Genomic DNA, 144,179 nt, shown 5'->3' with positions numbered 1-144,179 from the left:
TATAGTTATTGGTTAAAATGATTAGCTAATTTTGTTTCAAACAGATGTAAAACTTTCTAGAGTAAAACATCTCAACACTACACTCAGGTAATGCATTTCTAATATCTAGCAATAGGTTGTTTTGAAAACAGAACTGATATTACCTACAACCATCAATAATACAGTAGTGTATAAGTTGATGTGTGTGGCATCCGTTAGTCTTGCGAGACTGTGGATCTGCGCCTGGAAAGTACTGGAGTGTCCTCTCCAGGGCGCAGGCCTGGGCAAGTTTGTATGGAAGACCGGCAGTTGCCCATGCTGCTAGTCTCCCCTCTCCACGACACCGATGTCGTCCAAGGGAAGGGGAAGGGCAAGGGCTGATACAGCTTGACACCAGTGTTGTCGCAGAAGCTGAAGGCAACGTCGGACTGCCTCAGGGACTCCAGCTCCGGATTTGTCCTTAGGGTTTACTCCCGAAGCCTTTCCCACGAGTGGGTATGGCCGCAAGGCAGCGGAGGTTTGAAATCAGAGTTTTCCCTCTCTTAGATGGACTGCCTTTCCAGCAGACCAGCTCCATCTACCAGAAATTGATGTACTGTAGCTATAAATATAATTACTCTTAAATAAATAGCTCCAGTATCTTGTAATGCCTCAAGTGTCAAAGTGTAATGTAGATGTATTGATTGTGCCTATTAGCAAGCTTTGTGACACTGGAGGGCTTCAGGTACAGACCAGTCCTATTCCACATTCACTTTCAATGGAACTGAAGATGCAGAACCAAAATGGAAAATGCTGGTCGGGTGGTATCTGTGGATAGGACAAAGTGATCAGCCTGAAAGGTTTAACCTTGGCCCTCTCTCCGCAGATGCTGACTGAATTGCTGCCTATTTTTGTTTTACGTTCACAATTCCAGCAACTGCAGCGTTCCGTTTTGGGAAAATGTGGTTAAGAAGGCATCTGGGCCGAAGCCGTCATTTACACGACAGACGTGCACTGGTGGAGATGCAGAGAAGGTTTTGAGGGTGACTGGTCAGTCATTACAGGATGGAGGTGGAGGGTGAGGAACAGGTTCTGCATTGGAGGGTGTGTGCATTGGACAAACTCGGGTTGTGCTGTGCTGTCCAGACTGCTGGAGGATGAAGGAAGACCTGATTAAGGTTTATAAGATTATAGATAGATAGCTGGTATCTTTTCCCCAGGATCAAAATGTCTAATACTAGAGCGCATGCATTTAAGGTGAGAGGCAGGAAGTTCAAAGGACATGTGCAGGGTACATTTTTTTTACACACACAGTGGTGGGTACTACTCGGGCTGATGGTGGAAGCAGATACGATAGGTGTGTTTTAAGTTCCTTGGAGTGGACATTATCAATAGCCTGACCTGGTCCAACCACTTAGAAGCCATGTGCAAGGAAGCTTTATGCCTCTGCTTCCTCAGGAGTCTAAAGAAATGTGGCACATCTGCTTTGAGCCTCACCAATTTTTATCATAGAAAGCATCCTATCCGCTTGGTTTGGCATCTGCTCTGTACGTGACTGCAAGAAATTGCACAGAGTTGTGAGCACTGTCCAGTCCATCATGGAAACTACCTACCCTGTTAGCACTTCTCGCTGTCTCAGTAAATCAAAGAGCCCACCCACCCCGGACACTTTCTCTTCTCCACCCTCCCATCAGGCAGAGGTTTGGTGCTGTGAAAAGCTGCTGCAAGGATTCATTACGGCAGACAGTAGCTAAGGTGGACCTCGCAATGCTGACAGGCGAGGCCATACTATGGTTTGTGGTATCCAGAGACAAAATGGGCAGGAGGAATGGATATCAACCTCTGATCCAAATCGTTGATCGGGACCAGTGTGAGAAGGTGGATGGGGGGGGGGGGGGGGGGGTAAAAGTTGGCTTCTAAAACTGTGATCCTACCTGCTCTTTCCATTCCACCTCCATAACTTCAATCTTGTATCTCTTCAGGTCAAGAGGCGTCCCACTGCTAGAAGGTGAGGCTGACCTGGTACATGGCCCAGGGCAGAGTCTCAGCTCGAGGTGTACAAGCCACCCACCTGTCCTAGAGAGTGGAAGTGTTCCCACCCTCAGTGGCCAAGGACCTGTGGGTGGTCGGGCGTCATGGTAGCACAGCAGTTAGCGTAACGCTATATTACAGCGCCAACAGCCTGAGTTCAAATCCACCACTGTCTGTAAGATTTGTACGTTCTCCCCATGACCACGTGGGTTTTCCTGTTTACTCCCACATTCCAAAAATGTACGGGATAGTAGGTTAATTGGTCACTTGGGTGTAATTGGGCTCACTGGGCCAGAAGGCTTGATATCATGATATATACATCATAATATCAATATATATATATAAAATGTGTGTGGGTGTGTGTATTATATCTGTATGTGTACGTATACATATATATAGATAAAATAAGCAAGCAAGTCAGTCAGTCAGTTAGGTGAGCTAGACTGAGAGCTCCTGATCTGAGTTTCCGATTATAATCAGTAGTGGCTTTTCAGAGGAACTCGATCAGTACCAAAACGTTTCTTTGCACCCCGGAAGGAAGTTATTGTGCCTTATTGAGTCTATGGTGACTCACGGAACAACACCATTCTCCCACTATGTTTTTCCATATGTTTATCAATAACTCTTCAATAGAGGAAATTTTTATTAGCCAGTTAACTAGCCAAAGAGCATACCTTTGGGATGGAGTCACAGTAAGTATTATTCACAGAGTCCTACAGGTGCACTTTGCATCAATCATTCACCAGCTCTTCGCACCCCTGCGATACCGATCTCATTTTATTCTCTCCACCAACTCCCCCCCCCCCCCGCCCCCCCCCAGATTTTAGCATGCTCCCGCACACTGGCCACAATTCACGGTGGCAAATCTGCCTCCCAACCAGCACCCTTGCACCTCTTTGGGACGTGGCGGGGGCGTCAGGGGAAGCCACGCAGTCACAGGGATATCGTGCAAACGTGTAGACTCCACAATGAATGCAGGTTGCTGGAGCTGGGAGCCGGCTGAGGGAGAAATGAACCGCAGGGATACTGGCAGAGCGCAAAAGGAAGACGATGACTGAAATGCTCGCCACAATCAGCCGGCACGAGCTTGCTGGGCCCTAGAGCTTCCTTCAATACCATAGGACCATCAGATATAGGAGCAGAATTAGGCCATTCGACCCATCGAGTCTGCTCTGCCATTTTGTCATGGCTGATCCATTTTTCCTCTCACCCATATCCTTTCATGCCCTGACCAATCAAGCATTTATCAACCTCCGCCTTAAATACACCCAATGACTTGGTCTCCATAGCTGCCTGTGGCAACAAATTCCACACATTCGCCATTCTCTGGATAAAGAAATCCCTCCTCATCTCTATTCTAAAAGGATGGCCTCCATTCTGAATCTGTGTCTTCTGGTCCTAGACTCTCCCACCATAGGAAACACCCTGTCTAGGTCATTTCCATTAGGTCACCCTTCTATCGAATTCCAGAGAACAGGGGCACAGAGCCATGAAACGCTCTTCTCATTGCAAGCCACTCCAATCCTGGAGTCATTTGTGTTAACCTCCTTTGAACCTCTTTAAAGTTCTTACAATTCCCTGCATAATCTCCTGTCAACGACCGCAGACTTCTGGTGATATTTACTCATGGCTGTCAGGGTGTCTGACGGTTTCGTAACACCTTCCTGACACTGGAGTCTGTTGTAATGCAAACGAGAGAAATCAAAGTAATTTGGCAAGCTCAGGCTTTCCAGTCCGTTATAGATAATTTGGCCCGTGTATTTTGCCCCAGCTTCTCCCTAATTGTTCAAGCTTTTGAAAGTGTCTTGCAAAAGTTCAACAGTTAATTCAACAGAGATTTTTTTTTGTGTTTAACATAGAATAGTATAGTACAACATGTGCCCTTAAGCCTATGATGTGCTGTTCTCAGGTTCAGGAACAGTTATTAACCCCCAATCATCAGACTCTTGAACTCAATTTCACTGCCCCCTCACTGAACTGTTTCCACAGCCTCACTCGCAAGGACTTTCATGTTCTCAATATCTATTGTTTGTTTGTTTATTTATTTATTTATTATTTCTTCCTTTTAGTATTTGCACACTGGTTGAATGCCCAAGTTGGTGCAGTCTTTCAGTGATCCTATTGGCAGAGAGTCCCAGAGAGCAGAGACCTGCCTCTGATATCATAGAAACATAGAACACCTACAGCACAATACAGGCCCTTTGGCCCACAAAGCTGTGCCGAACATGTCCCTACCTTAAAAAATTACTAGGCTTACACACAGTACTCCATTTTTCTAAGTTCCATGTACCTGTCCAAAAGTCTCTTTAAAGACCCTATCGTATCCGTCTCCACCACCGCTGCCGGCAGCCCATTCCACGCACTCACCACTCTCCGCATAAAAACTTACCCCTGTCATCTCCTCTGTAGCTACTTCTAAGCACCTTAAAACTGTGTCCTCTTGTGGCAACCATTTCAGCTCTGTGAAAAAGCCTCTGACTATCCACATGATCAATGCCTCTCATCATCTTGTACACCTCTATCAGATCACCTCTCATCCTCCGTCACTCCAAGGAGAAAAGGCCAAGTTCACTCAACCTATTCTCATAAGGCATGCTCCCCAATCCAGGCAACATCCTTGTAAATCTCCTCTACACCCTTTCTATGGTTTCCACATCCTTCCTATAGTGAGTTAACGAGAACTGAGCACAGTACTATTTATTTTACTATTTATTTATTTTACACAGTACTATTTATTTTAACTTAACTATTTTATATATCTATATCTTTCTACCTATCTATATATTGTATATATATATATAACTACTGTAATTCAGTTTTTTTTCTATATTTATCATGTTTTACATTGATTTGCCGCTGTAAAGTTAACGAACTTCACGACGTATGCCCCAACCCCCCCCCCCACACACACACACACACACACACACACACACACACACACACACACACACACACACACACACACACACACACACACACACACACACACACACACACACACACAATTTTCTCGTAAAGAGCACAGGCCCTCTTACTGCTGAGGTCAATGGTGTGTTCGTGAACTCCTATCCGTCCTCGATCCTATCCAGTGATATCCACAAGTGAGAGTGGGAGGACACCGTCTTCACAACATACAACAAGGATCAGGGCTCAGCTTTATACATGCATTAGGAAATTGCTGTGATGTGTTGGTGCGACGTTCAACAAATATTGACAACAGTTAAAAACTAAACAGAGTAAAGCATTATATAAAAATAAAGCTAGAGATACAGATATGGAATAAAATGTGTATAAATATGTAAATACCAGCATGTTTACAATGTAAACAACTTTACAAAAATGTGGTTTAAAGTGTTCACAGTGCAGTAATAGAGGGGGGTGGGAGTTGACGAGATTAACTGACTGGGGGAAGAAGTATGATGGGGGGAAGTTTTTGTCTTAATTGCCCTGTAGCGCTTCCCAGAGGGAGCTTTTGGAGAAGGCATTTTGCAGGGTGGGTGGTGTCCACAATGATTATCCCTACCTGCTCCTTTTCCTGGACGCATACAGCACCTGCAGTAATGGTAGACTGTGGCCTATGACCTTTACTGCTGACCTGACAGGTCCCTGTAGATTTTTGTTGTATATTGTGAGGGGATGTTGCTGCAAACCAGTCAGTAATGGTGAAGGTGAGGATGATCTCTAAGATTAGTGATATTGAACTTACTAAACCAATGGCTCCTAATTAAATTAATCCCTCTTTCCTGATTAATGACCATATCTCTCCCTCTCTCTGCATGTCCATATGACTATCTAACAGCCTCTTAAATCCCTCCTATGCTATCTCCCCTCCACCATCACTCCTGGCTGACTCCTGGTGAGAGGGCCTTTAATAAAAAACTTACCTTACACGTTTCCCATCTCATCTTAAGTACATGCCCTCAGTCCATAGGTATAAATGACCTTGTCGATGCTTCACATCATTTTATAAACTTCTATAAGTTTCTCCTCAACTTGTGTCATTCAGGAGAAAACAACCTTAATCTGTCCAACTTTTCCTTATATTTTATATCCTCTAAACCAGACAGCACCCTGGTGAAAATCTTCTGCACCCACTCCAAAACCTCCATGTTCTTCCTGAAATGGGGTTCTTCCAGAACTGAACACAAGCCTCTAAACACAGTTTAGAAACATCGAAAACCTGCAGCACAATATAGGCCCTTCAGCCCACGAAGCTGTGCTTACCTTAGAAATTACCTAGGGTTACTCATAGCCTTCTATTTTTCTAAGCTCCATGTACCTATCCAGGAGTCTCTTAAAAGACCCTATCATATCCGCCTCCACCACCGTTGCCGGCACCCATTCCACGCACTCACTCTCTGCGTAAAAAACTTTCCCTGACATCTCCTCTGTACCTACTTCCAAGAACCTTAAAAATGTGCCCTCTCATGCTAGCTACTTCAGCCTTAGGAAAAAGCCTCTGACTATCCACACGATCAATGCCTCTCATCATTTTATACACCTCTATCAGGTCAGTTCTCATCCTCTGTCGCTGCAAGGAGAAAAGGCTGAGTTCACTCAATCTATTCTCATAAGGCATGCTCCCCAATCCAGGCAACATCCTTGTAAATCTCCTCTACTCCCTTTCTATGGTTTCCACATCCTTCCTATAGTGAGTTAACGAGAACTGAGCACAGTACTCCAAGTGGGGTCTGACCAGGGTCCTATATAGCTGCAACATTACCTCTCGGCTCCTAAATTTAATTCCACGATTGATGAAGGCCAATACACAGTACACCTTCTTAACCACAGAGTCAACCTGCACAGTTCCTTTGAGCATCCTATGGGCCCAGACCCGAAGATCCCTCTGATTCTCCACACTGCCAAGAGGCATACCATTAATAATATATTCTGCCATCATATTTGACCTACCAAAATGAACCACTTCAAACTTATCTGTGTTGAACTCCATCTGCCACTTCTCAGCCCAGTTTTGCATCCTATCAATGTTCCCGCTGTAACCTCTGACAGCCCTCCACACTATCCACAACACCTCCAACCTTTGTGTCATCAGCAAACTTACTAACCCATCCCTCCACTTCCTCATCCAGGTCATTTATAAAAATCACAAAGAGTAGGGGTCCCAGAACAGATCCCTGAGGCACTCCACTGGTGACCGACCTTCATGCAGAATATGATCCGTCTGCAATTACTCTTTGCCTTCTGTGGGCAAGCCAGTTCTGGATCCACACAGCAATGTTCCCTTGGATCCCATACCTCCTTACTTTCTCAATAAGCCTTGCATGGGGTACCTTATCACATGCCTTGCTGAAATCCATATACACTACATCTACTGCTCTTCCTTCATCAATGTGTTTAGTCACATCCTCAAAAAATTCAATCAGGCTCGTAAGGCATGATCTGCCTTTGACAAAGCCATACTGACTATTCCTAATCATATTATACCTCTCCAAATGTTCATAAATCCTGCCTCTCAGGATCTTCTCCATCAACTTACCAACCACTGAGGTAAGACTCACTGGTCTATAATTTCCTAGGCTATCTCTACTCACCCTAAACCTTTCCCCACTCACTTTAAATGGATGTTCTCTGGTCGTGACCATTAGCCATTTTGACCTGGGAAAAGGTCTCTGGTTGTCCTCTCATCTTGTACCCCACTATCAAGCCGCCTCTCATCCTCCTCTCCAAAAAGAAAATACTCATAAATTCTGTCCTAGTAATCCTCCACATTAGTTTACCTACCACTCAGTGATCTATAATTCCCAGGAGCATCCCTGTTTTCTTTCTTGAATAATGTGGAGCAGGTTAAGACCTACAAGTATCTGGGAGTACAGTTAGACGAGAAGCTAGACTGGACTGCCAACACAGATGCCTTGTGCAGGAAGGCACAGAGTCGACTGTACTTCCTTAGAAGGTTGGCGTCATTCAATGTCTGCAGTGAGATGCTGAAGATGTTCTATAGGTCAGTTGTGGAGAGCGCCCTCTTCTTTGTGGTGGCGTGTTGGGGAGGAAGCATTAAGAAGAAGGACGCCTCACATCTTAATAAGCTGGTAAGGAAGGCGGGCTCTGTCGTGGGCAAAGTACTGGAGAGTTTAACATCGGTAGCTGAGCGAAGGGCGCTGAGTAGGCTACGGTCAATTATGGAAAACCCTGAACATCCTCTACATAGCACCATCCAGAGACAGAGAAGCAGTTTCAGCGACAGGTTACTGTCGATGCAATGCTCCTCAGACAGGATGAAGAGGTCAATACTCCCCAATGCCATTAGGCTTTACAATTCAACTGCCAGGACTTAAGAACTTTTTTAAAGCTATTATTAATGCTTTTTGAGTTAGTGATTTAGATGCATATCATATTATTACTGAGTTAAGTATTGTATGTAATGAGTTTTTGCTACAACAAGTGTATGGGACATTGGAAAAAGATGTTGAATTTCCCCATGGGGATGAATAAAGTATCTATCTATCTATCTATCTATCTATCTATCTATCTATCTATCTATCTATCTATCTATCTATCTAATGGAGCATTTTCCATCTTCCAGTGCTCTAGAGGCAGTCCTAGAGGGCAAACAAGGTCCACGAGATATGGCTTCGAGATTCTTGGCCTCACCCCTGGGTGGGGTGGTAGCAGTTCAGAGATTCCTGAAGTCCACTTGGCGTTAAACCCAACAGAGGGTGCGTCCAATCACCCGGCATTGCATCACCTCAAGGCAGCCGAGCCGAGCTGAGCCTTACATCACATTTCCACTGCTCCAGGCAGTCCCACACAGACAAGTCACTACAGACTTGTTTTCAAGGACACTACAATGTATGTGCTCAGTATTCATTAATTTCTATTTGCACAGTTTGTCTTCTGCTGCACAATGGTTGTTTGCCAGCTTGTTTGAAGTTCAAAGTAAATTTATTATCAAAGTCCAGATATGGCACCATATACAAACCTGAGATTGATTTTCTAGCAGACATAGTCAGTAAATCCATAATAAAATAATAACCATTATTTGAATCAATGAAGGACCAGACCAACTTGGGCGTTCAAACCAACATACTGCGTAAATACAAAAAGGAAGAAATAGTGATAATAAATGGATAAGCAATAAATATTGAGAACATGAGATAAAGAGTACTTGAAAGTGAGTCAGTCCATAGGTCGTGGAGACATTTCAGCAATGGGGCAAATGAAGTTATTCCCTCTGGTTCAAGGTCCTGATGGTTGAGGGGTAAAACATGATGGGGTGAGTACTGAGGCTCCTGTACCTTCTTCCTGATGGTAGTAGCCAGAAGAGAGCGTGTCCTGGGTGACTCCTGATGATGGATACTGCTTTCCTGTGATAACGCTTCATGTAGAATGGTGGGGAGAGCTTTATCCATGATGGATTGGGTTGTATCAACTACTTTTTGTAGGATTTTCCTTCAAGGGCATTGTGTTTCCATACCAGGCTGTGGCCCCATGCTCCCTACTCTCCACTACACATCCATAGAAGTTTGTCAAAATTTACGCATAGTTTTTCATAAATTCTATTGTATTTCTTTATTTTCCTGTGAATGCCTGCAAGAAAATTAATCTCAAGGTAGTATTGGTTTGGTTCATTTCAGACCCCACAGTCCCTTTTATGGATCGTGGGGGCGCTTTTGTGTGTCTTGGACTAGTGAGGCCTGTAGTCGCCCATCCCTCTCCAGGCCAGATCACAGCCGATCTCCTCCAAATTGGTGGCGCGCCCTGGTCTCAAACATACAGCCGTGGTGGTTCTTCAGTAAACTCATCTGTCCTGCCCGGTGATTTTGTCAATGAGGTCCTTTTTTATTACAAAATTTTAAAAGGTTATTTACACAACAAATGCACAGAGTGCAAACATTTGGTATTTACAAGACAGTGAATAAATTCAAATTGAAATATCAATTCCCTAGGGGGGGGGCTTGCGTCTCCCAGAAACCCCCCACTGTAACCATTGTGACCCCATGCTCCCTACCCCAGCCGGGCACAAACGTATCCTCAGGAGAGGGCCAGACAGTCGGCCCTGGTAGAGTCCTCAACTTTGTGCCACCTACACCCATAGACGGATCTTGGCCAGGCCCAGGAGCAAGCCCACTAGGAGATCCTCCTCGTGACCTGCCCCCTGCTGTACTGGGTGTCCATTTATGAGGAGCGCTGGGCTGAAATACAACCAGATCCTGAGCAGCAGCTCCTTCAGACACTCAAACAGGGGCTGCGACCTCTCAAACTCCATTTCAGCCGGGTACACTGACTCCTCCCGGACACAGCATGGACAGGTGTCAGTGAACCTGCTAAAAAACCTGCTGTATGGTACAGCCCTGGGCAATACCTTCCACCCCAAGCCCCAATGTACAGGGGAAAGACTCCTGTAAAAGAGATTTCCACTGGGGAATCTCAGTGATTCAGGAACAGCTTCTTCCCCTCTACCATCCAATTCCTAAATGGACTTTGAAGCTTTGGACACTACCTCACTTTTTTAATATACAGTATTTCTGTTTTTGCACATTTTTAATAATCTATTCAATATACGTAATTGATTTACTTGTTTATTTATCATTATGTTTTATTTTTTTCTCTCTCTCTGTGCTAGGTTATTGAATTGCATTGAACTGCTGCTGCTAAGTTAATGAATTTCACATCACATGCCGGTGATATTAACCTGGTTCTGACTTCCCTCGCTGCCAGATGGTAAAACAAACTGTCAAGGTGAGTCTGGTCGGCAAACAAAGACGAGGAGTGAAAGGTTTGCAAGAGCAGCCCGTGCAAGAAACGCTTTGGGACGTCGCGGAAGGGCGCGGTGGGCATCCACACGAGATGGCTCACGTTGTGTGGGACCCCTCCCCCACGTGGGATCCCGAGGTCCGGGTCCGACGAGCACTCCCGGCCCATCAGCTGGAACTTTCCTCTTCCCTGAGCCCCCTCGACGCCTACGGTGAAAGGATGGGGACCATTCCCCCCACCCCCCGCAGCTAGAGCACCATCCCCCTCTGGATGAGACCAGGTGTCTCTGTATGGTCCTGAGATGGAGAGTCACCAGCTGGGTGACTGACCACCCTCCTCGATCGGAAGACTCAGGGCTGTAGCAGAGACCCGATGTCCCAGGAGAAGTCCTCCAGCCTCTTCTCGGCCCTGCAGACAAAAGAAATGGGCGGGACTAAAATAACCAACTGGCCGCTGCCAGTCTATTCATAACTAATGCCCTTCCCCGGTGTAAGGAGGGCTGACCAGCATCCCAGCCAGGCAGAGGTCTTTCTTTCCAAATCCTGCCATTTCACCGGCCAGGCCTCCTCCATCGAGCTCAGGTAGACCCCTGGGTAGGGGAGGTGCGCGGTGCCCCGTGCACAAGGTCTCAATCCGCTTGCTGCCGACTGATCTAGAGGCCATGCTTTTCCCAGCTGACCCTTGCAAAGGACACTGCTGAGAAGATCTGCTGGCAGTCTCGCGTCCTCTGCAAGCGGACAGGGTTTCGCCCGGGGTGCCGTGCTAACACGACCCCCTCGCGCCGTTTACCCCACCAGCAGTGTGCCGGGGTGTTCCATTAGGAGGCAGACGTGAGAGATTAGGGAGATGGGTTGTCCATCCACCCTACAAGGTAGAGTGCAGCTTCCAGACTTCAAAGGAACTATCCCTGTCCAGAGCCCCCTACACCCTCAAGGTTGTACATGGTGGCATAAAGTTACTTTGATTTTAACTTCACTATTACCATTGGGAAGGAGGTCCCACACCAGGCAGTTCAGGGATTGTTATTACCCTACAACCGTCAGGCAAACCAGCATGGATAACTGTGGTCATCCGAATTCTCAACTGATTCCACAACCTACAGACTCACTTTCAAGGACTCTGCAAATTCATGTCCTCAGTATTGTTTGTTTTAAAATTTTAATTTTGCCCCATTTATTGCCTTTTGCGCGTTGCTTTTTTTGCCAGCCTTTGTTAATGTGTGTTTTTTTAATAAATTCTATTGTATTGCTTTATTTTCCTGCACATGCATGAAGAAGATGAATCTTAGGGTACTATTTGGTGACATAAATGTACCTTTGATATTAAATTTACTTTGACTTTGATGTAGTGAAGGTCAGTTGGTACACAGCAGGATCCCACTGGTCTGTTTTTGTGACGTCTGTTGGGAACAGCGAGAGGATTAACGCTGGTCGTATATCTCCCCCTGCATACCTTCCAGTTAATGTTTCTGGGATCCCAGGAGAGCAGAGTGGACCCCAGCCTGAGTTTGCATCCATTATTCCCACAGTGATTTGCCCGTAAACCGACCTTTGACCCCGGACGTGCCCTCACTCAGAGGCAAGGTACACCCAGCCGACATTACTCAGTCATTACGTTGGTGGCACAGAGTCTCTCCTCAGCTCTCTCCGCAGAAGTGGAACCACTGTGACAGACAGACAGACAGACATACTTTATTGATCCTGAGGGAAATTGGGTTTTGTTACAGTCGCAACAACCAAGAATAGTGTAGAAATATAGCAATATAAAACCATAAATAATTAAATAATAATAAGTTAATCATGCCAAGTGGAAATAAGTCCAGGACCAGCCTATTGGCTCAGAGTGTCTGACACTCTGAGGGAGGAGTTGTAAAGTTTGATGGTCACAGGTAGGAATGACTTCCTATGACGCTCAGTGTTGCATCTCGGTGGAATGACTCTCTGGCTGAATGTACTCCTGTGCCTAACCAATACATTATGGAGTGGATGGGAGACATTGTCCAAGATGGCATGCAACTTGGACAGCATCCTCTTTTCAGACACCACCATCAGAGAGTCCAGTTCCACCCCCACAACATCACTGGCCTTACGAATGAGTTTGTTAATTCTGTTGGTGTCTGCTACCCTCAGCCTGCTGCCCCAGCACACAACAGCAAACATGATAGCACTGGCCACCACAGACTCGTAGAACATCCTCAGCATCGTCCGGCAGATGTTAAAGGACTTCAGTCTCCTCAGGAAGTAGAGATGGCTCTGACCCTTCTTGTAGACAGCCTCAGTGTTCTTTGACCAGTCCAGTTTATTGTCAATTTGTATCCCCAGGTATTTGTAATCCTCCACCATGTCCACACTGACCCCTTGGATGGAAACAGGGGTCACCGGTGCCTTAGCCCTCCTCAGGTCCACCACCAGCTCCTTAGTCTTTTTCACATTAAGCTGCAGATGATTCTGCTCACACCTTGTGACAAAGTTTCCCACCGTAGCCCTGTACTCAGCCTCATCTCCCTTGCTGATGCATCCAACTATGGCAGAGTCATCAGAGAACTTCTGAAGATGGCAAGACTCTGTGCAGTAGTTGGTATGTACTGATAGCAGCTTGGGACCTGGAGGCAGATTTTCTGGGCTATTGATCCAGGGATGTGAGTAGGATGTTGGGTGGTATGTAAATGGGCAGCTGTAGATTCCACTCTGTGTGTGTTAATGGAGAGAGAGCCCGTCAAAGGGGGAGAGTAGATGGGAATGTGGTAGGAGGCAATCAGTTGCAGGGGTAGGGGGGACTGGGGAGTGGGATTGATGAGGCTTGCCTCCTTCGCAAATGCCAGAACCGTGAAGCTGGAGGAACTCAGCAGGCCAGTCAGCATCTGTGAAGGAAATAACAGTCGATGCTTCGGGCCGAAGCCCTTCACCTGGACTGAAACCCACGTGATCACAAGGAGATCATGCAAGCTCAGTATGTGGGCCAGTTACGTTATCTGGGCGAGAATCTCACGGAGGCCAGCCTAGCCGAGGATATCAGGGGACTAGAACTGTTCAGTGGAGAGTTGTGGACACAGCTCAGAACTTTAGGGAAACCAGCTTCCTTTCCATGGACGCTGTCCACACAACCAACAGTCCCAGTAAAGCAGCCAGCATAATCAAAGATCCCACCTACCCTGGGCATTCCCTCTTCTCCCCTCTCCCAACGGGCAGAAGATACAAAATCCTTAAAGCACATATGACCAGGCTCAACACCAGTTTCAATCCTGCTGTAATCAGACTCTTGAATGGCCCTGTAACAAAATAAGACGGACTCTTTGACCTCACGATTGACCTGTTATGGCCTTGCACCTTAATACCTACTGCACTGCACTTCCTCTGTAACTGTAATACTTTATTCTGCATTCTGTTATTGGCTTGCCTTGTACTACCTCAATGCACTGATGTGATAAATGATCTGCCTGGATGACACGCCAAACAGTATTTTCAGTGTCCCTCAGTACTCAGAACAATAAGAAATGTTGGTGTTCGTGTCCCTCCAGAGATGCTAAAACATGCATCATGATTATTCATTTCGGTGGCAATTTCGACATCACACGGAGAAATTCCTATAGCCTTTAGTGTGCTACTTCTTTGGAAGCTGGCATGTATCCAATGGGCAGATTGGCCTCCATCTGCATCATGTACCGTAAACAGAAAATAACAGTGCAAGTGGTGACGTGCTGTTAGGACGGAATGCAGAAACAGTGGCACACTCAAGTCAGAACAATGTATGACAATGTATGATAGTTATAATCTGATTTTCAGAAGGCCCATGATGCCAAAAGCCAAGAAAATGGATGTTGTGCATGTTGCGGTGGGAGTGGATCTCTAAACATTCGGTTGGCTTCAAGAGCATTACAGTGTGGATTGGAAACTATGATTTCTACAGGATGTCTTTGTGGCAATCGACCAGAATATTAGAGTTCAATGTTTCCTGTTCCAAGAATTACAGCAATTAGACATTGCAAGTTTGTTCTTGCTAAGAAAATGAGCTTATCTCTGCTTTGACCAAGCATCTCTGCGTGATGTCAAAATTAGCACTGTAGCGAATGATCGTGATGCATGTTTTATAATGGGAACCACAGTCCTTAATAACTTTAGGGAGGTTCCACATCATTCAGAATTGAGCTAATAAACGTTCTGCGGCCGCTTTATTATCTACCTCCCCGACCTAATAAATTAGCCACTGAGTGTATGTGTGTCTTCTGCAGCTGTAGCCCATCCACTTCAAAGTTCGACATGTGCATTCGGAGATGCTCTTCTCCACACCAACATTTGAGTTTACTGTCACCTTCCTGTCAGCTTAGATAGATAGATAGATACTTTATTCATCCCCATGGGGAAATTCAACTTTTTTTCCAATGTCCCATACACTTGTTGTATCAAAACTAATTACATACAATACTTAACTCAGTAAAAAATATGATATGCATCTAAATCACTATCTCAAAAAGCATTAATAATAGCTTTTAAAAAGTTCTTAAGTCCTGGCGGTAGAATGGGATTGGGGAGTATTGACCTCTTCATCCTGTCTGAGGAGCATTGCATCGATAGTAACCTGTCGCTGAAACTGCTTCTCTGTCTCTGGATGGTGCTATGTAGAGGATGTTCAGAGTTTTCCATAATTGACCGTAGCCTACTCAGCGCCCTTCGCTCAGCTACCGATGTTAAACTCTCCAGTACTTTGCCCACGACAGAGCCCGCCTTCCTTACCAGCTTATTAAGACGTGAGGCGTCCCTCTTCTTAATGCTTCCTCCCCAACACGCCACCACAAAGAAGAGGGCGCTCTCCACAACTGACCTATAGAACATCTTCAGCATCTCACTACAGACATTGAATGACGCCAACATTCTTAGGAAGTACAGTCGACTCTGTGCCTTCCTGCACAAGGCATCTGTGTTGGCAGTCCAGTCTAGCTTCTCGTCTAACTGTACTCCCAGATACTTGTAGGTCTTAACCTGCTCCACACATTCTCCATTAATGATCACTGGCTCCATATGAGGCCTAGATCTCCTAAAGTCCACCACCATCTCCTTGGTCTTGGTGATATTGAGACGCAGGTAGTTTGAGTTGCACCATATCACAAAGTCCTGTATCAGTTTCCTATACTCCTCCTCCTGTCCATTCCTGACACACCCCACTATGGCCGTGTCATCAGCGAACTTCTGCACATGGCAGGACTCCGAGTTATATTGGAAGTCTGATGTGAACAGGGTGAACAGGACCGGAGAGAGTACGGTTCCCTGCGGCGCTCCTGTGCTGCTGACCACCGTGTCAGACCTACAGTCTCCCAACCGCACATACTGAGGTCTATCTGTCAAGTAGTCCACTATCCAATCCACCATGTGAGAGTCTACTCCCATCTCCGTTAGTTTGTGCCTTAAGATCTTGGGCTGGATGGTGTTAAAGGCACTAGAGAAGTCAAGGAATGTAATCCTCACAGCACAACTGACCCCATCTAGGTGAGAGAGTGTCATAGTACAGAGGTCATTCCACTCTGTACCAGTCTGGTCATTCCGCTCTGTACCAATCTGGTCATTCCGCTCTCTACCAGTCCGATCATTCTGCTCTCTACCAGTCTGGTCATTCCGTTCTGTACCAGTTTGGTCATTCCGCTCTGTACCAGACTGGTCATTCCACTCTGTACAAGTCTGGTCATTTCACTCTGTACCAGTCTGGTCATTCCGCTCTGTACCAATCTGGTCATTCCGCTCTCTACCAGTCCGATCATTCTGCTCTCTACCAGTCTGGTCATTCCGTTCTGTACCAGTTTGGTCATTCCGCTCTGTACCAGACTGGTCATTCCACTCTGTACAAGTCTGGTCATTTCACTCTGTACCAGTCTGGTCATTCCACTCTGTACCAGTCTGGTCATTCCGTTCTCTACCAGTCTGGTCATTCCGCTCTCTACCAGTCTGGTCATTCCGCTCTGTACCAGTCTGGTCATTCCGCTCTCTACCAGTCTGGTCATTCCGCTCTGTACCAGTCTGGTCATTCTGTTCTCTACCAGTCTGGTCATTCTGCTCTCTACCAGTCTGGTCATTCCGCTCTGTACCAGTCTGGTCATTCCGCTCTCTACCAGTCTGGTCATTCCACTCTGTACCAGTCTGGTCATTCCGCTCTGTACCAGTCTGGTCATTCCGCTCTCTACCAGTCTGGTCATTCCACTCTGTACCAGTCTGGTCATTCCGCTCTGTACCAGTCTGGTCATTCCGCTCTCTACCAGTCTGATCATTCCGCTCTCTACCAGTCTGGTCATTCCGTTCTGTACCAGTCTGGTCATTCCGCTCTCTACCAGTCTGGTCATTCCGCTCTGTACCAGTCTGGTCATTCCGCTCTCTACCAGTCTGGTCATTCCACTCTGTACCAGTCTGGTCATTCTGCTCTCTACCAGTCTGGTCATTCCGTTCTGTATCAGTCTGGTCATTCCACTCTGTACCAGTCTAGTCATTCCGCTCTGTACCAGTCTGGTCATTCCACTCTGTACCAGTCTGGTCATTCACCTCTGTACCAGTCTGGTCATTCCGTTCTCTACCAGTCTGGTCATTCCGCTCTCTACCAGTCTGGTCATTCCGCTCTGTACCAGTCTGGTCATTCCGTTCTCTACCAGTCTGGTCATTCCGTTCTCTACCAGTCTGGTCATTCCGCTCTCTACCAGTCTGGTCATTCCGCTCTCTACCAGTTTGGTCATTCCACTCTGTACCAGTCTGGTCATTCCGCTCTCTACCAGTCTGGTCATTCCGTTCTGTACCAGTCTGATCATTCCGCTCTCTACCAGTCTGGTCATTCCGCTCTGTACCAGTCTGGTCATTCCGTTCTCTACCAGTCTGGTCATTCCGCTCTCTACCAGTCTGGTCATTCCGCTCTGTACCAGTCTGGTCATTCCGCTCTCTACCAGTCTGGTCATTCCGCTCTCTACCAGTCTGGTCATTCCACTCTGTACATGTCTGGTCATTCCACTCTCTACCAGTCTGGCCATTCCGTTCTCTACCAGTCTGGTCATTCCGTTCTCTACCAGTCTGGTCATTCCATTCTCTACCAGTCTGGTCATTCCACTCTGTACATGTCTGGTCATTCCACTCTCTACCAGTCTGGTCATTCCACTCTGTACATGTCTGGTCATTCCACTCTCTACCAGTCTGGCCATTCCGTTCTCTACCAGTCTGGTCATTCCGCTCTCTACCAGTCTGGTCATTCCGTTCTCTACCAGTCTGGTCATTCCGTTCTCTACCAGTCTGGTCATTCCACTCTGTACCAGTCTGGTCATTCCGCTCTGTACCAGTCTGGTCATTCCGCTCTGTACCAGTCTGGTCATTCCGCACTGTACCAGTCTGGTCATTCCACTCTGTACCAGTCTGGTCATTCCGCTCTGTACCAGTCTGGTCATTTCGCTCTGTACCAGTCTGGTCATTCCACTCTCTACCAGTCTGGTCATTCCGCACTGTACCAGTCTGGTCATTCCGCACTGTACCAGTCTGGTCATTCCACTCTGTACCAGTCTGGTCATTCCGCTCTGTACCAGTCTGGTCATTGCAGTCTGTACCAGTCTGGTCATTCCACTCTGTACCAGTCTGGTCATTCCGCACTGTACCAGTCTGGTCATTCCACTCTGTACCAGTCTGGTCATTTCAGTCTGTACCAGTCTGGTCATTCCGCTCTGTACCAGTCTGGTCATTCCACTCTGTACCAGTCTGGTCATTCCACTCTCTACCAGTCTGGTCATTCCGTTCTGTACCAGTCTGGTCATTCCGTTCTCTACCAGTCTGGTCATTCCGCTCTCTACCAGTCTGGTCATTCCGCTCTCTACCAGTCTGGTCATTCCACTCTGTACCAGTCTGGTCATTCCACTCTCTACCAGTCTGGTCAATCCACTCTCTATCAGTCTGGTCATTCCGCTCTGTACCAGTCTGGTCATTCCGTTCTGTACCAGTCTGGTCATTCTGCTCTGTACCAGTCTGGTCATTCCGCTCTGTACCAGTCTGGTCATTGCAGTCTGTACCAGTCTGGTCATTCCACTCTGTACCAGTCTGGTCATTCCGCACTGTACCAGTCTGGTCATTCCACTCTGTACCAGTCTGGTCATTTCAGTCTGTACCAGTCTGGTCATTCCGCTCTGTACCAGTCTGGTCATTCCACTCTGTACCAGTCTGGTCATTCCACTCTCTACCAGTCTGGTCATTCCGTTCTGTACCAGTCTGGTCATTCCGTTCTGTACCAGTCTGGTCATTCTGCTCTGTACCAGTCTGGTCATTCCGCTCTGTACCAGTCTGGTCATTCCGCTCTGTACCAGTCTGGTCATTTCAGTCTGTACCAGTCTGGTCATTCCACTCTCTACCAGTCTGGTCATTCCGCTCTGTACCAGTCTGGTCATTCCACTCTGTACCAGTCTGGTCATTCCACTCTCTACCAGTCTGGTCATTCCACTCTGTACCAGTCTGGTCATTCCGCTCTGTACCAGTCTGGTCATTCCACTCTGTACCAGTCTGGTCATTCCACTCTGTACTAGTCTGGTCATTCCGTTCTGTACCAGTCTGGTCATTCCGCTCTCTACCAGTCTGGTCATTCCGCTCTGTACCAGTCTGGTCATTCCGTTCTGTACCAGTCTGGTCATTCCGCTCTGTACCAGTCTGGTCATTCCACTCTGTACCAGTCTGGTCATTCCGCTCTGTACCAGTCTGGTCATTCCGCTCTCTACCAGTCTGGTCATTCCGCTCTGTACCAGTCTGGTCATTCCGCTCTCTACCAGTCTGGTCATTCCGCTCTCTACCAGTCTGGTCATTCCACTCTGTACCAGTCTGGTCATTCCGCTCTCTACCAGTCTGGTCATTCCGCTCTCTACCAGTCTGGTCATTCCACTCTGTACCAGTCTGGTCATTCCGCTCTCTACCAGTCTGGTCATTCCGTTCTCTACCAGTCTGGTCATTCCGCACTGTACCAGTCTGGTCATTCCACTCTGTACCAGTCTGGTCATTTCGCTCTGTACCAGTCTGGTCATTCCGCTCTGTACCAGTCTGGTCATTCCGCACTGTACCAGTCTGGTCATTCCACTCTGTACCAGTCTGGTCATTCCGCTCTGTACCAGTCTGGTCATTCCGTTCTGTACCAGTCTGGTCAATCCGCTCTCTATCAGTCTGGTCATTCCGCTCTGTACCAGTCTGGTCATTCCACTCTGTACCAGTCTGGTCATTCCGCTCTGTACCAGTCTGGTCATTCCGCTCTGTACCAGTCTGGTCATTTCAGTCTGTACCAGTCTGGTCATTCCACTCTCTACCAGTCTGGTCATTCCGCTCTGTACCAGTCTGGTCATTCCACTCTCTACCAGTCTGGTCATTCCACTCTCTACCAGTCTGGTCATTCCACTCTGTACCAGTCTGGTCATTCCGCTCTTTACCAGTCTGGTCATTCCACTCTGTACCAGTCTGGTCATTCCGTTCTGTACCAGTCTGGTCATTCCAGTCTGTATCAGTCTGGTCATTCTGCTCTCTACCAGTCTGGTCATTCCGCTCTGTACCAGTCTGGTCATTCCGCTCTCTACCAGTCTGGTCATTCCGCTCTCTACCAGTCTGGTCATTTCACTCTGTACCAGTCTGGTCATTCCGCTCTGTACCAGTCTGGTCATTCCGCTCTCTACCAGTCTGGTCATTCCGCTCTGTACCAGTCTGGTCATTCCGCTCTGTACCAGTCTGGTCATTCCGCTCTCTACCAGTCTGGTCATTCCGCTCTGTACCAGTCTGGTCATTTCGCTCTGTACCAGTCTGGTCATTCCGCTCTCTACCAGTCTGGTCATTCCGCTCTCTACCAGTCTGGTCATTCCACTCTGTACCAGTCTGGTCATTCCGCTCTGTACCAGTCTGGTCATTCCACTCTGTACCAGTCTGGTCATTCCGCTCTGTACCAGTCTGGTCATTCCGCTCTGTACCAGTCTGGTCATTCCGCTCTGTACCAGTCTGGTCATTCCACTCTGTACCAGTCTGGTCATTCCGCTCTGTACCAGTCTGGTCATTCCGCTCTGTACCAGTCTGGTCATTTCGCTCTGTACCAGTCTGGTCATTCCACTCTCTACCAGTCTGGTCATTCCACTCTGTACCAGTCTGGTCATTCCGCTCTCTACCAGTCTGGTCATTCCGCTCTGTACCATTCTGGTCATTCCACTCTGTACCAGTCTGGTCATTCCGCTCTCTACCAGTCTGGTCATTCCGCTCTGTACCATTCTGGTCATTCCACTCTGTACCAGTCTGGTCATTCCGCACTGTACCAGTCTGGTCATTCCGCTCTGTACCATTCTGGTCATTCCACTCTGTACCAGTCTGGTCATTTCAGTCTGTACCAGTCTGGTCATTCCACTCTGTGCCAGTCTGGTCATTCCGTTCTCTACCAGTCTGGTCATTCCGTTCTCTACCAGTCTGGTCATTCCGCTCTCTACCAGTCTGGTCATTCCACTCTCTACCAGTTTGGTCATTCCGCTCTGTACCAGACTGGTCATTCCACTCTGTACCAGTCTGGTCATTCCACTCTCTACCAGTCTGGTCATTCCACTCCGTACCAGTCTGGTCATTCCACTCTGTACCAGTCTGGTCATTCCACTCTCTACCAGTCTGGTCATTCCACTCTGTACCAGTCTGGTCATTCCGCTCTGTACCAGTCTGGTCATTCCACTCTGTACCAGTCTGGTCATTGCAGTCTGTACCAGTCTGGTCATTCCACTCTCTACCAGTCTGGTCATTCCACTCTCTACCAGTCTGGTCATTCCACTCTGTACCAGTCTGGTCATTCCGCTCTGTACCAGTCTGGTCATTCCACTCTGTACCAGTCTGGTCATTTCAGTCTGTACCAGTCTGGTCATTCCACTCTGTACCAGTCTGGTCATTCCACTCTCTACCAGTCTGGTCATTCCACTCTGTACCAGTCTGGTCATTCCGCTCTGTACCAATCTGGTCATTCCACTCTGTACCAGTCTGGTCATTCCACTCTCTACCAGTCTGGTCATTCCGCTCTGTACCAGTCTGGTCATTCCGCTCTCTACCAGTCTGGTCATTCCGCTCTCTACCAGTCTGGTCATTCCACTCTGTACATGTCTGGTCATTCCACGCTCTACCAGTCTGGCCATTCCGTTCTCTACCAGTCTGGTCATTCCGCTCTCTACCAGTCTGGTCATTCCGCTCTGTACCAGTCTGGTCATTCCACTCTGTACCAGTCTGGTCATTCCGTTCTCTACCAGTCTGGTCATTCCGCTCTGTACCAGTCTGGTCATTCCGCTCTCTACCAGTCTGGTCATTCCACTCTGTACCAGTCTGGTCATTCCGCTCTCTACCAGTCTGGTCATTCCACTCTGTACCAGTCTGGTCATTCCGTTCTCTACCAGTCTGGTCATTCCACTCTGTACCAGTCTGGTCATTCCGTTCTCTACCAGTCTGGTCATTCCACTCTGTACCAGTCTTGTCATTCCGTTCTCTACCAGTCTGGTCATTCCGCTCTGTACCAGTCTGGTCATTCCATTCTGTACCAGTCTGGTCATTCCACTCTATACCAGTCTGGTCATTCCGCTCTGTACCAGTCTGGTCATTCCGCTCTGTACCAGTCTGGTCATTCCACTCTCTACCAGTCTGTTCATTCCACTCTGTACCAGTCTGGTCATTTCAGTCTGTACCAGTCTGGTCATTGCAGTCTGTACCAGTCTGGTCATTCCACTCTCTACCAGTCTGGTCATTCCACTCTGTACCAGTCTGGTCATTCCGCTCTGTACCAGTCTGGTCATTCCACTCTGTACCAGTCTGGTCATTGCAGTCTGTACCAGTCTGGTCATTCCACTCTGTACCAGTCTGGTCATTCCACTCTCTACCAGTCTGGTCATTCCACTCTCTACCAGTCTGGTCATTCCGCTCTGTACCAGTCTGGTCATTCCACTCTCTACCAGTCTGGTCATTCCGCTCTGTACCAGTCTGGTCATTCCGCTCTCTACCAGTCTGGTCATTCTGCTCTCTACCAGTCTGGTCATTCCACTCTGTACATGTCTGGTCATTCCACTCTCTACCTGTCTGGCCATTCCGTTCTCTACCAGTCTGGCCATTCCGCTCTCTACCAGTCTGGTCATTCCGTTCTCTACTAGTCTGGTCATTCCGCTCTGTACCAGTCTGGTCATTCCGCACTGTACCAGTCTGGTCATTCCGCTCTGTACCAGTCTGGTCATTCCGCTCTCTACCAGTCTGGTCACTTCGCTCTGTACCAGTCTGGTCATTCTACTCTGTACCAGTTTGGTCATTCCACTCTGTACCAGTCTGGTCATTCCGCACTGTACCAGTCTGGTCATTCCACACTGTACCAGTCTGGTCATTCCTCTCTGTACCAGTCTGGTCATTCCGCTCTGTACCAGTCTGGTCATTTCAGTCTGTACCAGTCTGGTCATTCCACTCTGTACCAGTCTGGTCATTCCGCACTGTACCAGTCTGGTCATTCCGCACTGTACCAGTCTGGTCATTCCACTCTGTAGCAGTCTGGTCATTCCACTCTGTACCAGTCTGGTCATTTCAGTCTGTACCAGTCTGGTCATTCCGCTCTGTACCAGTCTGGTCATTCCACTCTGTACCAGTCTGGTCATTCCACTCTCTACCAGTCTGGTCATTCCACTCTGTACCAGTCTGGTCATTCCGCTCTGTACCAGTGTGGTCATTCCACTCTGTACCAGTCTGGTCATTGCAGTCTGTACCAGTCTGGTCATTCCACTCTGTACCAGTCTGGTCATTCCACTCTCTACCAGTCTGGTCATTCCGCTCTGTACCAGTCTGGTCATTCCGCTCTGTACCAGTCTGGTCATTCCACTCTGTACCAGTCTGGTCATTTCAGTCTGTACCAGTCTGGTCATTTCACTCTGTACCAGTCTGGTCATTCCACTCTCTACCAGTCTGGTCATTCCACTCTGTACCAGTCTGGTCATTCCGCTCTGTACCAGTCTGGTCATTCCACTCTGTACCAGTCTGGTCATTCCGCTCTGTACCAGTCTGGTCATTCCGCTCTCTACCAGTCTGGTCATTCCGCTCTGTACCAGTCTGGTCATTCCGCTCTCTACCAGTCTGGTCATTCCACTCTGTACATGTCTGGTCATTCCACTCTCTACCAGTCTGGCCATTCCGTTCTCTACCAGTCTGGTCATTCCGCTCTCTACCAGTCTGGTCATTCCGCTCTGTACCAGTCTGGTCATTCCGTTCTCTACCAGTCTGGTCATTCCACTCTGTACCAGTCTGGTCATTCCACTCTGTACCAGTCTGGTCATTCCGTTCTCTACCAGTCTGGTCATTCCGCTCTCTACCAGTCTGGTCATTCCACTCTGTACCAGTCTGGTCATTCCGCTCTCTACCAGTCTGGTCATTCCACTCTGTACCAGTCTGGTCATTCCATTCTCTACCAGTCTGGTCATTCCACTCTGTACCAGTCTGGTCATTCCGTTCTCTACCAGTCTGGTCATTCCACTCTGTACCAGTCTGGTCATTCCACTCTGTACCAGTCTGGTCATTCCGTTCTCTACCAGTCTGGTCATTCCACTCTGTACCAGTCTGGTCATTCCACTCTGTACCAGTCTGGTCATTCCGTTCTCTACCAGTCTGGTCTTTCTACTCTGTACCAGTCTGGTCATTCCGTTCTCTACCAGTCTCGTCATTCCGTTCTGTACCAGTCTGGTCATTCCACTCTGTACCAGTCTGGTCATTCCGTTCTCTACCAGTCTGGTCATTCCACTCTGTACCAGTCTGGTCATTCCACTCTGTACCAGTCTGGTTATTCCGCTCTGTACCAGTCTGGTCATTCCGCTTGTACCAGTCTGGTCATTCCACTCTGTACCAGTCTGGTTATTCCGCTCTGACCTCTGTCACTAACAAGGCGACTTGTTGCCACAAGATTGGCTGATGAGATATTTGCATTAATGAGCAGGTTGTACAGGTGTAACTAATAACGTGGCCACTGGGTCTTCATCTGGTGTCCTGACCAATTTTCACATGGATGTCACAACCACATTAGTTTATGGAGTCAGATCATTCTGCCAAAAACAATTTGGCCCTTTGTGCCTTTCCTAGTTCTTTGTTAAATACTTCTCATTCCCAATCTATTTTCCCTAGTCCTGTGAAGATTCAAGTATTTCTGTCAAGAAAGGGAGATGTTTTCGCTCTGAAGACTCATGTGGCTACAAAACATGATGCAATCTGTCTTTCAAACTGATTTCCGCTATCACCTTGAGATATGTTTCCGATTAACACCTTTACATCCAGAACAAAAATTGCAGTCCAGCATTGGGCAGATGGGGCTCATCTGGCAAGGTTGGCCGCTCGTTTAGGAGAAGGAAAACTGATCTCAAGCCTCTGCTGCCTTGCGGCTATACCCACTCATGGGTAAGGCTTTGGGAGTAAACCCTGAGGAAAACTCTGGAGCTGGCCTCCATTGAGTTCCACATTGACTGGCAACTCCTGCAACACTGATAGTGCAAACTTCATTGGGCTTTGCCGTTCCTTTGGGTTCATCAGCTCCGTGGAGAGGGGGGAGGCTCCTGCCTGGGAAACAGTTTGCTCCCCATATCGTACCGCCTGGGCTTGTGTATTGGCGTATCTACTCCAACAGTTGGGGTGAGACATTTTATGGTTGACCCCAAGCAACGGAGGTCATCGTCAAACAGGCAGGGGAGAGTTAAATTACAAGAAAAATAACAATTCTACTCCCTAATCCAACAGGGTTTTGTCCTCTTCTACATACAGTCTACTGAAGTTCTGCAGGGAAATGTATCAAAAAGTAATTTGTAGTTATCTTGTGGTCAGGCGATGATATCGATTCCCTTGACACCAACTTAAGATTGGTAAGTCACAAGTTTTCATAAATCTTTTCTTGAGTTTTTTTCTTCAAGACTGGAACCATCTATTTTGATTAGTATCGGTCTCAATCTCAGATCTATTTTGGGCAATCGTTTACGTTTTTCAGCCATTCACTTGATTTTCGGGTGTTTTATCTTTGTATTTGATTAGTTCCTCATCTACGTTGTAAATCTCATCTAACCAGTCTAGTTCGCTTCTGTAGAGAAGCCAAGAGTTGCTTCAGCACAGATAATCTTGCGACAACATTGCTGTCAATTTTGTGATGAAAGGTCTTGACAAGAATGGTTAGGGCCCAGGTGCTGGAGAATCCGAGACTGGAACTAGAACCGAGTATAAAACAAGACACTAGGCAATAATCCAAATGAGGTTATGATTCATCAGTGAATCTTTCATTCATGTGCTCCTTAAATACTGAAATCCTGGCGTCAAAAACTTACTTACTCTGTAAAGGGGCCATGCCTTTAACTCCAGAGAGTTAGAACGTCAGAATTTCGAAAGCTGGCGCACTTGGGCGCGTATCGTAACAAGTTTGAGGTCAGGTTGATGGAGTGGGTTGGGCTGAGATCAATCCACAGCTTCATCGCCTGATGATTCTCACTCAGATGACGAGGGATGACGAGTCCCATTATCAGGACTCTTACTGGGATGTCCTGTGTTTGACCCTCTAATGAATCCAGATGCTTGTTATGAGAAGGCATCAAGGGGAGGACCCTACTGAACATTGCCCACCTAGTGAGAAGACTGCAATCCTCCCTACCACAAGAGACTGGTTTGTCTCACGTTGCGATGTGCATCGGGATGTTCTCAAAGTCAGAGTTGAAGTCCTCCTTGTCTTCATCCGGAGCTTTAAAGGTTTGGAGTATGTGCATGTGGTTCTCTGTCAGAGTACGCAAACCCAAAGCTGGCACGGTTAGTGTGACACTTTATAGTGTCCACAGTGGGGGTTCAGTTCCCGCCGCTACCTACAAAGACAGTCCTTGTGACCCCGCGGGTTTCCCTTGGGTGCCCTGGTTTCCAGAGGTGTACAGGTTAGGGTTAGTAAGTTGCAGGCATGCTATATTGGCACTGGAAACATGTCGACACTTGCCTCCAGAACATCTCACTGTATGTTTCAACATATGAGTGTCAAATAAAGCTAATCTTTATCTTTATTAGGGTAGGCAGACTAGTTCGGTGTTGGGGCTCCTTTTCCAGAAGTCATGTACCTCTGATGCTGTTCTGGAAGCTGGTCAGAACTCCACCTGATGCGTTTGACCTCGGATTGAAACTCCACCTTTCCTCAAGGGGAGAAGCAGCAGCTTCCGGGACGGCTGAAGGCGGCAACTCGGCCGCGGGCCAGTTGGTGTAATGGGCGTGACCCGCGTACAATTCCCGCCACTGTTTGTAAGGAGTTTGTGTATTCTCCCCGGGACTACATGGGCTCCCTCCAGGTGCTCTGGTTTCTTCTCACTTTAAAGGTGTACGGGCTGGTAGGTTAATTGATCACTGGAGTGCAATTGGGCGTCGCAGTTCGTTGAGCTAGAAGGGCCTGTTACCGCACTTAATGCCCAAGTAAATAACTAAGCCAAGGATCTGGAACCTGTCGAGCAGACGGTAGATGGAGAGAAGGCAGGAGGTTTGGCACCTCACAGACAGCTGCGACGTGCATGGGTTCCAAAGTGATGGAAACGCCATCAATGGCCCAGATAGACGTGATCCCAACCCAATGGGAGCCAAGAAAAGTGAGTGGACTCACCAGAGATAGAGGGTATCACCTGCTGGGTCTCTCAAACACAACTCTCTGCTTAATGTGAGATCAACCTTGCTGACCCTCCTGACCGATCAATTACGAGAAGGCCCATATCCCAACTCAATAGCAACACGGTCTCGTGAGCAGTCAGCATTCCTCTGACTCCTAATCCCCAAACGTATCATGAGGAGCTACGCAAATTCGTAGCCTCACCACCCACACCTAGGCACAGGAGGAGCTCATTATCGTGACCACCCTCAGGAAAGGGGAGAGGTTTTGTTGCAATAGTTCCGTTAAGATCCCCTGGGGCTCCTGAGCCACGTTCCCCTGATAGCCCAATGTCTGCTCCCAAACCTCCATCTTGAATTGAGGGCCTGTCTCAATTCACCATGACACACTGTACAGTGAGGTCTTGATAAAGGTTTCTAAGGTACATTTAATATCAGAGAAATGTATACAATATACATCCTGAAATGCCTTTTCTTTGCAACCATCCACAAGAAACAGGGGAGTGCCCCCAAAGAATGAATGACAGTTAGATGTTAGAACCCAGAGTCCTCCCACCAGCTCTCCTCCCTCCCGTGGGCAAGCGGCAGCGAGCAACTATCCCCCCTCCTCCCACCAGCAAAAAAAAAGCATCGGCACCCTCCACCAGGCACTCAAGCGTGCAGCAAAGCAACAGCAAAGACACAGACTTGCAGTACTCCAAAGACTACCCATTCACCCGGTATTCGACATACCACAGGCTCTCTCTCTCCCTGATAAGGGAGTAAGACGTCTCCGTTTCACAGCGAGAGGGGAGACATAACAAACAGCTCGCTGGATTACGATGGTAAGAGTCCGTTGAATCGCTTTTTTTCTGAGCTCTGTGCCCAAAGATCTCGGGTCTCTGGGCACCCAACCTTAGATCTTCCATCTCCCATGACACACCGGTGTCCTCCCCAGACACCGACCTCCAATCCCCCGTCTCCAGAGCTGCAAAATCTTGGACCTCCGAAGGTGAGCAAAGCCCTTAGGCTGCACCCTCAGCGTGCCGAATAACGGCCTGTCGCGAAACCCCGAGAGTAGGTCCCATACCTGCAAAGAACCGTAGATAAAGGGTTTCAGCCTGAAACATCGACTGTTCATTTCCTTCCATACACCACGTAGGAATAAAGGGGGACTTTTCAGTTTGGCTGCTGGTGACTAGTTGTGTTCTGCAGGGGTCAATGTTGGGACCGCTTCCTTTCACATTCTATGTCGATGATTTGTTTGGTGGAATTGATGCTTGCAGTTGATACAAAGATCGAAGGAGGGGCTGGTAGTGTTGAGGAAGCAGAAAGTCTTAGAGACTGGGCAAAGAAGTGGCAGATGGAATGTAGTCATGCACTTTTGTAGAAGGGATAATAGTGTAGACTATTTTCTAACTCTGGAGAAAATTCAAAATTCAGAGTTGCAAAGGGACCTGGCAGGTGGGGGGGGGGGGGGGGTGTGTGTGTGTGGCCTCTCTGTCGGTGTGGTTGACCATGGGTATTGGGTCTCTGGTAGTCACTGGGAGTGGCTTCTCCAGGGTGCAAGCCAGGGCAGAGTTGATCTGGAGATCCGCCTGTTGCCCAGGCAGTGGGATCCCTCCGCCCCCACTCCGCCCCCAGCCTCCATGCTGATGACGGGTCCAAAGGAACGACGAAAGTCGATACAGTTTGGTGCCAGCGGCATCGCAGGAGTTGCCGTGCCGGTGCTGGGTTCAGCAGTCAGCCGCCTTCGGGACTCCGACTCCGGATTTTTCCTCAGGGTTTACTCCCAAAGCCTCTCCTGTGAGCGGGTATAGCTGCAAGGCAGCTGAGGTTTGAAATCGGAGTTTTCCCTCTCCTAGATGAGCTACCATCCGTGGTTAACGAGCTCCACCTGCCTGGAGCATCTGGTTTTAAGGTGCCAGTGGCCCGCCTTTGCCCCTTCTCCTGTAACTGAGAACAGCTCCACCGGGCGTAAGAACGATGCCACACGTGAAGGCCAGGAGCTGGACGTTGTTGTCAGAGGCTGTTTGAGACGCATGCCATGAAGAGCATTTGTTTAGCAGTGGGAGCTCGTCCCCACTACCACCCTTCGGCTAGGACTACCCTTGGAGCCGAGTCCTTGTACAGGATTCTCTAAAGGTTAACTTGCAGGTTGGGTCAGTGGTGAGGAAGGCAAATGCAATGTTAGCATTCATTTCGAGAGGACTAGACCAGTGCTCCTCCCAATGACCAGGTGCTGTGTCTTACCGTGGCCGATGTGAGGAGAACCCTGTGCAGGGTCAACCCATGGAAGGCTGCTGGACCAGACAACATCCCTGGTAGAGTGCTCAGAGGATGTGCAGATCAGCTGGCAGATGTTCTCACTGACATCTTCAACATCTCCCTGAGCAGCGCCGTCGTTCCAACGTGCTTCAAGGCCACCACCATCGTCCCCGTGCCGAAGAAGTCTTCAGTGTCCTGCCTAAATGACTACCGTCCTGTTGCACTCACATCCATCATCATGAAGTGTTTCGATAGGCTCATCATGAGACACATAAAGACCCTGCTGCCCCCCTCACTGGACCCCCTGCAGTTCGCATCTCAACAGACGACGCCATCACCACCACCCTCCACCTGGCCCTCACCCACCGGGACAAAAAGGACACGTACGTTCGAACGCTGTTCATAGACTTCAGTTCAGCATTCAACACGATCTTCCCTCAGCACCTGATTGGAAAGCTGAAACTGCTGGGCCTGAACACCTCCATCTGCAACTGGATCCTAGACTTCCTGACTGGGAGACCTCAGTCAGTCCGGATCGGGAGCAGCATCTCCAACACCATCACACTGAGCACGGGGGCTTCCCAGGGTTGTGTGTTCAGTCCACTGCTGTTCACTCTGCTGACCCATGACTGTGCAGCAACACACAGCTCAAACCACATCATCAAGTTCGCCGATGACACGACCATGGTGAGTCTCATCAGCAAGAACGACGAGTCAACATACAGAGAGGAGGTGCAGCAGCTAACGGACTGGTGCAGAGCCAACAACCTGTCTCTGAATGTGAACAAAACGAAAGTGATGGTTGTTGACTTCAGGAGAGCACGGAGCGACCACTCCCTGCTGAACACTTACTGTTGAGATTGTTAAGTGCACCAAATTTCTTGATGTTCACCTGGCGGAGAATCTCACCTGGTCCCTCAACACCAGCTCCATAACAAAGAAAGCCCAGCAGCGTCTCTACTTTCTGCGAAGGCTGAGGAAAGTCCATCTCCCACCCCCCATCCTCATCACATTCTACAGAGGATGTATTGAGAACAACCTGAGCAGCTGAATGACTACCTGGTTTGGGAATTGCACCATCTCAGATTGCAAGACACTGCAGCGGATAGTGAGGTCAGCTGAGAAGATCATCAGGGTCTCTCTTCCAGCCATCACAGACATTTACACCACATGTTGCACCTGCAAAGCTAACAGTATTGTGAAGGACCCCACGCACCCCTCACACAAACTCTTCTCCCCCCTGCCATCTGGCAAAAGGTACCGAAGCATTCGGGCTCTCATGACCAGACTGTGAAACAATTTCTTCCCCCAAGCCATCAGACTCCTCAATATTTAGAGTGTAGACTGACATTGTAATTTGTCCTCTACTGTGTCTATTGTCTTGTTTATTAATTATTGTACTGCCCTGCACTGTTTTGTGCACTTTATGTAGTGCAGGTCTGTAGACTAGTTCAGTTTTTATGTTGTTTTACGTAGTCTGGTGTAGCCTTGTGCTGTCTCACATAGTCTAGTGTGGTTTTGTGTTGTTTCATGTAGCACCAGGGTCCTGGAGGAATGTTGTTTCATTTTTACTGTGTACTGTACCAGCAGTTTATGATTGAAATGACAATTAAAAACAACTTGAACTTGAACTTGAATTGTGGAGGTCAAGTGGAGGTAGTGAGGGTGTCAAAGGTTAAGGGAAGAAGGGGCTGAGAGGAATAATGTATCAACTATGATGGAATGGCAGCGCAGACTTGATGGGCTGAATGGCCTAATTCTGATCTTATTGCTTACTGCTTGTCCTAGATCTAAAGCTTATGACCTGCTGAGTTCCTCCTGCACTTTGTGTGTGCTGCTCCAATTTTCCTGCATGTGCAGATTCTCTTGTGTCTTTGTGTGTACAAATGGTACCGCTGCAAATCCCGCTACCAACCCTTTTCAGAGAAGGGTTTCTTTTCTTTTTAACAGATGCAGAGTCGACCTTTCCTTCGAACTGAATCTTGAGAAGACAGGATGCTTCTCGATAATACTGTGGTAAGTGAATGTAGAATCTCAACTGATTACATCGAAAACTCAGCAGACCCAAAGCTCAAGAATTATTTTGTAACACAGTGCACGTATTATCCAGAGCACCCAGTACAGTTTGGTTCTTGAGGAACGTATACTCGCTGTTGAAGTGTGGTCTACATTCGTCATTTTTAGACGGTAGAGAGATAGCCTAAAAAGATAACACAAGCACGGTGCTGATTGAAGTGATTACGCAGGATGGATGGAGGCTAAATGAAACCAAGTTAATGTCTCTTCACCCCTCCTAGATTGTCCTTTATAAACTGAGATTGAAATCCTGTTCCCACAGAACGGGAGCGAAGGAGGAGATTTACCAAAATATTGCCTGGATTCGAGAGCTTGTCTTATGAAGGTAGGTTGAGTAAGCCCGGGATTTTCTCTTTGGAGTGAAGGAGGTTAAGTGTTGGCTTTGTTTAGGTATACAAGATGGTAAGAGGCATATGTTGAGTGGATAACCAGTCAATAATTTTTCCAGGGTGGAAATGGCTAATATGAGGGGGCATAACTTTAAAGTGATTGGAGGAAAGTAAAGGGGAGGATTCAGAGGTAAATTTTTTTTTGCACAGAGAGTGGTGGGTGCGTGGAACACACTACAGGGGCGGTGCTAGAGGCAGGTACATTAGGGGCATTTAAGGAACTCTTATATAGACACACGGTTGATTGAAAAATGGAGGGCTATGTAAAAGGGAAGGGTTAGATAATCTTAGAGTAGGTTAAAAAGTCGGCACAACATTGTGGGCTAAGGGCCTGTACTGTGCTATAATTTCCTATGTTCCATGATCTAGAAATGAAAATCCACAGGTGCTGAAAGTCTGAGATAAAGCTCAGGATGTTGGAAATACCCGGTAGATGCGACGGCTTCGGAAACGGAAGATTAGATGGAGCCTTTCTTCACACAGGCATCCCCTGCTACAGAGGAAGCTTTGTAGTCAATACAGTTCAGGAAGAGAGACGAGCCATGCAGGTCATTATGACTCAGACTTTCACTCAACTTTAGGACGTTTGAACAATGAAGATGCTTACTGTACATCAGGACGCTCTCCATTAACTACTGCTTTGCATTCAACATGATCATTAAAAGAAACCTACGCCTTACCTGCCGTGTTTCATAAAATAATTCTCTTTTTTATTTTTTAACTACCAAATTGAATGACTTTGAGTTTTGCAACAGTTACACAAGGTATTGATGAAGACAGTGCACAGATCTGATCGCCCTGTTATAGGAAAGACATCATTAAACTGGAGAGTGTGCAGAGGTTTATAAAGGCCTGAGTAATGGGGAGAGGATGGGCAGGCTAGAACATTATTCCATGGACCATAGGAGACAGGGGCGACCCTTGTGTATACATTCATGAAGAGCACAGAAAGGATAAATGAACACAATCTTCACCCCCAGGAGTGGGGACCAGGAACTAGACGACACCGGTTTAAAGTGAGAGGAGAAAGTTTAAAAGGAACCTATGGGAAAACTTGATGCAGAGGGTGGAGGATGTATGGAATGCCAGAGGGAGTGGTTAAATAACAGCTTGAAAAAAACATTTGGACAAATTACACAAATAGGAAAGGTTTGGGGATAGTGGCCAAATGCAGGCAAATGGAGTTATCTTAGATGGGCATCTTGGTTGGCATTGCCCTGTTGGGCCGAAAGGCCTGTTTCTCTGCTGTTTGACTCTATCACGTCCATGCCATTTTTTTAGAGGACAGCGCGGAACAGACCGAGCCGCACCGCCCAACAGCCTATTTAACCCCTATTTAGATTTAACCCCTATTTAAATTTAACCCCTAGCCTATTCACAGGACAATTTACAATCACCAAATAACCTCTAGACTGTGGGAGGAAACTGGAGTGCTCGGAGGAAGCCCATGTGCACACAGGAAGAACATACAAACCTTACAGAGGACGCCGGAACTGAATTTCCAAATCCTGTCCCCCACCACCCGAGCTGTAATAACGTCACGGTTACTGCTATGTTACCATGGCGCTATTGCTTAGCCTGTCCATATCCCTCCGAAGCCTTCCTGCATCCTCGGATTTATTACCCTTGATCCATTCATCCGGTCTATTAAGGTGCAATGTGAAAGGCTGAGGTCCGGCACTGACCCCTGCAGACCTACTGTAACAGAATCAGAATCAGGTTTATTATCACCGGCATGTGACGTGAAATTTGTTAACTTAGCAGCAGCAGTTCAATGCGATACATAATCCAGCAGAGAGAAAATATAGTAATAATAATAAATAAAATAAAACATGATACTAAATAAACAAGTAAATCAATTACATATAGTGAATAGATTTTTTAAAATGTGCAAGAACAGAAATACTGTATATTAAAAAAGTGAGGTAGTGTCCAAGGGTTCAATGTCCATTTGGGAATCAGATGGCAGAGGGGAAGAAGCTGTTCCTGAATCGCTGAGTGTGTGCCTTCAGGCTCCTGTACCTCCTCCCTGATGGCAGAGGGGAAGAAGCTGTTCCTGAATCGCTGAGTGTGTTCCTTCAGGCTTCTGTATCTCATACCTGATTGTAACAGTGAGAAAAGGGCATGCCCTGGGTGCTGGAGGTCCTTAATAATGGACGCTGCCTTTCCGAGACATCGCTCCCTGAAGATGTCCTGTGAACTTTGTAGGCCAGTGCCCAAGATGGAGCTGACCAGATTTACAACCTTCTGCAGCTTCTTTCAGTCCTGTACAGTAGCCCCTCCACACCAGACAGTGATGCAGCCTGTCAGAATGCTCTCCACGGTACAACTATAGAAGTTTTTGAGTGTATTTGTTGACATGCCAAATCTCTTCAAACTCCTCATAAAGTATAGTCACTATCTTGCCGTCTTTATGACTACATCAGTATGTTGGGACCAGGTTAGATCCCCAGAGATCTTGACACCCAGGAACTTGAAGCTGCTTACTCTCTCCACTTCTGATCCCTCTGTGAGGATTGGTATGTGTTCCTTCATCTCACCCTTCCTGAAGTCCACAATCAGCTCCTTCGTCGTACTGACGTTGAGTGTCAGGTTGTTGCTGTGGCACCATTCCACTAGCTGGCCAAGCTCCCAAGCTGAAAATAAACATTTATTGCATTTTCTTTGTGACATATTTCCACTTATGGCCCACTGACACTGAAAGTTTAAAGTCAACTCCCAAAAAATATCACACTCACATTTGCAACATTTCTGGTTGTTTGACTCCGTATCTGAACCCTCTCCCAGGATCGTATATTTCTTCGAGTTGTTTGGCCACCTTGGGCACCCTTTCCTGGAGCATGTTAATACAGCCCCTTCCAAGCTCATCATCGAACTTTAACCTGGGCCTCTGTACCTCCCTCTGCAAAGAAACCCACGACTTCCTCACCAGGAGACCACAATCAGTCAGACCGTAAGACACAGGAGCAGAATTAGGCCTTTTGGCACATTGAGTCTGTTTTGATATTTGATCATGACTGATTTACCAGCCTTCTCATTCCCATTCTCCTGCCCTCACCAATCAAGAACATATCGACTTCCACTTTAATTGTACCCATTAACTTGGACTCCACAGCCGATTGAGGCAATGAATTCCACAGATTCTCCACCCTCTGCCTAAAGTAATACCTCTCATCTCTGTTCTAAAGGTATGTCCTTCTATTCTGGTCCTAGACTCCCTCGCTATTGGAAACATCCTCTCCACTCCAACTCTATACAATCTTCAATGGGTTTCAATGAGATCCACTGCTCATTCCTCAAATCTCCCGCGAGTACAGGCTCAGAGCCATCAAACGCCCAGACCATTTCATTCCCCAAACCATTAACACCAGCGCCAATAACTACCTTGAGATTCATTTTCTTGTAGGAGTTGGCAGGAAAGTAAAGAAATACGATTGAATTTAAGAAAAAGAAGCTATAAACAAAACCTGACAATCAATATGCAAGACAAATCGTGCAAATTAAAATAAATAAGTAAATAAATAATACAGACGACGTAAGAGGAACGGTCCTTGAAAGTGAGGGTTCAAGTCCTACTTTGGAGATAACGCACACAAAGTTCAGCGCTGCCGCTGTGATGAGTCAGCTTTTGGATGAGATGGTAAACCGAGACTGATTCAGCGTTGGGGAATAGGCAGGGCTTCGGGTCAGAGAAAAATAAACTCCGGCGCCATTGGGAAGAAAGGTTGGTGTTATCTCCCGATCGGCAGTTATAGCCCAACTGAGCAAAAACTGCAGGCGTTGGAAATGTAAAATAAAAACAGGAAATACCGGAAATACTCAGCAGGCTAGACAGTGTCTGTAGGTTGAGATGCAGAATTAATGTTTTGGGTCAATCTTTTGTCAGAACTAGGCAAAAGCAACACCTCACATTCCATCTGGGTAGCCTCCAACCTAATAGCTAGAGCATCAGCTTCTCTACTTACATACTAGTGCCCGTTACGCTCCTGGCGTTTAGGGCAGCGATGAAGGTCCTCCATCTCGCTCGTCGTCATACCGATGCACACAGCTATAGAAGGATTCTTCATTGTTCTTTCTGTAATAATTTTTTTTTTTGGGCCAGTCTGGGTTGTTGGCCCTGAGCTGAACCCCCAAACCTGGAGGAGTGATGGACCACTGTTAGTCTGGCCTCTACCCTTTGACCTGTTTGGCGTAGGCGACCCTACAAGAACTAAAGCATGAAGCTCTGACTCCGACCAACATAGCCTTCCGGGTCATTGAGGCACACAGGCCTTCAAACCCTTCAACAGGGTTGTGGTTCACTTGGAGGATCAATTTGTCTAACTTCCAGTAATTTCTCCCCTCCCTCCTTCTCTCTTCCCATTCCCCATTCTGGCTCCCCTCTAACCCCTTCTCTTCGCCTCACCTGTCCATCAGCACCATCTGAATCCTCTCCCCCTTCCCTTTTTCCAATGGTTCACAGTCCTCCTGTATGAGATTCCTTTTTCTTCAGCTCTTTATCTCTTCCGCCTGTCAACCCCCTTCCTCACCCACTCACCTTCCCCCTCGCCTGTCTCACCTACCACCTGCTAACTCGAACTCCTTCCCCTCCCTCCACCTTCTTAATCTGGCTTTTTCGCGTTCCTTTCCAGTCCTGCTGAAGGGTCTCAACCCGACACTTCACTTAAAGTAAGATAAACTGGCATGGAAGTTTTAATGAAAATTCACTATTAGTGAAATTGTGCTTCTCGCTGTTAAGGATCCTTTGATCAATTTCCATATCAAATCTAAACTGACTGTGGAATACTTTTTGTGAGATCCAGGACATTGCCAAGTGAGTTGTGTGTTTTGGGTTATCGGCTTGGATTGAAAAGGAGAATCGGCATTCCTTTAGAAGCAAGCAAAATGTAATATTTGCAGTAGTACAGCATGCTTCTAAAGCAGCTAAGTTAGAATGCAAAATGCTGGGGTAACTCAGTACGTCAGGTAGCATCTATGGAGAGGAATGAGCTCAGACCCTGGAAATATCGACTGTTTATTCCTCTCCATAGACGCTGCCTGGCCTGCTGAGCTCCTCCAGCATTTTGTGTGTGTTGCTCTGGGATTTCCAGCATCAGCAGAATCTCTTGTGCTTGCGAGAGAAAAGAAGCTTGTTAAAACAGCAGGGAGTGTGTGGGAGAGCGATACCTTTGATGTGGGAAAACCAGAGTTGCCATGGCAGCAAGTTGTGAGGTGAATGGGAGGTGTCTTGCTTCACTACGTTTCACAACCAGTAACCTGATTCTCCTGGCCCAAACGTGGTCTGCCCTGCTGCTGAGAAGTCCCGGCATTTCCTATTTTTTCACCCGAAAGACAATCATTTAGTGAAGAATCTCAGTTTGTTTCCAGCTCACAGTCTCTGCAAGCCAAAGCACAGGCAACACGAGCACTGAACTGATTCCATAACCTACCGACACACTTCCAAGGACTCTGCATCTCATGTTCTGAATATTTCCCTCTGTACGTATGCACTTATATATTTATTATTCCGTATTTGCACATTTTGTTGTCTTTTGTACATTGGTTGTTTATCCGTCTTTGTTGTTTGCAGTTTTTCATCTATTCTATTTGGATTTACTGTGAATGTTTGCAAGAAAGTGAATCTCGGGGTAGTATATGGTGGCATATATCTACGTTCATAACAAGTTTACATTGAACATCGAACTTTGAACTATTGGTCTGGGACAGTTTCCAATCCTCCCACCAGAGCTGGGGGACTGATGTAATTCAATAAATTTGGAACTTAAAAGCAAAACAATGTTATTAATGATAAACATGGCACTAACACACTGTCATTACATGAGATTATCCATCTATATTTCCTGCTGCCTCGGGAAAGCTGCCAACGTATACAGAGACCCTTCCACCCTGGACATTCCCTCTTCTCTCTTCTCCCGACAGGCGGAAGATAAAAAAAACTCGAAAGCATAATTTCCCATCACTGAGCGCATCTACATGTCGTGCTGCCACAGGACAGCAGCACCCATGATCAAGGACACCCCACCACCATCCAGGCCATACTCTCTCCTCACTACCACCATCAGACAGGAGGTCCCACACTGGCAGCTTCAGCAACAGTTATTGCCTTCCAACCCACCAGGTTGCTGAACCAGCGTGGATAACTTCACTCACCACAACAGTGAACTAATTCCACAACCTATAGAGTCACTTTCAAGAGCTCTGCTATCAGTATTATTTATTTATTTGCACTATTTGCCTTCTATCACACATTGTTTGTCGGTATTTGTTTATGTATAATTTTTCATAAATTCTATTGTATTTCTCTTGTAAGTGCCTGCAAGAAAATGAATCTCAATGTAGCGTATGGTGACATATATGTACTTCGGTAATAAATTTACTTTGGACTTTGAACCAGTCTTTAATCTCACTTGGACTGATTTCTCATACACTAAAAATGGACTCTTGATCTTACAATCTATCTCAGCGTGATCCTTGCATCGTCTGTGACGTTATCATCCGCATTCTCTGTTTATCTTCACTTTCTCGACGTGTTTACGTTTGGAAGCATCAGTCTGAGTGACAAACAAATAAAAGCCCTTCATTGTACTTCAGTACGCATGACAATAATGACTCAATTCCAATGCCATCTGGTTCAGTACTGTCCTCTGCTTGTTCATCTTCTTCTGCCAGCCTGTCTACATAACTACGCTTGTCTGATTTAACACTCTTCCTCACTGCCCCGTGAGCCTCGGCATAGTCTTCCCGTGCTCTCGCCTTTCCCGCTCTAGTCCTGCTGTTATTCATGACTGCTTTCTTCCGCCTCTTCACCGTAATCGTGTGTAACGTTTCAGCTGAGATCCATTCTTTTCGGCACCTAGTTCGTCTTGGCATGTCAGGACGAGCACCTCCCTAACTTTCGGCCATCTGTTGGGTAGATCCTTGTGCAGCTCTTGTAGCTCTTGGACTTGTTGCTGAAGACCGATTTGAATGTTCCTTGGGCCTGCATGATGTCCTTATACGAGGGGTGATTGATAAGTTCGTGGCCCAAGGTGGAAGGAGTCAATTTTAGAAAACCTAGCACATTTATTTTTCAACATAGTCCCCTCCTACATGTACACACTTAGTCCAGCGGTCGTGGAGCATACGGATCTTGGACCTCCAGAAAGAGTCCACAGATGGGTGATTGATAAGTTCATGGCCTAGGGTAGAAGGAGATGAGTTATACAGCTCTTGTTACATGTGCGTGCAGGTCAACTGTTTAAGTGATTATGCAGGAAATTTGAAGTTAATAACTAGCAGGGGTGATTGATAGGTTCGTGGCCTAAGGAGGAAGGAGATGAGTTATTAACTTCAAACTTTCTGCATTATCACGCAAAGAGTTGACCTGTATGTGCTGTGACGAGATCTGCCACGAAAAATAAATGTGCTAGGTTTTCTAAAATTGACTCCTTCTACCTAAGGCCACGAACTTATCAATCACCCCTCGTATCTTCTGCCCAATGCAAGAAAATGTCCAGACAAGGTCTTTGATTGTGCGGGCTGATTTAGTGAGGCAGTGAGGACTATAGACGGAGTCCACAGAAGGGAGGATGGCTTCTGCGATGTGCTGAGCTGTGTCTACAATTCTCCGCAGTTTCTTGTTGTCACGTTGTCTTGTGTCAACGGTTTCTTGTTGTCAGCAGAGCAGCAGCTGTACCAAGTGGCGCTATATCAGGCCTAAGCTTAGACAGTATAGCTGAACACGTGGTTGAAGTGACAATGGGAGAGCATCTTGGAAAGATTGACCGTTACAACAAGCTTCGGGATGGTTGTGGTCTCACCCAGGCAATTAAGTCCCAGCCGTGGAAAGGCCATTTTCAACGTCATACTTCAGTTGGCAGGGGCCGGTTTGTGGCTAAGTCCACATCCAATAAGTGGCACAGTAGCATAATGCTTTCCAGTGTCCGTGACCCGGGTTCAGTCACACGGCTGTCTATAAGGAGTTTGTACGTTCTCCCAGTGACCACGGCATACAGGTTCATGGACCATTCAGAAATCTGATAATTGAGGGGAAGAAGTTGTTCCTAAAACAATGAGGTTCATCTGCAGGCTCCTGTACCTCCTCTCTGATGGTAGCAATGAGAGGAGGGTATGTCGCAGATGGTGGGGGTTACTTTTGACATTATGACTTCTAGGATATGAGATAAATTAACTTGTTTATCATATATACATCAAAACATATTTGCCAACTTTGATCATCTGTAATTGGTGTGAGGGTAGTCAAAGGGAGAGATGCGTTTCTACAACTGGTCCATAACTTCTGCACCTCTTCAAGTGCTTCCCAATGAGTAAAATACACACTTCTCTGTGGATTTATCAATTGCAAGATCTCCCACTTTTCCACAACGGTGTTGTGCAACGATGCTGCCCAAGGAGAAGCACTGGAGAGCAGGCCTTACGAAAACAGGTTGAGTGAACTCGGCCTTTTCTCCTCGGAGCGACGGAGGATGAGAGGTGACCTGATAGAGGTGTATAAGATGACGAGAGGCATTGATCGTGTGGATAGTCAGAGGCTTTTTCCCAGGGCTGAAATGGCTGCCACAAGAGGGCACAGGTTTAAGGTGCTGGGGAGTAGGTACAGAGGAGATGTCAGGGGTAAGTTTTTTACGCAGAGAGTGGTGAGTGCGTGGAATGGGCTGCCGGCAACGGTGGTGGAGGTGGATACGATAGGGTCTTTTAAGAGACTTTTGGATAGGTACATGGAGCTTAGCAAAATAGAGGGCTATGAGTAACCCTAGTAATTTCTAAGGTGGGGACATGTTCAGCACAGCTTTGTGGGCTGAAGGGCCTGTATTGTGCTGTAGGTTTTCTATGCACCCTCCAGCCAGATCTTAATAGTCTTCATTGTGGGTTTCACCGGTTTAATGACCGGGCTGTACTTGGGAAGCAGAAACAATGAAAGATGGTCGGACTGTCCCAGGTGGGGGACGGTAGTGGGTTTGTAAGTGTCAGCCACATTTGTGTAGACATGATCTAAGGTTTTATTTCCCCTTGTGGCGTATGATACATTTTGGTAAATTCTTGGTACGCAGGTTGCAATGATGAAAGTCCCCAGCGCCAATAAAGGCTCCATCTGGGTGCGATGCCTACAACTTGCTGATACTGGCACTCAGGTCTTTCGCATCAGCAGCTGGTGGAACATAAACTGCGACGGCAATGATGCACGCAAACTCTCGTTGATAAACAGCGCCTTTATTTCCTGCAGAGCATCAGGAAAGCTCACCTCTGTCCCAGGATACTGACGGACTTTTACCGCTGTACCATTGAGAGCATACTCACCAACTGCATCTCAGTGCGGTATGGCAATTGTCCCGTATCGGACCGCAAAGCACTCCAGCGGGTGGTGAAAACTGCCCAGCGGATTATCGGCACCCAAGTGCCCACCATTGAAAACATCTACCATAAATGTTGCCTGGGCAGGGTGAAAAGCATTATCAAGGATGTATTTAACCCTAACCATGGACTTTTTACTCTCCTTCCATCCGGTAGGCGCTACAGGAGCCTCCGCTCCTGCACCAGCAGGCACAGGAAGAGCTTCTTCCCTGAGGCTGTGACCCTGCTGAACCTCACATCACAGCGCTAAGCAGTATTGCTCCCATATTGTACTGACTCAGTACTTTTATATTTGTGTGCTGTAGCACTTACTTTTTATTCACAGTTATTTTGTAAATAACACTATTCTTTGCATTTCTGGTTAGATGCTAACTGCATTTCATTGGCTTTGTATCTGTACTCGGCACAACGACAATAAATAATCTAATCTAAGGCCATTGCAGGTTAGATAACTGAGTAATTAAATTGTCCAGGCAGAACTCTCCTACTCTACATTGAAATATTCAAAGTTCAAAGTAAATTTATCATCAAGATACATATACTTCATCATATACAGTCCTGAGATTTATTTTCTTGTGGGATTTCACAGTAAATACAAAGAAACAACAACAAAAAACAAGCAAAATAAGAATAATAAATAAATAAGCAATAAGTATCAAGATCATGAGATGGAGAGTCCTTGAAAATGAGTCCATAGGTTGTGAGATTAGTTCAGTGTTCGGTGAGTGAAGTTATCCCCACTGGTTCAAGAGTCTGATGGTTGAAGTGTAGTAACTCTCTCTGAACCTGGTGGTGTGTGTCCTGAGGCTCCTGTAGCTGCTTCCGAATGGTAGCAGTGAGAAGAGAGCATCACCTGGAAGGTAGGAGTCTTGGATGATGGACATTGCTTTCTGCAGCATGTAGATTTGCTCGATTGTGGGGAGGGCTGTATCCATTAATTTTGCAGGCCATTCCTTTCAAGAGCTTTGCTGTTTCCATGCTAGGCCATGTTGCAACCAGTCAATACACCGCACATCTATAGAAATATGTCAGAGTTTTAGATAACATGCTAAACCTTCACAAATTCCCAAGTTGCTGCCATGTGGAATGTACTGGCACTCACATGTTGAACCCAGGACTGATCCTCTGAAATTATAACACCGAGGAATTTGAAATCATTGACCCTCTTCACTTCTGATCCACCAGTGAGGACTAGCTCATGGACCTTGGGTTTCCTCCTCCTGAAGTCTATAATCAGCTCCTTGGTCTTTTTAATATTGAGTGAGAGGCTTTTGCTGTGACACGACTCAGCCAGATTTTCATTCTCCACCCTGTCACCACCTTCGATTTGGGCAATGACTTGAACGTGGCATTGGAGCTGTGCTTAGCCTTAAATATAAAGCGGGTAGAGCAGGGGGCATAAGCACACAGCCTTGTGGTTCACCTGTGTTGATGGAGATTGTGGAGGAGACGTTGTTGTCAATTGTCTGGAGTCTGTAAGTGAGGATATCGAGGATCCAGTTGCACAAGGGGGTACTGAGGCCTAGGTTTTGAAGCTTATTGATTAGTTTTGATGGGATGATAGTATTGAATGCCAAGTTGATGTCTTTGCTGTCCAGATGTTCCAGGGTTGAGTGAAGAGCCATGAAATGTCATCTGCTGTGGACCTGTTGCGCAAATTGGAGTGGATCCAAGTTGTGTCTCAGGCAACGGATATGCTTCATCACCAACTTCTCAAAACACTTCATCACGGTGGGTGTAAGTGCTGCTGGATGATAGTCACTGAGGCAGGTAACTGCGTTTTTGTAGATATTGCCATGGGACCTTTCGCAACTGCTCTCGAGAGGCAGTAGAGTCTTTGCTTCAAGTCTCACAGCTTTAGGCAGGAGGCCTTTGTGTGATCACATGATATGGGATTAATGGGTAAGCTTTGGAGAGCCAGCCAAGAACCTATCAGACAGTAAGCCAAGCAGTGAACAATGGCGCTGCAATGTTTCCTCAGAGTTCTGGAGATCCGCCTCGTTTTCCCAGGGATTAGAAAAATGAAGTGACACAAGTAAGTAAGAGGCAAGAGAGTTCATAAAATTACTTTCTAGCGAAGGAACACAAAAACCTAGAGATGTTGGCTCTGGATGAAAACAAGAAGGAAGAATCCAGCAATTTGAATTCAGGGACAGAAGAAATTTCCAATTCTGACTTGGAGTGTGAAACCAGTAACTGGGATAAGTCTAAATTAATCATCTATTTCAACATGCACAGAGTGTTGGAGATACTCAGGAGGTGATGCAGCATCTTTAGAAAAGAGTAAACTGTCAATGTTTCAGGCTGAGACCCTTCTTCAGGACTGAGAAAGAGGGGAAGATGCCAGAATAAAGAGATGGAGGGAGGGAAAGAGGCTAGCTGGAAGGTGATAGGTGAAGCCAGGTGGGTGGGAAAGGTCAAGGGCTGGAGAATCCATTTACAACGATGTTTCTGGGACTTGAGGACCTGAGTTACGGGAAAAGGTTGAATAGGTTAGGATTTTATTCCCTGGAGTGAAGGAGAATGAGGGGAGATTTGATAGAGGTATACAAAATGATGAGGAGTATAGAAAGGGTAAATGCTTGGGTGAACTGAATGGAACTGACTTCATTTCTTACATCCTTCATATACATGAGGAGTAAAAATCTTTATGTTACGTTTCCATCTAAATGTGCAATGTTCAACCCTTGTAATTTACAATAATTTATAATAAATAGAACAGTCAGTGAAATATAGAATACACTCAAGTCAGTGTGAGTTCATCAGTCTGATGGCCTGGTGGAAGAAGCTGTCCTGGAGCCTGTTGGTCCTGGCGTTTATGTTGCGGTACTGCTTCCTGGATGGTAGCAGCTGGAATAGATTGTGGTTGGGATGACTCGGGTCCCCAATGATCCTACGGGCCCTTCTTACACACCTGTCCTTGTAAATGTCCTGAATCATGGGAAGCACACAATTACAGATGCACTGGGCTGTCTGCACCACTCTCTGCAGACTCCTGCGATTAAGGGAGGTACAGTTCCCATACCATGCAGCCAGTCAGGATACTCTCAATTGTGCCTTTGTAGAAAGTTCTAAGGATGTGGGGGCCCATACCAAACTTGCTCAAACTTGCGCTGTTGTGCCTTTTTCACCCCACAGCTGTTGTGTATAGTCCACGTGAGGTCCTTGGTGATGTGGATGCTGAGGAACTTGAAGCTGTTTACCCTCTCAACCCCAGATCCATTGATGTCACTAGGGGTTAGCCCGTCTCCATTGGTGAAATATTTAAGGGGAGCCTGAGGGGGATCTTCTTCATTCAGAGGCTGGTGCGAGTGTGAAATGAGCTGCCAGTGGAAGTGATAGATACAGATTCAATTGTAACATCTGAGAGAAGTTTTGATATGTACAGTGCATGGATCGGAGAGTTATGGAGGGCTATGGTCGAGGTGCAGGTTGATAGGACTAGGCAGATGGACTGAAGGGCCTGTTTCAAAGCTGTGGTGCTCTATGGCTCCACGACAATGTTAACCACATCAGTACTGACCAAACAGCCACACTGTGCATCACAGTCAAGCAGTCTCTCGAGCGGAGTTTATATCTGCGCATCAACTTTGTCGATTGTGTAAAAGCCTTCGACAGTGGAGACGGAGGAACCCTGTGGAGAATCCTGTGGCACTCTGGAGTACCAAGCAGGATGGTCGTGCGAGAGAATGTCCTGCAGTCAACTATGGCGGACAGTTCACCAGTAAACTTCAGGTGAAGACAGGAGTCAGACAGGATTGCCTGATATCCCCCTTCTTGGTCCTACTGGTAATAGACTGGATCATGAAGACATCTACAGCACCAAAAAGGAATGGGATTCAGTGGATCCTATGGAAACAACTAGATAATGTAGACTTCACTGATGACATAGATCTCCTGTCCCATACTCACAAGCAAATGCAGGAAAAAAAAACCAACAGACTTGGCAACCATATCAACACAAGCTGGCCTTAACGTCCAGAAAGAGGAAACTAAATTCCGCAAAATCAGCTCAGAGAGTTGTGAGAGTGTGGAATGAGCTGCCAGCACAAGTGGTGCTTGCGAGTTTGATTTCAATGCTTAAGAGAAACTTGGATAGGTACGTGGATGGTAGAGGTATGGAGGGTTATGGTCCCAATTAGGACTCTGGCGCGGTGCCGTTGGCAGCCTATGCAACATCGGTGTGCTGACTTGATAAAATGATCTGTAGGGATGACATACAAAACTAAGTTTTTCACTGTACCTTAGTAAATGTGACATTAATAAACCAATTTATTTTATTCATTATTTTATTATTTATTTATGATACCGCCCCTCTCCTAATTAACATAAAACCATAAGGTATAGGAGCAGAATTAGGCCATTCAGCCCATCGAGTCTGCTCCTCCATTCCATCATGGCTAATTTATTATCCTTTTCAATCCCATTCTCCTGCCTTCTCCCCATAGCATTTGAAGCCCTTACTATTCAAGAGCCTATCAACCTCTGCTTTAAATACACCCAATGAAATGGCCTCCAGAGTTGATTGTTGAAATGAATTCCACAGATTCACCACCCTCTGGCTAAAGAAATTCGTCCTCATCTCTGTTCTAAAGGGACATCCTTGTATTCTGAGACTGTGTCCTCTGGTCCTAGACTCTCCCATTATAGGAAACATCCTCTCCACAACTACACTATCAAGGCCTTTCAATAGTCGATATTTTCAATGAGACCCCCTCAACCCTTTTCTCCCATCTTCTCCCCGTTGCATTTGACACCATTACTAATCAAAAGCCTGTCAAAATGCATTTTCAAAACTTCCTGAAACACTTTCGAACTATGCTGAATCAAGCTAATACTGGGAAGTTGAAGTCTCCAAATATTACCACACTGTTACTTATGTCACTTGCCTTCATAATTCTTCCTCGGGAACACACACAACACGATGGAGGAACTCAACAGGTCAGCCAGCATCTATGGAAAGGAATAAATAGTTGACCTTTCAGGCCGAGACCCTTCACCGGGACTGGAAAGGAAAGGGGAATTAAGGTGTAATAAGAAGGAGCATAAGCTGGAAGGTGATAGGTGAAGCAAAGAGTTAGAGAGCAGCAGAGATCATGGGGGGGGGGGGGTGGGGGAGAACAGTGAGAGAGGTCTCACTGAGACACCCGTTGAAGAAAAGATTCTAACTTCTTCGAAGTAGGCATTCTTCACAGTAGATCAGAAAAAGTTTGTTTCTCCTCTCTTTCTGAATCTTAAAAGGACAGTTGTACAAAGACAGCACAGTGATCTCCCTCTCTTTCTTTCTAACACAAGTTTAAAGATCCTTCTAAAATATCCTCCACCTTACTGCAACAACGGGCTCTTTCACTGTTCTTGAATGCCAGCTCCTTCTTTACATCTCCCTCAGCTACATGAAGGTTCTAAACCCTCCAATGCTGAGTTGCCAGCCCTGTCTTTCTTTCAGCCATGGTTACAGTCCCCGAGTCCCATGCTAGCCGTCAGATTTCATGCATTAAGATAGATCGCATTCCTCCGAGGCACCTTATCTCATCAGGAAGTTATTGTCCTTCAATCATCCCGAAGCAGTGTGGATAATCTCACCTACCACAACTGTGAATTATACCACAACCTATGGACTCACTATCAAGGACTTTATAACTCATGTCCAGTATTATTTATTATTAATTGCAGTTTTTTTTTTGTATTTGCACATAGGTTCTTTGTCAATCTTTGTAGATAGATAGATAGATAGATAGATACTTTATTCATCCCCATGGGGAAATTCAACTTTTTTTTCCAATGTCCCATACACTTGTTGTAGCAAAACTAATTACATACAATACTTAACTCAGTAAAAAATATGATATGCATCTAAATCACTATCTCAAAAAGCATTAATAATAGCTTTTAAAAAGTTCTTAAGTCCTGGCGGTAGAATTGTAAAGCCTAATGGCATTGGGGAGTATTGACCTCTTCATCCTGTCTGAGGAGCATTGCATCAATAGTAACCTGTCGCTGAAACTGCTTCTCTGTCTCTGGATGGTGCTATGTAGAGGATGTTCAGAGTTATCCATAATTGACCGTAGCCTACTCAGCGCCCTTCGCTCAGCTACCGATGTTAAACTCTCGAGTACTTTGCCCACGACAGAGCCCGCCTTCCTTACCAGCTTATTATTTGTGTGTGGTTTTCCATCGATTCTATTGTGTTTCTCTGCATGAACTGTGAATGCCTGCAAGAAGATAAATCTCAGAGTAGTGTATGGCGACATAGGCATACTTTGATAATAAATTTCCTTTGAGCTTTGAACATCCATATCTGCTCTGCTTCCTGGACCTTACTGCCCTATTGTCCTGTTTATTGTAATGCCTGCACTGTTTTGTGCACTTTATGCAGTCCTGGGTAGGTCTGTAGTCTAGTGTAGTTTTTTTTTTCTCTGTGTTGTTTTTTACATAGTCCAGTCTAGTTTTTGTACTGTGTCATGTAACACCGTGGTCAGGGAAAAACATTGTCTCATTTTTACTGTGTACCGTACCAGCAGTTATGGTCGAATTGACAATAAAAGTGACTTGACTTGCTACTTTACCAAGCTGTGTATATACAATACTGTGCAAAAGTCGAAGGTGCAATATATACGATAGCGAGGGTGTCTGAATTTTGCACCGTTCTTTAGTAATTTTATGTATTGCACTGTCCTGCTGCCAGAACGAAAAACAAATTTCATGGCGTGTGTGAGTGACGATAAACCTGATTCTGATCTGGGTCTCTGTTGTAGACTGAGAGTGGGAAGGGGGCAGGGAGAGGGGAATCATGGTTAGGGAAAGGGAGAAGGAGAGGAGGGGGAGTGGAAGGCACCGGAGAGAGACATTCCGTAATGATCAATAAACCAATTGGTTGGAATTAAATCGTTTAAGTTAAGTGTCTCAGGGCTGGGCGTGTCAGCACCTGCGACTCCTTCCCACCCCCAGCACTCTGCCACCTGTCCCATGCCCCTCCCATGGCACTCCCAACATCGTTTGTTCCCACCAGATTTACAAACTCGCTCTGTTTCCACGTTGACAATTGAAGTACTCTGAAAAGTCTTAAGGACCTTAGTTTTATATATACATACAACTCGCCCTCCGCTCCACATTGACAGATACAGTATTGTGCAAAAGTCTTAGGCACCCTAGTGATGTACATCAGAATCAGATTTAATATCACCGGTATACGTCGTGAAATTTGTTAACAGCAGTACATGATAAACTGAATCATGAAAAGAAAAGAAACAGAATTACAGTAAGTATACTGTGAATGCAAGCAGGCTTTTCCCACTGAGGCTAGGGGAGAAAAAAACCAGAGGACATGGGTTAAGGGTGAAGGGGGAAAAGTTTAAAGGGAACATTGGGGGGGGGGGCTTCTTCACGCAGAGAGTGGTGGGAGTGTGGAATGAGCTGCCGGATGAAGTGATAAATGCGGGCTCACTTTTAACATTTAAGAAAAACTTGGACAGGTACATGGATGAGAGGGGTAGGGAGGGATATGGTCAAGGTGCAGGTCAGTGGGACGAGGCAGAAAAACGGTTCGGCACAGTCAAGAAGGGCCAAAAGGCCTGTTTCTGTGCTGTAATGTTCTATGGGTTCTATGTATAAGTAGTGAAAACATAGAAATGAAAATACTAGCATTCATGGGTTCAATGTCCGTTTAGAAATTGGATGGCAGAGGGAAAGTAGCTGCTCATGAAACACTGAGTGTGTGTCTTCAGCTTTCTGTACCTTACACATGCGCCTGAGACTCTGCAGAGCACTGTACTTGTCAGGTTCAGATTCAGATTAGCTCTGAGTAGTTTATTGTTAATCTGAGTAGTTTATAGTCTACGGATGCTGGCATGAAACTCACAGAGTACACTGTACATGGAGATAGTAAATACAACAATTAACACACCGGTGAGAGCAGAGCAGGGGAATGATTGCACTGCAGTCTGAAGGATAAGAGCTTCTGCAGATGCTGGAAATCGGGAGCAACACACACAAAGTCCTGCTGGGACTCAGCAGGTCAGGCAGCATCTGTGGAGAGGAATAAACAGTTGACGTTTCAGGCCGAGACCCCTCACCAGTACTGGAAAAGAAGGAGGCAGAGTCAGAATAAGTTGGGGGAAGGGGAGGATTACAGGCTGCCAGGTGATAGGTGAGACCGGATGAGGGGGAAGGAAGTTGTGTTGGGGACGGGGGATGTAGTAAGAAGCTGGCAGGTGATAGGTGAGATTGGATGAGGGGGAAGGAAGTTGTGTTTGGGGACGGGGGATGTAGTAAGAAGCTGGCAGGTGATAGGTAGAAGTGGTAAAGGGAGGAAGAACAAGGTATCTGATTGTGGACCAAAGGAGAAGGGATGAAGGAGGGGAAACAGAGGGATGTGATAGTCAGGGGTTAGAGGGGAACCGGAACGGGGAATCAAAAAAGGAGAAGGAAGGAGGAGGAGAGATTACCAGAGGCTGGAGAAATTGATATTCATGCTGTCTAGCCAGGTGGAAAATTAGATGTTGTTCTTCTAACAAACAAGAGAAAATCTGCGGATGCTGGAAATCCGAGCAGCACACACAAAATGCTGGAGGAACTCGTTAGGCCAGGCAGCATCTGTGGAAAAAAGTACAGCTGATGTTTCGGACCGAAACCCTTCGGCAGGGCTGGTGTCGGGTTATGGTCCGAAACGTCAGCTATACTTATCTCCATTGATGCTGCCTGGCCTAACAAGTGTGCGTTCCTGTGCTGCCCCTCTAACCCGAGTGTGGGCTTATCCTGGTAGTAGAGGCAGGAATGGGAACGGGAAGTCGAATTTAAATGGGTGCCCACCTGGGGATCCTGCCTTTTGTGGCAGTCGGAGCAATGGTGCCCCCCAATCTGCATTGCGTCAAGACCTCAATAAGGCTACAGCATGGGCAGATGTAATCCAATGGCATTACCATCACCACCAATATCCAGGCAGTAACTGTTCATCAGGACTTCCACTGCGCCGTCCTCCGGCCTGTTTTTGCAGAGTTAGCGGGGCAGTTTATGGGATGTGGGTGTTGTCCACACCCAGTATCTGTCAGCTGCCCGTGAGAAAGTGGTGGAGAGCTGCCGCGTTCCTTGTCACAGTTCCCACGGTACTTTTTGGGAGTTAGCCCCGTTCGCAACCGAAGATTCAAGTTTGCTTATCGCGAGTGCACGGACACATACAGTGAAATGTGTCGTTTGCATCACCAGCCAACACCGTCTGAACCTGTGCTGGGGGCAGTCTGTAAGCCTCACCACACATTCCGGTGCCTACAATGCAGAGAACAACAAGCAACAAACCACAACAACAAAACAGGCCTCGTCCCTCCTTCCCTCCCCGTACACACTGTCCACAGTCCTTTAATCCCAGGACAAACCTCCAGTCTCCAGTCTCCAGTTTCCAGCAGACCTGCTTCAAATTTAATATGCTTGTTATTTTTATTAAATTATTATTATATTATTATATATATTAAAAGATAATATACAGTATGTTATATATTATTTGTGTATTTAAATATTATTTAATATTATTATTTTTTAATTAATTTTTTATGAGTTTCTACAATGCAACAAAACAAAAAACAATAAAAAAAGAGGTTTATACCGTACAAAACAAACATATCAAATGTACAGTTCATAACAATTAAGAAAAAGCACCTCTAGTAGAATCGTATAAAGTTAATTACCACCCCACCCTCCCACTACCCAACTCCAAGCCAACTTTACGATATATAAAAAACTTAACAACTTTATCACCACAGAGCTGTATTTATAAAAAGAAAGTATATTGCCTACTACCTGAACTATAATATGTTTACACATCAAAATAAAATGTAAATATTAACTGTAAGAAGCTGGAAGTAAGGGATTTAAATGCAAAAGAAAAGAAGGGAGGGATGCACCCTTAATCTAAACAGGAATTATGAAAATATTCAAGAAAAGGTCCCCACACCTTTTGGAACTTTACATCCGAATTAAGAAGTAAATAATGAATCTTTTCAAGGTCTAGGCAGGACTTAATGACTCTGAGTCATTGAGCATGAGTGGGTGGGGCAGCATCTCTCCAGCTAAGAAGGACTGCACATCTGGCCAAAAGAGAGGTGAAAGACAGTGTACGACGCTTAGTCTGAGTCAGATAGATGTCAACTTCTCCCGAGGTGCCGAAACGAGCAATCAGAGGGTTAGGTTCCAAGTAGCAATTAAGTATTTGAGATAAAGTTAGAAAAAAATCTCTCCAGAATTTCTCCAAGCTAGGACAAGCCCAATACATATGAATAAGGGAAGCCTCGCCCCCTATACACCTATCATAACAGGGACTAATATCAGGATAGAACCGCGATAATTTAGTTTTAGACATATGAGCCCTGTGTACCACCTTGAACGTAAAAGACAGTGGCGAGCACATAGAGAAGTTGAATTAACTGACTTGAGAATTGAATCCCAAACCTCGTCGGAGAAAGGAAAATTTAAATCATGCTCCCAGGCAGTTTTAATTTCGTCAAAGGGGACTTGCCTCAACATCGCTAACATATCTCGAATATTAGAAATTAAACCTTTATCCAATGGATTCATATGAAGGAACAAATCCACAACATTTTTATCGGGTGCCTCAGGAAAGTTTGGTATTAAAGGGTTGATAAAATGTCTAATTTACAGATATCTAAAGAAATGAGAGTTAGGTAGGCCAAACTTTACAGACAGTTGTTCAAAAGTTGCAAAGTGCTTATCTATGAAAAGCACCCAATGCCCTTTCTGTGCCAGTCTAGAAATGTTAAATCCTGCATAAAAGTGGTGATACACTCCAAGTCAGGCTGGTGTGCGGCTGGGAGGGAGGGGGAAGCTGGTGACGTGGATATAAGAGTGTTGGATTTCCGTGTCGAGCGACTCGCTTCCTGCAAGGCACAGGTCGGGAGTACGACCGAACTCACTTCGCCCGTTCAAACTACCTCTGCCTGAGCCAACAGACCTGGAGGAGCTCGACGTCATCCGGGACAAAAGGAGCCCAGGCCAACTCTCTTATCACCGGCCGTCACAGGTTCAGCTCTCCCCACCTTCCAGGATAGCTACAGAAAGTGGTGTCTCAGGAAGCTGGCATCCATCATTAAGGACCCTCACCATCCGGGCCATGCCCTCTTCTCCATGTTGCATCAGGCAGGAGGTACAGGAGCCTGAAGACCCACATCTCAAAATTCAACAGAAGTTTCTTTCCCATTGTCATCACATTCTTGAACTGACCTGATTAACCCTAACGCTACCTTCAACTGTACTTCTTTATCTCTCTCTCACTCTCTCAACTTGCAGCAGTGTTATATTTATTTTGTGACGTAACCTATCTATCCTCATTGTCATCATCATTACGTGCCATGTCGTATAACGTGGGTGGTCATTATTTTTCCATGGCCATGATAGTTCTTGGGAAATTTTTCTTCAGAAGCGATTTGTCATCACCTTCTTCTGGGCAGTGTCTTTACGAGACGGGTGACCACAACCACCATCAATACTCTCAGAGATCGTCTGCCTGGCATCAGTGGTTTTAATGGTTTTCATCAGTGGCATCAGTCTTAATTGTTGCAACTGTACCTGGCTCTACCACTTCCCCTGGTAGCACTTCGACCGACAGAACATGGAGATGCCTTCACAAACCCAACAACCCTGTGACCTCAGTCTCTGTGGCCGCCGTGAGAGACCCTTCAGGAGGGTGAATCCCCGGGAAAGCATCTGGCCCAGACAGCGTACCCGGCTGCGGTGTTTACAGATATCTTCGACCTCTTGCTTCGGAAGTCTGAGGTAGCCAACTGCTTCAAGCAGGCACGCCTGTGTCCGAGGAGAACATTGTAAACCGCCTCAATGGTCATCATCCGTTAGCACGTACAGCCACTGCGATGGAGAGCTTAGAGAGGTTGTTCATGAAGCATATTGACATCTGCCCGAAGAGTGACTTGATGTGCTTCCATTTGTCTATCAGAGCAACTGATCAAAGATCATTGGGTCTTCAGTCTGCTCTGGAACATCTGGACAGTGAAAATGCACAGGTCAGGATGGTCTCTATACCTCCTAGTGCAACAAGATCCTTGGTCTTTCTCACTATCAGACTTCACTCAGTTTATATTGGCAATACTGCCTTCTCCTCAAGCACCATCCGCACAGATACGCCACAAGGCCGAGTGTTTAAACGCCTTGCCCTGGCCACTTCAAACTTATGATTATGAGGCCAAGTATAGCTCCAAGACTGCTTGCTGATGACACCACTGTTGCTAGCTGGATCAAAGGTGGTGATGAATTAGCATCACACACAAAATGCTGGTGGAACGCAGCAGGCCAGGCAGCATCTATAGGAAGAAGCACGGTCGACGTTTCGGGCCGAGACCCTTCGTCACCCTTGAAGGGTCTCGGCCCGAAACATCAACAGTGCTTCTCCCTATAGATGCTGCCTGGCCTGCTGCGTTCCACCAGCATTTTGTGTGTGTTGCTTGAATTTCCAGCATCTGCAGATTTCCTCCTGTTTGCGTTGGTGAATTAGCATATTGGAGGGAGACTGAGTGGTGTCACAACAACCACCTCTCACTTCAACTTCAGCAAAACCAAAGAGCTGATTATTGACTACAGGGGAAAGAAACCAGAGGTCCATGATCCAGTCCTCATTAGGGGATCGTAGGTGGCGAGAGTCAGTAACTTTAAATTCTGTGAGGCTATTGTATCAGATATCTGTCATGGGTCCAGCACATTAGTGTCATCACAAAGAAGGCATGACAGTGCCTCTACTTTCTTAGAAGTATGAGTAGATTCGCCACGTCACCAAAAATGCTGACGATCTTCTATAGATGCACAGTGGAGAGCATCCCGAATGGTTGAATCACGGCCTGGTGTGAAAGCCTTAAAGGCCAGGAACAGAAAAGGCTTTTGAAAGCAGTGGAGACAGCTCAGTCCATCACGGGCAAAGCCCTACCAACCATTGAGTATTTTTACATGGAAAGCTGTCATAAGAAAGAGGTATCTATCGCTAAGGACCCCTGTTACCCAAGCCATGCTCTTTTCTTGCTAAAAACCACTGGACAGGAGGTACAGGAGCATAAGGACCCACATTACCAGGTTCAGGAACAGTTATTATCCTACAGCCATCAGGCTCCTGAACCAGTGTGGGTAACTTCACTTCCCACAACCCAAGGACTCACTTTGAAGGATTCTACAACTCATGTTCGCCAGGAATTTTTATTTACATTTTCTCTTTTTTTGCATATTTGTTTTCCATATAACCAGATAACAATTACAACACGGAAACACAGGCCATCTCGGCCCTTCTAGTCCATGCCGAACGCTTACTCTCACCTAGTCCCACTGACCCGCACTCAGCCCATAACCCTCCATTCCTTTCCTGTCCATATACCTATCCAATTTTACTTTAACTGACAATACCGAACCTGCCTCTACCACTTCTACTGGAAGCTCGTTCCACACAGCTACCACTCTGAGTAAAGAAATTCCCCCTCGTGTTACCCTTAAACTTTTGCCCCTTAACTCTCAACTCATGTCCTCTTGTTTGAATCTCCCCTACTCTCAATGGAAAAAGCCTATCCACGTCAACTCTATCTATCCCCCTCATAATTTTAAATACCTCTATCAAGTCCCCCTTCAACCTTCTACGCTCCAAAGAATAAAGACCTAACTTGTTCAACCTTTCCCTGTAACTTAGGTGCTGAAACCCAGGTAAAATTCTAGTAAATCTCCTCTGTACTCTCTCTATTTTGTTGACATCTTTCCTGTAATTCAGTGACCAGAACTGTACACAATACTCCAAATTTGGCCTCACCAATGCCTTGTACAATTTTAACATTACATCCCAACTCCTATACTCAATGCTCTGATTTATAAAGGCCAGCATACCAAAAGCTTTCTTCACCACCCTATCCACATGGGATTCCACCTTCAGGGAACTATGCACCATTATTCCTAGATCACTCTGTTCTACTGCATTCTTCAATGCCCTACTATTTACCATGTATGTCCTAATCATCAGTCTTTGTTTAGGTACAGATTTTTCAAAAAGTCTTTTGTACTTCCTTTTTGTCCTATAATTATTTGCAAGATAATGCATCTCAGTACAGTATATGGTAACATAAATGTACTTCTATAAAAAATTCACTTTGAACTTTTGAACTTTGAAGTTTGAAGGTCTTCTAGGTACTCACTAGCTTCTCTGTTAAAAAAAAAGTTACTTCTCAAGTCTCTTTTAAATTTCTCCCCTCTTATCTTGCATGGTGCCCTCTCGTTTTGGACTCTCTGACCCTGGGTTAAGACTGTGAATGTCCATCTAATCATCTCTCATACTTTTATAAACTTCTATGAGGTCATTTCTTATTCTCCTGAGCTCCAAGAGATAAAGATCCAGTATGTTCAACCTGTCACTCTAACTCTGGACCAGGCAGAATCCTTCAGTACGCTCCCCAGCTTGATTATGCCCTTCCTATTGCAGGGCGATGAAAACTGTTTACAATCACAATCAGAATCAGGTTTAATATCACTGTCATATGTCGCGAAATTTGCTAACTTTCTGGCAGGAATATGATGCAATACATGATAATAGAGAGAAATAAAACTGTGAATTACACTAAGTGTGTGTGTATATATAAAAAATAATTAAGGGTGGAGAAAAATAGAAATAAAAAAGTAGTGAGGTAATGTTCATGGGTTCAATGTCCATTCAGAAATCTAATGACAGAGGGGAAGATGATGTTCCTGAATCACTGAGTGTGTGCCTTCAGGCTTCTGTACCTCCTTCCTGATGATAACAATATGAGGGCATGTCCTGGGTGGTGGGGTCCTTAATGATGGAAGTCACGTTTCAGAACTGGTCTGAAACTCTGTGGGTGCTGCTTGGACTTCCAACGTCTGCAGATTTTCTCTTGTTCGTGATAAGATCTCTTTGCAGTTCATCGTGGCCTGCTGCACGCAGGAGTCTGTAGCAAACCTGCTAATCACGCCACATAAGCCCCTTAGATCATAAACATCGTAGAATTAGGCCATTTGGCACATCATTGTCGAGCTGCATAGCATCCTCAGGAAGAGGCTTATGACCCTGCTCAGAGCTGAGTGGCACAGAAGACACCGCAAGGAGAGAGCCAGGAGGCGAGCAGCTTCATACCCATTTGGGGTTACCAAGTTATTGGGACAGAAGCTAAGTGGGACCTTGGTGTGCTCCAGGGAGGACCCAGACCTGCATATCCAGACCACTTACAGTGACCCCAGCAGAGGAAGAGACTGCAGCATCTTCATAGATCCACCCCTACCCAGCACCGAATTTGACAGCAGGGAGCCGCTCCTGAAAGGAGTGCAAGATGGCGGTGAGGAAGGCAAGGTCGAGCTCTGCACCTGGACCGACTGAAGTCCCGGACAGAGTCCATAAGCACTGTCCCTGACTGCTTAAGCGGCTGCGGAGGACGCCAAGAGTCAGTTGCGGGGGCAGGAAAGGTGGCCGAGCGGTGGAGAATTGCTGGTGGGGTCCTGATCCCAAAGGAGAACGACTCCGGGACATCGACCAGTTCAGGATTGCCTCGGCGCCGAAGGGAAGTTCGTTCTCAGCACTGTCGCAAGGCAGCGGGCAGCTTCCCTCTCCAACGATGGCTGTATTGATGCATCTGTGCCCAGGTGTGGCGCCACACAAGAGTGGTGACCCAACTCATTCAAGCGGCACAGAGGAGACCTAGTGGAGCTCTGGCTCCTCGACGTATTTGACCTATTATTCATATTCAAATCATTTACATGAATAATGAATCACAATAAGCTTCTGGGCGCACTTGATCAGGCCTGGGGATTTACCCATTATTATGCACTTCATGGCTACAAATAGCTCTTACCTCATTATATGCATGTGATCCAAGATTTCACTTCTTATTACCTTCACTTCTTTGGCTTCAGTGATGTTCTCCTTAGTAAACGCCAAGGAGAAATAGACATCAAACATCTTGGCCTGAGAAGAGCAAGTCAGGCTGTTTGATCTGAGAAATTTGAGTCAGGCCAAAGGATTCAAGTCAGGCCGTCAGGTTAAGGGATATGAGGAGGCTGTCTGGCCAAGGGATTCGAGTCTGGATTTTGGATTGAGGGATTCGAGTCAGGCCGTCAGGCTGTCAGATGAGCCGGATTGGGTTCAGAAGAGCTGACCAGGGTGGAAACCTGCTGCTTGGAGGCACCAGAGCTGCTGTGTTCAAGGTGGTGCGAAGACATTGTGTAGTGAGACTGTGAATGATTGCCTTGGCTGTTTCTTCTGCGATCACAAGACTCTGTTAGACCTTGATTGCCTCAGCAACACGCATAAGATGCTGGAGGAACTCAGCAGGCCAGGCAAAAATCCGGCTGAAAAGAAGTGCAGTCTCAGAAATGTTGACTGTACTCTTCTCCATCGATGTTGCCAGGCCTCCTGAGTTCCTCTGCATTTTGTGTGTGTTGCTCAGATTTCCAGCACCTGCAGATTTTCTCTTGTTTTTGGATTAATTGCGGCAGGCCTGCTTCCCTTGTTTGCTGGCGAGACAGGCGGCACAGCAGCGATGGTCTCAGCTGTAGCGACGACTAGGCCTCAAGCCGCGAGCTTGTATTGTAGCGTGGCATCCAGGCTCGGGTGGCGTTGGCTTCTCCCACTGGTGCTGCCCTCCAGTGTTGGATCAGTGGAATTATAAATCATTCCACACTTTCCCCACCTCCTGAGCGAAGAAGTTCCCTTTAAACATTTCACCTTTCACCCTTAACCTACGGCTTCCGGTTCTAGTCTGGACAAGTTCCAGTTCGGATGGATAAAGGAAATTGCCAAGGAATTGGCACGCTGGTTAATCGTAGGGTGTATCTTGAGTTACAGGTTTCCTCAAAATCCAGGGAATGTTGAAATCTACCAATTATTGTCACTGGAAGAATTTGCCGTTTGTCTTGGCAAATGCAACACTTTCCTTTGACCCCCAGAGCTGGGAGCTGCTTCACTCTCTCTGAAAGTGGAATCTATTCATCCACATCATCATTAGAGCTGAACATAAATCAGGTCAAACCACAGAGAAGGAAACAGGAAGCTTGAAGGGTCAGAAAGGACCATCACTTTTTCCTACTCTTGTAGTAACATGTCCCTGCCTAATATGCTTCAGGCCAAGACTTCTATGCTCTATAAACACTCATTGGAAAATATCCAAGGCTCTTCTGCTCTGTCGGTGATTCACTTTTCTCTTTTATCCTGAGGAGCGGTTGGGCAAGCTGGAGCTTTTCGTTTTGGAGAGAAGAGTGATGAGAGGTGACTCGATAGAGGTGTACATTTGAAAAGCAGCGTAGATCGCATTAGGGTTAGATACTTTTTCCCAGGCTGGGAATGGCTAATACGATGGGGCATAATTTTAAGGTGATTGGAGGAAAATATAGGAAGGGATGTCCATAAGACTATAAGACATAGGGGCAATGTTAGGCCATTCAGCCCATCGAGTCTGCTCTGCCATTCCATCATGGCTGATCCCGGATCCCACTCAACCCCATACCCCTGCCTTCTCGCCATATCCTTGATGCCCTGACCAAATTCCACCTTAAATATACCCATGGACCAGGCCTCCACTGTAGTCTGTGGCAGAGCATTCCACAGATTCACTACTCCTTGGCTAAGAAAAATTCCTCCTTAACTCTGTCCTAAAAGGTTGCCCATCAATTTTGAGGCCGTACCCTCTCGTTTTGGATACCCCCACCGCAGGAAACGTCCTCTCCACGTCCACCCTATCCTAGTCCTAGACGTCAGAGAGAATTTTTTTTTCTCACAGAGAGAGGTGGGTTCATGGAACACTCTGTAGGTGGTAGAGGCCGATTCACTACGGACATGAGGGAAACTCTGAGAAAGGCACATAGATGAAAGAAAATGGAGGACTATGTGGGGTGGAAAGTTTAGATTGATCTTAAAGTAAGTTAAAAGGTCAGCAAAGGATTGTGGGCTGAAGGGCCTGTACTGTGCTGTAGCGTTCAATGCTCTATGTATCTACAAATTCTACAGATAACCCTGTTTTTTCTTGTTTTAAATGAAGCACCACAAAAGCCTCAGCTTGTAGGCAATCTGGCACCATTTCAAAGGTGTTTGTGAGATTCAGAGTAATAGATTCAGAGTCACAGAGCACTACAGCACAGAAGTAGGCCCTTTGGCCCATCTAGTCCATGCTGTACCATCATTCTGCCTAGTCCCATCAACTAACCTGAAAGCATGTACCACCGGGTTCAAGGCCAGCTTCAACCACACTGCTATAAGACTATTAAGTCGTTCCCTAGTATTATACACTCAGTGGCCACTTTACCAGGTATCTTCTTTACCTGATAAAAATGGATGTTTGTGGCCTTCGCTGCTGTACCCATCCACTTCAAGGTTCGGTGTGCTGTGCATTCAGAGATGCTCTTCAAGGTCGTAACCTGTGGCTATCTGTGATCCTGTCGCCTTCCTGTCAGTTTGAACCAGTCTGGCCATTCTCCTCTGACCTCTCTCATTTAGAAGCCAGTTTTTGCTCGCAGAAGGATTTTTTTTTGGTCACACTGCTGTCTGTAAACTCTGGAGACTGTTGTGCATGAAAGTCCCGAAAGAGATCGGCAGTTTCTGAGATACTCAAACCACCCCATCTGGCACCAACACTCACTCCACAGTCAAAGCCACTTAGATCACATTTCTTCCCCATTCTGAACAACAAATGGACCTCTTGACCATGTCGCCATGCTTTTTGCATTGAGTTGCTGCCACACGATTGGCTGATTATATATTTGCATTAATGAGCAGGTGTCCATAATAAAGTTACCACTGAGTTTAAGTTGGACTCTTTCTCTCACAATCTACCTCGGTACGACCTTACACCTTTCTCTGCACTGCACTTTCTCTGTAGCCGTTGCACTTTTTTCTGCATTGTTAGTATTTTACTTAGTTCTATCTCAATGCTCTGCGTAATGATTTGAACTGTATCAGCAGTATGCAAGACAAGCTTCCGCACGTGACAATAATAATCTATTTCCTCTCCCTCCTCTCGGAAGCTGATGTCTCTTTGGGTTTCTCCATCCTGGGCAGAGTCAACGAAAGAATCCAGAAGCTGGGACATTCCAGTTCAGGACTAAAGGGGAACTGAGAGATGTGGGAACAGGGCAGAAGGGCCGAGCTGAGGTCCAGGTCTGATCAGCATGGTTGAGCAATCCCCCAGTGCCCGAGCCCTGCTCCTGGTTTGCTATGCTCACGGTCAGTCCCACATCTCAAGTTCAAGTTCATTGTCATTCAACGGTGTACGTGTGTATTCCCAAACGGACAACGTTCCTCCAGACCAAGTGGCGTGGAGAGGGGAAGGCCTGCAGCTTGGGCAACTGCCGGTCTCCCATACAACCCTGCCCAGGCCTGCGCCCTGGAAACCTTCCAAGGCGCAAATCCATGGTCTCGTGAGACTGACGGATGCCTACACACACACACACACACACACACACACACACACACACACACACACACACACACACACACACACACACACACACACACACACACACACACACACACACACACACACACACACACACACACCGCATTAAGTGATATTACCACAAATAAATTAACAAATAATAAAATATACAGGTTTCCTCCGAAAGTAGAGCGTTCCTATGAAACCTTTCGTAAGCCAAAATGTCGTAAAGTGAAGAAGTAATTACCGTTAATTTATATGGGAAAAATTTTTGAGCGTTCCCAGACCCAAAAAATAACCCACCAAATCATACCAAATAACACATAAAACCTAAAATAACACGAACATATAGTAAAAGCAGGAATGATATGATAAATACACAGCCTATATAAAGTAGAAATAATGTATGTACAGTGTAGTTTCACTTATCAGAATTGGGAAAATTTAGCCAAAACCGATTTGGAGAAACAAATCAGCCACGTACACGCATGCGCACACACCTGCCCGCGCAAGGCTTCACGGTCACGGTAGTCTTTCTCGGGGTAAACACAAGTTTAAAGCAGGCGCCTTTTCTCGTAAAAGCGAAAATCCTCTTCGGATTCCTTTTGGTTAGCGATAGCAGGTACTAATGTGGGTCTTTCGTAAAAGCGAAGAGGCGCAAAGCGAACTTTCATAAAGCAGGGGCCACCTGGTATTCCAGAAGGTTGACTTTTAGCATTAAGTCCATCTATGACACAAGTTAAAGAGTAAACAGTACAGTGCTAAACAAGAGAAAGTCTGCAGATGCTGGAAATCCAGGGCAACACGTACAAACTACTGGAGGATCTCAGCAGGTCAGGCTCTACGGAAAAGAGTAAACAGTCAACGTTTCGGGCCGAGACCCGTTATCAGGACTGGAAAGGAAGAGGAGAGGTCAGAGTAAGAAGGTGGTGGGGGGAGAGAGGAAGAAGTACAAGGTGATAAGTGACAGGTGAAACCTAGAGAGGGAAGGGGGTAAAGTAAAGAGTGGGAAGTTGTTTGGTGATAGAGATAAAGGGCTGGAGAAGGGGGGGTATGACAGTAGTATAACGCTATTGGCATTTCATAAGTGATGAGACCTAGAGATGGCAGGGAGTTCAGTAGTCTCATGGCCTAAGGGGAAGAAACTGCTTCCCATACTAACATTCCTTGCCCTAATTCCATGGTATCTCCCGCCTAAAGGAGATTGCGGTATGGATGGGAGGGATCCATAACGGGCTTTGCACGTGCAGCACTCCTGGTAAGTGTCTCAGATGGGTGGAAGAGAGTCAAAGTTGGCTGATGACGGCCAAAGTTTCACTTCATAGACGGTGTCCCTTTCCATTGATGGGGGAAATCCTCTTAATACCCGGTCTTTGAGCAGTAAAAGTGGCTCATGAAATTCCAAGCTTATTCATCACCTTTCCTTCATACCTGAGAAAATATTGTTTGCAAACAGGGTGTAACTTGACCGCATTTTTAAACACTTCAGAAAGTCTACCACTTGACTTTGTCCCTTTGGTTTGTATCTGGCTTATTCTACCTGCCACTCATGTCCCTAGCAACCACACATCTTATTAATAGTCTGAAAATCAATCTTGAAAACCATATAATCCAGCAACAGAAACAACCTTTAGCCTATCTGTAAGAAGTTATACATTTCTTAGAATTGTTCTCTGGATGTTACAGATCGAAGAGATAAGAAATGTAATGTCAGAAAGAAAGGCAGATAAGCTTTCGAGAGAAGTACAAAGACTCTTTCTGGCTGGAGTCAATCTGTAAGGTTAACGTACAACAAAAACACAGAACATTACAGCACGGTACAGGCCCTTGGGCCCCTGGTGTTGTGCTACTGCTACTATAGCCCATCAGACCTTGAAGTGGATGTGCTACAGCAGCGGAAGACTATGAACTCACTTTATTAGGCACTCCCCCCATAGGCAGCCGTCGATCCCAGGGGATCATGGGTTTGCGCCTCTGGTGGGCTGTGTCCTCTCCAGGGCACGAGCCTGGGTGGGAAGATTTGAAGAACCGGCTGTTGCCCATGCAGCGGATTTCCCCTCTCCACGTCACTGACGTAGTCCAAGGGAAGGGCAAGCGCCAGTACAGCTCGGCACCAGTGTCGTCGCAGAGGTTGCCGGAGTGAAGTTGTAAACAACATCAAACTGCCTGAGGGACCCCGACTCCGGATTCCTTCCTTGAGGTTTTCTCCCAAAGCCTTTCCCGTGGGCGGGTGTGGCCGCAAGGCAGCGGAGTTTAAAGTCAGAGCTCTCCTTCTCCTAGGCGGGCTGCCGTCCAAGGCTGACGAGCCCCACCTGCCCAAAGCAACTGGTTTTGAGGCGCCAGTGATCTGCCTTTGCCTCTTCTCTTGTCAGTTGAAACAGTTCTGCCAGGCCTAGTAGCTAAGCCACACATGAAGGCCAAGAGTTGGACTTGGTTGTAAGAGGCTGTTAGAGACACACGCCATTTGGAGCACTTTATAGGTAGTGGGAACTTATCCCCAATACCACCCCCGGCTATGACAACCTTAGGAACCATTAGGTACAGCAGGTAGCTAATAAAGTGGCCATTGAGCGAATGGCTTTTATCATCTTATGCACCTCTATCAAGTCATCTCTCATTCTTCATCATTCCAAGGAGAAAAGCCCCAAATTCCTCTTTCTTCTTCTAAGTTTCTTATATCCATGTGCCGTGTGATTTAAAGCACCCTACAAAGTATTCCCTCCTTTATCTGGCCAGAGGGCTGCAATCCCCAACTTCTTAGAGTAGGGTTGGGGGCAGGATCTGAGCCTGAAACATCAACTGTTTACTCGTTTCCATAGAAGCTGCCCTGCTGAGTTCCTCAAGCATTTTGTGTGTGTTGCAAGGCAGAGTATCAGTTGTGAGCCATCAAGGCTCTGCTGCTATTGAACTGTCTTTATCTCACACCATGTACTATGACGTGCACTTTGTAGTCATGTTGGGCTAATTCTCTTATCTTTCACCTTTGTTTTTTTTCCCATGTGGTATTTATAGCATTAGTGGAAGAGTCTTGGATCAGTCCCAAAATATGATGTAGTTGTATTTTGTGGTTTAATCAGCCCTGGGCGCACTATAAAATTGTAAGTTATAAATTCCTTGCTCTTTCCAAATGTCAGTAATGAGTAATCAGCTAGATCAATATTCTGTTACCTGTTATTTTATTCATAGACATTTCTTTTGAGAAGACTGGAAGACAAAACAAGATGTAATACCAAGGTTTTATTCGGTCAGACTGTGCTTGGGGTATTGTGAGCAGCTATGCCTAAGAAAGGATCTGCTGGCCTTGGGAAGGGTTCAGAGGAGGTTCACAAGCGTGATTCTGGGAATGGAAGGGTTAATGTATTTATCATTAAAACATAAATCATTTAAACATAAAAAGAAGTGGACCCAACACAGACCCCTGTGAAACAGCACTAGATGCTGGCAACCAACCAGAAAAGGCTCCCTTTATTCCCATTCTTTGCCCCCTGCAAATCCGCCAATGCTCTACCCATACCCAGACAGTTTCCTGTAATACCATTGGCTCTTCAAATGATCGAAGTGCATTTATTATCGAAGTGTGTGTGCAGTACACAACCTAAGAATCAACTGCACTACAGACAACCACGAACCCAAGACCATGGGACCCGTTCAAAAAAAAATCAACCCTGCTCCCCATGCACATAAAAGAAAACAAATCATGCAAATGGCAGGAGAAAAAAAGGGTAAAAACACAGAGTAGAAAACACCGAATCAAAAAGAGCGTATTCGGTTCAGCTCAGTGTTTATTATCTGCAGGCCGGCCCGGTTCAAAATTGTCCAAAATAGCATCAAAATAAGATGCGACCAGAAACCAGAAACACATCATAACGTGAACTACAGAGTCCAATCCACACACATCATGTCAATTAAAACTTGCCCAAGATCCAGAACTCTGGCACCACCCTCTGACAGCATCGAGGGAGAGAGAGATCATTCGAATGCAGGGACCTTCCTTTGGGAGCAGTGAGCGAAAGGAAGCGAGAGCTCGTCACAGGCAGACACCTTCCTCCGGCAGCAGTGAGCGAGAGCTTGGTAGGCGGCACTGAACAGCCACGTGCCTTTCGCACTCGCCTCGATGATTTCAGTCTCTCTAGGTGCTTCAGTCGAAGAGATCAGCGAGGAATGGAGTCGGCCGTGGGGACGCACACTTTGCGGAACCCCCCCCCGGGGCAGCAGAGTGCCAGATCACTCAATCAGCCTGAAAACACACCACCAAAATGCAGGAGGCGGGCTCCAACAGTAGCAGACCCACATCTGAAATTTAAAAGAAGAGAAGGGAGTAGTTTTGTGAATCGTCTGGAGGATGGCGCCCTTGGGCACATTTTTCATTCTTATCTCTTAACTTATTAAGCCACCTCATGTGTGGCACCTTGTCAAAGGCTTTCTGAAAATACATGCAGACGGCATCCACTGATTCTCCTTTGCCTATCCTGCTTGTTATTTCTTCAAAGAATTCCAGCAGATTTTGTCCTAATCTACACTTGCTGGGTTCTCTTTGAAACCACCAAAACCAGCCTTCCTCCAATTTAGAATCTCGAACCCAAGGACCAGACCTATTCTCTCCCATAACTACCTTGAAACTAATGGCACTATGATCACCAGAAGCAAAGTGTTCCTCTACACAGGCTTCTGTGACCTGCCCTGTCTCATTCCCTAACAGGAGATCGCGTATTACACTCTCTCTAGTTGGGACTTCTATCTACTGATTAAGGAAACCTTCCTGAGCACATGTGACAAACTCTTTCCCATCTAGCCCTTTTACAACATGAGAGTCCCAGTTGATATACAGAAAGTTGAGGTCACCCACCATCACAGCCTTAAGTTTCTTGCAACGGCCTACAATCTCTCCTGCAATCTCTCTACACATTTGCTCTAAATCTCTTGGATTGTTGGGTGGTCTATAATATAATCCCTTTAATGTGGTCGTCCCTTTCTTATTCTTCAGTTCTACCCATAAAGCCTCACCAGATGAGCTCTTGTCCATCTGCACAGCACTGCCATGGCATTTTCTCTGACTAGTAAGGCAACCGCCCACCCAATCCCTCCTGTTCGATCACGTCTAAAACAACGGAATCCCGAAACACTGAGCTGCCAGTCCTGCCCCTCCTGCAATTAAGTCTACAATGCCACAATGCTACTAAGCTACAATGTCATAATTTCATGTGCGGATCCATCTCTGAGCCCTGCTGCCTCTCTACAGTACCCTTTGCATTGAAGGATACACAGCTCAGAATATTAGTCCCACCACGCTTGAACTTTTGATTCCTGACTTTGTGCCTTTGTCCACAACCACTCCACTACCTCCTCTGCTCTGGTTCTTATCTCCCTGCAACTTTACTTTAAACCTCTCACCAAGCGAGACCTCTCAGAATCTCATTCTGATCTACCAAAACTTCTTTCTGCTCCCCTAACCAATGAATCCCCTGTTACTACACAGCTCACCTCTTCTCTCCCCTTGGCTTCTGAGCCACAGAGCCAGCCCTAACAGCATTGGCTTTCCTCTGCTAGGTCACGCCTCCCAATGGTATCTGACCCGTTGTTGAGGGGAAAGGCCATAGGGATACTCTACATTGGCTGCCTCTCTCCTTTCACCCTCCTGTGCCCTGAACCTTGGGTGAAACTACCTTCCTGGGTGTCCTGTCTATTGACCCCTCTGCCTCCCAAGTGATCCAGAGTTCATCCAGTTCCAGCTCCAACTCTTTAACACGGCCAGTTAGAAGCTGCAGCTGGATGCATTTCTTGCAGGGACACACCTTCCCACATCCCGCAAGAGGAGCATACCGGGATCCTGCCTGGCATCCCCATCCTGCTCTAACAATGCAATAAGAAAGACAGAATAAATAACAAAAAAAAATCTACCTGCAGCCAATGCCTCTCCTCACCAATGCCTCGAAGAGCCAAAGCCTCAACTCCCCACTCCATCACTGACCCGCTCAGACAATAAATTGGCCGCTGAACGCATCCCTGGATTTCTGTTTCAGCAATGATGACAGTGATGGTGCTGGGTTCACGTGAATCCCACCGAGTACTCTAATAACCTCAGGGGAAAAAAACGTCTGTCAACTTTACTCAGCTTAACCTGCTGGTAGGGGTTCGCGGGTACAATCGCGTTTAAACTTTCTCCTCACTCCAGGGGAAAACCAGCGATGGGCGACGAACACATCTGCACCAGTGTTCACCAGCATCTTCAAAGTTCAAAATAAATTTATTTTGAAGTACATATATTATTTTGAGTACCATATGCTACTCCGAAATTCATTTATTTATTGATACAGAGTAGAACAGGCCCTTCCCTCCCACCTATTTAATCCTAGCCTAATCATTTACAATGACCAATTGAACTACTAAACTGTGTATCCTTGGACTGTAGGAGGAAACCAGAGCTCCCGGAGGAAATCTACATGGTTCAGGAGGGGAAGGAGCATATAAACTCCTTACAGCCAGCCCAAACTGTAATAGTGTCGCACTACCTGCTGCGTTACCGTGGTATCCATGGTTCCTTGCAGGCATTCATAGTAGATACAAAAAAAGCACGATAGAATCAGTGAAAAACGACACACAAAGACAAAACAACCAGTGTGCAAAAGATGACAAACCGTGCAAACACAGAAAGAAAACTTAATAATAATAATAATAATAAATAAATAATAAATAATATTGAGTCACTGAGTTGTAGAGTCCTTGAAAGTGAATGCATAGGTTGTGGAATCAGCTCAGAATTGTGGTGAGTGAAGTTATCCACACTGGTCAGGAGGCTGATGGTTGAGGGGTAATAATTGTTCCTGAATCTGGTGGTGTGGGACCTAATACTGTACGTCCTTCCTGATGGCAGCAGTGAGAAGAGAGAGAGCGTGGCCTGGATGGTGGGGGTCCTCGGTGATGGGTTCTGCTTTCCTACGGCAGTGCTCCTGGTGGTATGACTAATGCACTCAGCGGTGGGGAAGGCTTTTCCTGTGATGGGCTGGACGTCGCTGTTTCCATCCCAGAGCTCTTCTTGTCGACATCAACACTGCGTGATGGTTTTATTTCTAAAATTAAAACCTAAGTAGGTTATTGAAGCCTAGAGAAGTACCGGTTTCTTTCTGGGGATGGTCAGAGGAAAGAGGAGAAAAACTCCTGAAGTGTGTAATCTTTCCCCAGTGACCTATCTCAGCCTCTTGGTAGACTGTGGTCGGTTGTTGGTCATAATGCAGTTATTCCCCTTCACAGAAGGAAACACTCATTTGATCGTTTCTGCACAAAAGCTTTGGTGAGGTGGGCGAGCTGAAAGTGAAGACAAAAGTAGGACATTTGATGTGTGGGAGAGCTTTGCATTTCCTATTGCTGGAGTCCAGCTTGTGCTCATGCAAGGCTTTGATTATGTGAGTAATTCTGCATGCATGGCGTTGTATGCTTGCGCATCTTGCTACACACTTCTTTCCATTTTGATAGGAACATCGTTCAGTGCCACTTGATCCATTTCTTCACAGATGTTTGTGCATACATTTTCACATCTTTAATTGTGTGCTAGTGCATTTTGTGTGCTTGAGTGTGTTCATGTGTTTCGCCCGATACACGTGCGTAAAAATGCGTGTCGCGAACCTGGCGGCTTGCCGTAGAGCGGCGAGATTCTTGGGTTTATGAGCACCCGGATTTATTGATCAAGAGCTTGACTGGAGTGGTCGGGCCCTTGTGTTCTCGGTTACTCTCGTCAAGTCGATTGAGGTGGTGGTTCTGGCATTCTGTGATTATTTAAAGAGGACTCTTATTCGGTGCCTGAGGTGGGTCATTAGGTTGAAGAGAATGAATTCTTGTGGTGTTGGCTTAGAGGTGCTGTTGTTATCCAAAGTCTAACCTCTTGTTTCTGTCTCTTCCTGGGGATCCTGCCATTCCCTTGCTCCTGGTTTGAGCTGTGAGCCTGCCGCCCGCCACTCGTGGGATGAGCAGGTTTGTGTCAGAGAGGATGATTCTTGTGGGGTCGCTCAGCTGCTCCTCCAAGGCTCATATTCTGAAGTTTTCCCTCTTGTTTCTGTCTCTTCCTGGGGGGATCCTGCCATTCCTCTGCACCTGGGTCCAGTCCATTGTGACTGCACCGTTTCAGTGTGTTTGAAACATTGGGACTGTTGTGTGCTAGGTCATATGTGCATGTACTTACATGCTTGCACGAAGTGTTTTGAATGGTTTTAAGCGTATTTGTATGTGATAGGTTTTTTGAAAGGTGTGTGCATGGTAAAGAGAGATATAGAAACATAGAAAACCTACAGCACAATACAGGCCCTTCGGCCCGCAAAGCTATTCCGAACATGTCCTTACCTTAGAACGACCTAGGCTTACCCATAGCCCTCTTTTTTCTAGGCTCCATGTACCTAGCCAGGAGCCTCTTAAAAGACCCTATCGTTTCCGCCTCCACCACGGCTGCTGGCAGCCCATTCCACGCACTCACCACACTGCGTAAAAAACGTACCCCTGATATCTCTTCTGTACCTACTTCCAAGCACCTTAAAACTATGCCCTCTCATGCTAGCCATTTCAGCCCTGGGAAAATGTCTCTGACTGTCCACATGATCAATGTCTCTCCTTATCTCTTACACCTCTATCAGGTCACCTCTCACCCTCTGTCGCTCCAAGGAGAAAAGGCTGAGTTCACTCAACCTATTCTCACAAGGCATGCTCCCCAATCCAGGCAACATCCTTGTAAATCTCCTCTGCACCTTTTCTATGGTTTCCACATCCTTCCTGTAGTGAGGCAACCAGATCTGAGCACAGTACTCCAAGTGGGGTCTGACCAGGGTCCTATATAGCTGCAACATTACCTCTTGGCTCTTAAACTCAATCCCATGATTGATGAAGGCCAATACACCATAAGTCTTCTTAACCACAGAGTCAACCTGTGTGGCAACTTCGAGTGTCCTATGGACTCGGACCCCAAGGTCCCTCTGATCCTCCACACTGCCAAGAGTCTTACCATTAATACTATATTCTCCCATTGTATTTGACCTACCAAAATGAACCACCTCACACTGATCTGGGTTGAACTCCATCTGCCACTTCTCAGCCCAGTTTTGCATCCTATCAATGTCCCCCTGTAACTTCTGACAGCCCTCCACACTATCCACAACACTCCCAACCTTTGTGTCATCAGCAAATTTACTAACCCATCCCTCCACTTCCTCATCCAGGTAATTCATAAAAATCACGAAGAGTAGGGGTCCCAGAAGAGATCCCTGAGGCACTCCACTGGTCACCGACCTCCATGCATATGTATGTATCTCACTGTGTGCATGTGTGCTCTTTTAGAGTCATGGAATCACTGAGCACTACACTACAGCACAAAAACAGGCCCTTCAGCCCATCTTGTCCATGCTGAACTCCTATCTGCCTGGTCCTACCAACCAGCACTTGGATCATAGTCCTCCATAAGAGAACTTTAAAATCAGTTCTGAAAGATACAGGAAGCCAGTGCAGAGTAGCTAGTGTGGGAGTGATGTGTTCCCTCATCAAACTTAACCAAACTTCTTTTAAGTAATGAAATCGTACCTGCCACCACCTCATACTGGCAGCTTTTTTTCATGCTCTTACCACCCTTTGAGAGAAGACGTTCTCCCTCAGGTTCCCCTTAAATATTTCACCTTTAACCTCTGATATCCAGTCGTGTGATCACCCAACCTCAGTGGAAAAAGCCTGCTTGCATTTACCCTTTCTATACCCCTCACAACTGTGCATACCTCTATTATATCTCCCCTCATTCTCCTATGCTCTAGGGAATAAAGTCCTAACCTCTTCAACCTTTCCTTATTACTCAAGTCCTTGAGTGCTGGCAATATCCCTGCAAATTTTCTCTGCACTCTTTCAATTTTATTTGTATCTTTCCTGTAGGGAGGTGACCAGAACTGCACACAATTCCTCAAATTTGGCCTCACCAACATAATCATATAACCATATAACAGTTACAGCACGGAAACAGGCCATCTCAGCCCTCCTAGTCCGTGCTGATTAGAACATCTAATATAACTTTACCAAAACTTTCCCAACTTTTATACTCCAAGCTTGTAAGTGTCTGTGTTCTATTTGTGTAACTATGGGTGTGTTTGTGTATGTGCTTGTTTCTGTGTGAGTGGGTGTGTGTTTTAATGTTTGTGGAGGTACGTTTGTATTTCCATGTATGTATATCTAGCATGTGTTTGTGTTCCTGTGTGGGCTTGTACAGTTCATTCCACAGATAACAATTCTCCTGGAACCCAGCTTCCCTCTTCATTTCGCCAACATAGTTAGCCCTGACAGAGAGTCAGTTGGTTCTCCTGGCACCCAACTTCCTCTTCATTTTGCCAACATAGTCACTCACCCCTGGCAGAGAGCCGGCTGGAGGCCTGAAGGTCGGATTGTCTGTGAATGTTTGACCTTTGGCGTGATTCACCAAGGGCTTACTGGCATGGCAGAGGGCAACCTGGAACATGAAGGAGGTTACTTTAATTCCCCTGCCAGTGCTGTAAACTCGGAGACACAATAATAGGCGTGTGTAAGTGACACCATAGGCACTGTGGAGAGCAGGGGACTTGGCTCAGTAAATCATCTCTCTGTTTGACTTCCTCCTCTGTCCCGATCCATTGCTGCTGTCTAGGTCTGCCTCGTGCTGAGTGCCATAAGGGAGGGAAGTTAGCGAAAGTAGCTTTACTTGTTACGCGCACTGTACATTGAAATATCAAAGTATACAGTGAAATGCACTGCATGCGTTAATGACCAGCACAGTCCAAGGATGTGCAGGGGACAGCCTGCAAGTGTCACCACACTTTCAGAGCCTGCTTAGCATGCCCACAACTCACTAACCCTAACCCGGATGACCTTGAAAAGTGGGAGGAAACTGGAGCGCCCAGAGGACGGTCACAGGGAGAATATTGCAAACTCCTCACAGACATGGACCGTCACCTGTGTGGGAAAAGTTGACCTTCAAGAACGAATCGCAGCGAGGTTGTTATAAAGAAGGCCATTCAGTGCATTGAGTCCTTGATGGCCCTTATCCTTTGCCTTTTGAGTATTATTCTGTTCCCATTGATCAGGACTGTTGGTGCAAGCCCTTTAGACGTGACGCATGAAGAAGGAATGTGCTGTGTTGGCCTTCATTGATAGAGATCTGTAAGATGATTAGATAGAGTGGATGGCCACAGTTGTTTTCTCAGGGCAGAAAAGACTAACACCATCCGCCCTGCTCTGCTGGTTGAGAAGCTGACAGTGATGCTTCCCTGGTGTCATGGATTATTGATTACCTGACTGGCGGACCACAGTACGTGTGCTTGCAACACTGTGTGTCAGACAGAGTGGTCAGCAGCACTGGGGCTCCACAGGGGACTGTCCTGTCTCCCTTTCTCTTCACCATCTACACCTTGGACTTCAGCTACTGCACGGAGTCTTGCCATCTTCAGAAGTTTTCTGATGACTCTGCCATAGTTGGATGCATCAGCAAGGGAGATGAGGCTGAGTACAGGGCTACAGTGGGAAACTTTGTCACATGGTGCGAGCAGAATCATCTACAGCTTAATGTGAAAAAGACTAAGGAGCTGGTGGTGGACCTGAGGAGGGTTAAGGCACCGGTGACCCCTGTTTCCATCCAAGGGGTCAGTGTGGACATGGTGGAGGATTACAAATACCTGGGGATACGAATTGACAATAAACTGGATTGGTTAAAGAACACTGAGGCTGTCTACAAGAAGGGTCAGAGCCGTCTCTATTTCCTGAGGAGACTGAAGTCCTTTAACATCTGCCGGACGATGCTGAGGATGTTCTACGAGTCTGTGGTGACCAGTGCTATCATGTTTGCTGTTGTGTGCTGGGGCAGCAGGCTGAGGGTAGCAGACACCAACAGAATCAACAAACTCATTCGTAAGGCCGGTGATGTTGTGGGGGTGGAACTGGACTCTCTGATGGTGGTGTCTGAAAAGAGGATGCTGTCCAAGTTGCATGCCATCTTGGACAATGTCTCCCATCCACTCCATAATGTACTGGTTAGGCACAGGAGTACATTCAGCCAGAGACTCATTCCACCGAGATGCAACACTGAGCGTCATAGGAAGTCATTCCTGCCTGTGGCCATCAAACTTTACAACTCCTCCCTCGGAGTGTCAGACACCCTGAGCCAATAGGCTGGTCCTGGACTTCTTTCCACTTGGCATGATTAAATTATCATTATTTAATTATTTATGGTCTTATATTGCTATATTTCTTCACTATTCTTGGTTGGTGTGGCTGTAATGAAACCCAATTTCCCTCGGGATCAATAAAGTATGTCTGTCTGTCTGCATAATTTTAAAGTGATTGGAGGAAAGTATAGGGGAGATGTCAGAGGTAGTGTTTGTTACACAGTGGTGAGTGTGTGGATTACATTGCCTAAGATGGTGGGAGAGGCAGATACATTAGGGACATTTAAGAGACTCTTGATAGACATGTGGATGAAAGAAAATCCAGGGTAATGTAGGAGGGAAGGGTTCGATTGACTTGAGTAGATTGAACAATTGACACAACTTCTTGAGCCGAAGGGCGTTTACTGTGCTGTTGTGTTCCAACTTCATCGTCTTTGCTTCTCTCCCCGCTCACCACTGTTACGGCTGTGGGATCAGATGGCCCCACGCTGAAGGCAGAGTACAGTGAGCCACACGTTTCTTGGGACTTGGCTGGCTCCGAGCAACCTTATTTTCGTTTCGGATTCTCTGTGCCAGCAGATCAATATGACCCTGACGCTAACGAACAAACACCTTCCCTGCCAGGTGCTTCAGAAGCAGGCTGAGTATCACTGGCACACGATGCGAAATTTGTGGTGATGTGGCAGCAGTACTTTGCAATACATTATCATAAAAAAAACTGTAAATTTTATATTAGAAAGAAACAAATAGTGCAAAACGAGAAAATAAAAGTAGTGAGGTAGCGTTCGCGGATTCAGAAATCAGATGGCAGAGGGGAAGAAGCTGCTCCTGGATTGTTGAGTGTGTGCCTTCAGGCTCCTGTACCTCCCCCCGGGTAGCAATGAGAACAGGGCATGTCCTGGGTGACGGTGGTCCTTAATGGTGGATACTGCCTTTCTGAGGAGTCGTGCCTTGAAGGTGTCCTGGATGCTGGGGAGGCCAGTGCCCATAATGGAGCTGATCGCGTTCACAACTTTCTGCAGCTTATTTTGTCCCCCGCCCGCCCCCCAATGATACCAGACGGTGATACAACTAGTTAGGATGCTTCCCAATGGTATATCTGTAGAGATTTGCTGGTCACCTTGGTGACATAGCAAATTTCCTCAAACTCCTAGTGAAATATAACCTGTCAAGCCTTCTTTCTGCATCAAGGGACCCAGGAACTTGAAATTACTCACTCTTTCCACTACTGCTCCCTCTATGAGGACTGGTGCCTGTTCCCTTGTCTTACCCTTTTTGAAGTCCACACCAGCTCTTTTGTCTTGTAACATTGTGTGCAAGGTCGTCGCTGTGACACCACTCAACTAGCAGAAACATCTCGCTCCTGTACGCCATCTCGTCACCATCTGAACTCCCACCAACGATAGTTGTGCAATCAACAAATTTATAGATGCCATTTGAGCTGTGCCTAGCCAGGGTGTAGAGAGAGAGAAGAGCAGGGGGCTAAGCACACATTTGAGGTGCACTAGTGCTGATTATCATCAAGGTGCAGGTGTTATTTCTGGTCCAATGACTTTAATGTGTAATGTGCTTACACTTTAAATCAGTGAATAGGCATTCTAAATTTATCTCATTCGCACACTGAAACCAGGTTGAACATCTTGTTGATATACAGTACTGTGACTTCTGTAAAATTCAAAATTGCATCCTGGTTTGTGTCTTCACAGACTCTGAAGATATTCCCCGGGAAAACCACCAGGTTAATAAATTAGCCTTTAACAATGTGGGTCTTAACTCATGCACAATCACATCATTTCCTTTCTATTTTTGGCTTGTAGTGACTTCTTTTTTCCTCTGACCTTGCAATGCCTCTGACAGCTACCTAACTTGTAGGTGGCCCTACAAGCTCTGCAGGTCATAGTCACAATGTCGTGCGACATGGAAATGGGCTTAACAGCCCACTAAATCCAAGCTGCTATCTTTCTACACCTGCTCCACCGTCTTTAATGAAGGGTCTCGGCCTAAAATGTCGACTGTTTACTCTTTTCCATAGATGCTGCCTGGCCTGTTGAGTTCCTCCAGCGTTTTGTGTGTGTTGCTCTGTCTCGAGTGCCTGGGTAATTCAGAGGCTCGTCAAGCCTGTGAGTGAATCTGCTTCCACCACTCTTGCGGGCAGTGTGTTCCAGATACTCAGACCCAGATTCATTTATCGCAACGCACACAAAATGCTGGGGGAACACAGCAGGCCAGGCAGCATCTATAGGGAGAAGTACTGTCGACGTTTTGGGCCGAGACCCTTCGTCAGGACCAGCATTTTGTGTGTGCTGCTTGGATTTCCAGCATCTGCAGATTTCCTCGTGTTTCATTTATCGCATGTACATTGAAACATAACGGTGAAATGTATCATTTGCGTTTACAGCCAACACGACCTAAGGGTGTGGTGGGGCAGTTTGGAAATGTCACCACACATCGTGCGCCAATGTAGAATGCAAAACAGAGCGTTACAGCACAGTACAGGCCCTTCAGCACACGATGTCATGACGATGTTTTAAGCTCTTCCCTCCTACATAGCTACCCATTTATCAATCATCTCCGTGCCTCTCTTAGGAGTTTCTTAAATGCCACCTAAAGTCTCTGCATGTACCCCCACCCCCACCAGGGTGTTCCACACACCCACTACTCTCTGTGTAAAAACATGCCTCTGACATCTCCCCGACACTTTCCTCCAATTGCCTTAAAATTACGTATATCAGCGACAAGCATGGCATAGCATGCTTACAATGTTCAGAACAACAACAGAAAACAAGACAAATCAACCCCTTTCCCATCCTACACACACACACACTCACACACACACACACACACACACACACACAGACACACACACACACACACACACACACACACACACACACACACACACTCACACACACACACACACACACACACACACAGACACACACACACACACACTCACACACACACTCACACACACACACACACACACACACACACACACACACTCACACACACACACACACACACACACACACACACACACACACACACACACACACACACACACACACACACACACACACACACACACACACACCTACCTACCTCCAGCCCAGACTCACTGATCCGACCTCAACGAGGAAATCTGCAGATGCTGGAAATTCAAGCAACTCACACAAAATACTGGTGGAACGCAGCAGGCCAGGCAGCATCTATAGGGAGAAGCCCTGTCGACCTTGAAGGGTCTCGTCCCGAAACGTCGACAGCGCTTCTCCCTATAGATGCTGCCTGGCCTGCTGTGTTCCACCAGCACTTTGTTTGTGATCCGACCTTCATGTCACTTACTCTGGACTCAATGAGATCTGGACACCAACCTTCGAAACTCCACCACCGGACTCAATAACTTTAGTCTCTGGGTGAAAAAGATCTCCTCTGAATATTTTCTCCCTTACCCTAAATCTACATACGTTCACTAGTTTTATTCTGCTTTGGAGAATCTACCCCATCTATACTCCATATATACTTCAGCCATGTACTGTGTCCTCTAACCTCCTCTGCTCCAGGAAGAACAGACACAGCTTCTCCAGTCTCTCCATGTTACTGAAACGCTCCATTGCAGACCATGTCCTCCATCGTATCCTTCCTGCAGTGGGGGTGCAGGGACCGTAGATGGGAGGTGAAGACCCTCCCACAACCCTGGCAGAAAACATGTAAATATCATGTTCTTAAAAACATGGCTACCTGATTACAACTGGCATGGGGGTTTGGGAGGGGTACTGCACAGGGACGAAGTCATTTGCAGAAAGCTGTAAAATTAATCAGCTCCATTATGGGTACTAGCCTCTGTAGTATCAGAGACTCCTTCAAAGAGCGGTGTCTTCGGAGGTCAGCGTCCATCGTTACGGACCCCATCACCCAGGGCATGCCGTCTTCTCATTGTTACCATCAGGAAGGAGGTACAGGACCCTGAAGGCACACACTCAACGATTCAGGAACAGCTTCTTCCCCTCTGCCGTCCGAGTTCTAAATGGACATTAAACCCATAAACACTACCTCACAACTTCTTAAAAATGTATTTCTGTTTTTGTACTATTTATTTTAACTTAACTATTTTATATATCTATATATATCTATATCTTTCTACCTATCTATATATATAACTACTGTAATTCAGTTTTTTTTTCTATATCATGTTTTACATTGATTTGCCGTTGTAAAGTTAACAAACTTCACGACTTATGCTGGTGATATTAAACCTGATTCTGATTCTAATCTAAGAAATCTGTAGCTTATTGGGAGGACATTACAAAGTGACAGCACCACACCCTCCCCACCCCCCCCCACACACACACACACACACACACACACAATTTTCTGGTAAAGAGCACAGGCCCTCTTACTGCTGAGGTCAATGGTGTGTTCGTGAACTCCTATCCTTCCTCGATCCTATCCAGTGATATCCACAAGTGAGAGTGGGAGGACACCGTCTTCACAACATACAACAAGGATCAGGGCTCAGCTTTATACATGTATTAGGAAATTGCTGTGATGTGTTGGTGCGACGTTCAACAAATATTAACAACAGTTAAAAACTAAACAGAGTAAAGCATTATATAAAAATAAAGCTAGAGGTACAGATATGGAATAAAATGTGCATAAATATGTAAATACCAGCATGTTTACAATGTAAACAGCTTTACAAAAATGTGGTTTAAAGTGTTCACAGTGCAGTAATAGAGGGGGGTGGGAGTTGACGAGATTAACTGACTGGGGCAAGAAGTATGATGGGGGGAAGTTTTTGTCTTAATTGCCCTGTAGCGCTTCCCAGAGGGAGCTTTTGGAGAAGGCATTTTGCAGGGTGGGTGGTGTCCACAATGATTATCCCTACCTGCTCCTTTTCCTGGACGCATACAGCACCTGCAGTAATGGTAGACTGTGGCCTATGACCTTTACTGCTGACCTGACAGGTCCCTGTAAATTTTTGTTGTATATTGTGAGGGGATGTTGCTGCAAACCAGTCAGTAATGGTGAAGGTGAGGATGATCTCTAAGATTAGTGATATTGAACTTTCTAAACCAATGGCTCCTAATTAAATTAATCCCTCTTTCCTGATTAATGACCATATCTCTCCCTCTCTCTGCATGCCCATATGACTATCCAACAGCCTCTTAAACCCCTCCTATGCTATCTCCCCTCCACCATCACTCCTGGCTGATGAGAGGTGGTGACTGGCTGACTCCTGGTGAGAGGGCCTTTAATAAAAAACTTACCTTACACGTTTCCCATCTCATCTTAAGTACATGCCCTCAATCCATAGGTATAAATGACCTTGGCGATGCCTCACATCATTTTATAAACTTCTATAAGTTTCTCCTCAGCTTGTGTCGTTCAGGAGAAAACAACCTTAATCTGTCCAACTTTTCCTTATATTTTATATCCTCTAAACCAGACAGCATCCTGGTGAAAATCTTCTGCACCCACTCCAAAACCTCCATGTTCTTCCTGAAATGGGGTTCTTCCAGAACTGAACACAAGCCTCTAAACACAGTTTAGAAACATCGAAAACCTACAGCACAATACAGGCCCTTCAGCCCACGAAGCTGTGCTTACCTTAGAAATTACCTAGGGTTACTCATAGCCTTCTATTTTTCTAAGCTCCATGTACCTATCCAGGAGTCTCTTAAAAGACCCTATCGTATCCGCCTCCACCACCGTCGCCGGCACCCATTCCACGCACTCACTCTCTGCGTAAAAAACTTTCCCTGACATCTCCACTGTACCTACTTCCAAGAACCTTAAAAATGTGCCCTCTCATGCTAGCTACTTCAGCCTTAGGAAAAAGCCTCTGACTATCCACACGATCAATGCCTCTTATCATCTTATACACCTCTATCAGGTCAGTTCTCATTCTCTGTCGCTCCAAGGAGAAAAGGCTGAGTTCACTCAACCTATTCTCATAAGGCATGCTCCCCAATCCAGGCAACATCCCTGTAAATCTCCTCTGCACCCTTTCTATGGTTTCCACATACCTTCCTATAGTGAGTTAACGAGAACTGAGCACAGTACTCCAAGTGGGGTCTGACCAGGGTCCTATATAACTGCAACATTATCTCTCGGCTCCTAAACTCAATCCCATGATTGATGAAGGGCAATGCACCGTATGCCTCCTTAACCACGGAGTCGAACTGTGCAGCAGCTTTAAGTGTCCTATGGACTCGGACCCCAAGATCACTCTGATCCTCCACACTGCCAAGAGTCTTACCATTAATACTATATTCTGTAATCATAGTTGACCTACCAAAATGAACCATTTTGGGTTGAGCTCCATCTGCCACTTCTCAGCATCCTATCAATGTCCCGTTGTAACCTCTGACAGCTCCCCACACTATCCGCAACACCTCAAACCTTTGTGTCATTAATTTACTAACCACTTCCTCATCCAGGTCATTTATAAAAATCATGAAGAGTAGGGGTCCCAGAACAGATCCCTGAGGCACACCACTGGTCACTGACCTCCATGCAGAATATGACCCATCTACAACCACTCTTTGCCTTCAGTGGGCAAGCCAGTTCTGGATCCACAAAGCAAGTCCCCTTGGATCCCATGCCTCCTTACTTTCTCAATAAGCCTTGCATAGGGTATCTTGTCAAATGCCTTGCTGAAATCCATATACACTACACCTATTGCTCTACTTTCATCAATGTGTTTAGTCACATCCTCAAAAAATTCAGTCAGGTTTGTAAGGCACGACCTGCCCTTGACAAAGCCATGCTGACTATTCCTAATCATATTATACCTCTCCAAATGTTCATAAATCCTGCCTCTCAGGGTCTTCTCCATCAACTTACCAACCACTGAAGTAAGATTCACTGGTCTATAATTTCCTGGGCTATATCTACTCCCTTTCTTGAATAAGGGAACAGCATCTGCAGCCCTCCAATCCTCCAGAATCTCTTCCGTCCCCAGTGATGATGCAAAGATCATTGCCAGAGGCTCAGCAATCTCCTCCCTTGCTTCCACAGTAGCCTGGGATATATCTTGTTCAGTCCTGGTGACTTATCCAGCTTGATGCTTTCCAAAAGCTCCAGCACATCCTCTTTCTTAATATCTACATGCTTAAGCTTTTCAGACCGCTGTAAGTCATCCCTACAGTCGCCAAGATCCTTCTCTGTAGTGAATACTGAAGCAAAGTATTCATTAAGTACCTCTGCTATCTCCTCCAGTTCCATACACACTTTTGCACTGTCACACGTGATTGGTGCTATTCGCTCACATTTTATAAAACTATAACATAATTTCCTAGCTCTTGAACTCACTGCCTGATTTTATAAAGACAAGTAAGACATACTGTAAGCCCTCCTTACCACCCTATTAAGCTTTGCAATTACTTGTAAGGAGCCATGCACTTGTATCCCAAAGTTAAGCTCAAAGACAACTTTATCAGATACTCCTGTACACCTCATTAATACTAATATCTAATCAGCCAATCATGTGGCAGAAAATCAATGTAAAAAACATGCAAACGTGGTGAAGAGGTTCAGTTGTTGTTCAGACCAGACGGCAGAATGGGGAAGAAATGTGATCTAGGTGACTTTGACTGTGGAATGATTGTTGGTGCCAGATGGGGTGGTTTGAGTATCCCGGAAACTGCCAAATTCCTGGTATTTTCATGCACAGCGGTCTCTAGAGCTTACAGTGAATGGTGTGAGAAACCAAACATACCCCTTGAGCAGCAGTTCTGAGGGTGAAAATGCCCTATCAATGAGAGAGGTCAAAAGAGAATGGACAGACTGGTTCAAGCTGATGGGAAAACGACAGTAACTCAAATAACCACACATTACAACAGTGGTGTGCTGAGTAACTTCTCTGAACACACACCACATTGAACCTTGAAGTGGATGAGATACCACAGTAGGAGACCTCAAACATATACTGATACACCCTTGCAGCCAGGAATCAATAGGAATTTGCATTGCAAAAGAAGAATTTAATCTCAGATGACATTTGAACATCAGTTTGAAGTCAGATTGTAATAAGAGATTCATATTGAAACTTAAAACAATCTTGGAAAGATCAGCTGGGTGGTCTGCTTGCATATATACACACACACCCACCCCCCAAGTGGAAATACCTAAAGCATACTAACACAAAGAATGCAAAGGGATCATATCAGATGTAAATGCTTAGAAAATAAGTTTCAGTTTTCTCAACCATTACTAAGTTTACTCAACACTTCTACAGTTAAGTGAGTATACATTCTGTTGAACAACCCTGGAAACTTTATTCTATGAATAGATAGTAGGAGGAGCTTACAAAATTGTGGGGTCATGATGGATTTGTTTTCAACTGAGATTACTGAGAATTAGAACCAAGGGAACATCTGCAGACGCTGGAAACCAAAGTAATACACACAAACTGTTGGAAGACGTCGGCAGACCGGGCAGCATCCATGGAAAAGAGTAAACAGTCAACGTTTTCGCTGAGACCCTTCACCAGCACTGAGAATCAGGATCAGGTTTATTATCACTGACGTATTATCACTGAAATCTGTTACTTTGTGGCATAAAAACATAGTACACATCACAATAACCAATCAATCAATAAATAAATAATTGAGAAAAGAGATCATTACATACATGTGTGTGTATGTATGTGTGTGTGTATATATATATACACACACACTATATATATATTACTGTTCAAAAGTCTTGAGCTTTGGCACAGTAATGCAGTAATTTTATGTATCACACTGTATTGTTAAGAGAGTGATGATAAACCTGATTCTGATATGGGTCTCTATTGTGGGCTGAGAGTGGGAAGGGGGCCGGGAGAGGGGGATCGAGGTTTGGAAAAGGCGAAAGGGAGGTGGGTTGAGCGAGAGCACCGGAGAGACATTCTGCAGTTATCAGTAAGCCAGTTGTTTGGAATCGAATGACCTTGCCTGGTGTCCCAGGGCTGGGTGTGGCTGCACCTGTGCCAACCCCCCACCAGCCCTGGCAATCCTTCTCTGCCACTGGTCCCACAACCCTCCTGCAGCATTCCACTTCCGTCATTAATATCTATAAATATAAAATTTGACTTATAGTTCTTAAAATCTATTGCACCGTACTGCTGTCACAAAATAATGATTTTCACAACGTATGCCAGATACTGAACCTGATTCTGATTCTCCCACACAAGCAAGTTGCCTTTGGAGCCATCTCCAAATCTTACTGCTTCACCTTTTGACACCTCTGTACCTGTGCGCTAGACACCGGCGTACTGAACACTCTCTGTACCTCTCTACTTACTCTTCACCCTTTCATTCCCTGAACTGAGGCCCAAATCATTAGTGCCGTTTCCCACTACGCGGACGCTGTCCTGACCTGCCGAATACTTCCGGTGCCTGCTCAGATCCCTCTCCACGTTTCCAGCATCTGCACTTTTGGGTTTTCAGCTCATTTCCACTGGTCTCTTAATATCTCTTTAAAATGTTTCCCATTCATTGTTACTTCAGTGAAGTACTTTGAGAAATGCTTTACTTCATGGAAATTATAGAGTAAATCACAGAGTTAATGCATCAAAGCAAGAGGGAGCTATTCTACCCAAAGGGGTTTTAGAGGAGCTGGTGGATTTATCTAAAATTTCATGACGTCACTGCCTAATTATATTATTTGTTCAATTTGAGTTTTAATTAACTGACTTCTACAATGGTGAGTTTGAACCCATTGCTAGATTAAGACTTCTGCTATCACAGATACCAATTTAATGACTATACCTCCATCATTAAGTAGGCACAATATTCTGACCGCCTTGAAGACTTGAACTCACTTTCAGCTTCTGGGGCAAAGAACAAGATGTCAAAGTTCTATTGTTACAGGACGGTGAGGTAAATAAACTCCAACTCCAAATCAGAATCAGGCTTACTATCACTGATATATATGTCATAACAATTATTGTTTTGCAGCAGCAATGAAATGCAAGACACAATAATTAAACTGGTGTAAATTTTTTGACGACTACTTTCTAGTCTCTTAATAAGACAGTAGTTCTGTCCAGACAAAACAGTGTATGGTGTTAATCTTTTTTGGAATCTTATTTCAATACATGGGAATTATAAAACTATTTTAATGCTTTAATTGCCTAGCTTCAATATTATTTTACTTTAGAAATTTTGTAATTTTTAGTGCTTAATAATAGATGAACTATTTTGAAGAATATATGTATTGCAAGACACCTCCTCTGTGGTAATTCTAAAATAACAATAAAAAATCCCAGCAATTATGTGGTATTGTTTACTTTTGAGTTTCCCAAGGATTTTACAACTTGTAGTTTACTTTATCCCTGTTCTTAAAAATTCACTCGCTAAAGCCTAGTAATGTTCTGACAAACCTGTAATGTGCCTCTTGCAGCCTTGGTCTCCAAACCTGGACATGTTTGTTTTAAAATGAGATTTGAGGGTACTTCACCAATCTCCCTCCTGGCACTTATCCTTGTAAGCGGAACAAGTGCTACACCTGCCCTTACACTTCCTCCCTCACCACCATTCAGGGCCCCAGACAGTCCTTCCAGGTGAGGCGACACTTCACCTGTGAGTCGGCTGGTGTGGTATACTGTGTCCGGTGCTCCCGGTGTGGCCTTTTAAATATTGGTGAGACCCAACACAGACTGGGAGACTGTTTCGCTGAACACCTACGCTCGGTCCGCCAGAGAAAGCAGGATCTCCCAGTGGCCACACATTTTAATTCCATGTCCCATTCCCATTCTGATATGTCTATCCACAGCCTCCTCTACTGTCAAGATGAATCCACACTCAGGTTGGAGGAACAACACCTTATATACCGGCTGGGTAACCTCCAACCTGATGACATGAACATTGACTTCTCTAACTTCCATTAATGCCCCTCCTCCTCTTCTTACCCCATCCCTGAAATATTTAGTTTTTTGTTTTTTTTTCTCTCTCTCTGCCCATCACCCTGCCTGTTCTCCATCTCCCTCTGGTGCTTCCCCCCTCCCCCTTTCTTTCTCCTGAGGCCTCTTGTCCCATGATCCTTTCCCTTCTCCAGCTCTGTATCACTTTCACCAATCACCTTTCCAGCTCTTAGCTTCATCCCACCCCCTCCGGTCTTCTCCTATCATTTCGCATTTCCCCCTCCTCCCACTACTTTCAGATCTTTTAGTATCTCCCTGATGCACCATCAATAACTCTCGGAGACAGGAGGCGAACGATAGGCTTTTATTAGCAGCAAAACGGAGCACAGCATCTCGGAGACTGAGGGGGGAGCAGTGCCCCAATCGCCTTTATACCGGGGCCTGTGGGAGGAGCCACAGGAGCAGTCAGCAGAGGGATGTGTCCAGACAGGTATACATAGTTTACCACATTCACCACCCCCCCCCCCCCCTGTTTTAAAAGAGAGTCCCCATGTGGCGAAGTTTCTTATAAGTATATTTACAGGTTGGTGGTCGAGTCTATCGCTGCGATCTACGTAGCACCGGTGGTGATTGCACCAGTGACGGTGGTTGTGCTGGCTTCAGCCTGACTTGAGGTGCCAGCCCGTTAGGCGTCAGTGATCCCTCATGTGTGTGCGTGGTGCCCGGTATGGGAGTGTCGTGAGGAGACTGTGTAGTGCTTGGTGTGCGCGGTGTCTCGTGGGTATATACATCGGTGGGTACGGGGTTCATAGTCACTGTGGAGTGTTCAGGGTAGGGGTCTGGTGCTCCTGCGGGCACCAGGTCACGGACGGAGACTGTGTCCTCCCGCCCATCAGGTAAGACCACGTAGGCATACTGGGGTTCGCATGAAGTAGGTGAACCCTCTCGACCATCGGGGAGTATTTATTGCTCCTTGCATGTTTCCGGAGCAGCACTGGCCCTGGGGATGTCAGCCAAGCCGGTAGGGTGGTCCCAGTGGCAGACTTCCTGGGAAAAGAAAAGAGTCGCTCATGAGGGGTGGCATTGGTGGACGTGTATAACAGGGAGCAGATGGAGTGGAGTGCCTCGGGGAGAACCTCCTGCTAGCGAGAGACCGGCAATCCCTTAGACCTAAGGGCTAAGAGTGTGGCCTTTCACACAGTGGCATTCTCCCTCTCCACCTGTCCATTCCCCCGGGGATTATAGCTCGTGGTTCTCCTAGTAGCAATACCCCTAGCCAGCAGTTACTGGCGCAGCTCGTCACTTATAAATGAGGACCCTCTATCACTGTGGATATAGCAGGGATATCCGAACAGAGTGAAGAGCTGGCACAGGGCTTTTATGACAGACGTGGCAGTGGTATCGGGGCAGGGGATGGCAAAGGGGAACCGCGAGTACTCGTCGATTATGTTGAGAAAGTAGATATTGCAGTTGGTGGAGGGAAGGGGGCCCTTAAAGTCGACAATCAGTCGCTCAAAGGGGCAGGTGGCCTTGATAAGTTGCGCCTTTTCAGGACGGTAGAAGTGCAGTTTGCACTCAGCGCAGACTTGGCAGCCCCTGGTCATCGTCCTGATGTCCTCAAGGGAGTAAGGCAGGTTCCGGGCTTTCACGAAATGGTAAAGTCAGGTGACCCCCGGGTGGCAAAGATGTGCATGGTGGGCGTATAGCCAGTCGAGCTGCGCGCTGGCACACGCTCCCCGGGATAGGGCATCAGGGGGCTCATTGAGCCTTCCAGGCCGGTACAGGATGTCATAGTTGTAGGTGGACAGTTCTATTCTCCACCTCAAAATTTTATCATTTTTGATTTTGCCCTGCTGTTGGTTGCTGAACATGAACGCAACTGAGCGCTGGTCGGTCAGCAAAGTGAACCTTTTGCCGGCGAGATAGTGCCTCCAGTGCCTAATAGCTTCCACTATGGCCTGGGCTTCTTTCTCCACCGCGGAGTGCCGAATTTCAGGGCCTTGAAGGGTACGAGAAAAGAATGCTACTGGCCTGCCTGCCTGATTGAGGGTAGCAGCCAGCGCAAAGTCGGAGGCGTCACTCTCTACTTGGAAGGGAATGGTCTCGTCCACCGCATGCAGCGTTGCTTTGGCAATGTCCCCTTTAATGCGGCTGAAGGCCGCGCGGGCCTCGGCCGAGAGGGGAAATGCGGTGGACTTGACCAGGGGGCGGGCCTTGTCTGCGTAGTGAGGGACCCATTGGGCGTAATAGGAAAAGAAGCCCAGGCACCGTTTGAGGGCTCTGAGGGTGGTGGGAAGAGGGAGTTCCAACAGGGGTTGCATACGGTCGGGGTCAGGGCCAATGACCCCGTTCTCCACAACATACCCAAGCATAGCAAGTTGGGTGGTTCCGAACACACACTTGCCCCTGTTATAGGTGAGGTTAAGAGCTTTGGCCACTTGGAAAAATCGTTGGAGGTTGGTATCGTGAACCTGCCAGTCATGACCGCAGATGGTGATGTTATCCAGATATGGGAACATGGCCTTCAGTTGGCACTGGTCCACCAACCGGTCCATTTCCCTCTGGAAGACAGAGACACCATTCGTGACACCGAAGGGGATGCGCAGGAAGTGATAGAGCCAGCCGCCTGCCTCAAAGGCGGTGTAGGGGTGGTCCTCCGGGCGGATGGGGAGCTGGTGATAAGCGGATTTCAGATCTATTGTCGAGTACACCTTGTACTGAGCTATCTGGTTGACCATATCCTCGATGCGGGGTAGGGGGTACGCGTCAAGCTGCGTGAACCTATTGATGGTCTGGCTATAGTCCACGACCATCCTATTTTTCTGCCCTGTCCGAACAACAACCACCTGGGCCCTCCAAGGACTTGTGCTTGGCTCAATGATCCCCTCCCTGAGCAGCCGCTGCACCTCCGACTGAATGAAGGCCCTGTCCCCCGCGCTGTACCTCCTGCTTTTAGTTGCCACAGGTTTACCGTCGGGGGTCAGGCGAACAGCGGTGGGGGAGGGATCTTGAAGGTGGAGAGGCTGCAAGTGGTGTCAGTAGCGTGGCCGTTGGCATGGTGCTAGGTGGGATGTGTGGGTCAGTGTGTGTGTGGTCAGTAGTGGGGTATATGACGAAGTCCCACAAAACTGAGGATTCCTGACAGTGATTGGTGGGAGGAGCCCATCATACTCCATTGTCACACGTTTCAGGTGGCTCTGGAAGTCGAGCCCCAATAGCACAGGGGCACACAGTTGAGGCATGACCAGTAACGCAAAGTCCCGATATTCTGTGCCCTGCACCACCAATGTCGCTACACAACTCCCCCGGATGTCTGTGGAATGCGACCCAGAAGCCATGGTGACCGTCTGGCTTACCGGCCGTGTCACGAGTCCACAGCGTTGCACTGTGTCCAGGTGAATAAAACTCTCAGTGCTGCCCATGTCAAACAGGCAGCTAGTCCTGTGTCCCTCCACCAGGATGTCCATCATTGACCTTGTGAGTTGGTGTGGAGCGCTTTGGTTGAGGGTCGTGGAGACCAGAGTTGTATTGCTGTCTTGGTGCCCGGTAAGCACCCATGGGTTGGAGGCTGGGTGAGGTGGCGCTGACAAAGATGACCGCCCCCATGCCTCGCATGCGGCGGGCAGGAAAGATGGCGGCGACCAAGATGGCAACCCCCATACCTCCCACGTGGCGCTGCTCAACCCCGCTCGTGGTTTGGACTCACAGGCCTTGGCGAAGTGGCCCTTCTTCCCGCAGCTGGAGCAGGTAGCTTCTCGGGCCGGGCAGCGTTTTCGGGGGTGCTTTTTGAGTCCGCAGAAGTAACACTGCACGGACTTGCGACTGGCAGCAACCGTGGTCGACTCACTGGCGGGTTGTGGGGACTTCACAGACTCACGACTGGCAGCAGCCGAGGTCGATTCGCCGGCGGGTTGCAGGGTCTGCGACGTCCACGGGGCTGGCGGGAGATCACGCGCCTGGACAGCGTCAGCGTTGTGCAGAGCGGCCTCCAGCGTGTCGGCCAGCTCGATCGCCGAATGTAAGATCGGCGTGTTCCAGCAGCCGCTGGCGCACGTACACTGACCTGATGCCCGTAACGAAGGCGTCTCTTACTAGCAGCTCCGCATGCTGTTCCGCCGTCAGTCCCCTGCAGTCGCAGGCCCACACGAGTGTCTGTAGGGCCCGGACAAACTCAGCGCTCGACTCTCCGGCCCGCTGCCGCCGTGTCACTAAGCGATGTCTTGCGTAGATGGTGTTCACCGGCCACCGGTATTGTCTTTTGAGGGCATCCATCGCTCCCTGGTAGTCCGTTTGGTCTCTGATCATGGAGTAGACCCTTTCACTGACTCTGGAGAGGAGAATTTTGTGCATCGTGACAGGCTTGGTCACATGAATCTCTTCCAGGTACGATTGGAAGCATGCAAGCCAGAGTTCAAAAGCGATGCCGGCTTCCGGAGAGTGAGGGTCAATATCTAATCTGTCGGGTCGTAAAATGCTCTCCGTGTTTTAAAGTTGCTGCTAATAAAATTGATGCACCATCAATAACTCTCGGAGACGGGAGGCGAGTGATAGGCTTTTATTAGCAGCAAAACGGAGCACAGTATCTGGGAGACTGAGGGGGGAGCAGTGCCTCCAATTGCCTTTATACAGGGGCCTGTGGGAGGAGCCACAGGAGCAGTCAGCAGAGGGGCATGTCCAGACAGGTATACATAGTTTACCACACTCTCCTTTCAGTTAGTCCTGACGAAGGGTCTCGGCCCGAAACGTTGACAGTGCTTCTCTTTATAGATGCTGCCTGGCCTGCTGTGTTCCACCAGCATTTTGTGTGTGTTGTTTGAGGGTATTGGTATCTTTGGCAAAGCAGCTACCTATTTCACAACAGTCGCTTTCTGACACATTTTCAATTTCAGCCAAAATGCTTGGCAGGTCAGGCAGCCTCTGTGGAGAGAGAAGAACAGGATTCATGTGCAGGTCTGGCCAGCCCTGAGTAGGCTGGTTATTCATGGAGTGGGAGGAAAATGTGTAGACACTCAGTCCCAAGGGCTGGAAGCTGCAGGGATGAAAATTGAGATGCAACTTCCTAAATGGGATGAAATAATGCAGAAGGCATAAAGTACGTGTACCGGTGGGATGGAGAATTATTCTGACAGGAATGTGTTTGCATGCTCCACTTCACACTCTTAATCTCCATGGAAACATGTCCTGTCTCACCCCCCTTTCTTCATCTCTTTGCCACATTTTCTTCCCATTTCTCCCTCCTCTCTATATCTGGTCATTCCCCTCAAACCTTTCTGCAACCCCCTGTTTCTCTCTTTCTCTCTCTCTCTCCATTCTTCTCCCTCTATCCTGCCTCACTGGTTCCCCTCTTAGAAATGCCGAGCCTCCCTCCTGCAGTTTCTCAGTCTCTGATGCTCGGGAAAATGTGCTCCGGGAAGTAGACGTCGAGAAACCCAAGCCGAGGCAGAAAATGACAGAAGCACTTGGCGGCAACCTCAGGGAGTCAATACTCCAGCTCAACAACCCTTTATCAGAAGCAGAGAGGAGAATAAAACAGGAGTGGGTCACAGAGAGGGTGGTAAGGATGGAGAGCACAGAAGAAATCCTCCATAATTTCCAGCTCTAACAGGATTCCCTGATCCCCTCCCTCCTCTTCCGCTGTTGGAAGGCACCCGTTAGGTGGAGGCGCTGGTGGTGCTAAGGAAGCAGAAAGTCTGCAGAAGGACTTGCCCACATTAGGAGAATGGGCAAAGAACTGGCGCTGGAATGTGTGGCAACACTTGCAGGCTGCCCACAGCAAACCCTTAGGTGTGTTGGTTGTTAATGTAGTGACTTTTTCTCATTTACATCAACGACTTGCCAAATATAATCTGGTCCAAGGTCAGACTCTGCAGATGACTGCGTAATCTACTGTGAGATAAAAAATGACCAAGATGCTCAGCTGCTGCAAAACGATATTGATTCACTATGTCAATGGGAGTCTCAATGGCAAATTGTCCTTTAATTCATCTAAATGTTATGCTATGCATGTCAGTCACAAAGTTAAACCAATCAACACGACATATAACATGAAAGGAAAGATTCTTGAACCAGTCACCCACCACCCATATCTCGGTGTTGAAATTAGTAAGGATCTTAACTGGGCATGCCACATCAATCAGATTACAGCCAACGCAAACAAAATGCTGGGTATCCTGCGAAGAAACCTCCACTCATGTAGTAAATCCTCAAGGTCACGGCATACAAGGCACTCGTCCGTCCAAAGCTTGAGTATCGCATGGCCATATGGGATTCCCATCAAGCTAACAATAAGAAGTCCATCAAATAAATCCAACACCGTGCTGCTCGCTTTGTGCTAAACGATTACAGCAAGAAATCCAGTGTCACCAACATGCTCTCTAATCTTCATTGGGAACCACTTGAAAACCGACATACTAAACTACGGTTAATCTCCGTTTTTAAAGAAGTTCACAACATCACTCCGTCAAACATACAAATTCGTCACAGGGGTCAGTTCAACTCAACAGCAAACTGGACTTTACATACTGGAAACCCCCTCATTCAACAAGATTTGTTACCAGTACTCCCTCTACCCAAGATCAACAAGAGAGTGGAATCTTCTGCCGCCAGACCTGCGCAGTATTTCTGACATTAATATTTTTAAAGATAGACTCAATCAAATCAATTTCAGGGATCTAGTCACTTTACAATTTAACTCACACCATTCACACTGACTGCACGCTACAACAGCTGTCCGGCAGTGCTTGCGCAGTGCCAAGCAGAAACACACTTCACTGTATGTTTCGATGTGCACCTGATAAATAAACTTGGATTTTGAAAAGAAAGAGGTTGCAGATGGAATACAGTGTAGGGAAGCTAATGGCCATGCACCTTGATAGAAGGAATAAATATGTCCACCATTTTCAAATCGGGGAGAGAATTCAGAATCAAAGAAGGTTCAAAGTCCTAGAGCAATATTCCCCAAAGGTTAACTTGCAGGTGTGGTGAACTACATATGCCTGTCTGGACACGCCCCCTGCTGACCACTCCTGTGGCTCCTCCCACAGACCCCGGTATAAAGGCGATTGGGGCCTGAGCCCGGCCTCATTCTCCAGGATGTAGCATGGTGGTCAATTGCTGCTTGTTCTTTCTTCCAGTCAATAAAAGCCTATATCTCGCCTCACGTCTCAGAGAGTTATTGATGGTGCATCAGCAGGTTACGTCAGTATTTAGGAAGGCAATTTCAACGTCAGCAATCGTTTCGAGAGGACTAGGATATAAGAACAAGAATGTAATGCTGAGGTTTTATAAGGCACTGGTGAGGCCTCATTTGGAGTATGGAGAGCAGTTTTGACAGACAGTCAGACGGACGACATACTTTATTGATCCTGAGGGAAATTGGGTTTCGATACAGCCACGCCAACCAAGAATAGTGTAGAAATATAGCAATATAAAACCATAAATAATTAAATAATAATAAGTTAATCATGCCAAGTGGAAATAAGTCCAGGACCAGCCTATTGGCTCAGGGTGTCTGACACTCCGAGGGAGGAGTTGTAAAGTTTGATGGCCACAGGCAGGAATGACTTCCTATGATGCTCAGTGTTACATCTCGGTGGAATGAGTCTCTGGTTGAATGTACTCCTGTGCCTAACCAGTACATTATGGAGTGGATAGGAATAATTGTCCAAGATGGCATGCAACTTGGACAGCATCCTCTTTTCAGACACCACCGTCAGAGAGTCCAGTTCCACCCCCACAACATCACTGGCCTTACGAATGAGTTTGTTGATTCTGTTGGTGTCTGCTACCCTCAGCCTGCTGCCCCAGCACACAACAGCAAACATGATAGCACTGGCCACCACAGACTCATAGAACATCCTCAGCATCGTCCGGTGGATGTTAAAGGACCTTAGTCTCCTCAGGAAATAGAGATGGCTCTGACCCTTCTTGTAGACAGCCTCAGTGTTCTTTGACCAGTCCAGTTTATTGTCAATTTGTATCCCCAGGTATTTGTAATCCTCCACCATGTCCACACTGACCCCCTTGGATGGAAACAGGGGTCACCGGTGCCTTAGCCCTCCTCAGGTCCACCACCAGCTCCTTAGTCTTTTTCACATTAAGCTGCAGATGATTCTGCTCGCACCATGTGACAAAGTTTCCCACCGTAGCCCTGTACTCAGCCTCATCTCCCTTGCTGATGCATCCAACTATGGCAGAGTCATCAGAAAACTTCTTATTGGCCTTCTTATTTAAGAAAGGAGGTACTGGCATTGCAGAGGTGGTTGACAAGAATGAATTGGGGAGTGAAGGAGTTATTGTATGAGGAGTGTTTGATGGCTGTGTGCTTGTACTTGCTGGAGTTTAAAAGAATGAGGAGGATCTCATCGAACGAATATTGCAAGGCCTAGACAGAATGGATGTGGAGAGAATGTTTCCTTTCTTTTCTTTTTCAATCTTTTTATTAATATCGACACAGTGAGACCGATACATAATTATTGGGATTACAAAATTACAAAATTAAAATGAGCATAAAAGGATACGTAAACAGTAAGTACAATATAGTTAAGTCTTCCCAAATCATATATGATGCGAGTATAATATGAACAAGACAACAAAAAAAAACTAGGTATATCAATATGAAAAAAAACAGAAAAAGAAAAAGAAAAAAAAAATTACTCCAGTAAACAAGAACTAACCTAACAAACTAACCACTAACTAAAAAAAAAGGAGAAAAAAAATGGGCTGTTTATAGTATCTAAGAAAAGACAAAGAGTCATTAGTGTCATCAACTCTGATCCTCTCTACATATATATAACCATATAACAATCACAGCACGGAAACAGGCCATTCCGGCCCTCCTAGTCCGTGCCGAACTCTTAATCTCACCTAGTCCCACCTACCCGCACTCAGCCCATAACCCTCCACTCCTTTCCTGTCCATATACCTATCCAATTTTACCTTAAATGACACAACTGAACTGGCCTCTACTACTTCTACAGGAAGCTCATTCCACACAGCTATCACTCTCTGAGTAAAGAAATACCCCCTCGTGTTTCCCTTAAACTTTTGCCCCCTAACTCTCAAATCATGTCCTCTTGTTTGAATCTCCCCTACTCTCAATGGAAACAGCCTATTCACGTCAACTCTATCTATCCCTCTCAACATTTTAAATACCTCGATCAAATCCCCCCTCAACCTTCTACGCTCCAATGAATAGAGAGCTAACTTGTTCAACCTTTCTCTGTAACTTAAATGCTGAAACCCAGGTAACATCCTAGTAAATCGTCTCTGCACTCTCTCTAATTTATTGATATCTTTCCTATAATTCAGTGACCAGAACTGTACACAATATTCCAAATTTGGCCTTACCAATGCCTTGTACAATTTTAACATTACATCCCAACTTCTGTACTCAATGCTCTGATTTATAAAGGCCAGCGTTCCAAAAGCCTTCTTCACCACCCTATCTACATGAGACTCCACCTTCAGGGAACTATGCACTGTTATTCCTAGATCTCTCTGTTCCACTGCATTCCTCAATGCCCTACCATTTACCCTGTATGTTCTATTTGGATTATTCCTGCCAAAATGTAGAACCTCACACTTCTCAGCATTAAACTCCATCTGCCAACGTTCAGCCCATTCTTCTAACCAGCATAAATCTCCCTGCAAGCTTTGAAAACCCACCTCATTATCCACAACACCTCCTACCTTAGTATCATCAGCATACTTACTAATCCAATTTACCACCCCATCATCCAGATCATTTATGTATATTACAAACAACATTGGGCCCAAAACAGATCCCTGAGGCACCCCGCTAGCCACCGGCCTCCATCCCGATAAACAATTATCCACCACTACTCTCTGGCATCTCCCATCTAGCCACTGTTGAATCCATTTTATTACTCCAGCATTAATACCTAACGACTGAACCTTCTTAACTAACCTTACATGTGGAACTTTGTCAAAGGCCTTGCTGAAGTCCATATAGACTACATCCACTGCCTTACCCTCGTCAACATTCCTCATAACTACTTCAAAAAATTCAATAAGATTTGTCAAACATGACCTTCCACGCACAAATCCATGCTGGCTACTCCTAATCAGATCCTGTCTATCCAGATAATTATAAATACTATCTCTAAGAATACTTTCCATTAATTTACCCACCACTGATGTCAAACTGACAGGTCTATAATTGCCAGGCTTACTTCTAGAACCCTTTTTAAACAATGGAACCACATGAGCAATACGCCAATCCTCCGGCACAATCCCCGTTTCTAATGACATCTGAAAGATCTCCGTCAGAGCTCCTGCTATCTCTACACAAACTTCCCTCAAGGTCCTGGGGAATATCCTGTCAGGACCCGGAGATTTATCCACTTTTAAATTTCTTAAAAGCGCCAGTACTTCCACCTCTTTAATTGTCATAGGTTCCATAACTTCCTTACTTGTTTCCCACACCTTACACCATTCAATATCCTTCTCCTTAGTGAATACCGAAGAGAAGAAATCGTTCAAAATCTCTCCCATCTCCCTCGGCTCCACACATAGCTGACCACCCTGATTCTCTAAGGGACCAATTTTATCCCTCACTATCCTCTTGCTTTTAATATAACTGTAGAAGCCTTTCGGATTTACTTCCACCTTATTTGCCAAACCAAACTCATAACTTCTTTTAGCTTTTCTAATCTCTTTCTTAAGTTTCCTTTTACATTCTTTATATTCCTCGAGCAATTCCTTTACTCCATGCTGCCTATATCTATTGTAGACATCCCTCTTTTTTCGAACCAAGTTTCTAATATCCCTTGAAAACCATGGCACTTTCAAACCTTTAACCTTTCCTTTCAACTGAACAGGAACATAAAGATTCTGTATCCTCATAATTTCACCCTTAAATGACCTCCATTTCTCTATTACATCCTTCCCATAAAACAACTTGACCCAATCCACTCTCTCTAAATCCCTGCGCATTCTCCTCAAAGTTAGCCTTTCTCCAATCAAAAATCTCAACTCTAGGTCCAGTCCTGTCCTTCTCCATAATTATATTGAAGCTAATGCTATTGTGATCACTGGACCCGAAGTGCTCCCCAACACATACATCTGTCAGCTGACCTATCGCATTCCCTAACAGGAGATCCAACACTGCCCCATCTCTAGTCGGTACTTCTATGTATTGTTGCAAAAAACTATCCTGCACACATTTCACAAACTCTAAACCATCCAGCCCTTTTACAGAATGAGCTTCCCAATCTAGGTGTGGAAAATTAAAATCTCCCACAATCACCACCTTGTGTTTACTACAAATATCTGCTATCTCCTTACACATTTGCTCTTCCAACTCACGCTCCCCATTAGGTGGCCTATAATACACTCCTGTCAGTGTTACTACACCTTTCCCATTCCTCAATTCCACCCAAATAGCCTCCCTAGAGGACCATATATCCCTAGAGGATATAATCAGAACCAGAAAAAAATAGGATTGGAACAGGGTCAAATTACATCATGTGAAAATATTGAATAAATGGCCTCCAAGTCTTTTCAAATTTAATAGAAGGGTCATATATGACACTTGCAATTTTTTTCCAAATTTAAACATAACATAGTTTGAGAAAACCAATGAAATGTGGTAGGGGGATTAATCTCTTTCCAATTCAACAAAATAGATCTTTTAGCCATTAATGTAAGAAATGCAATTATCTGACAAGCAGAAGGAGATAAATGAATTGAGTCCATCATTGGTGGACCAAAGATTGCAGTAATAGGATGAGGTTGTAAATCAATATTCAATACCGTGGAAATAATATCAAAAATGTCTTTCCAATATTTTTTTCAAAGACGGACATGACCAAAACATATGAGTTAGAGAAGCTATCTCAGAATGACATCTGTCACATATAGGATTTATGTGGGAATAAAAACGAGCTAATTTATCCTTGGACATATGAGCCCTGTGCACAACTTTAAACTTTTTATGAGTATTAATGAGTGTTTAGAACATATAGAGGATGAATTAACTAGTTGAAGAATTTTATCCCAATTCTCAATAGGGATAGTAAAGTTAAGTTCCCTTTCCCAATCATTCTTAATCTTATAAAAAGCCTCTGAACGTATTTTCATAATTATATTGTAAACATTTGATATTACGCCTTTCTGAAAAGGATTTAGTTCTAACAATTTCTCCAAAATACCCATAGGATCTAAATTTGGAAAGGTAAGAAGTACAGTGTTTAAAAAGTTCCTAATCTGTAAATATCTAAAAAAAATGAGATTTGGGCAAATTATATTTATTAGATAATTGTTCAAAAGACATGAAACAATTCTCCAAAAATAAATCAGAAAGTCGTAGTATACTTTTAGTCTTCCAAGCTAAATAAGCTTGGTCCATAATGGAGGGATGAAAAAATAAATTGGATACAATAGGAATTGCTAAAACAAATTGATTCAACCCAAAAAATTTCTGAAATTGAAACCATATATGTAGAGTGTGTTTAACTATCAGTTTGTCAATTCGTTTATGCAATTTAGAAAGAACAAAAGGAAGTCCCTAAAATAGAACCCAACGAAAATCCTTGTACAGATTTAGTTTCCAAATTTACCCAATGAGGGCTAGGAGATAAATCCAAATCCCTTAACCAACATTTCAAATATCGGATATTAATTGCCCAGTAATAAAATTTAAAATCTGGCAATGCCAATCAACCTTCCTTTTTTGACTTCTATAAATATCTTCTGTAAAGACTTCTGTAAAGTTCACCGGTACTTTACCCATTCTTGGGTACAGTGTTCTGTGATCTGCTCTCCTCCACAATGTGGAAACCAGAGATTTTGCAGCCTCTGCAGTTCAGGCGACAAGTAGCCCGTCACTTCAATTTTCCACCTCACTCCCACTCTGACCTCTCACAATGAATCACTGACTTCTCCCCTACTGAGTCACACGGTGTGGAAACCTCCCCAGCCTCCCCTGACCGCGCCAACTGCAGAGCACCCAGTGATATTACTCAATTCTCCCCACCATTCCTATCTGCTCCCCACAGAACTACCCCTCACCTACTCACTGGGGCATTTAATACGCTCATGGCCTCCTAAAGTAATGGAGGCCGGAAACAGGCCCTTTGCCCATACTGTCCCAAGCCCACTTCTGCATCCTCCCTGCTCAACCCATAACCCTCCGAGCCTTCCCCTCCATGTATTTATCCAAAAGCCTCTTCTCTGTTGCAGTTAGGTCTTTATTCTTTGGAGCGTAGGAGGTTGAGGGGGGACTTGACAGAGGTATTTAAAATTATGAGGGGGATAGATAGAGTTGACATGGATAGGCTTTTTCCATTGAGAGTAGGGGAAATTCAAACAAGAGGACATGAGTTGAGAGTTAAAGGGCAAAAGTTCAGGGGTAACATGAGGGGGAATTTCTTTACTCAGAGAGTGGTAGCTGTGTGGAACGAGCTTCCAGTAGAAGTGGTAGAGGTAGGTTCAATTTTGTCATTAAAAAAACAATTGGATAGGTATATGGCCAGGAAAGGAATGGAGGGTTATGTGCTGAGTGCAGATAGGTGGGACTAGGTGAGAGTAAGCGTTCGGCACGGACTAGAAGGGCTGAGATGGCCTGTTTCCATGCTGTAATTGTTATATGGTTATATATGGTTAATTGAACTTGCCTCTTCCTCTGGCAGCTCTTTCCAGGTACTGAGTTACTCTTCCAGTCCCGTTGAAGACTGTACTCTTTTCCCTAGGTGCTGCTTGGCCTGCTGGGGGTGGGGGGGATGGTGTGTGTGTGTCTTTGATTTCCAGCGTCCACAGGTTTTCCCTCTTTTGTCATTGGACTACCACACTGCGAAGTCTCTTCCAAGGATGCCTACCCTGAAGAAGATTAAATCGTTCCTTCGATGGGAGTTCAGTGAAACCCTCTCTCACTCCTCCCCCTGTGTGATCTCTACCGCCCTCCAGTCCTGATGAAGGGTCTTGGCCCAAAACGTCAACTGTTTACTCTTTTCCACGGATGCTGCCTGGCCTGCTGAGTTTCTCCTGCATTTTGTGTGTGTTGCTCAGATTTCCAGCATCTGCAGATCTTCCCTTGTTTATTGATTTTAACTGATATTTCAATGACAAGTTCTGCCATCTTCATCAGGGATGATGCCTAAGCCCGTCTAGTCAGGTAGTGTCCTGGACTTTTATACTTTCCTTATTTATACTTATCTATTTAATACTGTTTTTTCTATTACTGTCTTGTATATATCTACCACTTTATTTAATTGCCTGAGAGGAAGCTAAACAGAGTTTCCTTGTACCTGTGTATAATGACAATAAAGATCATTCAATTCGTCAGGAGATGGATGATGGGAATTCCGTATGTATACCACTGGACTAGACAGCCCTGGGCACCATCCCTGATGAAGTTTGTCATTGAAATGTTGGTTGAAATCCATACCTGGACCCATCTGGAAGCCCAAGAAGAGTTCATGCTTCATATTCGCTGGGAAAGCACTAGATTCCGTAGAACCCAAGGGTTCCGTGAGAGACTGTGATTAAAAAAAAATTTTTAATGCCGACATTTTTCATCATATGAATCAGCTGAACAAGTCCCTACAAAGCCCTGAAGAAAATGTCTTGACTTCAAGTGACAAGATTCCTGGATATAAAAGGAAACTGAATCATTGGCAAAAATGTGTTGCAAAAGGAAATCTTCAAATGTTTCCACTGCTGCGTGGGCTTGAGAGTGAGGAATGATATCAGAAAGTTTTGAGTCTTATTGAAAAACCATCTGGAACAACCGCAGAACAAAATTGAACAATATTTCCCCTCCCTTTCAACACAAGTGTATGACTGAGTGAGGGGCCCTTTCTCTGAATCTTCGGTTCAGCCCGAGAACTTGACTTATAGAGAAGAGGAAGAACTTTGTGAGCCGCGGTCTGATCGTGCACTTAAGGTGAGATTTACTGACCTGCCCCTGGACAAGTTCTGGATTTCTGTGAAAGAAGAGTACACTGCCATTCAGTTGAAATTTTCCCGCAGTTTTCAACTTCTTACATGTGTGAGCAAGCCTTTTCTGGTTTAACAAGCAAGGATAGAAATCGTCTCATTTCAGTTGACTATGAAATCCATGTGTGCTTATCTGAAGTTTGACCCACAATTGAGTATTTGTGCAGCAAAAACAAGCACAGGTTTCACATGCTAGACCTATATTTGAGCTGGATCATGTCACTTTTTAAGATTTTTTTTTCAAAGTCTTGAATAAAATTGAGTCATAGGCTATATTTTGATTCACGTTGCTTTGGCTTACGGCTTTTTAGTAATTTTACTATTCAACATTATCAATAAATATTCATATTGTAAATAGCATTAATTACAACCAATTTATGAATTTTATTTAAATTAAATCTACCGAGCCTACATTTAGAAAAATTAAATCCCATTTTGGCTTAAGCTAGTTATTTAATACTCCCTACGCGACTCCCTTGTCCATTCATCCCCCCCATCTCTCCCCACCAACCTCCCTCCGGGCACTCATCCCTGCAAACGGAAGAAGTGCTACACCTGCCCCCACACTTCTTCCCTCACCACCATCCCAGGCCCCAGACAGTCCTTTCAGGTGAGGCACCACTTCACCTGCGAGTCAACTGGGGTGATATACTGTGTCCGGTGCTCCCGATGTGGCCATTTATACATTAGGGAGACCCGCTGCAGACTGGGAGACCGTTTCGCCGAACACCGGCGCTCGGTCCTCCAGCAGTGGCGGGATCTCCCTGTGGCCACACGCTTCAATTCCACAGACCACTCCCACTCCGACATGTCTGTCCACGGCCTCCTCTACCGTCAAGATGAGGCCACACGCAGGTCGATGGAGCAATACCTTATCTCCCGCCTAGGTAGCCTCCTTCCTGCCGGCATGAACATTCAACTGACAGACCTCCGCTGATACCCCTGCCCCCCCTTACCCCATCCCTATCTATTATTTTAGTCTGGTTCTCTTTCTCTCTCTTTCCCCCCCTCACTATAATCTCTCCCCCCAGCCCTACCTTTCTTTCTCTTTTATTTCCCATAATTCTCCACTTTCCCCCTAGCCCATTTCCCTCCAGCCTATCACTTCCCAGCTCTCTATTCCCCCCCCACTTCTTATCCCCCCCTCACTATAATCTCTCCCCCCAGCCCTACCTTTCTTTCTCTTTTATTTCGCATAATTCTCCACTTTCCCCCTAGCCCATTTCCCTCCAGCCTATCACTTCCCAGCTCTCTATTCCCCCCCCCACTTCTTATCCCCCCCTGACCATCCCATGTTACTTCACTCCTGATGAAGGGTTTCGGCCCGAAACGTCGTCACTACCTCCTCCCATAGATGCTGTCTGGCCTGCTGAGTCCTGCCAGCATTTTGTGTTTTTATTTATTTCCAGCATCTGCAGATTCACTCGTGTTGAATTTAATACAATTTTATTATGCTTGCCTTATGAGTTTTTTTAAATTTACAAAAGGGAAAGAAAGAGATTATATTCAAGAAAGGTAAGCTAAGCTTAACTACCATTTTTAACTACCAAAAGTTGACTAAAATTAATTCTCTACTAAAAAGAGTATTGACAATCATTTTTGGATTATTATTTCTGCAACTTACTGATCACGCTAATGTACCGTGAGCTGTAGAAATAATAATTTTTACGCAGGGGTTCCCTGAGACTTGAAAATTATTTCAAGAGTTCCTCCAGGGTAAAAAGTCTGAGAGAGGCTACCCTGGAGGCAATCCTCACCCTCAGTTACCCGCCTTACTAGGTAAGCTACAAGCATTGAAATAGATGAGTTTAAAGCAGAGGTCCTACCTGCCTTTGTACTGTACACGTCTCCTCATTGCTAGGTTTACGCATACTGCTGCATTCTCACTGATTTCAATCTCACAAGTCCCAGACCCCTGCCATTCTAGTTTAAACCCTTCCTGGTCTCACAAGCTAATATCCCCACTGGGATACTACTCCCCTTCTGGTTCAACTACAGCTCATCCCTCGCGTTGCCTCCACCCAGAAGAGATCCCAGTGATCTGAGAACCTGAATCCCTGCCCACTGCACCCGCTCCTCAGCCGTACATTCATCCAGCCTATCCTTCTATTCCTGGGCTCCCCTGCACCCGGCATCGGGAGTAATCCGGAGATCCCCACCCTCGTGGCTCTGCATCTTCGTTTCGTTCCTAACTCCCTACACTCATAAACACAAGGGATTCTGCAGATGCTGAAATTTCAGAGTAACGGGCCGGAAGAACTCGGCACATATAAAGGGGAATAAACAGTCAATGTTTTGGAGTTCAAAGTTAACTTATTATTCAAATATGTAAATGTCACCATATACTACCCTGAGATTCACTGTCTGGTGGGCATTCACTGTAGGTGCAAATGGAAACACCAATGAAAAACTTAACACACAAAGATGGGCAGAGCATCAATGTGCCAAAGACAAACTACAAATAAAAAAAACAAATAATAATACATAAATAAGTAAGTAGTAACATTGATTACGAGTTGTAGAGCCCTTGAAAGTGAGACGGTAGGTTGGGGATTTAGTTTAGGCCCAGACCCTTCACCAGGACAGACCATTCCTGAAAAGTCTCGGCCTGAAGTGTCCTGTCTACAGAAGCTGCCCGACCTGCAGAGTCCCTCCTGCTGCATTATTGTGCGTGTGTTGCTTCCCTGTAGTTAATCTGCAAGAACAATGGCTAATTAATGTATTAACGCACACGTCTTTGCGATGTGGGAAAGATCGGGGGAAACCCACAGTGTCACGTGCAGGCTTTCCACAGAGGTCAGCGGGGGTCGCTGAGGCAGGGGCGCGACCCTCTTTTCCAACTGAGGTCCGAGGAAGCGTGCATCGTCTCCCTTCCAGACGGACGGTTTTTACCGCTTCAGGTAACGCTCCCCGAGCGCGGCTGCTCCGAATTCACAGCCCCCAAACGCCGAGTGAACGGAACGAGCTCGGCCAGTCAGAATTAACGTTTCGGGCCCAACCTCCTCATCCAGGCAGGTGCTTCCCGATCTTCTGGGCACGGCCCTTTCCGCTGGAGAAAACCCGCGCTGTAGCACACGCGGAACGGCATCGCTCTGAGTTGTAGCCGCCGAGGGCGACCCCCCCCCCCCCCCAGATCTCCACCCCCAGCGCGGCTCCGCCCACCCGCCGCCGATAAAAGGAAGGCTCTGGCCGGAGGTTGTGGAGATGTTACTTTACAATCACTTGACGCTGGGTCCAGAGCCTTTCTTCTGCGATTGATTAAACTTAAGGTAAGAGAAACTCCCGTGAAAGTTTTATTGGAAGTTTAGTCGGTTTCCTTTGAAGTGAAATCGTGTCCCTCCCTGTTAAGGGTCCTGTCTGATCAATTTCCAGATCGAATCTGAACTGACTATGGATCGCTTTTATTTGTGAGATCAGGGGCATTGTCAAGTGGACCGTGCACCGACCGTGCGTTAATAATTTGGACTGATAAAGAGGACCTGTGTTCCTTTCGAAGCAAGCAGAGTGTAATGCAATGTTTGCTGTAGTTAAAGGAGGTCGGTCTGTGTGCACAGCGACGTTAGAATGCAGAATGCATTCAGTGGGTGCCAGGCGGCACCTATGGAGGTGAATGAACAGTCGGCATTTGGGGCCGAGACCTTTTATTTATTAGCCTGGAAACGTCGTCTCTCCACAGATGCTGCCTGGCCTGCCGAGTCCTTCCAGCATTTTATTTGTGTTGCTCCGGGATTTCCAGCATCTGCGGGATCTCTCGTGTTTGCGCGTAGAATGATCCCGTAATCTGTTGGTGAGGAGGAATGAAGATCCACTTTAAAGCGTATAAATATATTTTGGAAAAAAAAATGTCACCACCCTCCTGGGTTGCAAGGGCAGTACCTCTGGGGTGGGGGGAGGTTAGGAGCCTTGGGAACAGTGACAGTGCACCACATGGAAATGTTTCTAACCAGCCCGTGACACAACATACCTCCTATCAGTGAGGTTCACATTTTGCAACTCATTGATATTTTGGCACAGAACTTTATAATTGTCCTGTTTTCAGACAATCGCGCTCATTACCCATGTAGACTTTATTGTCTATTTGTAGATTTTAAAGGCTTTCTACTTCTGCCCTCTGTGTATTTCTGTCTGAAGGCGAAAGGGACAACACTCTCATTGTCCTGTGAATTACTTTCGACTGTAGTTCTACAGTAACGAAAGGGCTGTTCCTAGAAGGTAGCACAGACCATTCAGCCCGCATGTTGTGCCAATCTTTATGCCGGTTTATACTAAATTGACAGCAAGAACTCTCACCATCCAGGCCATGCTCTCTTATCGTTGGGCTGGAGGAACGGTGGCCTTAGGTCCCACACCACCAGGTTCACCACCCTTCAACCATCAGGCTCCCGAACCAGTGTGGATAACTTCACTCACCTCAACTCTGAACTGATTCCACACATCAGGCTCCCGAACCAGTGTGGATAACTTCACTCACCTCAACTCTGAACTGATTCCACCACCAGCAAGCTCATTTTCAAATCCTCTGCAATTCATCTTCTCGGTATTGTTTCATTTTTATTTGCACAGTTTAATCTTCCCCCTGCTCGCTTGCTTGTTTTCCAACCTTTGTTGATGTAAAGTTCTTCATAAATTCTATCATATTTCTCTATTGTCCCAGCAAGTCGTATACGGTACTGTACAAAAATCTTCGGCATACATACATATATGTGGCAGAGAAGGAGTGCTAGGGATGGAGGGTGGTGGTGTGGGTGGCAGACACACCCGGCCCTGAGACACCAGGCAAGGTAATTTGATTCCAAACAATTGGTTTATTGATCATTACAGAATGTCTCTCTGGTCCTTCCCACACCCTCACCTCTCCCTTCCCCTTTTCCCAATCATGATTCCCCTCTCGCTGCCCCCTTCCCACTCTCAGTCCACAATAGAGACCCAAATCAGAATCAGGTTTATCAGCACTCACGTACGTCATGAAATTTGTATTTTTTATATATATATATATGTGTGTGTGTGTGTATATATATAGATATATATATGTGTGTGTGTGTATGTATGTATGTATATATATATGTGTGTGTGTATATATATATCTAAGATCTTTGATAAGATTTGATAATTTTACTTTGACTTTGAAATGCCGTCCTCCTGTGTATCATCCACATCCCTCCCTTCCCTTCAGATTCATGTGTCTACCTAAACTTCTCTTGAACTCCACCAAACTGCCTGCTTCTGCTGCTGCCCCTGGTAATCCATTCTGGGCACATGCCACTCTCTGGGTGCTTTTTTTTTAAAAAAAAAAGCCCTGCCCCTCAGTGTAACACACAAAATGCCCGATGGGTCTCAGCCTGAAACATTGACTGTTTATTTCCCCTGCCCTGTACATTGCCTTTAAAATCCTCTCTCCCAGCCTAACTTTAAATACATCTCTAGTATTTGATGTTTCTCTCCTAGGAAGAAGACCCTACCTATGCTTCTCATAAGCTTAACACCACAAAAACATAAGACATAGGAACTGACTTGGGCCATTCAGCCCATTGAGTCTGGTCTGCTATTAGATCATGGCTGAGTTATTATCCCTCTCAATCCCATTCTCCATCCTTCTTCCCATAACCTTTGACACCCTGACTTTTTGTTTAACTTTACTTTATTGTCGCCAAACAATTGATACTAGAGCGTACAATCATCACAGTGATATTTGATTCTGCGCTTCGCGCTCCCTGGAGTACAAATCGATAGTGAATATAATAAAAATTTAAATTATAGATCATAAATAGAAAGTAGAAAAGTGAAAGTAAGGTAGTGGGAGCAAAAACCCAAGAGACAGGTCCGGATATTTGCAAGGTATGGCCCAGATCCGGGTCAGAATCCGTTCAGCAGTCTTTTCACAGTTGGAAAGAAGCTGTTCCCAAATCTGGCCGTACGAATCTTCAAGCTCCCGAACCTTCTCCCGGAGGGAAGAGGGACAAAAAGCGTGTTGGCTGGGTGGGTTGTGTCCTTGATTATCCTGGCAGCACTGCTCCGACAGCGTGCTGTGTAAAGTGAGTCCAAGGATGGAAGATTGGTTTGTGTGATGTGCTGGGCTATGTTCATGATCTTCTGCACTTGGCTACACTATGATACAAAGTTCCCTGGACTTTGGAGAAGAGCCAAACTGCCTTCATTGTGTTTCCATCTTCCTACCTTGTTGAAAGAGACTTCAGCGGAGTGAACCACATACTCATAAAAAAGAGAAACCACTTGTACATTGTTACATGTGGGAACTTAAAGCTTTTTGCTGTCACAACTTTAACCAGATATTTCAACCATCAATCTCAAGGATCACATTGATATCAAAGCAGCTGTACTGCACATAGGTATTGTGTAAGTTCAGTTTAAAGATAATTTAAAGCAGAATAATTTTTCTCATGTTAGCATATGATAGACATGTTTTTACACTGTAGGGGGGCACTGGAAAGTATATTATGCCTAAGAGGAGCACTAGCAAGTATGAAGATGTTTTATTTTACTTTACTTTATTGTCATCAGACAATTGATACTAGAGCGTACAATCATCACAGTGATATTTGATTCTGCGCTTCGCGCTCCCTGAAGTACAAATCAAAGTAAATATAATAAAAATTAAAATTATAAATCATAATTAGAAAATAGAGAAGGGAAAGTAAGATAGTGAAAGTCAGGTCCGGATATTTGGAAGGTACGGCCCAGATCTGGGTCAGGATCCATTCAGCAGTCTTATCACAGTTGGAAAGAAGCTGTTCCCAAATCTGGCCGTATGAATTGTCATGCTCCTGAACCTTCTCCCGGAGGGAGGAGGGACAAAAAGTGTGTTGGCTGGGTGGGTCGTGTCCTTGATTATCCTGGCGGCACTGCTCCGACAGCGTGTGGTGTAAATTGAGTCCAAGGATGGAAGATTGGTTTGTGTGATGTGCTGGGATATGTTCACGATCTTCTGCAGCTTCTTCCGGTCTTGGACAGGACAACTTCCATACCAGGTTGTGATGCACCCTAGAAGAATGCTTTCTACAGTGCACCTATAAAAATTAGTGAGGGTTTTAGGGGACAGGCCAAGTTTCTTCACCTTTCTCAGGAAGTAAAGGCGCTGGAGGGCTTCTTGGCAGTGGACTCTGCTTGGTTAGACCAAGTCAGGTCATTTGTGATATTGACCCTGAGGAACTTAAAGCTTTTGACCTGTTCCACCTGCGCACCACCGATGTAGATGGGGTCATGCGGTCCGCTACTCCTTCTGAAGTCAACAACCAACTCCTTCGTCTCGCTGATGTCGACGGATAGGTTATTGTCTTCGCACCATGCCACCAGGTTCTTAATTTCCTCTCTGTACTCAAAGTCATCATTTAGCCGAGATACGGCCTACAATTGTGGTGTCATCAGCAAACTTGTATATTAAGTTCGATGGAAACTCAGCTGTGGAGAGATACAGCACAGAGACAGGTTCTTTGGCTCACTGAGTCTATTTCATCATCCATCTGTTCTATAACAATCCTGCATTTATTTATATATTTGTTTGTTTGTTCAGAAATAAGGCGGAATAGGACCTTACTGGCTGCCAGCACCCCCGATTTAACCCTAGTCTAATGCTGGGGCAATTTACAATGTCTAATTAACCGATGTGCCTTTGGAGGAAATTGGAGCATTAGGCGAGGACGTGCAAACTCCTTATAGTGGACGCCGGGATTAAAATCTAAACCAACTCTCTGAGCTGTAGTAATGTCACACAAACTGCTGTTCTACTGCAGCGCCCCACATTCCCAACAACCCCCCCCCCCCACCCCAGGTTCCACCCTTCACCTGCACACCGAAGGGCATTTTACAGTGGTCGGTCAATCCATGGACCAGCACGTCAGTGGCCCGTGGGAGGGAACTGGAGCCGCTGGGGGATCTCAGACAGATCGTGCAAGCTCCACACAGATTGGATCTGCGGAGCTGTGAGGTCTACACTCAGTCTCTACTGCTCTGGGATGACTGAGTCCGCAAGTAACCAAGGTTTGGATGAAGACTTCTGAGGTGGACTGGCTGAGGTGGTGAAAAGGATTGGGACAGCGGCGGGAGGGGAGAGTTGCTGGGCATTTCTCTGAAGACGAGAGTCCACGGTGATATCTGGAAATGTCGTTGGTTCAATTCTTGTGTGACGAACTGGCCTCTGATTCAGCAGGAGTGCTCAGACTGAGGGAGTTGGGTGAGGGAGGGGTGCGTGTGTAAAACATTTAATCTTTTGTGGTCTCGCTGGCACGGGGAAATGTTCTGGACTGGGACTTTTTCCGCCTTCATTTCTTATCTTGCGGCACTGCACGTCAGTGACCTTTCCCAAGGTTACCTTTGTGATATATTAAGTTCTTCTTGGCTTCTACAACCACCCTGCTGTCTAGGGAAAATCTACAGTGGCAGATTAACCCATCGACTTGAATGCCCTTGGGATGTGGCATCCGGGGGCAACCCACACAGACAACCCCAGAGGTTAGAATTGAACCTGTGTTTCTAGATCTGTGAGGCATTGCGGTTCTGTCCAAGTCCTTGGGCTGTCAAAGGCACTATATAAATGACTCTGTCTTTTGCAAAACTCCGCGCCTGCATCTGCACATTCCTCTATATATTTGTATGGGACAGCAGTCTCTGCTCTGTTAATCCCCTTTCAAAAGACAGCGTGATTTGCCAAGAAATAGCAGAAGGCGGCCCCTTTCTCCTAGAGCTGTAGACTGACTTGATTTTTCTGGCTGTGCCTAATGGTGGACGGGATTGAGCTGCTGCCTTGAAGTTCCAGCGAAGTGGGTTCAGTCCTGTCTGTGTGGAGCACGTACGTTCTTCCCAACTCTGTGCGGGTCTACCAACGCACATCCTGGGGCATACGGGTTGGTTCCTAATTAAGGATTAGCTTTATTTGTCACAAGTACATTGAGACATTGAAGAATTGGCCATTGGTGTAGTTGGGAGGCAGGGGATCTGGTGAGGGAGAATAGTTAACAGGGAGTTGGGTTAGGCAGAGGCTCCAGAGGCCAGCTGCCATCTTTCCTCATGTCAGAGGAGATGAGGATGTTCTGGTGTGACCCCAGAACTAACCATTAAGCATCCAGCAAATCAGAGTCGGTGAGCTCTGTCTTTGGACGGTGTTAAGAGCTGAGTCGGTGACCACGTGCACTGGGGGTTTACGGATGTCCCGCTCGTCAAAGCTCAGGGTCACACAGTGACCCATTGCAGATTGGGGGTCCTCTTCGTTAGAGCGCCTTCGCTCCGACCGCCGCAGAGGGCAACGTTTCCCAGTGGCCGCCCACCCCAGTTCGACTTCTCGTTCCCATTCTGACAAGTTGGTCCGCAGCTTCCTCCACCGCCGCGCTCCGGTTGGAGGAGCAACACCTCGTATTCCGACGTGATAGCAGGAACATGGATTTCTCCAGCTACCAGCAGTCTCTCCCTCTTCCCCTTCTGTTTACCCCCTCATCCCTTCCCTCCTCCTCACCTGCCCATCACCTTCCCCTGGTGCCCCTCCTCCTGTAGATTCCTCATCACTTCCTCCACCTATCACCTCGCTGATTCAATCCCCCACCCCTCCCCGCCTTCCCCCCTCACCTGGTCTCACCCATCACTCCTTCCCCTCTTCCTCCCCACCTTCTCATTCTGGCTTCTGCTCCCTCCCTTTCCAGTCCTGATGTAAGGTCTCGGCCCGAGACGTCAACTGCTCGTTCCCCTCCGTGGATGCTGCCTGCCCTGTGTTTTGTGCGAGACTCAGGGAGACGGACTGTGGCGCTGGTGGTGTGCGGTGCTACCCGGGGGGTATTGCGAGCTGTTAAGGCAGAGGTGAGCTCTGGACAGCAACAGTCACATTAACGAGGAAGCTGTCAGCAGAAAGAGCGTGTCTTTGTACGCTTGATCATCTGCTTGTTTTCAGTCACTGTGTCATAGATACAGGCCATTCAGCCCATCGACCATACTGACCCATTTATACCAAGCATGCACTGATCAAGTTTCATTCCCTTCACACTCCCATCGTTCCCCCCCTCCCCCGCTCCCCCACTTCAATTTCTAACCCCTCACCCACACTCGGGGGACAATCTATAGCAGGCAATTAATCCACTATCTGCTTGTCATTGGAGAACTGGAGTACCTTATGGGGGGGGGGGGGGGCAACACGTGGTCACGGGGAGGACGCGTGCAAAATCCACAGAGACTGTGGCAGTAGTCAGGATTGAACCGGGTTCTCTGGAGCTGTGGGCCAGCGACTCTCCCAGCGTGCTGCTCTGCTGCCTGGTGCAGGTCACAGACCCTCGCCGCCCCCCCCCCCCACCCCCACCCCCAACCTCCCAGGTTTAGCTAATGGAAATTCGCCCTTTCCAAGTTCACAAATCGCCACCCAAAAATTTGAAGTACAGAATAATATTTTCTCTCAAGGAGTTTATGCGGGGAAGAAAATACACACAAAAGCAACACACAATGCTAGGAGCTGGGCATCTGTGAGCCCACCCTCACATCCATAGCTCGAATCCCTTCTCGTGCACTATAGGAGAGCCACTTTGTTGAAGCTGTATGCTTTCACATAAAACTTTGAACTTAGGCCCCATTTACCCTCTTTCTTTTTCAATCTTTTTATTAAATTTCCAATTAATAAACATATCAGTATTGATAATGGTACAGCGAGATCAGGATTACATTAATAACGGCTGACATGTAAAACCACATATTTCAAATAGCAAATGGAGTTTAGCCTCCCAATCTCTTAGTAATGAACCATGAAAAATATACTTACAAAAAGAGAGAGAAGGAAAAAAACCCCAAACTAAGAAAAACTAAACTAGTTGGAAAAACAAAACAAAATGAGCTGCCATGGTTCATCAGTTAAAATTATAATTTGTCGTTAACTCTGCTCCTCTATACATGAACAAAAAAAAATTACCTTCTTAACAGGTCGTAGAGCCTGTATGATAATGCATCGAATAGCAGTGGGAATTCTTTACTACCTGCTTGCCCGCATAGGGGCAATATTTGGGGCGGTACCATTGTGTAGTGGTTAGCACAACGCTTTCCTATACCAGGGACCCCGGTTTAAGACCCACAACTGCCCTTAATGCGTTTGTATGTTCTCCCCGTGACCGCATGGGTTTCCTCTGGGTGCTCTGGTTTCCTCCCACAACCCAAAGAAGCATGGTTAATGAGTTAATGATGCGCTATAAATGCTGCTGGTGTGTCGATGAATGACAGATCCTGGGGAGTTTGGGATCTGGAGAGAATGGGGATATAGGTTTAGTGTAAATGGTGGTTGATGGCCCGCATCTGTACTGAAGGGCCTGGTTCTCACTGTATAATTCTGTTGCAAAAGGGTATTCCCAAAGGGCCTGTTTCTCATTGTATAATTCTATTGCAAAAGGATTTCCAGAAGATCACACAGCAGGTTTGAGGATCTTTGTAGAAGGGATGATGGAGGTAACTCCTCTGTGTGTGTTTGTGTGTCTCTATTCAAAGACAAGCAGAGGTTTGAAAACCTTTGGGAGGTCATTTGGTTACGAGAGGCACTGGAGAAACTGAGGGCTTTCTGAGGTAGACCAAAGTACTTATGCAAGCCAAAATGATTTTAAAATGCAAAGTAAGAAAGCTTTTAAGTTTTGAATATCACCTGTGTAGGGTGTCCTATCAGAATCCTTGTTCTTCAGCCCTTTACCTTTTCCACCTATCACCTCCCAGCTTCTCACTTCATTCCCCTCTCCCATCCACTCCCCTTCCCTCTCACCTGTGCCAGTGAATTGTACGCTGTCCATGAAATTACTTTCCTTGATTTGAAGCGATTTGTTTGTCACAGGTGCTTTGAAGCAGCACTATTTGTGTCAAATCAAATTAGTGTGGATTGTGCTGGGGGCAGCCCGCAAGTGTCCACCACATTTCCACAGCTCGCTACCCCTAATCTGTACGGTCTTTGGAAAGTGAGAGGAAACCCACCTGGTCTTGGGGAGACCGTGTAAACTCCCTAGAGAGAGCGTCGGGAATCGTAGCCTGATCTGTGATCACTGGCACGGTAAAGTGATTGCACTAACCCCATACCGTCCGCTAAACATGCAATTCCATAGCTGGATTGAATTTTGGAGCCTCACACTGGTACAACATCTACTAACCTGAGAACAGCTTCCCACCGGTTTTCCTTTAAAGAGTTAAATCAGGAAGTGTCATTCAGTGTGTGGTGACAATCCTGAACTGCAAAATGGCCATGAACGTTGGGAACGTTTATGTCCATACTGTGGCTGAGCTAGAACCAACTGTGTGAACGTAGGTCATTTAAGGCAAATTTTAAGGTGATTGGAGGAAAGCATAGAGGGTAAGTTTGAGGTGCGTTTGTTTTTTTTACACAGAGAGTGGTGGGTACATGGAACACCTTGGTGGGAGAGGCAGATACATTAGGGACATTGAAGAGACTCTTCGATTAGACGTGGGTGATAGAAACATGGAGGGCGATGTAAAAGGGAAGTGTTAGATTGATCTAAGAATATATTATAATATTATATGTTAGAAAGCCATCAGACTCCTCAATACCCAGAGTCTAGACTGAGATCTACATCATTTATTATTATATTGAAATTTGTCCTCTACTGTGCCTATTGTCTTGTTTATTAATTATTAATTAACCAATTTATTGTACTGCCCTGCACTGTTTTGTGCACTTTATGTAGTCCTGTGTAGGTCTGTAGTCTAGTGTAGTTTTTGTGTTGGTTTGCGTAGTCTAGTGTAGCCTTGAGTTGTCTCACATAGTCCAGTGTAGTTTTGTGTTGTTCCTTTTCTTTTCCAATCTTTTTATTATTCAAAAATAACACAAGTACATCGAAGTAACAACACAATGCCTCGAAGAAAAAAAATTATCTTAAAGATTGAAAATTCTGTGAATAAAAAAAACCCTATTAAGCAAAAAAGTGTGAGGGGAAAACCCATTGGGGTACAACCCCGGAGCCATGTTGTGTTGTTTCATGTAGCCCCAGGGTCCTGGAGGAACGTTGTTTCAATTTTACTGTATACTGTACCAGCAGTTTATGGTTGAAATGACAATAAAAAGCGACTTGGTACGACATTATGGGCTGAAGGGTCTGTAGTGTTTTAGGTTATGTAGGTCTCAGGTTACCAGTAATCTTTTCGCATGCGAGGGCAGAATCAAATTGCTGATCGCCTCTACCTCTGGGCTCCCCTCTTGTAACATGTGGCTGGACCTGCGTTATTCTTGCTCGTGCCCATTGGCGGAGTGATGGCTAAGCCCTAATGTGGGCGGGAGACGCGCAGTGACGGAAGGCAGTGGGTGAATGGAGAGTAAGTTTTGCTCAAGGGGGACATCCGAGGACCCGGATCATGTCCTAAAGATAGAGGGTCAAAGAGCACAGAAACAGACCCTCAGTCCACAGAGTCCGAACTCATCCTGTTTCGCTCCCCCCCACCCACCCCCAACACACCCAGATCCTATGTCTCACAATGGGAATGTTTACAGCAGCCAATTAACCCAGCGACATGCACATCATCGAGATGTGGATGGCACGGCCACGTATCAGTTTACAGAGCCTGCGATTAGAGTTCAGGACCTGCGAGGACCTCGTCTCTTCTCCCTGTGACAGGGTGGGTTTCCTCCCACAGTCCAAAGACGCAGAGCCGCGGTTAGTAAGCTGTGGGCGTTCCGTTTTGGCACTGGAAGCGTGGCGACACTCGCGGGCTGCCCCAGGCACAATCCTAGGACCGCCGTTGGTTGTTGATGCAAGGAACGATGCATTTCACTGTACGTTTCGATGTACGTATGATAACTAAAGCTAATCATTAATCTTCAATCACCTGGAGGAATATATACAGTGAGAGAGAAAACTTGTCAACGCCACGCAAGTAATGCCAGAAGTTGGGATTGAACTTGTGTCACTGGAGTGGTGAGGGGTGGGGCGGAGGCAGTGGCTCTACCAGCTCCAACATCTGCCCATCTCCTAAAGTCGGTTGAGCCCAAGGTTGAGTTGTTTTGCCATTTAGTCTGGCCTCTCGTTGACCTCCTTGCATCTTTGATATCAAATGCTACTGCATGGTGTATGAATCTAATATGAGATTTTTTTGATTTTTTTTGGAAGCCAAATATTGTAGAGTTCACAAGGAGACACCAGAGGCTGCAGATACTGTAATCTGCGGGAGGAACTCGCAGAGTCGAGCAGCGTCCGTCAGGGAAGCCAAGACGTTTCAGGACGAGGTCTTGCATCGGGCTCTATCTGCTTGACCTGCTGAGTTCCTTCAGCAGATTGTTCATTGAAACACCCGTAGGTGGTTCTGAACAGCCCTGGGCAAATCCTCATTAATGAGCAATTATTTCAAGTTCAAGTTTGTCATTCGACCACGCACAGGTATGGGGATTGTCCATCATGTCCGACAATGACAGGAAACCAAAGTGGCCGTTCCACTCTCTCAACCTTAGAAGCCCGGGTCCAGTGGTACGAACGAGAGTCCCAAACTAGGATCTTCCTTGGTTGCAGTGGAAGACCTGATGTCTTCTGTGCCTTGCCACGCCCTTTGCTCTCCACAGAGCGTTGCAGAACCACCTTCCTGGCCATTGGATCTCATCTGCCCGGTTTGCTGGGAGCTGACTTCCCCTGCTTGGACAGGCATGTCCCTATCTCACCAGGGTATGAGGCCGCCGGCTGCCCTCACCTGCTTTAGCCCACCTGTCAAAACATCGTGGCCACTCTCACGGTGCAAACAGCTACTTGGAGCCACAGGTGAGAGCTGAGTGTCCAGTAGGGGACCAAAGGAGAGCAAGATGCCTCTCACCAGAGGCGCTGCCCCTCCCTGGGCAGCCCATACACGTATACAACTAAATGAAACAGCGTTCCTCTGGGACCCAGGTGCAAAGTACAGTCACACACAGCATATATGGTTACGACGACACATACAGTCATAAAGTAATATTAGCGCAAGTCCCTGAGTGAAAACTGATGGTACATAGCCGGAAATTAAGGGGGTAAGAATATTTTCCCTGCTTAATTTGTAAGCATCTCCCAGGGAGACTATGGTTAATCATTGCTTGGTTTCAGCAAGGCGCTCACTGAATGAACCTATAACTGAGAAAATTGGACTTGTGGAACCTGCTTCCATCTGGATTTAGTAGATTACCAGGGAGAATGAAAGATGCTGTTGAGCAGTGCTCTGACACCAGTTAAGGGACAGTCAGAATTGGCTGCAAGGAAACCCTCTTCAGAGTCAGGTTAAATATCGCTGGCATATGAGGTGAAATTTGTTAACTTTGTGGCAGCAGCACATTGCAGGATATGACAGCAGGGAGAAAAAGGGAAAACTGAATTACTGTAAGTGGATTTAAATAGTAGAGCAAAAAAATAGTGAGGTAGGGTTCTTGTCGACATGGAGGTAGAAAGGGGACATTTAGAGGGATCCTTTTGTTTAGGAAGGGAACAGAATGGTGGCAGGTCCCTCCTGTTCAATCCTGACCTCGGACGCTGTCTTCTTCCATGTGGGTGGCCTCCAGGTGCCATGGTTTCCTCCTACGTCCCGTAGACGGAGAGAAAGATTCACTGAGGCAGTACGTGTGTCACTGAGAACGAGATAAAGAAGTGCACACAAGGACAGAATAAGATACAGTTCTGTATAAAAGTTCTAGATGTATAGCTAGAGTGCCTAAGGCTTTTGCATAGTACTGTAGTGAGTTTATGTATTGCATTGTACTGCTGCCAAGAAGAAAAATCATGACATATGTGAGCGATGATAAACCTGATTCTGATATGAGTCTCTACTGTAGGGGGCAGGGAGAGGGGAATCTTGGTTGGAAAAAAGGGAAAGGAGAGGGGAGGGAACGAGAAGCACCAGAGAGACGCTCTGTAATGATCACTGAATCAATTACCAAATATTCTGGACTAGACTCACCCAGGCATCATCCCTGAAGAAGATGGCAGTTTGTTGGTCATAATTACTACCCGTACCTGGCTGGAAGCCCAAGAAGAGTTTATTTGTAATAAACCAATTGTTTGGAATCAAATTTCCTTGCCTGGTGACTCAGGGCTGCGTGAGATGCAGTTTTGCCCAAGATTGTATTTTTTTGGGAATGTATCCTGTCCCATCTGCCCACAGTGAACAGCTGGCTTGTCTTCATCTTCAGTGTGCTGCTGACAATTATATTTTATTTATGTTTGCTGAGGATGAGTGTTGACCAGGACACGGAACAGAGCTTCTCCAAAGTCTTTTGCCTTCAGCCGAGGCAATGATAGCTGGGACGCTGGAAACGCTCGGCAGGTCTGTGAGGAGAGGAGCACAACTTAATGCTTCACGCCGAGCGCCCTTTGGGAACTGGGAGAGTGAGAAAAAGGTTTTAATTTGCAAAGTGGGTGGGAGGCTGAATGAGGCAAAGGGGAAATCTCTGACGAGGTCCATGGTTTATTGAGGCACTCCATTAATAGATTATTCAGTGAGCCATCGAATTAACAGGGTAACGAGTAACCCATTTAGTTAATAGGTTAATGAGTGAAGTTACAGGAAAATTAAATATATCCCAGGCCTTGTTAAAAGTGTGGGGTTTAGATCAGGGCAAAGACTCGGCGTATCAGACAATGTCTGTGGAGAGAACCTTGAGGAGTCAACGCCTGGCATATCTCGTCCTCAGCAGTTTGAAGGCTCCCTCTTGCCTCTCCAACATCTAAATCATCGATTTCCCTTCTCAGAGCAAAAACTGCTGGATTCTTTGGGAATTAAGCTGACAATTCATGTGGGACATTGGTAGCTGCAATCTGCTACTCTAGATTTCCTAGGTACAGGCTGGGGAGCAGTGGACTGATCTATCTACAGATACTGGCGTTGTTTGCATAAACTGTGGCTGACCCTATCCCGGCCATTCTAGACCCAGGCTAACGCCACAGGCCCTCTGCTCTTTTGTCCTTATCTCTCTCTCTTTTAATCTCTTTTTACATCCATACACCCTGCCCCAGCCTCTCTCTCTCCTCCCTGGTTCATTTCTGTCTCTGTCGCTGACCCATCTCGGTCTGCCTGTCTCTACCTCTTCCTCATTAGCACACAGACCAGCTCCCCGTGCCTCCCTTTCTCTCTTCCATAGCCTATCTTGTCCGCGTGCACGTGCAGATTCCCACTTTATCTGCCATGCCCGCACGCAGAGTCCAAATCTGCAAACGGGCACGCAGACACCGTGAGTCAGACACACTCAGATACACACAACTGCATGTACAGACATAGACAAGCACACACAGAAAGTCAGACACACAGACAGACGCACACACCCACATGTTTAACACACACAGACTCATGCCCGTATGAATGTCAACACACAGACACTCAGATAGACAAAGACACAGACGGGCACGCAGACAAATGCGCGCGTGCACACACGTTTGTATGAATTCTCATCATTTTTCCATTGCCTTTCTCCGTTTCTCTACGTGCAGAGTCCAGTTGTTCTGAACTGAGACCGAGGGCTCAGAATTACATACATCGTCTTGTACCTAACCTATACCCAACGTGTGGTTCGGGTCAGGTTAGCAGCTGTTATTCCCTGAAAGACCCATGTACTGAATTGGAGAAATCTCAGCTCCTTCTGCAGGAACTGTGTGGGTGTCATGTCAGATAAGGATACAACGATTGTGTTGAAGAAACTTGCAGCCAGTAAAGGCGGTTACCATTTGTAAAGTTTATTAATTTTATAAAGTTATTTTCCAGTTTTGTGCCAGATTTCTGTCATTCATCGTGAGAGTTTAGGTCACCTGCATTTCCCTGGAAATAAGTACAAAGGCTACCTTGAACTGTCTGTTTTCATTTTGCTTCCTGAACTATACTTGGCATAAGCACAAGAGGTTCTGCAGATGCTGGAAATCTTGAGCAACGCACACAAAACGCAGGAGGAGCCCAGCAGGTCAGGTCACATTTACGCAAGGGAATAAACAGTCAGCGCTTTGGGTTGGGACCTTTCATTAGGAAGGACCTCGGCCTGAAACGTCCGCTGTTTATTGCCCTGCATAGCCACTTCCCAACTTGCTGAGCTCCTCCAGCACTTTGTGTCTGTAACATTAGTGCGAGTTCTCTTTCTTATTATTTTTTTGGTTCCACTTTCTCCCTTATTCATCTTTCTTTCCCACTTTCTCTCTCTCTCCGTTTATCCCCGTCTATCTTTTTCTTGGTTATACTTCATTTTTTGCTATTCCCTCCCCCGCACTCTGCAGAGAGGGGTGAAGTGGTATTACAGTGCCACCAACAAGGGTTTGATTCCCATTGCTGCTTAGGGAATTTGTGCGTTTCCCCCCCCCCCCCCCCCCGTGACTGCATGGGTTTCTTCGGGTGCTCCAGTCTCCCCCCACGTTTCAGAAATACATAAACGTTATTAGGTTGTGGGTATTATCTGTCGATGCTGCAGGCTTACCGATACTTGCGGGTTATCCCCAGCACATCCTTGCACTGTGTTGGTTGCTGGCGTACACAAAACATTGCACTGTTTTTCATTACCTGTGACAAATAAAGCTAATTTTATTGTCTCTGTGTGACTGCTGGGCTGTAACTCGGGAAGCCCCGATATATAGCGTGGTTGGGACAGGCCTCGTTGTCGGGTCATCTCCTCACTCTTACCCCTTCAAGGGGTGGGGGCTGAGAGACCCTTTGGACAGCTGTGGTTGCTTACTAAGCGAGTGATCAACTCTTTCTTTTTGCTTTAAGGAGATGAACAGTCTTTAGTTGTGGAGTGTAATCCCGCGGGCATGTTGAGATGAAATTTTATCATGTACGTCCGAAGAGCTCACCAAGGGAACAGCCAGTGGTAGTGAAGAAGCTGTTTGTGAGTATAATTTTTTTATATATACCCTCTCTTGGCTCTTTGCTTTCACACAGCCAGATACCCCGGGTTCCACTCAGTAGAGGTGGTACGTTCTCCCTGTGACGACGTGGGTGTCTAGGTGCTCGGGTTTCCTTCCACATCTTCACATCCCAACGGCGTGTGCATTAATGGGTTAACTGGCCACTAAATTACCTCTTAATGCTGGTTAATGTTAAAAATAACAAAAGGTTGACATGCCCACCACCCAGGACATTGCATCTTCTCATTGATACCATCAGGAAGGCACACACTCAACGATTCAGGAGCAGCTTCTTCCCCTCTGCCATACAGATCTCTGATAGACGTTGAACTCACTACCTCATTATTTTTTTCTTAATTTCTGTGTACGCACCACTTATTTAATCTTAACTGTTTAATATATATACTTGTAATCACAGACTTTCCCCTAAATTATCAGGTATTGCATCATACTTTGCCGCCAAGTTAACAAGTTTCACGCAAAATGCCGGTGATGTTAAACATGATTCTGATTCTGATGTTTGAGAGAGCTACTGGGTGGCAAGTGTAGAGGCAAAGGAACTAGGGGAGTAGGGATTGATTAATACAATATCAAACTGTTTTATACAAATAAACTCTTCTTGGGCTTCCAGCCGGGTACGGGTATCGATTATAACCGACCTTTCGATGACAAACTCTGCCATCGAAACATCGGTTATAATTGATATCTGTACCCAGCTGGAAGCCTGTTAAGTGTTTATTTGTCATATACATTGGGAAAAGCACTAGATCCTTTTTATTTATGCTATATTTTTATGTATTGACATATTTTATATATAAAGTACATTGTACATTTACATCTAAAGATTATTATATATTGTCACCTAGACACTCCACTTGCTGAGATTGATCACGAATCAGAACCAGGTTTATTATCACCGGCATGTGATGTGGAAATTTGTTAACTTAGCAGCAGCTGTTCAATGTAATAGATAATCTAGCAGAGAGAGAGAGAGAGATAAAAATAAAGATAAAATAAAACATAATAATAAACAAATAAGTCGATTATGTATATTGAATAGATTTTAAAAATGTGCAAAAACAGAAATAATGTATATTTTTTTTAAAAAAAAGTGGTGAGGTAGTGTCCAAAGCTTCAATGTTTATTTAGGAATCGGATGAGCAGAGGGGAAGAATTTTGTGTCCTAGCCGCCTATGGAGTAGATGTACAAGCCTGGGTTGTTGCCCACGAAGCAGGCATCTCCTCTCCATACAGCTGATAAATCTAAAGGAACGGCAAAGGCCAGCACTGGCCTCGCAGGAGCTGCCAGTCGGCATTGAACTCAATGTAAGACTTTGTGGTAGCAGTACAATGCAATACATGATAATTTGGGGAAAAAAAGTCTGATGAATTACAGTAAATATATCATAAAAAATATTTAAGTAAAAATCCAGCTCCGGATTTTTCCCTCAAGGTTTACTCCGGGAGCCTTCCCCGTGAGTGGATATGAGCTGCAAAGTGGTGGAGGTTGGAGATCAGAGTTTTCCTTCTAAAATGAACTGCCAACTACAGCCAATGAGCCCCATCCTGCTCACAGTGACTGCTAGTTTTAAGGCGCCAGTAACCTGCCTCTGCCCCTTCTCCCGACAGTAGAAACGATTCTATTGGTCTTAGCAGCTAGGCCAGCGCGTGAAGCCCAGGAGCTGGACTTGGTTGTCCGAGGCTATTTGGGACACGCTCCTTTGGGAGATTTAATTGGTAGTGGGAGCTCATCCCCACTAATTCCCCCTCTGGTTATGACAACCTTAAGGAAAAAAATATGAGTATAAGGGGTTGGTGCGGACAACTTGGAGTATAATGCGCACTTCTGGCTACCTACACCTACAGGACAGATGCCAATAAGATTGAAAGAGTGTAGAGAATTGTAGATTCCTAATGGGTTTTTTTCTTTCTTTTTTTCTTTTTTTTCTTTCTCTTGTAGTTAGTGGGGTCTTTTTTTAGTAAGTTTGGGGTTCCCCTTTTAATCCTTTTTTGATAAGTTTATTTTCTTCAGCTTTATTAATTGTATATATATCAACTTGTTACAGTTTTGTATCATTTTATAGCTGTACAAGATTATATATCAATAAAAAGACTCTAAAATGGAAAGAGAAGATTTACAAGGATGTTGCTGGGACTTGGGGGCCTGAGTTGGTTGAGTCGGTTCGGACTTTATTCCCTGGGCCGTAGAGAATGAGGGATGTTTGATACGAAATGGGGAGGTATAGACAGGATGAACGCAAGCAGGCTTTTTTACTGAGCCTGGATGAGAGTAGAACAAGAGGTCATAGGTTACGGGTGACAGGCGAAATATTTAAGGGCATCCTGAGGGGGGAACTTCTTCATGCAGAGGGTGGTGATAGTGTGGAACAAACTGCCGCAGAAGCAGTGGATGCAGGTTTGGTGTCAAGATTTAGGGGAAGCTTGGGTAGGTACATTGATGGGAGGAAAATGGACAGCTTCTGGGACTCCGCAGAACACCAGTTTGGCATGGGCCAGCGAGATAATTAGTGTCTATAATGTTTATGGACCAACAAGAATGCGATTGCTGGCCTGGGAGTCAGCGTGGCTCAATGAACTGAACAGCCTCATGTCATTGCAGTTTTAACCTCCACCCATTCTGGATGGCTGGTTGTGAAGTGGCAGGTAGGTAGGGAGCCGGGTGAGAGGGAGAGGATGGTCGAATTCCATGAGATGAGGCGTTTATTGCCGTAGGCATCTTGTAGTGAGGTATGGGTAGCATCACTGGCAGTAGGCACACGGAATATAAATCAGGCCGTACAGTGAACAGAATCAGGTTTCTGCATGCTGTAAAACTAGCTGTTTTGCAGCAGCAGTATACTTCAATACATAACTATTCTTCTTGTAAATTTTACAGTGTATTTAAAAAGCTAAGTAGCTCAATAAGAGGGCAACACAGAGAGGTGGTGCTCCTGGGTTCAGAAATCTGATGGTGGTGGGGGGGGGGGGGGGGGGGAGAAGCTGTTCCTAAAACATTGAGTGTGGGTCTTCAGGCCCCCGATGGTAGCAATGAGAAGAGGGTTTGTCCTGGATGGTGAGGGTCTTTAATGATGGATACCGCCTTTTCGAAGCATTGCCTTTTGAAAATGTGCTGGATGGTGAGGAGGCTAGTGTCAGTGATGAAGCCGGCTGAGTTTGCAATTCTCCGCAGCTTTGTTTGAGCCTCCATACCGGATGGGGATGCAACCATCTCGAAGGCTCTCCATCGGTAGAGATTTGCTAGTGTCTTCGGTGACATATCAAATCTTCAGCAAAAATCGCTGGGGCGTTTGTGGCACTCTCCGTGAGCGGAGCTGGTGTCTGCGGTGAGTCGACAGACTTCAGAGCCCCGTCAGCCACTACTGCAGCGTGGCTCTCTGAACGAAGAAGATAAAAACCCGCAGATGCTGGAAATCAGAGTAACGCGCACGCAAAATGCGGGAGGAACTCAGCAGGCTAGGCAGCTGAGGAGTAAGCAGTCGACGTTTCGGGCTGAGACCCTTCGTTAGGACCGGGGGAAACGAGATGAGAAGTCAGAACAAGAAGGTGGGGGGAGGGGAGAAAGAAGTACAGGGCGGTAGGCGATAGATGAAACCGGACGAGGGGGAGGGGTGAAGGAAAGAACTAGGAAGTTGATGGGTGGAAGAGGTAAAGGGCTGGAGAAGAGGATATCTGATTGGAGAGGACAGGTCATGGAAGAAAGGGAAGGGAGAGGGGCACCAGAAGGAGATGATGGGCGTGTAAGAGATTGGGAGTGTGGATGGGGAATGGTGAGGGGAGGCGGGGGCAATTTTTGGAAGTCCAAGAAATCATTGTTCATGCCAGTAGGTTGGAGGGTTCCCAGACGGAATATGAGGTGTTGCTCCTCCAATCTGAGTGTGGCCTCATTGTGACAGTCAGAATGGATGTGGGAAGTAGAACTGAAATGAACGGCCACCGGGAGATCCTGCTTTTTTTCTGTCGTTGGTGCTTGGTGAAGCAGTCACCTAATCTACATTGGGCCTCGCTGATATACCAGAGGTCACACTGGGAGCATCGGATACAGTTGTTGACCCCAACAGACTTGCAAGTGAAGTGTCGCCTTACGGCGAGGACTGTTTGGGGCCCTGAATGGTAGTGAGGGAAGAGGTGTAGGGGCAGGTGTAGCACTTGTTCAGCTTGTAAGGTTAAGTGCCAGGAAGGAGATCGGTGGGGAGGAGCAAATGGGCAAGGGAGTCACGTAGGGAGTGATCCCTGAGGAAAGCGGAAAGGTGGGCAGGGAAAGACGTACTTGGTGGTGGGATCCCATTGGAGATGACAGAAGTTATAAAGAATTATGTGCCGGACAAGACACCAGCTCACAAAACGCTGGAGGACCTCAGCAGAAAACCCTTAACAAACTTTACTTTCTCTTCCTAGGCGACTTTCTTTCTATTTGTATTTTTAACGGGGAGAAATGACGCCTGTAACTTTGAAGAGTATAATCCTGTTACCAATTACGCTCCGAGCATTGAGAGTCTGGTGAGTTGGTGCTGCGTTGTGCGTTGTTGGGGGGAGGTGGTGCTGTTGGATGTTGGAGAGGAGGGTTAACTTGCTTATGAAGTGACGCCTCAGAACAGACGAGATTGGAGCAGGGGGTCAGCTGACTGGCTTCGACCCTGCTCTCTTTGATTCGGTATGATCAAGGCTGACCCATGGCTGCGCCGCTTCACCGCTATTGACTCAGCTTCATCTACCTGCTTTCCCCCCAGAAACCTTAATTCAAGTTCAAGTTTATTTTCATTCAACTGTGTACATGTATACAGCTAAACGAAACAACATTCCTCTGGGATCAAGGTGCAAAACACAGTACACGTAGCACAGAAATTAATATTAACAATTTTTTTTAAAAAAAACCTTCACCTTCCACTCTCTGTCTCCATCTGCCCACTCCAAACCCCTTTTCACCCATCTCCATCTGCCCTCCAGCCCCTTCTTCATTCACCTCCTTCTGCCTATATCCCACTGAGAAGAGGGCATGGGGGTCCTTGATGGTAGGGGGTCCCTTCTTGAGGCAGCCGCTCCTCTAAGTGCTGTCAGCGGTGGGGAGGGCGTGCAACGTGATGGACCAGGCTGCGCCCCGCGACTCTCTGCAGCCTCTGCTGTTCCTGTGCATTGCAATTGCCCCGTATCAGGGCGTGATGCAGCAAGGGCTTCTGGGAGTCTCCGTTTTTTTTATTCAGCTAGTTAAAGGTGATCCATGAAAGAGGTTAAAGGGCGGCGGGTATAACACACACAACAAGCTAGAGGAACTCAGCAGCTCAGGCATATCTACGGAGGGGAATGTTTCGGGCTGAGACCCTTCATCAGGACCGCAGGAATATATATGTTTTTCATCTGGGATGACACAGTGACACTTGTAGCACCATTGACCTGGGTTCAATTCCCGCCGCTGTCTGTAAACAGTTTGTACTGTCTCCTGAGACCGTGTGGGTTTCCTTTGGCTACCCTGCTGCCATCCTCCCGCATTCTGAAGGCATATGGGTTAGTAGGTTATTTGGTCTCATGGATGTAAAAGGGTTGGTGTGGGCTAATTGGGCCTGATACCATGCTGTATCCAAAAGTAAAAACACTACTTAAGGTCTAAAGACCACATTGAAATCTTTTATTTCCCTGTTTGTCTTTGCAGAGAGACAACCTTCCCACTGACTACAATCTCACAGTCTTCCTGCAGGACAATACAGGAATGGTAAGTTACAACTTGCTGGGGTAGATTGGAAGGACACTTGAAAGAGATCATAAGAAAATGCCCCCCCCCCTCCCGTTTCCTTAATTAAAGGATTACTAAAAGAAAGAAATAAAAACAAAGTGGGCCCATTATAATTAAACGGTCAAATGTGCACCAGTTGGAGCTCAAAGATATATTCACCAATCATCAGGAGAACTCGGCACCTTGCTCCACTGCCTCCCCCTCAGGTGGAATCCTAGGGATGGTTCTCTCCTGCATCTTCTCTCTCCATCTCCCGCCAGAAAAGGACCCCAGCCCACACCGGTGTCAGGTGGAATCCTAGGGACGGTTCTCTCCTGCATCTTCTCTCTCCATCTCCCACCAGAAAAGGACCCCAGCCCACACCGGTGTCAGGTGGAATCCTAGGGAAGGTTCTCTCCTGCATCTTCTCTCTCCATCTCCCGCCAAAAAAAAAGGACCCCAGCCCACACCGGTGTCGGGCGCTCCCCTGATTGGACGGCTCGCATCTCAAAGCACCCGTTATCTTTAACCGTAACTTCTGCAGAAAGACCATTATGTTCGCAGTGAAACCTTTCCCAGGGTGTCACACTAAGATAAAATAAAACTTTATTTGTCCCAAAGGAAGTTGTTGTTGCAATGTTGCTCAGTCAGGAATATAAACTTTAAAATACAAAATATAAGCATTGAGGTATGAAAAAAATATAAAATGTGCATTAAAAAGCAAATACAGATTTGCATTGAAGGCATATACTTGTATACTTAAGGAGGAGGAGTTGTAGAGTCTTAAAGCCACAGGGAGAAAGGATCTCCTGTGACGTTCAGTGATGCACCTTGGTGGAATCAGGCTGTTACTAAAGGTGCTCCTCTGTTTGTCCGGTTGGCAAGGTTGGATAGGGAACTCGTCTGCTGCTGTATTCTGGTATCAAATTGGTTTATAGGCACAGCGGAAAAACTTTATTTTGCATGCCGTCCAAACAGATCAGTACATCAAGGGCATCTTCGAGCAGAGGGAGACCAGTAACAGACTGCAGAATAAAGTGTCACGCTTACAGAGAAAACGCAGTGCAGGCAGACAATGAGGTGCAAGGTCACAGCGATTATTGTGAGGTCGAGGGTTCGTCTTATCGTAGGAGGGAACCATTCAATAGTCTGATAACAGTCTGAAGCGGTCCCTGAGGCTGGTGGTACGTGAGTTCGGGCTTTTGGGAAGAGGGAGAAGAGAAAAATGTCCCGAGTGGTTGGTGCCTTCCGTCACTAACTGCTTTACCCTCCAATCTGGAATCCTGACAAATTTCTTATATTGTCACTGATTCCGTTAACAACGCATCTGACCTAGGAGTGCTTGCTATATACAAGGTATGTGGTGCTCTGTTGCTTGAAATGTTCTATACTTTGGTAAGAGGGGGAAGTCGTGTGAGGCCTAGTGCCAGCAAATTCACTTCTAGCAAAAGGAAGTTTCATTCTTGATCAACTGTTTGGTGTAATTGTGGTTTGGGCAAGACACCTACTGTTTGTTGCAGGAGGTACGAAGTGATTTATTGATATGAGTCATAATGAGCTGCATAAATCTGGCACTAACATTAAATTGAACACACAATTAAATATGTAACTGGCCAGAATATCAAATGGATGCTTTTGTGGTTTGAAGCTGTAGTTACACACCGCCACCGGGTTAATCAACCCACCCGTGTCAATGCTGACCATCTGCAGTGATTCAGTCTTCCTTAACCTTCTGTCCCTTGATCAGATCCGTCAATGTTACGTCAGCGTTGCTTTCTCAGGCTGTGCGTTCTCGGGGGTAAATTTGCCTTTGCTATTCTTTACATTGAACCACTGTTCTCTGCTGACTGGTTCTATAAATGCGCCCCTGCCAAACGGAATTGGAAAATTGGATAAGTATGCGGTGCCACCGATTGTGACATTTAAAATCGGAGGGTTTGTTCCACTTTGGCTGAAGTTGCTTTTACAGTTGACAAAACATAAGTGAGAATGATGAAAACAGTTGCATACACTCTACATTTCACCTCTGGGTGAAAGCGAATTCTTCCTCGTACTGTCTCCCCACTTAGGCCCTTCCTCCTGATCTTAAACCACTGCATTTTGGAGGTTTGGCGTGGCAACTGCCTTCTGGTGCAAGTGAAAGAGCTTCTTCCCAACGTTATGAAATCTTATAGAACATTGCAGCACAGTACAGATTCAACCTTTTAATCTACTCCATGATCAGTCTAGTCACCGGATACATTTAAAGTGGAAGTTGATGGGTTCTTGATTAGTCAGGGTGTCAAAGGTTACGGGGAGAAGGCAGGAGAATGGGGTCAACAATAATCAGCCACGATGGAATGGCAGAGCAGACTCAGTGGGCTAAAGAGGCTAATCTTTTCCCATGTCTCAAGGTCTCTTGACACTCAGTGATGGGAATTGAACCCCAATCGCTTGTGCTATAAAGAGTTAGCTAACCGCTATGCCACCATGCCTGGCAAAAATGCCCCAGCTTATCCAGCTGTTGAAATGTCCCTCATTCCGACAAGGTGGAAATGCCTTCCTTATCAGCTCCGTTACAACTGGGAATTTCAGTTCTGGAGCATCTTTTTACTGAGGTGCGAGTGCTTTGCAGTATGATGTGATAACTTTTCCTTCCGAGCTGAGCTTAGCCTTTTGATGTTCCTTTTCACAGGACAGATGCTGTTCGGAACTTCAGACCATGCTGTCGCTGAACAGATCCATAGAGCACATAATTCAGAATTCCGTGGACCCACTCCGAGAATTAGCCTTGGCTGTCACAAGGCAAATAGTATTCCTAGGTGACTGCCCAGTGGAGGTGAGTGTTCTGCTTTGGGGCAGGGAGTTACTTGTGCAGTCCTCCACCTACCTTCCTTCTTTGCCTCGTGCCCTGTCCTGTTGCACTGACCACCTGGTCAGCCTGTTACAGCAGAGGTGGTCTCACCTTCACTAGAACAGTGGAGGCGGTGGGATGGAGGTACGGCTCTACCAAAGGAGGCGCAAGGCCCTCCTTCCTTTTGCCAGCCTGCAAGTCGCCCTAGGGCAAGGGGTAAGCACCTGCTTAGCCCTCTGAACACGGTCACGTGAAGCCACTAGATAGAACCGTAGAAAAATAGAACCATAGAACACTACAGCACAATACTTCAGCCCTCCATATTGTGCCGACCCATATAATCCTTAAAAAAGAAAGTACTAAACCCACATTACCCCATAACCCTCCATTTTTCTTTCATCCAAGAGGCTCTTAAATGCCCCTAATGTTTCAGCCTCCACCACCATCCCTGGCAAGTCATCCCAGGCACTCATAACCCTCTGTGTTAATAAAAAAAAAAAATTTACCCCTGATGTCTCAACCCCTAAATGGTTGTACGAACAGCCGGTGCATATCACAGGTCCTGGTTATGCGACCACTGACGCCAGGCAGACAGTTTCTGAAGAGTATTGATAACGGCTGGGGGTCACCCGTCCCAGCCCAGAAGGAATCAGTGGCAATCCATTTTGGTACTTGCCAAGACCAACCACGGTCAAAGCCAAGATTGCCCACGTCAGGCAACACAGCAGATGATGATGATGCTGGTCTCACCCAGGGAAGTTAGACATACATCTGTGATCTCGCATCTGGAAGCTGCTAACTAGCAGTAGACTAAGGCATCATCTAAGCCGTGGTCAAGAGGGACCAATGGACATTCAGTCCTTGCCGAGTGACCATAGTTTCGAGCTGCCCCCATGCGTTGCCAGAGGTGCAAAGGGATTGAGAGGCTCCTGTACCTCCAGTCTCTTGACACCAATGAGGAGAGATTCTGGCCCAGATGCTGGGGGTCCCTAATGATGGACACCACCTTCCCGAGACATTGCTTCTTTCCCTGGATTGCCCTGGATGGTGGGGAGAACTGGCTCACTCCCTGGTGCCGTTGCACTCTTCAGAATCAGAATCAGCTTTATTGTCCCTAACATACTACAGTGAAGTCTGTTGTTTTGTGCATCTGGTTGACAATACAGCCCTCTCTCAGAAGTGCACTGGGAGTCCCAGTTTAAACAGTGTGTTTAGTTCTTTGGAGTAGTGTGTCAGAGGTGAGAGCATTAACCATTAAATCACTTACTTTGTATTGCTTCTCCTCCTGTATTAAACAAACAGGAATCCTTCAACTGTGAAGTTAAGCGATGGAACTCCACGCACCTTCTCCAGAATTTGAAACAGAGCCTGAATTCTTTTAGTGACCGTTTCAACAGCCAGAAATGCAATTTCAATAAGTGTGTCTTGTACACCTGTATGCCAGGTAAGTGCAGCCTTGTGTTTCACGATTTTTGTGTTGGCGGCACCTTACAGTCTTGTTAGAAACTGTAGTCACAGCAACTTGATCTTCCTTTCCACTGTCTGGGAAATTTGTGTGTTTTATAACAACTGCAGAAGGCCATTCAGCCCCGTTGTGCCTGTGCTAGCTCTTGAACTGGTGAAGCAAGTTGGTCACTATGGGGTGTTGGGGGGTGGTGGACACTTTGGGCTGAGTGATGGACTTCGGCCTTTCCCACTTCTCATGTGTAAGTGAAGTTGGAATGAGGCACAGTGGAATCTCGGCATGACTGTAGGTAAACCTCCAGCATTCTTCTTTACAAACTGGTTCCTTCTTTAAATCCCTCATATTTTAGGGCAAGTTACAACAACGTCCTCCACGCTGGCGTCAGAGGAGCTACTGGGAATATCCTCCAGCGGAGCCAGTCACACTGCAACAACCACTGATGTGCCAACATCCCTGAGCAGTGCAATGAACCTGCAATCACCATTGGCCAGTACACCTCCAACCTTCCTAACCAATGGAAGCAACGTAGACCCATCCTTAAGAAATGGCAGCTTAGCCAATGGGAGTCAGATGTATCCAGCAACAGCCAATGGCAATACAACCAATGCACCTCTCTCCTTGACCACCAATGTGTTACACAATAAAAGTTACCCGCTTTCACCGTCAGCCAATACCAGCGTAATCAATGGAACCGAAACCAGTCCAGTCAACATTAGCCAACCCGCCGTAGATTACCAAGGCAATTTCAGCCCAACGTCTCTGACCATTGATAATGGAGGCGTGGCGATGGCCACGAGAATGTGCCAAACCAGTGTCATCTCCCCACTGATGTCACGGATAGCGACCGTTGTCCTCGTGTTCAGTGTGGTCGCCAATGTGATTCTGCTCAGATGTTTAGTGAGAAGGAAACAAAGGCAGGTAAGTTGAGGCCTCGTGAGATGGGTGAAGCTAGTGTCAATTCCATGTTGTTGCAGTTCCAGTTTGCACTCACCATAGATCAGAAGACATAGGCGTACTATTAACCCATTCATTCCCTTGAGTCTACTGTATTCAATCATGGTTGATTCCATTTTCCCTCTCAATCCACTTTTCTTGCCTTCTCCATAACTGTTGACACCCATACTAATCAAGAAACTATCCGCTTTAAATACGGTACTAGGTCTTAAGTCTATATTTGTCTATCTGTATAGGGCCTGGGGTAGGTGGCAGAGAATGAGTGCCAGGGCAGGTGTGTGGTGTGACTGCCAACACACCCAGTGCTCAGACACCTGGGCAAGGTTATTTGATTCCAAACAACTTTTTTTATTAATCATTATAGAATGTTTCCCACTCCCTCTCCTCTTCCCAACCATGATTCCCCCCCACCCCCCATCCCTGCCCCCTCCCCGCCCCCTCCCCACTCTCAATCCACAATAGAGACCCAAATCAGAATCAGGTTTATCATCACTCACATATGTTATGAAATGTGTTTAATTTTTGCTGCAGCAGTACAGTGCAATACATAAAATTAATACAGTACCCTAACTATATACATGTGCCTAAGACCTTTGCACAGTAATGTATACCCAGTGACTCGGCCTCCACAGCTGTCTGTGGCAATGAAGTCCACAGATTCACCACCCATCTGGCCAAAAAAATTTCTTCTGATCTCTGTTCTAAAGGGACACCTTTCTATTCTGAGGCTGTGCCCTCTGGTCCTAGATTCTCCTATTTGAAACATCCTCTCTGCATTCTCTCTATCCGGGCCATTCACAACATCAGTCAAGGGGAGTATATCTGGCAATCCCCCACAAAACTGATAGTCATACAGCATTAAAACAGGTCCTTCAGCAACACTTGTTATTGCTATCAAGATGGCCATCTAAACTAATCCCATTTTCTCCATATTCCTCTAAACCAGGGGCTCCCAACCTGGGGTCCACAGACCCCTTGTGTAATGGTGTTGGTCCATGGCATCAAAAAGGTTGGGAAACCCTGTTCTAAACCTTTTCTGCCCATGCACCTGTCCAAATAATGTTCAAATGTTGTTAAGGTACCTCCTCAATCACTTGCTCTGAAAGTTTATTACATATACAGACCACCCTCTCTGTGAAAGTTGCCCCTCAGGTTCCCATTAAACCTCTCCTGTTCACCTTAAACCTATGCCACCCCCCCCCCCCCCCAGTCTACGATTCCCTTTCCCTGAGGGATAAAGACCGCATTTCCTTATCTATGCCCCTCATGATCTCACAATCTACCTCATAATGACTTTTAACCCGCAACACCTTATTCTGCATTCTGTTACTGCATTCCCTTTTACGACCGCAATGCACTGTGTAACAATTCGTTCCATATGGATAGCATGCAAAGTAAAGTTTTATCACTGCACCTCAGTTCATATGGCAATAATTTACCTGTTTGTACACCTTGGAAGCTGGAATCAATAAAAAAAAAAGTTCTAAAACTGAGAGTGAATTTGGATGAATCCATTTAAATTGAAATAATTAAATAAAGTTAGTCTCAGTGACTTGAAACTACTGGACTATTGAGTTCTAGTCACCTCATTATAGGAAGGATGTGAAAGCTTTGGAGAGGGTGCACAGGTGATTTACCAGATTACTGGATGAGAGAGTATGTCTTGTAAGGATAGATTGAGCGAGCTGGGGATTTTCTCTTTGGACCTTTGGAGTGAAGGAGGATGAGAGGTGACTTGATAGAGGTGTATAAGATGATATAGGCATCCGTTAGTCTCGAGAGACCATGGATTTGCGCCTTGGTAAGTTTCCAGGGTGCAAGACTGGGCAAGGTTGTATGGGAGACCAGCAGTTGCCCAAGCTGCAAGCCTCCCCTCTCCACGCCACCAATGTTGTCCAAGGGAAGGGCACTAGGGCCAATACAGCTTGGCACCGGTGTCGTCGCAGAGCAGTGTGTGGTTAAGTGCCTTGCTCAAGGACACAACACACTGCCTCAGCTGAGACTTGAACTGGCGACCTTCAGATCACTAGACCAACACCTTAACCACCTGGCCACAAGATGATAAGAGGCAGAGAGAGAGTGGATAGGCAGAGACTTTTTCCCCCAGGGCAGAAATGGCTAATATGAGAGGGTATAATGTTAAGGTGATTGGAGGAAAGTATGGGAGGATCTCAGAGGTCAGCTTTTTTTTTTACACAGAGGGTGTTGGTGAGTGGAATATGCTGCTGGGGTGATGCTAGAGGCAGATTAGTGAAGTTTAAGAGACTCTTAAATGGGAATGGGGATAAAAGAAAAATGGAGGGGTATGTGGGAGAAAAGGGTTAGATTGAATTTGGAGTAGGTTAAAAGGTCGGCACAACATCAGAGGCTGAAGGGCCTGTACTGCTTTATATACTATTGTTTAAAAACCCATCTATTTCAGTAATGGCAGTAAATCCTTCTGTGTCTCGAAGCCCACCAATGTGGATGACTTCAGAGTTTGGGGACGATCAGGGATGGGCAGCAGAAGCTGGCAAGACCTGTGATGTCTGCGTCTTGTGATAAACTAAGGAGCAATTAAATTGACGTAGGACCCAAGTTGTAAAGAGGACAGAGGTATAGATGACCAAGATCAAATTGAATCGGAATCAGGTTTAATGTCACCCGCATATGTCGTGAAATTTGTCGCTTTGCGGCAGCAGTGAAGTGCAGTGCATGATAATAAAAATGGTAACTTACAGTAAGTAAATGCATTTAAGTTAAATAGGTAGTGTGAGAAAGAGAAAGTTTTTTTAAAAAAAAGGTAGTGAGATAGTGTCCATTGTCCATTCAGAAATCAGATGGTGGAGGGAAAGAAGCTGTTCCTGAATTATTGAGTGTGTGTCTTCAGGAGGTGTACCTCCTTCCTACTGGTAGCAATGAGAACAGGGCAAGTCCTGGGTGGTGGGGGTCCTTAATGATGGAGACCACCTTTTTGAGGCATTGCTCCTTGAAGATGTTCTGGATGCTGGGGGGGCTGGTGGCAATGATGGAGCTGACTGAGTTTACAACTTTCTGCAGCTTTTTTTTTGATGGTGTGTTGTTCCAACCCCCCCCCCCCCCAACTGCCCCATACCAGACAGTGATGCTGTTATGGTGGGGTAGTTCTGGGCTGAATGGTCTCCCTTTCTTTCTACCTGTTAGTATCTGATGGGTTAGGATGATTTCCTGCTTGTAATCCTATTTAAATAAAGCCCTTTCTTTCTTTGTGTGTTGCTTAGGCCCTGGGGCAGTTAACTGAGATGGAGCCGTTGTCATCGGTCAATGTGGAGCAGCAGGAGATGTGGACACAGAGGCCAAGGAGGCGATGACACGAAATACAGACGTGAGTTGGATTTGAGGTTTTCCGGTCGGCCAGTGTCTGTGGAGAAGAGTACATAGATCAGCACAGATCAGAGGCTCTTTGGGCCAGGATGTTGTGCAAACCATGTAACCTCCTCTAAGACCAGTCTAACCCTTTCCTCCTACGAGGCTGTCCATTTTCCTTTCATCCAGTGCCTGAGTTTCTTAACTTGCCCCTATTGCACTTGCCTCTACTAACACCCCTAGCAGCGCATCCCATGCGCCCGCACTTGCTGTGTGTATGTTAAAAATGCTCCTTCCTTTGATATTCCTCCAATCACCTTAAAATCATGCCCCCTCATATTAGCCAGCCCCTACCATTGGAAAGGTTTCTGTTTGTTCATTCGATCTATACTGCAAGCCTCTGATCTTTTACACCTCTATCAAGTCACCACTCATCCTCCTTCACTCCAAAGAGAAAAGCCCCAGCTTGCTCAACCCAGCCCTGAGCTCCAAAGACATGAGAAAATCTGCAGAAGTCCGAGCAACACACGCAAAACGCTGGAGGAACTCAGCAGGCCAGGCAGCATCTGTGGAAAAGAGTAGAGTCGGCGTTTTGGGCTGAAACCCTTCGGCAGGACTGGAGAGAAAAAAAAGAGCGTAGATTTTAAAGTTGTGGCGGGGGGGGGGGGGGGAGTGGATGGAGAACCACCAGGTGACAGGTGAAACCTGGAGGGGGAGGGATGAAGTAAAGAGCTGGGAAGTTGATCGGTGAGAGAGGGAGAAGGGTACGGGAAAAGAAGGGGGGGGTTTGGGGGATGCCACTGGAAGTTTGAGAAATCGACGCTCATGCCATCAGGTTGGAGGCTACCCAAACAGAATATAAGGTGTCGGTCCTCCATCCCGACAGTGGAGGAGGCCATGGATGGACAAATGGGAATGAAAGTGAAATTAAAACGGGTGGCCACTGGGAGATCCTGCTTGTTCTGGTGGACAGACCGTAGATGTTCGGCGAAGTGGTCTCCTGATCTGCATTGGGACTTACCGATGTATGGGAGGCCACACCGAGCTCTTCCTTGTGCCCTGTGCTTCAGGCAGCATCCTGGAACCAGACGGTGATGCCGCAGTGGTGGGGTAGCCCTGGGCTGAATGGTTCCCCCGATGACCTGATGCCCCCTGCCCTCTCTAAAGCTTCCACAACCTTCCGATAATGAGGCAAGCGGAACTGAACTCAGTATGGAAGAGTAGGGGCATCAGATCTGGAGTAAAGGGGATACTTTAAGGTGACAGGTAGCTCAGGAGAGATCTGTAGGAGAGAAGGGCTCCATGAAGATGGGGGGGGGGGGGGGGGCGTTAAATTGCTGAAGTGGAGATGGGAGTTCAACCCAGAGAAGCGTGAAGTGATTCCCTTTGGAAGGTCGAATTTAAAGGCAGAATAAATGGTAATGGCAGGATCCCTAGCAGTGTGGAGGAACAGAGAGATTTTGGGGTCCACGTCCATTATCCCTCAGTATTGCTGCGCAAGTTGATAGGATGGTTAAAAAGACATATCAGTGTGTTGGCTTTCATTAGTCAAGGGATCGAGTTCAAGAGCCTTTAGGTAATTTTGCAGCTCCACACGACCCTGGTCAGACCACACTTGGCGGATTGTGTTCAGCTCTGGCCGGCTCATTATAGGAAGGATGGAGAAGCTTTTCGAGAAGGGCGCACAGCATTGTGGGCTGAAGGGACTGTATTATGCTGTGGTGTTCTATGTTCTGGGGCAAATGAAAGATGGTTCAGGACAGAGGGGGTTAAGTTAGTTATCCCACTCCAGAGACTGAAGACATTGGAATATGAAGCAAAAAGCAATCTGCTGGAGGAACACAGCAGCTTCTTTGATGCAGGGTTTTGACCCGAAATGATGACAATTCCCTCCTCCCACCACTGCCCCCCGCCCCATTGATGCTGCCTCAAGGTCCTTGAGCAGATTGTTTATTTCTGAGCTGTAAAGTGGCCAGTTAAAGACTTAATCAACTTCCTCTGAGCTGCATCGTGGGCTGCTGAGTCGGTCTGATGGTATGCAATTTATTAATGTTGTCTGTGACCATTTTGCCAATGAAGGCAAGGCTGGATACAAAGTGACAAGGGGAAAGCACTAAGGGGTTTTGCCAATAGTTTCCATTCTCTTGCAGCCAGCAGCCCTTGGTGGCTAGGATTTAATCCACGTCGGCAATAACAACTGGATCTGATGCCCCTTTGCCATCTTTCTCTAATGTAATTGTTTACCTTGTGATTGTAGAACGAGATAGTTCTGTCCAAAACGAGAAGGCTCCCTGTGTCTGGCCAAGTGGAGCGTTAAATAGGGAATGAAAAGAGGCATTGTTAAAGGATGATGGATCAGAGCCAGATATTTATGCAAATGAATCAGTATTATTTAACACTCTCAATGGCATAGAAAGAGGCCTTTTGGCCCGTCAGGTCCATACTGTTTCCTAGAGGTGCAACCCTATGAGTTTCATTGCCAATCTCATCTCCTGATATCCCTGAAACATCCCCCCCACCCCCAACCAATGTCCATCTTCATCCCCTTGATTCCTTTTATTTTTAGGGGTAAATTACAGGAACCTATTAACCTACCAGGCCCCCCCCCCCCCGACTTTGGGATGTGGGAGGAACCCAGAGAGTCACAGGGAGAATTTGCAACCCCCATGCTGTTCTGTAAAGCCCGTTTTAGACCACACGTGGGAATATTTTGCTCATTTCTGGTCACCTCAATATAGGAAGGATGTGGCAGCTTTAGAGAGGGTATAGAGGAGATTTACCAGAATGCTGCCTGGATTAGAGAGCTGAGATAGGTTAAGTGAGCTGGGGATTTTCTCTTTAGAGTGAAGGAGGACTTGGTAGAGGAGTAAAAGATAAGAGGCAAACATCGAGTGGGTAGCCAGAGGTTTTTTTCACAGGGTGGAAATGGCTGATGAAGGATTTTGGCCTGATATACCATATAACAATTACAGCACGGAAACAGGCCATCTCGGCCCTTCTAGTCCGTGCCAAACGCTTACTCTCACCTAGTCCCACTGACCTGCACTCAGCCCATAACCCTCCATTCCTTTCCTGTCCATATACCTATCCAATTTTGCTTTGAATGACAATATCGAACCTGCCTCTACCACTACTGGAAGCTCATTCCACACAGCTACCACTCTGAGTAAAGAAATTCCCCCTTGTGTTACCCCTAAACTTTTGCCCCTAACTCTCAACTCATGTCCTCTTGTTTGAATCTCCCCTACTCTCAATGGAAAAAGCCTATCCACGTTAACTCAATCTATCCCCCTCATAATTTTAAATACCTCTATCAAGTCCCCCCTCAACCTTCTACGCTCCAAAGAATAAAGACCTAACTTGTTCAACCTTTCTCTGTAACTTAGGTGCTGAAACCCAGGTAACATTCTAGTAAATCTCCTCTGTACTCTCTCTATTTTGTTGACATCTTTCCTATAATTCGGTGACCAGAACTGTACACATTTCTGGTCTGCATCAACTGTTTCCTCCTTTCCATAGATGCTGCCTGACATGCTGAGTTCCTCCAGCATTTTGTGTGTGTGGCTTGGATTTCTAGAACCTGCAGATTTTCTCGTGTTTGTACAAGGGGGTTGGGAGGAAACTGTAGGGGAGATGTTAAAGGTAGATTTTTTTTTTTTACACAGAGTGGTGGGTACGTGGAAGGGGCTGCCTGGGGTGCTGGTAGAGGCGGCTAGAGTACATTAGCAACATTTAAGAAAATCTCAGATAGGCACATAGGTGAAAGAAGAATTGAATTGACATTATTACTTATATCCGTCATATACATGAGTAAAATCTTTACGTTACGTCTCCTTCTAAATGTGCAATTTATAGTAATTTATAATAAATAGTTTGCACAACAGGGCAGACAATATGACATAGAAATACAATTGTATCAGCATGAGTGGTGGGTAATGTAGGAGGGAAGGGTAGGATTGATCTTGGAGTAGGTTAAAGAGCCGGCACAACATTGTGGGCTGAAGGGTCTGCTGTGTGCGTACAGTCTATGTATGTTCCTGAGGTCAGGATTAAGTCTGGGTCTTTGGATCTAAGGTCTGGGTAAATGTTTTGTAAGGCTGTGTAGAAAGCTGCACAAAGAGAGCGCAGCTTGCTTTTTTCCCCCAATCGCGGACTTGATGTTCTGGTAACCTACTTAAAGTTGTGGTTGCGAAGATGAGGTGGGAGAATTTGTGCAGCAAGCGGTTGACATTTAGAACACACTGATATTAAGAACATAGAACACTACAGCACAGTACAGACATTTCAACCCATGATATTGTGCTGACCTTTTAACCTACTCGAAGATCAATTTAATCCTTCCATCCTACAGTTGAGGTCAGAAGTTTACAAACACCAAATACACTTAAACTCAGTTTTTCATAATTCCTGACATTCCTGGGAAGAACTGAGAAAGCGCGGTGCGAGCGAGGAGGCTTACAAATCTGACTCAGTTACACCTGTTCTGTCTGGAGGAATGGAACAAAATTCCAGCAACTTACTGTGAGAAGCTTGTGGAAGGCTACCCAAAACGTTTGACCCAAGTTAAACAATTTAAAGGCAATGCTACCAAATACTAACAAAGTGAATGTAAACTTCTGACCCACTGGGAAAGTGATGAAAGAAATAAAAGCTGAAATAAATCATTTAAATCATATATTAAAAAAAAAAATTGGATAGGTATGTGGACAGGAAAGGAATGGAGGGTTATGGGCTGAGTGCAGGTCGGTGGAACTAGGTGAGAGTAAGCGTTCGGCACGGACTAGAAAGGCTGAGATGGCCTGTTTCTGTGCTGTAATTATATGGTTATTCTCTCTACTATTATTCTGACATTACACATTCTTAAAATAAAGTAGTGATCCTAACTGACCTAAGACAGGGAATGTTTTCCAGCATTAAATGTCAGGAATTGTGAAAAACTGAGTTTAAATGTATTTGGCTAAGGTGTATGTAAACTTCTGACTTCAACTGTACATAGCCCTCCAGTTCTCTTTCATCCGTGTGTCTTACCAAAAAATTTCTGAAATGCCCTCAAGTATTTGCCTTTACCATCACCCTGACAGCTTATTCCATGCATCTGTCACTCTGTGTTTTTAAAAAAAAACTTACCTCTGACATCCCCCTCCAATAATCTTATAACTATGCTCTTGTGTATTAGGCATTGCTGCCCTGGGGAGAAAAATACTGTGGCTATCCGCTTGACCTCTTCACTACAAAGATAAAAGCCCTGGCTTGCTCAGCCTTTCCTCACAAGACAAGCTCTGTAATCCAGGCAGTGGCCTGGTAAATCTCCTCTACATCCTCTCTAAGGCCTCCACTTCCTTTCTCTAATGAGGCGACCGGAGCTGGATGCGGTACTCCAAGTGTGGTCTAACCAGGGTTTTATATTAAACTGAAACCTATTTCAACAAGGGAATTGGACAAGCGTTTGAAACAGACAAAGCTGGAGAGGGGGGAAGGGTTTTAGAAACTGGGACCAGTTCTTCTGATGAACCTCCTGTACTGTAATGCTGACTCTTTCTATTGCAGAGCACAAGATAACTTGCCTAAGACTTACTTTGAGCAAGTCCTGCTTCATGCTGCATCTGATGTTCCCGGCATGCACCACCCCCAGGCTTTACTTTACGTCACATGCTGCTGCCAAGTCTCCTCACCATTGACCACCCCCTCGCCCCGGAACTGAGAAACGGACTCGCTGCCCACAGACTGAGGTGCTGGAAAGTGAGCGGTCTGTGTATTGGAAGGAATGTTAATGGTTATTGTTTCCCTTGTGGAACTTGCTAAGCCACAGAAGCCTCCTCCACAGGCCACAGCTGGATAACCTTTGCCACAGGGACTGACATCGTGGCCAACTGAAGGCTGCTTTAATGTTCTCTTGAGGGACGATCCAGGTGCCTCAGCAGGGTTAATGGCAAATGACAGCCTGTTGGAGACTGGGAGGTGTGCAAGAACTCCTCCCCACATCCAGACCCACTCTGATTGGGAGGGGTGGGGGGGGTGGAATGAGACCTCTCTGAGGGCCATCATGGACAAGTTGGGCCGAATGGCATTGTAGCTCACTGAAAGCAAAGTATAATTAAGGGATTGAATTCATCTATCTGTATGGCGAGGTCTGGGGAAGTGATCACTGCTCTGCGTAGGACTTGACGAGTGCTGAAACATTCCATTAAGTTGGGAATGCAAAACTGGCTGAAGTGACCTGTCGCTTGCGATCTCATTTATGCTTTCGTGTTGACGATCGACTGATCCAAGCTAAAGAATTGCACTGAATATATTTTTACCACTGACTTTGGCTGAACTTTTCTGATTGTATTTTTTTATTAACATTCTTGTATCTGCTGTTGTTTGCTTGGCCCTTCCTGCTGAGCAAGTTTTGTGGGGTGGGAGGGAGAAGCAGGGAGCCTGTCTTCCGATGCTTTCCTTTCGGGGTATGAGAGAGCCGCTTGAAGGAAGGAAGGCTGGATTAGAGGGGACCAGGCGGTTAAGTTTTTTGGGAAGGTCCAGAGGGTAGTGGTTGCTGGTAGTCGTCTGAGTTAGGATACAAATACTCGGTTTGGAGGCAGATGTGCAAGGAGGGTGGGCACCAGAGATGGCGGGGGGGGTGAGGAACGGGAGAAGGAACGCTCCTCTCTCAGCATGGGCACTCTCTCTTGAGGTTGGAAGGTTCCCACTTTAAAAAGTTGGACACATACCGCACAAGAGATCCTGCAGATGCCGGAAATGATGAAGGGCCTCGTCCCGAAACGGCGGCTGTTTATTCTCCTCTGCGCACGGCGCCCGAGTTCCTCCAGCACGGTGCGTGTGTTGCCCGGGATACATACGGCCCTTCCCCACAAGTGACAGAGGTGGGTCGGGAGCGAAGTGAACTCCGGCACCCCTCACCTCTCTCCCACCACCAAGTATCTCCTCTTGAAACCCTCGAAGTATTGACCTTCACTCATCACGTAGCTGGGGAGGGGGGTGGGAGGGGGTCATTGCAGGGTTACTGTAGGTCACCTGCATCAAGTAGCCAATGTGAATGGCACTCCTGATTAACCCGTGTCTCTGCCACACATTGGGTTGTGAACAATGTGTCGCTATGTGATGATACACAGTAGTTTGGGTACTATGTACTTACTGGGGCCATACTTTGTTCTATGGCTGCATAGTCGCATATCCAAATAATGTGAGCTTGGAAAACATATTTATTGTTCTTTAAAATAAAAGCAAATGTTTAATAGTGGTGGATTTTTTTTTAGGTACTTGCTAAATGTGTAAGTATTGGAACAAGTGGTAATTTTTTTTATTCAATACTACAAAGGCTTATCCACAAACAAAATACAAACATTAGGGAATCACAAGACTCGATTTCGAATTAAAATATGGTTGCTACTATCTAAAAATGCTTAGTTCCTTGGTGGGCAGGTACTGTTCCCAGAAATCCTGCAGTGCCCCCTCTCTCTGGCCCCCTGGGCACGAGTGTAACCCCAACAGAGGGGCAGGCAGTTGGCTTGGCCAGAGCCCTCCACTGCTTGCTGCCCAGACCCATGAACGGCCGGCTTGGCCAGGCCCAGGAACATGCCCATCAGTAGATCTCCCGAGCAACCTGCTCTTCTCCGTCCCGGGGGCGTGTCAGGAGCGTGGGCTGATGTGCAGTTGAAGCCTGAGAAGCAACCTCTTCAGATACCCCATCAGGGGCAAGGACCTCGCACACTCTGTATAACTGTGGTCACTGACTCCTCCCGCCCACAGAATGGACAGCTAGGCGAGTGTCAGTGAACTGGCTTAACAATCTGTTGCATGGTACTGTGCTGTGCAACTCCTTCCACCCCAGGTCCCCAATGTACAAGGGAAGAACCTCTGCATAAAGAGACTTCCACTGGGGACTTTGCCCACCACTGGCTGGTAAAACAGATCACCGCGGCGTGTCCGGTTGAATTAGCACCACTGAGGTCATCCACCTATGACAGTTTACTGCTTTAACCCCACATCCCTCAGTTCACTCCATTTCCACTCCGTCTGCCTCACACTTTTTTGCCAGTGCTTGTTGGTTGAACATCCACTAGCGATATCCTACCACTAAGAACATCTTCCGCAGGGACTGATCTCCACGTGATTTCCTTGTCTAAGCATCCCTCGCCACCGATCTCCCTCCTGGCACTTGTCACTGCAAGCAGGGCAACTGCTAAGCCTCCTCCCTCAACACCATTCGTGACCTTGATCTGTCCTTCCAATCAGCTGCAAGCCTGCCGGGGTGGTCGACTGCATCCGGTACTCCTGGTGTGCTTGCCTCTACCTTGGGGAGAAGCGACGTAGATTGGGGGGGGGGGGGGCGCTTCGCCGAGTACCTTTGCTCCATCCGCCAGGAAAAGGCGGGATTTTCGGGCAGCCACCCATTTCAATTCCACTTCCCGTTCCCATTCTGGCGTGGTGGTCCATGGCCTCCTTTACAGCTCCGATGACGGCACGCTCGGATTGAGGGGAATAACACCCAATACCAGCGCTCCAGGAGCCAGAATAAGGATGAGAAGGGGTACAAGTTGGCAAGTGATAGGTGAGATGAGGTGAGAGGGATGGTAGGAGATGGGGACAAGGTAAGAAACTGGGAGGTAATAGGTGGAAGAGATAAAGGGTGGAAGAAGCAATCTGATAGGAGAGGACAGTTGACCATGGGAGAAAGGAAAGAGGGAGGAGGAGTCGGAAGGCATGATAGAGGAACCAGAATGGGGAACTGAAAAACGATACCAGCATTATAGCTAGAAATCTGGCTGAGTGGTGTCATAACAACAACCTCTTACTCGTTGTCAGCAAGAGCAAATGCTGGTTATAAACGTCAGAAGAAGGAAACCAGAGGCCCATTAGCTAGTTTAGATCAGAGGTGGAGAGGGTCAGCAACTTTAAATACCCTAGGTTTTGTTACTTTGGAGGACCTGTCCTGGGCCAGCGCACAAGTGCAATTACGAAGAAAGCACAGCAAGTTCCTCCACTTCCTTAGGATATTGCAGAAACTTGGCACAGCATCGGAAACTTTGACAAACTTCTATACAGCTACACACAACGTTTGTATATTGACTGGCTGTGTCATAGCCTGGTGTAGAAAAAAAAACATTGCCCTTGAATGGAAAATCTTGCAAAAAGTCATGGATATAGCCCAGTCCATCATGAGTAAAGTGCTCCCCACCATTGAGCACATCTACATGACATGCTGTCTCAGAAAAGCGGCGTCCATTATCAAGGACCCCCACCACATAGACTGCTCTCTTCTTGCTGCTGCTACCAGGAAGAAGGTTCAGGAGCCTCGGGACTCACACCAGATTCAGGAACAGTTATTACCCCTCATCATCAGGCTCTTGAACTAAACGGAATAACTTCACAACTTCACTTGCCCCATCTTTGAAATGTTCTAACCAATAGACTCACTTTCAAGGACTCTTCATCTAATTTTCTTGATATTTATTGCTTATTTATTCATCATTATTATTTAATTCTTTTTGTATCTGCACAATTTGTTGTCTACTGCACTCTGGTTGAATGCCCTAGTTCAGCAGTTTCATTGATTCTGATATGGTTATTATTCTATAGATAACTGAGCATGCCTACAAGAAAATGAATCTCAGGGTTGTATTTGGTGACATATACAGTGCCTATAAAGAGTTTACAGCTCCCTTGGAAGTTTTCATGTTTTATTGTTTTACAACATTGAAGCACAGTGGATTTAATTTGCCTTTTTTGACACTGATCAATAGCAAAGACTCTTTTGTGTCAAAGTGAAAGCAAATTTCTACAAATTGGTGTAAATTTGTTACAATTATTAAACACAAATAATTGATTGCATAATTACTCATCCCCTTTAGTACACACACCTTTGGCAGCAATTACAGCTTGAGTCTGTGTGGCTAGGTCTCTATCAGCTTTTCATATCAGGATGCTGAAATTTTTCCTAATTCTTCTTTACAAAACTGCTCAAGTTCTGTCAGATTGCAATGGGATCATAGGTGAACAGCCCTTTTCAAGACCAGTCACAAATTCTTAATTGGATTGAGGTCAGGAGTCTGACTTAGCCACTCCAGGACATTAACTTTGTTGTTTCTAATCCATTACGATGTAGCTTTGGCTTTATGCTTGCCTGGTTATTGTCTTGCTGGAAAATAAGTCTTTTTCCAAGTCACAGTTCTCTTACAGGCTGCACCAGGTTTTCCTCCTTGATTTCCCTGTATTTTGCCACATTCATTTTACCCTCTTCATTCACAGCCTTCTAGGACCTGTTGCAGTGAAATATCCCCGCAACATGATGCTTCACGGTAGAGATTTTGTGCATTTGATGATGTGCAGTGTATGGCTTACATTTACCTGATGGCCAGAAAGCTCAATTTTGGTTTCATCAGATCATAGAATCTTCTTCCAGCTGACTTAGTCTCCCACATGCCTTCTGGCAAACTCTAGCTGAGATTTTATGTGAGTTTTTTTCCAACAGTGGCTTTATCTTTACCACTCTCCCATAAAGCTGCAGCTGGTGAAGTGCCCGGGCAATAGTTGTATGCGCAGTCTCTCCCATCGCAGCCACTGAAGCTTGTATCTCCTCCAGAATTGCCATAGGTCTCTTGGTGGCCTCCCTCACTAGTCCCCTTCTTGCACGGTCACTCAGTTTTTGAGGACGGTCTGCTCTAGGCAGACTTACAGCTGTGTCATATTCTTTCATGATGATTGACTTTACTCCAAGGAATACTCAGTGACTTGGAAACTTTCTTGTATCCATCTCCTGACTTGTGCTTTTCGATAACCTTTTCACAGAGTTGCTTGGAGCATTCTTTTGTCTTCATGATGTAGTTTTTGCCAGGATACTGACTCACCAGCAGCTGGATCTTCCAGGTATTGGTGTAATTTTACTACAATCAATTGAAACACCTTGACTGCACACAGGTCTCCAAAAACAGATCTCCATTTAACTTATTATTTCATTTTTCAATCTTTTTTATTGATTTCCAAATAAAGAATATACAAATCGGAAGAGGAGTTTAACAAGTAGATAATATAAAAGACATATGAACAGCACATCCTTCCAGTCATCTTCAAACCTTCATGGATAAGGATTTTCCCCAAAGAGAATAAAGAAAAATAAATAAATAAAAATAAATTAAATCATGTGAAAATATTGAATAAAGGGCCGCCAGACTTGTTCAAAATTAAAGGATGTATCAAATGTCCGGTTCATTTAACTTATTATGAGACTTCTAATACCAATTGGCTGCACCAGTACTTATTTGGTGTGTCATATTAACGGGGGGTGGGGGGTTAATACTATGCAATCAATTATTTTGTATTTTATACTTGTTATCAGTTTAGATCATTTTGTAGAGATAAGTTTTCACTTTGAAATGAGCGGCTTTTTCTGTTGATCAGTGTCAAAAAAAGCCAAATTAAATCCATCGTGATTCAATGTTGTAAAGCAATAAAACATGAAAACTTCCGGGGGTGGGGTGAATACTTTTTAAAGGCACTGTATGTGCTTTGATAATAAAAGTTACTTTGAACATTGAAGATTAGCTGACTGGAAGGAGGCAAAGAATGGAAATAGAGGTAGCTGTTTTTGTTTGGCTGCCGGTGACTAGTGCTGTTCTACAGGGACTGGTGCTGGGAACCCTTCTTTTCACATTGTATATCAACAATTTGATGGATGCAATTGGTGGGTTTGTGGCTGAGGTTTCAGTTGATACAAAGATAGGTGGAGGGGCAGATAGTGTTCAGGAAGCAGGGAGTCTGCAGAAGGTCTTAAACAGATTGCGTGATTGGGCAAAGAAGTGACAGATGGAACATTGTGTAGGGAAGTGTCTGGTCATGCACTTTGGTAGAGTAATAAAGGGGTAGACTATTTTCAAAACGGAGAAAATTCAAAAATTGGAAATAGAACTTAGAACAATACAGCACAGTACAGGCCCTTCGGCCCACAATGTTGTGCCAACCCTTAAACCCTTCCTTCCATTTAACCCCCTCCCCACCTTAAATTCCTCCATATACCTGTCTGTAGTCTCTTAAATTTCACTAGTGTATCTGCCTCCACCACTGACTCAGGCAGTGCATTCCACGCACCAACCACTCTCTGAGTAAAAAAACCTTCCTCTAATATTCCCCCTTGAACTTCCCTCCCCTTACCTTAAAGCCATGTCCTCTTGTACTGAGCAGTGGTGTTCTGGGGAAGAGGCGCTGGCTGTCCACTCATCTATTCCTCTTAATATCTTGTATACCTCTATTATGTCTCCTCTCATCCTCCTTCTCTCCAGAGCGTTAAACCCTAGCTCCCTTAATCTCTGATCATAATGCATACTCGCTAAACCAGGCAGCATCCTGGTA

General features: G+C 46.2%; 1 protein-coding gene across 4 annotated transcripts; it reads left to right on the top strand.

Annotated features, from left to right (window-relative positions):
• Positions 1-37,478: 37,478 nt before the first annotated feature.
• Positions 37,479-139,071, top strand: LOC140719493 (uncharacterized). 4 transcript variants are annotated; one of them, XM_073034211.1, is made up of 9 exons: positions 37,479-37,498; positions 117,397-117,514; positions 121,950-122,051; positions 123,199-123,258; positions 125,933-126,076; positions 127,394-127,535; positions 127,906-128,474; positions 131,750-131,853; positions 137,382-139,071. In XM_073034211.1, the coding sequence occupies exons 2-8, from the start codon at positions 117,446-117,448 to the stop codon at positions 131,837-131,839; spliced, it is 1,176 nt and encodes a 391-aa protein (XP_072890312.1). In that variant the 5' UTR covers positions 37,479-37,498; positions 117,397-117,445; the 3' UTR covers positions 131,840-131,853; positions 137,382-139,071. The 4 variants fall into 4 exon arrangements, with proteins under 4 accessions (XP_072890312.1, XP_072890311.1, XP_072890309.1 ...); XM_073034210.1 differs by lacking the exon at positions 37,479-37,498 and adding an exon at positions 101,569-101,642; XM_073034208.1 differs by lacking the exon at positions 37,479-37,498 and adding an exon at positions 101,878-102,011.
• Positions 139,072-144,179: the final 5,108 nt, after the last annotated feature.

The sequence above is a fragment of the Hemitrygon akajei genome, chromosome 31 (genome assembly GCF_048418815.1).
Source record: "Hemitrygon akajei chromosome 31, sHemAka1.3, whole genome shotgun sequence".
NCBI lineage: Eukaryota > Metazoa > Chordata > Chondrichthyes > Myliobatiformes > Dasyatidae > Hemitrygon > Hemitrygon akajei.
The sequence above is the reverse complement of the archived record's forward strand: the minus strand, read 5'-3'. Positions and strand labels throughout refer to the sequence as shown.

What these genes read in the sequence shown, in the direction of transcription:
- LOC140719493 (XM_073034211.1), top strand. Translation starts at nt 117,446, where the DNA reads ATGAAATTTTATCATGTACGTCCGAAGAGCTCACCAAGGGAACAGCCA. An exon ending in CTCCGAGCATTGAGAGTCTG is followed by an intron (nt 122,052 to 123,198) that starts GTGAGTTGGTGC and finishes TTGTCTTTGCAG; the next exon opens with AGAGACAACCTTCCCACTGA. An exon ending in CTTGTACACCTGTATGCCAG is followed by an intron (nt 127,536 to 127,905) that starts GTAAGTGCAGCC and finishes CTCATATTTTAG; the next exon opens with GGCAAGTTACAACAACGTCC.